At 46.0% G+C, this 108049-nt stretch overlaps 1 protein-coding gene across 1 annotated transcript; it reads left to right on the top strand.

Moving 5' to 3' along the window:
- The first annotated feature begins 47472 nt into the window (after positions 1 to 47472).
- DMTN (dematin actin binding protein) lies at positions 47473 to 107009 on the top strand. The gene is made up of 17 exons (XM_075346452.1): positions 47473 to 47776; positions 62935 to 62985; positions 74858 to 74916; positions 89467 to 89541; positions 89798 to 89953; positions 93842 to 93886; positions 95246 to 95357; positions 95441 to 95497; positions 95581 to 95721; positions 95803 to 95906; positions 95985 to 96090; positions 98694 to 98731; positions 98828 to 98876; positions 100787 to 100794; positions 100881 to 100946; positions 103215 to 103295; positions 105860 to 107009. The coding sequence occupies exons 3-17, from the start codon at positions 74899 to 74901 to the stop codon at positions 105971 to 105973; spliced, it is 1170 nt and encodes a 389-aa protein (XP_075202567.1). The 5' UTR covers positions 47473 to 47776; positions 62935 to 62985; positions 74858 to 74898; the 3' UTR covers positions 105974 to 107009.
- Positions 107010 to 108049: the final 1040 nt, after the last annotated feature.

Raw genomic sequence — 108049 nt, 5'->3', positions numbered from 1 at the left:
AGCCCCCGGGTCCGGAGACCCTCGAGCCACGTGTAATCACCACCCCCGGATCAGAGCGGTTCGGTCCGCTGCAGGGGCGGCATACACGCTCAGTTCGACTGAGCATGCATGAACTCTGAACAGGGAGAGGAATATATATGTCGTCAGGCACTTCTTCCAGGAGAACAAATGATCAGGCATATTAAAGTCGAAGAAGCCTGATTCCTTCATTCCTAAGAGCCCCCATACACATTCAAACATCCACCAAACCCATCGATATCACTGGATGCAACCGACAATCTAATGTGTATGGAGGTCCTCTACAAATGATTGCTGGAAGATGTAATAAATTGGCATGATAGTGAGGAAGCGCTTTAGTGTATGTTAGCGTTATAGCTGCAGACCTTACGGACAGCTACAGTTGAAACCAAAAGTTTCCATCTACTCTCAATAAAGACACATATGCAGGTTTTTCCCTCCGCTCTCTACACAGACACATCTGCAGGTTTTTCCCTCCTCTCTCTATAAAGACACATCTGCAGGTTTTTCTCACTATCTGGCATGAAATCAGAATAAACCTTTCCCGTTTTAGGTCAATTAGGAACCAAAATTATTTCTATTAGCCAAATGACAGAATAATGAGAGCGAGAATGTTTTAAGACATTTTTATTACTTTCTGCAAAGTTAAAGGTTTCCCTCCATTTCATCAGTATTTAGTACCATTGCCCTTACACTGTATGACTTGGGTGAAACATTTTGGATCTCCTTCCACAAGCTTCTCCCTATAGTTGGTGGAATTTGGGCCCATTTCTCCTGACAGAACTGGTGTAACAGCCATGTTTGTAGATCGTCTTGCTCGCACCGGCCTTTTCAGCTTTGCTCATACATTTTCAATAGGACTGAGATCAGGGCTTTGTGATGGCCACTCCAAAACATTGCCTTTCTTACCCTTAAGCCACTTTGTAACCGGTTTGGCAGTATGCTTCGGGTCATTGTCCGTTTGGAAGGAACATTTCTGCCCAAGCTTTAAGTTCCTGGCTGATGTCTTGAGATGTTGCTTCCGTATTGCCACATAATTTTGTTTCCTCATGATGCCATCTATTTTGTGAAGTGCACCAGTCCCTCCTGCAGCAAAACAACCCCCCAACATGATGCTGCCACCCTGTGTTTCACAATTGGCATGATGTTCTTAGGCTTCAAAGCTTCCTCCAAACGTAATGATGGTCATTGGGGCCGAACAGTTCAATTTTATTTTCGTCAGACCACAGGACGCCTCCAAAAATTAAGGTCGTTCTTCCTGTGTACATTTGTAAACATTAATCTGGCTTTTTTATGTTTCTTTTGGAGTAATGGCTTCTTCCTGGCACAGTGGCTTTTCAGCCCATGTTGATACAGTACTCATTTCACTGTGGATAATGACACATTCTTACCAGCTTCCGCCAGCATCTTCACAAGGTCTTTTGCTTTTGTTCTTGGGTTGATATGCACATGTCTAACCAAAGCATGTTCATCTTTGGTACACAGAACACGTCTCCTTCCTAAGTGATAGCTGGACATTCCCATCAAGTTAGTACAGATGAACTAGCCACCTTCAGGTATCTGGAAATTGCACCCAAGGATGAACCAGACTTGTGCAAGTCCACAATTCTCTTCCTGAGATCTTGGCTGATTTCTTTTGACTTTCCTCTGATTCTACACAAAGACGCAGTGTGTTTCAGGTGTGCATTAAAATGCATCCACAGGTGTGTCTCTAATTAACTCAGATGTTGCCAATAAACCTTTCAGAAGCTTCCAAAGACATGACATCATCATATGGGCGGTCCCATATTGTTTAAAGACATAGTACTCTTAGGCTGAGTGTCCACGGTAGAATGTACCTGCGGATTTTTCTGCATGAAAATCCGCGACTTTTGCGGCAAATCCGCACCCGCGGATTTGCCGCGGATTTACCGCGGATTTGCCGCGGATTTTGATGCGGATTTCTTTTTTTTTTTTTTCCCCATTCTATACCCAAAATCCGCACCAAAATCCGCAACAAATAATTGAGATGCTGCAGATTTTTCCGCGGCAAATCCGCAGCGGAAAAATCCGCAGCATGGACACAGCATTTCCAAAATGCCATTGAAATGGCTTGGAAGTGCCGCTGCTGCAGATTTTCGGGAAATCCGCGGTAAATCCGCGGCAAATCCGCGGCAAAATCCGCGGTAAATCTGCAGCGTGGGCACATAGCCTTAGTGTATGTAAACATTTGACTTTGCAGAAAGTAATAAAAATGCCTTAAACATTCTCTCTCTCATTATTCTGGCATTTGGCAAATATAAATAATTTTGGTTCCTAATTGGCTAAAAACAGGAAAGGTTTATTCTGATTTCATGTCAGATAGTGAGAAAAACCTGCAGATGTGTCTTTTTAGATAGTGGATGTAAACATCTGGTTTTAGCTGTATTTGACGTGTATGGGGCATTTTATTCTGAGATTTTGTATGATTTCTGAATGTGTCATACTTGTGAACTTAGCAGTCCCAGTCATTACCGAGTATCTAGAATGAGCTGGAGCACAAGTTTATTCTTCTTTGTCTTGTTCACTGGTCAGGAAAACAGCGGCTTCTTTGTACACAAAATAATGGCGTCTGTATGGTTTTCTAAGTAACATACAAATCCCCCATTATCCGCTCCGTTCACAGTACTCAGAGGGCTCAGTAGCACTTCATCAGTCCAAGAAAACATCATTTATCCAGGCATCGAAAAGAAATAGTGTTATTCCTCCTAATTCTAGCGTGTAAGTGGTGGATCCAAACTCTTATGTCCTCTGTGTCCCTGCTCGCTAGCCCGGATAATGGCATAAGATGGCATATTTCTGTTTGTAAAGTGGCTGCGCTTGACTAAACAGCCACCTGGCGTGCATATGCAGCACCCGAAATGGGCGATCAAAAAAAATCACACAAAAGGGAACAGAGTCACCCGCTGGCTTTTGTTTCTCCCCAACACCAAGAAAGTGCCAGAAGAGAGCAGGTCACATAATCAGAGGCTCTAGCTCAGAAACTACAGTATAAAGTGTCAATAGGGCTCTTACCATATAACGTACAATAGTGCCACCATACCTGCTAGGACAATAAGCGAAAGCTTTGGTCACATCTATGCATGGACCTCTGCTTAAGATTGCCGTATTCTCATTTTAAAGTAGAGCTATTGCTTGCCATAAATATGTTTCAGTTTATTTTTACCCCGATGTAAAGAGAACCTGAATTTCCCTGATTCGGTCGCTCTTTTCCGTTTTGAGCTGCGTCACTCCATTGTAAAGATATTAGCAATTATTTCTATGGATGGAGCACAGTATGTGAAATCTCTGCTTCTTGTGCAACTGGAGATTTCTTTAGCATCTCTTTTGGCGTTTTAACTTTTCCCGCGGAGATACTGGCAATCATAACTCAGCAGCTGATCAAGTCAGTCTCGACTTGGATGTCAACCGTCCAGAAATTACACAACAGTCTGTAAATATTGGTCACTTTTTTGCCCCGTACATAAAAAAAATGAAGGCGTCTGATATTTTTGATGCAGGAAAAACTTATACAGATTTTTTTGACTGTAATTATCATACACATATATTTTTTATGCTTTTTTTTATCACAAGGTGCAGAAAATTTCTGCACCAAAAACTCAGCATGCGCACATACCCTTAAGAACTGTCCAGTTGCACTACAAACAGAGATTTCACATGCTGCACTCCAAAAACAACAACTTTGAATATCTATGCAATGAAGTATAGCCATGCAAAATGGACAAGAGAGGCTTGTTTAGGGAACTTCAGATATTTTTTACAAGGTATTTCAAGAAATGTTTTGAGCAAGTAACAGATCCTCTTTAAAGGGAATCTGTCAGCAGGTTTTTGTGATGTGATCTGAAGACGGTAGGAGATAGACGCTGACACACAGAGTTCAACGATGTGTTATTTATTACCCGGTGTGGTGTTGTTTACTTACAATGAACATTTTATCACCGGGGATTAACATGGACTACCTAGTCGGACCAGAGGTCCCCTTTCTGATTAGCACCTCTCTGCCTATAGACGTTGTATGTAGAAAGCTTGGTGTGGGTGTGATTAGCTTTCTCAGCTCTGCTGCATTGCTAAATCTAAAAACTCTGACTGTGTCACCACTGCTGCATCCAGTTAACTAAGTGATACATCCTTGGATTCAGGGTCTATTTGCTTACATCATACATCAGATGAGGTAGCAAAAACCTACTGACAGATTCCCTTTAGGCCTCCTTCACACATCCGTGTCTCCGGTACGTGTGTCTGTTTTCACATGTATGTACACACGTAGACCCAAAAAAAATCAATGGGCTTGGTCACACATCCATATTTTTACACAGACCATGTATCTGTGTGGAGCACACGCGTGTCAGTGTGCTCCACACAGCGACATGTCCATTTTCTGCCGGCAATACGGGTGTCACACTGACCGCACACTGATGTGATCCATGTGACATGTACCGGAAAAACCACAGGTCACATAAAGATAAAGAATGTTTATACCTACCTGTCTCCGGCGCTGCTGTTGCTTCCGGGCCCGCTCATTATGCCTCATGAATAGTCACTGCACTCACCGCGGACCCGGAAGTAACAGCAGCGTCGGAGACAGGTAAGTATACAGCTCATGCTGTATGTATGCTATCCGGATGTCACACGGATAGTACAGGGACAGCACACAGATATGCACACACATACGCACCTTCACCACGGACCGTGAAAACGTTCGTATTAGTACAAACATGGAGAATCATGGTGCCAGATAATTTTTGTTGTGAAATCCGCTTACAGACCCCTATAAAGCATCACATTAAATCCTATGATCTGGAGTAAGCATAGCGTTGTGCCTATATATATATATATATATATATATACACACACCTATGAGTCCCGACATGTCTCCTCCTTGGCCTACACATCAATATTACTTCTGCCATATTGCTCCCAGGGGTCCTTGATGTCTATGAGCGCCCGGCTGTGTGATTTATGACTGCAATGTGCGAATAGGAACCTATGAAAATGAATTTGGCGGTCGGGGGGGTCATGTTTTTCATTTATCCCACACTCCGGCTTAATATGGATGATAGTGAATAATATATAGTGCTAAGATATTATTTATTTATCTGACACTTTAGCTTTTTATATCGGTTTCTTTATTTTTATATATGGGTCTGTGGCAAGTGGCGGCTGGTCATCGACCAACATGGCAGACCGTGCGTTCCCCATTGCCTACAGATATGTTCATGTTTCTCATGGTGTCAGTGATCACTGTGACAGCAGACAAGGTGAAACAATGGCTCTGCAGACAGATGTTCTCCTGCCTGCTGTCTGGGAGGAAGGGGTGGCGATGTGCTGCAGGCAGGGAGGGGCGGCTGCTCTGCAGGCAGGGAGGGGACCATCCGTCCTCCCCGGTGATGCTGAGGATTAACCGTTGCTATAGCTACAGGAGACAGGAACAGCAGATGATGCTGACACTGTCTGTACGGCCCGGGAACCCACGGTAACACAACGGTGGGAGGTGGCGGTGAGGGAGGGGGTGCGACAGGACCAGGAGGATAGAGGAGGGGGCATGGGGTAGTGCAATAGGAGTTTAGGGTGTGTAAAAGGGGCAATATGGGGGAGGAGGAGGACCTGTGACTGTGCATCTTGTGACTGCGTAACAGGGAGCTGGGCCTGGTCATTGTGTACGTATTTATAGGTACGTGCTGCTGGGGTGTGTACCTGTACATATATATGTGATATAGCCTGCTGCTGGGGTGTGTACCTGTACATATATATGTGGTATAGCCTGCTGCTGGGGTGTGTACCTGTACATATATATGTGGTATAGCCTGCTGCTGGGGTGTGTACCTGTACATATATATGTGATATAGCCTGCTGCTGGGGTGTGTACCTGTACATATATATGTGATATAGCCTGCTGCTGGGGTGTATACCTGTACATATATATGTGGTATAGCCTGCTGCTGGGGTGTGTACCTGTACATATATATGTGGTATAGCCTGCTGCTGGGGTGTGTACCTGTACATATATATGTGATATAGCCTGCTGCTGGGGTGTGTACCTGTACATATATATGTGATATAGCCTGCTGCTGGGGTGTATACCTGTACATATATATGTGGTATAGCCTGCTGCTGGGGTGTGTACCTGTACATATATATGTGGTATAGCCTGCTGCTGGGGTGTGTACCTGTACATATATATGTGGTATAACCTGCTGCTGGGGTGTGTACCTGTACATATATATGTGGTATAGCCTGCTGCTGGGGTGTGTACCTGTACATATATATGTGTGATATAACCGGCCGCTGGGGTGTGTACCTGTACATATATATGTGCTATAACCTGCTGCTGGGGTGTGTACCTGTACATATATATGTGATATTAGCTGCTCCTGAGGTGTGTACCTGTACATATATATATGTGATATAGTCTGCTGCTGGGGTGTGTACCTGTACATATATATGTGATATAGCCTGCTGCTGGGGTGTGTACCTGTACATATATATGTGTGATATAACCGGCCGCTGGGGTGTGTACCTGTACATATATATGTGATATAGTCTGCTGCTGGGGTGTGTACCTGTACATATATATGTGATATAGCCTGCTGCTGGGGTGTGTACCTGTACATATATATGTGATATAGCCTGCTGCTGGGGTGTGTACCTGTACATATATATGTGGTATAGCCTGCTGCTGGGGTGTGTACCTGTACATATATATATGTGATATAGTCTGCTGCTGGGGTGTGTACCTGTACATATATATGTGATATAGCCTGCTGCTGGGGTGTGTACCTGTACATATATATGTGGTATAGCCTGCTGCTGGGGTGTGTACCTGTACATATATATGTGTGATATAACCGGCCGCTGGGGTGTGTACCTGTACATATATATGTGGTATAACCTGCTGCTGGGGTGTGTACCTGTACATATATATGTGATATTAGCTGCTCCTGAGGTGTGTACCTGTACATATATATATGTGATATAGTCTGCTGCTGGGGTGTGTACCTGTACATATATATGTGATATAGCCTGCTGCTGGGGTGTGTACCTGTACATATATATGTGTGATATAACCGGCCGCTGGGGTGTGTACCTGTACATATATATGTGATATAGTCTGCTGCTGGGGTGTGTACCTGTACATATATATGTGATATAGCCTGCTGCTGGGGTGTGTACCTGTACATATATATGTGATATAGCCTGCTGCTGGGGTGTGTACCTGTACATATATATGTGGTATAGCCTGCTGCTGGGGTGTGTACCTGTACATATATATATGTGATATAGTCTGCTGCTGGGGTGTGTACCTGTACATATATATGTGATATAGCCTGCTGCTGGGGTGTGTACCTGTACATATATATGTGGTATAGCCTGCTGCTGGGGTGTGTACCTGTACATATATATGTGATATAGCCTGCTGCTGGGGTGTGTACTTGTACATATATATGTGATATAGCCTGCTGCTGGGGTGTGTACCTGTACATATATATGTGATATAGCCTGCTGCTGGGGTGTGTACCTGTACATATATATGTGGTATAACCTGCTGCTGGGGTGTGTACCTGTACATATATATGTGATATAGCCTGCTGCTGGGGTGTGTACCTGTACATATATATGTGGTATAGCCTGCTGCTGGGGTGTGTACCTGTACATATATATGTGATATAGTCTGCTGCTGGGGTGTGTACCTGTACATATATATGTGATATAGCCTGCTGCTGGGGTGTGTACTTGTACATATATATGTGGTATAACCTGCTGCTGGGGTGTGTACCTGTACATATATATGTGATATAGCCTGCTGCTGGGGTGTGTACCTGTACATATATATGTGGTATAGCCTGCTGCTGGGGTGTGTACCTGTACATATATATGTGGTATAGCCTGCTGCTGGGGTGTGTACCTGTACATATATATGTGATATAGCCTGCTGCTGGGGTGTGTACCTGTACATATATATGTGATATTAGCTGCTCCTGAGGTGTGTACCTGTACATGTATATGTGGTATAGCATGCTGCTGGGGTGTGTACCTGTACATATATATGTGGTATAGCCTGCTGCTGGGGTGTGTACCTGTACATATATATGTGGTATAGCATGCTGCTGGGGTGTGTACCTGTACATATATATGTGGTATAGCCTGCTCCTGGGGTGTGTACCTGTACATATATGTGTGATATAACCGGCCGCTGGGGTGTGTACCTGTACATATATGTGTGATATAACCGGCCGCTGGGGTGTGTACCTGTACATATATGTGTGATATAACCAGCCGCTGGGGTGTGTACTTGTACATATATATGTAGTATAGCCTGCTGCTGGGGTGTGTACCTGTACATATATGTGTGATATAACCAGCCGCTGGGGTGTGTACTTGTACATATATATGTAGTATAGCCTGCTGCTGGGGTGTGCACTTGTACATATATATGTGGTATAGCATGCTGCTGGGGTGTGTACCTGTACATATATATGTGGTATAGCCTGCTCCTGCTGTGTGTACCTGTACATATATATGTGGTATAGCCTGCTGCTGGGGTGTGTACCTGTACATATATATGTGGTATAGCCTGCTGCTGGGGTGTGTACCTGTACATATATATGTGGTATAGCCTGCTGCTGGGGTGTGTACCTGTACATATATATGTGGTATAGCCTGCTGCTGGGGTGTGTACCTGTACATATATATGTGGTATAGCCTGCTGCTGGGGTGTGTACCTGTACATATATATGTGGTATAGCCTGCTGCTGGGGTGTGTACCTGTACATATATATGTGGTATAGCCTGCTGCTGGGGTGTGTACCTGTACATATATATGTGGTATAGCCTGCTGCTGTGGTGTGTACCTGTACATATATATGTGGTATAGCCTGCTGCTGGGGTGTGTACCTGTACATATATATGTGGTATAGCCTGCTGCTGGGGTGTGCACTTGTACATATATATGTGGTATAGCCTGCTGCTGGGGTGTGTACCTGTACATATATATGTGGTATAGCCTATTGCTGGGGTGTGTACCTGTACATATATATGTGGTATAGCCTGCTGCTGTGGTGTGTACCTGTACATATATATGTGGTATAGCCTGCTGCTGGGGTGTGTACCTGTACATATATATGTGGTATAGCCTATTGCTGGGGTGTGTACCTGTACATATATATGTGGTATAGCCTGCTGCTGGGGTGTGTACCTGTACATATATATGTGGTATAGCCTGCTGCTGGGGTGTGTACCTGTACATATATATGTGGTATAGCCTGCTGCTGGGGTGTGCACTTGTACATATATATGTGGTATAGCCTGCTGCTGGGGTGTGTACCTGTACATATATATGTGGTATAGCCTATTGCTGGGGTGTGTACCTGTACATATATATGTGGTATAGCCTGCTGCTGTGGTGTGTACCTGTACATATATATGTGGTATAGCCTGCTGCTGGGGTGTGTACCTGTACATATATATGTGGTATAGCCTATTGCTGGGGTGTGTACCTGTACATATATATGTGATATAGCCTGCTGCTGGGGTGTGTACCTGTACATATATATGTGATATAGCCTGCTGCTGGGGTGTGTACCTGTACATATATATGTGGTATAGCCTGCTGCTGTGGTGTGTACCTGTACATATATATGTGGTATAGCCTGCTGCTGGGGTGTGTACCTGTACATATATATGTGGTATAGCCTGCTGCTGGGGTGTGTACCTGTACATATATATGTGGTATAGCCTGCTGCTGGGGTGTGTACCTGTACATATATATGTGGTATAGCCTATTGCTGGGGTGTGTACCTGTACATATATATGTGATATAGCCTGCTGCTGGGGTGTGTACCTGTACATATATATGTGGTATAGCCTGCTGCTGGGGTGTGTACCTGTACATATATATGTGGTATAGCCTGCTGCTGGGGTGTGTACCTGTACATATATATGTGGTATAGCCTGCTGCTGGGGTGTGTACCTGTACATATATATGTGGTATAGCCTGCTGCTGTGGTGTGTACCTGTACATATATATGTGGTATAGCCTGCTGCTGGGGTGTGTACCTAAACATATATATGTGGTATAGCCTGCTGCTGGGGTGTGTACCTGTACATATATATGTGGTATAGCCTGCTGCTGGGGTGTGTACCTGTACATATATATGTGGTATAGCCTGCTGCTGTGGTGTGTACCTGTACATATATATGTGATATAGCCTGCTGCTGGGGTGTGTACCTGTACATATATATGTGGTATAGCCTGCTGCTGGGGTGTGTACCTGTACATGTATATATATACAGTATGAATGTGGTATAAGCTGCTCCTGGCAGTGTCAGTGCCACATGGCAGTATTGCCGGTGCAGCATGCCTGTCAGTGCCGGGCACATGTGGATGACTATTCTCTTCCCTGTCACGCAGGGATTTGCAGTGTTTACAGCTGCTCGTGTGGCGGGCATTTGTCTCATGAGACAGATTAGTCAGGCAGCCATGCTGAGCAGAAATGTCTTCATGTGTCCTGTGTGCTGGGGACAAAAGGCAGAGGGTCCGCGAGGCATGGCACACGCATGCCGGAGCATGAAGGCCGCCATACAACATTTAGCATCTTAATGGGAAGCGAAAGGCGGATTGATGGCTATGAAAATATGAGGGGAAATGCAGGGGAGCGGGGTACGGTGGTCCTTGTATATGGGATACTACTGTTATTGGAATTATTGTATCCTATACAGTCAAGTGTATGTGAATTCTGTATATTGTAATACGTATATGTCATAACTATAGAAGTTGTATACAAGCTGAGACACTGTTTATATCAATTACATTATTTTTCCTGCACTGATCCTAGGTTACACCCTGTTTTATACTCCAGAGCAGCACTCATAATTCTCCTGGTGGAGTCACTGTGTACATACATTACATTACCGATCATGAGTTATAGCCTGTATTATACTTCAGAGCTGCACTCACTATTCTGCTGGTGGAGAATCTGTGCAGATACATTACATTACTTATCCAGTACTGATCCTGAGTTACATCCTGTGTTGTAGTCCAGAGCTGCACTCACTATTCTGCTGGTGGAGTTTCTATGCAGATACATTACATTACTTATCCAGTACTAATCCTGAGTTACATCCTGTGTTGTACTCCAGAGCTCCACTCACTATTCTGCTGGTAGAGTTTCTGTGTACATACATTACATTACTTACCCTGTACTGATCCTGAGTTACATTCTGTATTATACTCCAGAGCTTTATTCACTATTCTGCTGTTGAAGTCACTGTTACATATATCATATACTGTAGTGATCCCAAGTTACACGTCCTGTATTATACTCCAGAGCTGCACTTACTATTCTGGTGGTGCAGTCATTATGTACATACATTACATCATATGCTGTACTGATCCTAAGTTACATCCTGTACTATACCCCAGAGCAGCACTCACTATTCTGCTGGTGCAGTCACTGTGTACATACATTACATTACTTATCCTGTACTGATCCTGAGTTACATCCTGTATTATATTCCAGAGCTGCACTCACTATTCTGCTGGTGCAGTCACTGTGTACATACATTACATTACTTATCCTGTACTGATCCTGAGTTGCATCCTGTATTATACTCCAGAGCTGCACTCACTGTTCTGCTGGTGGAGTCACTGTGTCCACTATCCAGTAAAAAATGTCACATTTTAAGTTCTGTACAATCTTTGAGTCAATGAGAATTATTGGGAGATTTCAACTCTACATCATGCAGAATGGTGAATGCAGCTGGACTATTGTGCATGTTTTATAGCTGAAATCTCTGAACGGTCCTCGCTGACTCAGTTTGTATAGAACTTGAAATGTGTAATTTTCACATCAAGCACTGGATAGCGACGACAGCTTTTAACTGCACTATGGAAACTCGTATAAATTGTTAAAGATGCATAAAAAAACAGACAGCAGAATTGTGATTACAGCTCTGAAGTATAATACAGAATATTTTAGGACAGATATGAATTGGTTAAAGCAATAGGTGTACTACATACCTAAGATTACGCAATGCCTCATATTAATTATATTTATATTTCATCTATACAATTGTATTTAGGGAATTACATATATTGTATGATTTATTACCCTGATTTATTAACTAGTTCACCACTGATGTACCTTCCTTCCTCCCAACCACTTCCTGACATGTTCTCTATACTTACTGATTGGTTTGCTAGGAGATCCTATAAGCAACCATAAAGGTTGAAGGTTGAGTTAACTGTGAATCATTCAGTGAGCTTGCTATACCCATCTGTCAGTGTCATGATGTGACTGCAGGATAACAAGAGACAGGGGTCTCTTATGCTGTCCTTCACACTAGGGAAGCCTAGGCTATCCCTAACCTCAGGGTTACCCCTAATGGTGGAGATACTGTGCCTGGCTGTTCTCCTGACCAGGCCTAATCTTTTAGACCCCCCCCCCCCCCTTTCCAGGGAAGGAAGGGGCAGGAGTGTGATGGCAACACAGATTAAAGGCCCCGTCACACACAGAGATAAATCTTTGGCAGATCTGTGGTTGCAGTGAAGTCATGGACATATTGTTCCATTTGTACACAGCCACAAACCTGGCACTGATTGTCCACAATTTCACTGCAACCACAGATCTGCCGCAGATTTATCTGTGTGTGTGACAGGGCCTTAAGACAGACAGGGAAAAATCAAAACTCACATGCTGCAAACTGTCAGGAACAAACAGTAAAAAACTAAGGATAAAAGCAAGAGCAAGAAGGCAGCAACAAAAAGACAACAAGGGTTAACACCACAACTGCTCACAGCAATAATGCACAACACCTCACCAGTAAATCTGGATCACAACACCTCACCAGACCAGTATAGGTAAACTATTGCTGGCATTAAAGGAAGTGTCCAGCCATCATATACTGTATAGGAGGGGAGCAAATGTGTCTGGCATTCCCACAGCACGTGGTCAGAGGAGATAGCTCTTGCTAGCCTGCCTATGTCTGTGGGTTGACACCTAAGACTGCCTGTGCTGACCACAGACATCAGGCAGGCAGAGAGCTAGCATCTGAAGTTTCCACAGATCTTGACGCTGCCACGACAGTTGATGATGCCTGCAAAAAATTTCACCAATGGGGGAAAATCCACCAAACTTCATTTTTTAAATCTGACATGTGCCCCTTTATGTGATAACACTGTAAAGCTTCTACGTATCCCAGTGATTCTGAGAATTTTTTTTTGTGACACATTATACTTTATCTTAATGGGAAATTTAGGTCAATGTGTTTTTGTTTTTTTAACGAAAATATCTAAAATTCATCAAATATTCCAAAAAATGTGCAATCTTCAAACTTTGAAAGTTTTTAAACCTGAACCAGATGGTAATACCACACAAACTAGTTAATCAATAGCATTCCCATCAGTCTACTTTACAGCTGTATCCGTTTTTTATAATGTGTTAATTTTATTCTTGTTGTGAAGGGATAACATTTTGCATCAAATTTTCTTTTTTTTTTCAAGGAAATTTAAAGCAACACTCCATCTTTTTGTTTGTTTTCATCCCTGGAGTGGCGCTTTTAATCTAAGGTCCCTGCCCTCAGTAATACACTCACCCTCTGGCGTTTTCACGCTTTGGCCTAAGCCACATGGCATGAAAATCTGTGCGAGTGGAGTGCGATAAAAAAAAAATCGCATTCCACTCGGACCAATATTAGCCTATGTGCTAGCACCCATGAGCGATTATTATGCACTCGCGGTACACCGGTGTACTGCGAGTGCAGGGCGAGAATGGAAATAGCCGGGTACGGAGGAGAGAGGGAGGAAAATCCCTCCCTCCCCTCCTCAGTGCCGGCCGGCCCCCCTCACGGTCGAACCTCAGTCACAGGGACACTCGCATGACACTCGGCTCTGCTGTGCTGCCAGCGTGAGCTGAGTGTCATGTGAGGGGATCTCAGTAATCCCCGTGTGGCCCCAGCCTTTATCGGCGCCTCTTTGGTCTCGCGGTGCCATCTTGTGGCCGGAAGTCAGAAGTTACGTTACAGGTTTCCAATATAAGTCTATGAGAGCCAGAATGAGACTCTCATAGACTTGTATTGAAAAGTGACCTCTGGCTCTATGAAACATCAACTCACACCTGTTAACTAGTTTGATTATGCTATGCTGTCAAATGCTAATAGCGCAATGTAACACGTGCCGGTGGGGACAGCGCCATTCCCCTCCCCCAACGGTGGGACATAGATTGCTATGACAGCCAGGGGCCAGATGACCCCTGTTGTCATGTTGTAGTTCCTGTGAACGCCGACTGAGCGCCATCATTCACAGGAGATCAGCATTTCTGCTGTACAAAGCTGGGCTGATGCTGATGCTGACGCTGAACAGCAGAAGCGATCGGACATTCTGAGCTTCAAGTCCCCTAAGGAGACTCGTAAAAATGAGAAAAAGTAAAATAAAAGTTTTTAAATTATGTAAAATATAAAAAAAACCCATAAAACTTCAAATCACCCCCTTTTTTCCCGTTATAAAAACCCCCCACAAACACATATTTGGTATCGCCATTCAGAAATGCCCGATCTGTCAAAATAGAAAATATATTAATCTGATCAGTAAATTGCATAATGGAATAACAATCAAAACGCCACAATTTTGTTTTTTGGTCGCCACAACATTGCAATAAAATGCCATAACAGACGATCAAAGCATCACATCTATCCAAAAATTGTATCATTAAAAACGTCAGCTCAAGACGCAGAAAATAAGCCGCAACTGAGCCCCAGATCCCAAAAAATAAGAACGCTACAGGGCTCTGAAAATGGTGACAAAAGCGCAATTCTTTTTTTATTTTACAAATTTCTGAATTTTTTTTTTTTACCACCTAAATAATAAAAAAATAACTATACATGTTTGGTATCTACGAACTCGTACCGACCCGAAGAATCACAATGCCAGGTCAGTTTTACCATATAGCGAACATGGTAAATAAAAAAATCCCCCCCAAAAATTGTGAAATTGTACTTTTTTTTTGCAATGTCACCACACTTGGAACTTTTTTTCCTATTTTCCCGTACGCTATATGGTAAAATGAATGATGTCAATCAAAAGTACAACTCGTCCTGCAAAAAAAAAGAAGCCCTCATATGACTATATTGATGGAAAAACGAAAATGCTACTCCTTGAGGGAAAAACGTAAAAATCGCCTGGGGTTGAAGGGGTTAAATAAAAAAAAAACACAACAAAAAAAATGCTTGAGTGGTACTTTAAAAAAATTCATCCTTTGCGAAAATATTATTAAGTTTATAAATTTTCATGGATCCATTACCGTCTACAGAGCTGTTCACGAATCAAAATTGGACATTGACGCCTATGGGCCCACGAAAAAATCAGCACAGAGTGGCCGTCGGGGCTGCTTCTTACTGCGGTCTGGTGTCTTGTTCTGTTTTTTTTTTTAATGGATAGGAGAAGCTCGTAAATTTAGTTTTCGCCCATGAGAAAATGGATGAAAACCAGATCTAATGCACTTACAGTGCGTTTATTTCTCGGATGGAAAGAAATGAATGAAGGAAAGAGACCTGAGCCACCGAAAAGCTCTGACTAGTTTCAGACCCACCAACACAACAAAATGTACTGAAAATACATAGATAATTCACACAAAAAATGTTTATTAAGTATTAAAATGTATTTAAAATATACAGAATAGAATGTTAAACCAGAGAGAGTATACAGATGAAAAAATCCCCTGGGTAAATCCCATAAAAAATAGTTATATATTATACTAGCTGTTCTACCCGGCTTCGCCCGGGTTAATAACTGTTGTTAACAATATAGAATGTAAGAACATTCCCGGGATAGAATGTATAAATAGAATGTATTAACGCCCGGGATAGTAACTGTCTCTCTGTTTCTCTCCCATTCTCTGTCTGTTTCCCCCTCTGTATATATCTCTCTGTCTTTTTCTCTATCTGTTTGTCTGTCTGTCTCTTTCCCTGTCTGTCTCTGACTATCTCTGTCTCTTTCTCCGTATGTCTCAATCTCTTTCCCTGTCTGTCTATATATCTCTTTTCCTGTATGTCTATCTATCTCAGTCACTTTTCCTGTCTATCTCTTTCCCTCTCTTTCCCTGTCTGTCTCTTTCCCTCTCTTTCCCTGTCTGTCTCTTTCCCTCTTTCTCTCTGTCTCTTTCCCTGTGTCTGTCTCTTTGTCTGTCTCTTTACCTGTCTTTGTCTGTCTCTTACCCTGTCTGTCTCTTTCCCTTTCTTTCCCTGTCTGTTTCCCTGTGTCTGTCTCTGTCTCTTTTTCTGTGTCTGTCTCTTTCCCTGTCAGTCTGTCTCTTTGTCTGTGTCTGTCTCTTTGTGTCTGTATCTTACCCTGTCTATGTCTGTTTCTTTCCCTGTCTGTGTCTGTCTCTTTCCCTGGCTGCATTGTGACATACCAACATTCCATATAAGGGTGTGGCTGCGCATTCTTCTGAAGTTCTGGCTGCACTGTGGCTCCCAGCTCCATTCGCTTTAATGGAGGCAGGTTTTTTGGCGAATAACTGTAAAGCGCGGGTTAAAATTTTCCCTCAAAACATAGCCTATGACGCTCTAGGGGTCCAGACGTGTGAGTGTGCAAAATTTTGTGGCTGTAGCTGCGACGGTGCAGATGCCAATCCCGGACATCCACACACACACATTCAGCTTTGTATATTAGATAATTGCCACAAGAACTGGCAATACAAATAAATATTGCAATGTATGCTAAAATCTCAGATGAACTGAATGGAGTAGTCAATATAGTTGTACAAATGAATAGGAAATATGTAGGTGCAGTGTATATTGTATGTTTACCTACAACTACATTAAATTACAAAATTGACATAACTAAGTATGACTATAAAGTGCAAAGTGCAAATATTGGTATAATACCTATATATAAATAATTAAGGTAATAGAAAAATATATTAAATTCAATAAATCAATAAAGAGTACACTGATATTACCTAGGCATATATATCAACATACGTCATAATAGTCCTCCAAACAGAAAGAGATACAAAATAGAGATGAGATATAAGTAGCTCTTAATCAATTGACACAATGGTACATACCAGGGAGCCCAGGGATGCTCCCAACGTGCGTTTCGCCATCTTTCTCAAGGCTTAGCTCACACGACAGTATATGAAATGGTCAGTTTCATCCAGAAAACTCATCCGGCTTTATTCTCACTTGTCATCTGGGTGCAATATGTTTTTTAGGGGTTTGTTTTACAGCAGCAGATATTAATAATTTACAGTTTCCTATGTTAAGGCACACCAATCACCAGAATTTTCTTATATAACCTAAAGCCAGTGCCATACTGGCACTATCAGGCTGATTCTATACATACCTGTAATGGTCAGCTCGGATGTATAAGTCTTGAAATCCAAGAAAGTAAAGTTTATAAATTTTAGCTGCTTGTTGAGTGACAGCAGCTGAGGAGCAGATAATATCTGGGGAGTATTCATACTTATCCTCTCCCCCTGATAGAATTAGCATAAGCATGATACAATCGACCTAACAGGACCTGTGGTGAGGTCATACCCATGTGACCAGAAGGGGAGCGGCCTCAAAACTCAACTAATACAACAGAGCAACATTTTTCTGTTGGCTGGGGCCCCGCCCCTTCTGGTCACATGGGTATGACCTCAGCACAGGTCCTGCTAGGTCGATTGTATAATACTTATGCTAATACTTATGCTAGTGTGACGCCCTGGACTAGCCAGGTAGTCACAAACACAACATCACACACACCCCCTCCCCTGGATAGTCTACATCAGTCAAACAAAATCCTTGTTGCCTCCTCCAGGGTCTGATGTCCACACCCGGTGGGGCGGAGCCTGGCGGTTGGCCCCACCCACCTAGGAGTTCACAGGCCTGGAGGCGGGAAAAAGCAGTAGATTGAGTTTGGAGTTGGAAGTGAGAGGAGAGAAACTGCTAGTGTCTGGGTCGGAGCCCAGGCGCTGTCAGCAAGGTCGGCAGACGGTGGTGGCCATCTGCAGGAGGTGGTGCAAGTCAGCGGAACCGTAGGACCGGGGACGGGCGGTGGCCCGCCAGTATCGAGCCGGGGAGCAGATCTGTACCAAGCACAAAGGCAGGGCCATCAGACCCCGACCAGGCTAGGAGCCGCCGACAACGGTCAAATCTGAGAGTGACCGGAACCCCAGGGGTTCCCTAACACCCAAGACCCGACAGAAGGCAACCGTCCACACAGTGAGGATAAAAAGCCACCGCCATAGGCTAGAGATCCAAGGGCCAGCGCCTGCGGGCAAAACGGGTTCCTTCGGTACATACACGCCGGGGAGCGGACTACCGTTGGGAAACCATCGGAGTCAATACATTCTACAAAGGTGCAGGGAAAGACAGCCACCATCAACCTGTCCGGGGAGAGCAAAAACACTGCAGCCGGCTGCGGGACCCGTCCATCCAGCCGTTTGGTTTACCAGAGACTCTGTGAATCTGTGCCTGAGTGAGTACAACAGTGCCATCCGGCACCGCGCCACGCTACCTCCGCAACCCTGCACTCCAGCTACCCTGCCTCCCCGTATCACAATCGGGCCCCGGGATCACCAACCCCTACCTACGGAGGGGGAACCAACATCCTAGCTGCTCCCTGCCATCGCTCCCAGGATCCCCATCACCAGCAACGGTGGTGCCCATTATCACCATGACCTGTGGGTGGCGTCACAAACTATCTCCCCAAACAAACCACCACCTTTTCACTCATGGGCGAGGAGCGCTGCTTGAGTCCCCGGGTCCGGCCCACCGCTCGAGCCACCGAGCAGCAGCCCCGGACCAAAGCGTAGCGAGCGCGGCCCCTCCGCCCGTGACACTAGTTTTAACAGGGGGAGGAGATAACTATGAATACCCCCCCAGATATTATCTAATCCTCAGCTGCTGTCACTCAAGAAGCTGCTGATTTTATAAACTTTACTTTCTTGTATTTAAAAACCTAAACATCCGAGCTGACCACTACAGGTATGTATAGACTCAGCCTGATAGTGCCAGTATAGCACTGGCTTTAGGTTATATAGGAAAATCCTGGTGATTGGTTTCTTTTAAGGAATTGTAATGTATCTGTAAAAAAAACTGATGCTAAATTGTGGCTCTGAATAGCATTTTTTTTCTGGTATCCAGTGAGTCTCATCCGATTTTTGGAGGAGACTAGGGCATGCTGCGATTTCTTTCATACGCAGATTCGATCCGTGAAAAAAATTGCTCATCTGCACTGCCCCATTGAATAACATTGGATCGTGTGCAGCCCATTTTTTAAGAACAGAACTGGGACCCAAAATACTGCCGTGTCCTAAAACAGTAAATACTAAACAGGGAGGAGGGGGATGCAGCTGCAGCTTCTCACTCAGTGCAGTGGCTCATTTACACAACCGTATTTTCGTTCCCAGTGCACATGGCAAACACTGGGACCACTGTTTTTTCATAGGGCAGTATAGTCTAGCATTTTTTCACATGGACCGAATCTGCGGGTGAAAAATAAATTGCAGCATTCACGACTTTCTTTAGTAAATCGGGTGACACTCACACAGTGCACAGTAGGGGGGCCAAACAAATCAGATGTCATACATATAGCATCTGTATATTCCGGATATATTACAATTCTGTCACATAGGATACTGTAAATGGTCTTGTACATTATTAATAGCTGCTGTAAAGAAAATTGTACATAGATGACAAGGGGGAAAAATCATCCGCCGATGACGATGATTTTTCCTACACTTAGGTCACATTCACACCTCCGTATGAAACGTCCAAGTTCTGTCTGCTTTTTTTCTCATATAAGAGTAGCCACTGGAAAATTAGTTATATATATCAATTTCAATCAGCAATGTTTCAAGACAGCATATCACTACTGCAAAAAATAATCATAAAATTTAACTTTTACTTCAATCGCTAAAAAATGTGGTCAGAATCACAATTACAAGACAAACAACAACCAACATGAATTAAAATAAATTTGGCCCTTCCTATAGTGGCCCAAATAACACCATAAGTAAAAATTGGATTTATCTCACCAACTTATTCTCTTCAATGAAGTTTATAGGGTCCATTCATTAGCAGAACCCCAAAACAAAAGGTCTGAAGTATCTCCCGACGCGTTTCAATCAACTCTTCAGGGGAGTATTAGAATGCCTCTTAGGTCCCATAAAGACATGGACCTTGCATTCATATAATATGCATCTATCATATCCTGATAGGGCGAGAAGCACAGGCGTCCGTACCATGTGCATGCTTGTAGAGGTGACAGGCCCTCTATAATTAGTACCTGTGTTGGAATCACCGCAATTCTATTTGAACAGAGTTATAAGATGCATATTATATGAATGCAAGGTCCATGTCTTTATGGGACCTAAGAGGCATTCTAATACTCCCCTGAAGAGTTGATTGAAACGCGTCGGGAGATACTTCAGACCTTTTGTTTTGGGGTTCTGCTAATGAATGGACCCTATAAACTTCATTGAAGAGAATAAGTTGGTGAGATAAATCCAATTTTTACTTGCGGTGTTATTTGGGCCACTATAGGAAGGGCCAAATTTATTTTAATTCATGTTGGTTGTTGTTTGTCTTGTAATTGTGATTCTGACCACATTTTTAGCGATTGAAGTAAAAGTTACATTTTATGATTATTTTTTGCAGTAGTGATATGCTGTCTTGAAACATTGCTGATTGAAATTGCTTTTTTTCTCAGACAACACACTGAGCCACTGAGCCACTGAGCCATTCACACATCGGCTTTATAAACGGGTCCATGTCTCCCGGAGACTCCAAGCAGAGCCTATTCTCATCCGTTTTGGAGATCCAACTCAGCCATTAAATGGGTAGTCCAGCGTAAACTGGAGAAACATATAGGTGGGATGATTTAGGAAAGCCTGGACTCGCAGGGGGATGGACCCCAATGGCCCTTGAGGTCCCTTCCAACTCTACCATTCTATGATTCTGTGATTCTACTTTTACATTGATGGCCCATCCTTAGGATAGGTCATACAGTACAGACCAAAGGTTTGGACACACCTTCTCATTCAAAAAGTTTTCTTTATTTTCAGGACTCAGACAATTGTAGATTCACATTGAAGGCATGAAAACTATGAATTAACACATGTGGAATGAAATACTTAGCAAAAAAGTGTGAAACAACTGAAAATATGTCTTATATTCTAGGTTCTTCAAAGTAGCCACCTTTTGCTTTGATTACTGCTTTGCACACTCTGCATTTTCTTGATGAGCTTTAAGAGGTAGTCACCAGAAATGATCTTCCAACAGTCTTGAAGGAGTTCCCAGAGATGCTTAGCACTTGTTGGCCCTTTTACCTTCACTCTGCGGTCCAGCTCACCCCCAAACCATCTTGATTGGGTTCAGGTCTGGTGACTGTGGAGGCCAGGTCATCTGGCGTAGCACCCCATCACTCTCTCCTTCTCAGTCAAATAGCCCTTACACAGCCTGGAGTTGTGTATGGGGTCATTGTCCTGTTGAAAAATAAATGATGGTCCAACTAAATGCAAACCGGATGGAATAGCACGCCGCTGCAAGATGCTGTGGTAGGCATGCTGGTTCAGTATGCCTTCAATTTTGACTAAATCCCCAACAGTGTCACCAGAAAAGCACACCCACACCATCACACCTCCTCCTCCATGCTTTACGGTGGGAACCAGGCATGTAGAGTCCATCCATTCACCTTTTCTGCGTTGCACAAAGACACGGTGGTTGAATCCAAAGATCTCAAATTTGGACTCATCAGACCAAAGCACAGATTTCCACTGGTCTAATATCCATTCCTTGTGTTCTTTTGCTTGTTATGTTGTTACTGTCCTTAGCAGTGGTTTCCTAGCAGCTATTTTACCATGAAGGCCTGCTGCACAGTCTCCTCTTAACAGTTGTTCTAGAAATGTGTCTGCTGATAGAACTCTGTGTGGCATTGACCTGGTCTCTAATCTGAGCTGCTGTTAATCTGTGATTTTTGAGGCTGGTGACACGGATAAACTTATCCTCCGCAGCAGAGGTGACTCTTTGTCTTCCTTTCCTGGGGCGGTCCTCATGTGAGCCAGTTTCTTTGTAGCGTTTGATGGTTTTTGCCACTGCACTTGGGGACACTTTCAAAGTTTTCTCAATTTTTTCGGACTGACTGACCTTCATTTCTTAAAGTAATGATGGCCACTCGTTTTTCTTTACTTAGCTGCTTTTTTCTTGCCATAATACAAATTCTAACAGTCTATTCAGTAGGAATATCAGCTGTGTATCCACCAGACTTCTGCAGAATACAACTGATGGTCCCAACTCCATTTATAAGGCAAGAAATCCCACTTATTAAACCTGACAGGGCACACCTGTGAAGTGAGAACCATTTCCGGTGACTACCTCTTGAAGCTCATCAAGAGAATGCCAAGAGTGTGCAAAGCAGTAATCAAAGCAAAAGGTGGCTACTTTGAAGAACCTAGAATATAAGACATATTTTCAGTTGTTTCACAATTTTTTGTTAAGTATTTCAATCCACATGTGTTAATTCATAGTTTTGATGCCTTCAATGTGAGTCTACAATTTTCAGAGTCATGAAAATTAAGAAAACTCTTTGAATGAGAAGGTGTGTCCAAACTTTTGGTCGGTACTGTATGTTTGACCGGCCGGGGTCCGACACCCAAAACCCCTGCATGTCGTGTTTTATTTTTTTCCCGTATGAACAACAATCCACATTTATTCTTGAACAAACAAATCAAGATTTATTCTGGAACATCAACATAAGTCTCCAAACCCTGTGTGTAAGTGTGTCTGTCTGTGTCTGTATTTCTATCCACACCACACTGCACTTACATACCAGCCTGACTCCTCTTCAGCATTAGACTCCTGCAATTAAGAGACCTTTGGTCACATGACGTGATGTCACAATGGTCATTAACGTGAACCTGTCAGGTCACTTATGCACCCAGAACCACGAGCAGTTCTAGTTGCATATTGCTAATCCCTGCCTAACTGTCCTGGTATAGACTAGCGTAGATAAAGAGATCTATATAAAAAGAATTTCTAAAGATCCTTTATGATATACTAATGAGGTCAGGGACTAGTCGCAAGGTCATTATTTCCCTTGGCTAGTAGTCTTTATCATGTAAGTGTGGCACCCCTGGGGCTTCAGTTGCCATAGGGTACTGCATCTCTTTTAAGATGTAGTATTCATTCTGGGTAAGAGGAGGTTAATCGCTGGTGTTTGGTTCACTTACAGAAAATCCAGTCAGTGAGTCAGCCAGTTACACAACTCAGATAACCAGGCTGGGAAATTCCCGGTTACCAGGGCAACAACCACTATGAGTCATCAAGAGGGTGGGGGATGGCTGGAGAAGTTGGTAGACACAAACAGTTTCAGTTCAGAATAGTCTGAGACTTTGAACAACACGGTCACTAGAAGGAGTGCTTCAGAGCTCTTCTAGGTGCAACCGACCAGACTGGAGGAGGACGAGAGGCAAGTGGTGGAGATAGTGAGACAGAGGAGATACCAAATATATATATATATATATATATATATATATATATATATTTTTTTTTTTTAACTGTTTTAGTTTCAATGGGGCAAATGGAGGTGATTTTAACTATTAGGGTTTTTTTATTTTTAAAAACTTATTTTTTATGTATTTTACTGGTCCCCCTAGGGGAATTTATGGATCCACTGTCTGATCGCTTGTGCATTTCTGCTGATCAGAGCTGCACAGCTCTAATCAGCAAAAATGCACTGTTCCTTTAAGAGCCGCCGATCTGTTGGGAAATTGCAATCTCCGCCATAGTCATTAAAATATGACAGCGCGATCAAAGTGGCAAGCAGGCGTGGGTGGATCGTGGATGCACCCGCACCTCTTAGCCCCACATGTCTGCTGATCAAATCAGCAGACATGCGTGGGGATCACTGCTGGCTCACCGCAGCAGCCGGCGTTGATTACTGCGACACAACCGATGATGTACATCATCAGTTGTGAAGGGGCTAGGAGAAAGGGGGTCCTATGAAATTGTCCAGTTTGTTCTCTCTTCTCCCTAATGCCAGTCCTGCATACCAGACGGTCTCCTGTTCAGTTCGTTTAGACTCCTACAATTAAGAGACATTTGGTGACATGACTGTGAAGTCATCAAAGGTCCTTAAACAATCTTAACCTCGGAATACAAATATACAAATATTTGGGTCTTTTAGAGAGTGGGGCCCTGAGATATTGCATGCGCAGTTTTACTCTCCCTAAGGCCGACCCTGACGGTAACTAGGGCTTATTTTTGGAGTATTTCAAAATTCCTGTAAAATCATGCTAAAGCTTTTTTTTGAGGTAGGTTTTAATTTTGGGAAAACACAGCAGTAAAGAGAGTGGCAATCACATTTCAAGAGATTATTGGAAACTTATTCAGTTGAAGGCATCATACCACTGACGCGTTTCGGCCCACTCTTAGCCTTTTTTATTTTCATGTAAGCCGAAACGTATCACATATATGATTCCTTCTATTGAATACATTTTATATAATCTCTTGAAACGTGAGTGCCGGTCTCTTTATTGTTTGTTTCGAAGTGGGCGCAATCTCTGGATGTGAGCAGCACACAACATCCGAGTAGCCAACCGGATTTTTCTTGAACCATGATACTCCAGATAGGTCATAACTTATTTTCACTGGGCAACGCTAAAGGGTACTTTACACGCTGCGATATCGGTACCGATATCACTAGCGAGTGTACTTGCCCCCGTCGGTTGTGGGTCACGGGCAATTCGCTGTCCGTGGCGCACAACATCGCTAACACCCGTCACACTACTTACCTTCCCTGCGACGTCGCTCTGGCCGGCGAACCACCTCCTTTTTCTAAGGGGGCAGTTCATGCGGCGTCACAGCGACGTCACACGGCAGCCAGCCAATAGCAGAGGAGGGGCGGAGATGAGTGGCCGGAACATGGCGCCCACCTCCTTCCTTCCTCATTGCCGGTGGACGCAGGTAAGGAGATGTTCGTCGTTCCTGCGGTGTCACACATAGCGATGTGTGCTGCCGCAGGACCGAAGAACAACATCATACCTGCAGCAGCAACGATATTTGGGAAAGGAGCGACGTGTCAACGAGCAACGATTTTTCACATTTTTGCGCTCGTTGATCATCGCTCCTTGGTGTCACACGCTGCGATGTTGCTAACGACGCCGGATGTGCGTCACTAACGTCATGACCCCAATGATATATCGTTAGCGATGTCGCAGCGTGTAAAGCACCCTTTAGTATCTAATGATGTCAGTGTTGGGAATGCCCGGTAACATGGATGTACGTAGTGGTGGCAAAACTTCAAGGTTGTATGGTTCAGCATGAACCCTATACATGCCGTATATACAGCTTCTGGCGGGGGCCATGATGAGGATATTTAACACCTATTCACGTAGCACAGTCTCAGCAGCATGGAAGGTCCTGACCCACTGAGCTGACTCTTCGTATCCTGGGTAGGGCAGGAGGTTCCTCGCCCTTTGCTGGAATTCACTGCTCATCATTCCAGACTGTGCTGAATAAGACACGAGAAAAACATCCAATAACTGAGCTGCCAAAAGTGCGGTAAGACCCGGGCGACACTGCTAATGATTTCCTACGGTGTCACATTGCACATTTTCCATGACTGCGGCAGTCGCACATTTCCAAATACCGTATGTTCGATTTTTTTTTTGTCATTGATCACAAGTCGTAGGCGACTCCCCTACCATCGATTTCAATGCAAGTCACATGCAGGATTTGGCCATATTTTTTTACTGCAAAATAAGCTCTAAAATTGTCGCATTACCAGTCACAAACATGATTTTCATCATGTGACTTTTCTGACAATGGCTGTCATACACCACATCCCAAGCCTAAGGGGTACTTTCCACGTTGCGACATCGCTACTGCGATATCGTCTGGGTCAAATCGAAAATGACACACATCCGGCGCCGGTAACGACGTCGCAACGTGTAAAGCCTAGATGCGCCGATAAACGATCGCAAAAGCGTCGTAAATCGGTGATCTGTGTAGCGTCGGAAATTTTCATAATGTCGCACCAATAGGAGATACGATGTTGTTCCTCGTTCCTGCGGCAGCACACATCGCTGTGTATGATGCCGCAGGGGCGAGGAACATCTCCTTACCTGCCTCCACCGGCAATGCGGAAGGAAGGAGGTGGGCGGGATGTTTACGTCCCGCTTATCTCCGCCCCTCCGCTTCTATTGGCCGCCTGCCGTGTGATATCGCTGTGACGCCGCACGACTCTCCCCCTTAGGAAGGAGGCGGGTCGCCGGCCAGAGTGACGTCGCAGGGCAGGTAAGTGCATGTGAAGGTGCCATAGCGATAATGTTCGCTACAGCAGCTATCACAAGATATTGCATGTGCGACAGGGCGGGTACTATCGCGCTCGGCATTGTTAGCATCAGCTAGCGATGTCGCAGCGTGCAAAGTACCCCTAAAACTTGGAGGGCACAACCACCTTTACATATTGACATGTCTTTAAGACGAGAGCATCGGTGGAGAAAGGAGGGAGCGACTGGGCCCCCAACAATCTTTTCCAGCAGTGATGGGGGTGCAGACCACATTGCCCAGAGATGTGGACATCGGTGACTTTAGTGAAGATTAAGGGCCATTTACACGCTGCAACATCGCTAACGATATATCGTCGGGGTCACGGTGTTTGTGACCCACATCCAGCGTCGTTAGTGACATCGCAGCATGTAACACTTATGAGCAACCTTAAACGATCGCAAAAGAGGCAAAAATCGTTCGTCTGTGAGAGGTCGTTCATTTACCATAAATCGTTGTATGGGCAGTAGTGAGGTTGTTTCTCGTTCCTGTGGCCGCACACATCGCTATGTGTGACACCGCAGGAACGAGGAACAACCTCGTACCTGCGGCCGCCCGCAATGAGGAAGGAAGGAGGTGGGCGGGATGTTCGTCCCGCTCATCTCCGCCCCTCCGCTTCTATTGGACGGCTGCCGTGTGACGTCGCTGTGACACCGCTGGAACCGCCCCCTTAGAAAGGAGGCGGATCGCCGGCCAGAGCGACGTCGCAGGGAAGGTAAGTCCATGGGACGGGTGTAAGCGATGTGCGCCACGGGCAGCGATTTGCCCGTGACCCACAACCGACAGGGGCGGGTACGCTCGCTAGTGTACCGCCCCGTTACCTCGGCTGCAGCTGCCGAGACGCTCGGATCCGTGCTCGTGGTGGCTCGAGCATCTCCCGGACCCGGGGGTCAAGTCGCTCTGCAAGGGGGGTTGGCGCTACATGCGGGGGATGTGGGTATTTGGTTTTGGAATGATAGTTCGTGACGCCACCCACGGGTTGTGGTGATTGTAGACACCACCGCTGTTGTGAAGGTATGGGGGCTCCCGGGAGCGGTGTAATGGCGCAGCTAGGTGTTGACCCCTCCGTGGGTAGGGGGTGTTGATCCCGGGGCCCGGTTGGCGAGGACCAGGGTGCAGGGTGAAGTGTTGTGGTGCGGTGCGGTGCCTGATGGCACTGGTGTACTCACTCTGACACAAGACATTGGAGTCTCTGGTAAACCAAACGGAGCGATGAACGGGGCCCGCAGCCGGCTGCAGCTTCTCCCAGAATAGGTAGGTGGTTTCCGCCTTTCTCCTGGACCTCTGTGTGTAAATGTTTGACTCCTATGCCTAGACACCAGTAGTCCGCTCCCCAACTTGTATATGCCGTAGGAGCCCGTTTGCCTGCAGACGCTGGCCCTTTGGGTCTCTATGCCTTGGCGGTGGCTTTTCTCTGTATGGTTGGGCTGTTGTCTTCTAACGGGGCTTGTGTGGGATAGGTCCTTAAGTCCAGTCCACAATCAGTTGATTCGACTCGGCCCTGTCGGTTCAGGGCTTTGTACTGGGTCTGAGTACCCTGCCTGGTGCTCCGGTATCCAGTTGGCTCCCCGGTTCGGTTCTGGCGGGCCACTACCCTGTCCCAGTTTCTTATGGTTCCACCGGTCGTCTTCCCGGTCTCCTGCAGGCGGCCACCACCGTCTGCCTCCTTGCCAATGGTGATTGGGCTCCGACCCAGCCACCTGGTAGTCCCTTGGCAGGCCTGGACACAGGACTGCCCGTGAACTTGACTGCTCTACACTTGCACTTGAACTAGACTCTACTAGACTGTCTGTTTTCCCGCCTCCAGGCCTGTGAACTCCTCGGTGGGCAGAGCCAACCGCCTGGCTCCGCACCCCTGGTGTGGACATCCAACCTGGAGGGTGGTGACAAGGTTTTTAGTTTGACTGATGTCACCTAACCGGGAGGGGGTGTGGTTTTGTGTGTGACTACCTGGGACGACCCGACTAGTCCGGGGCGTCACACAAGCACTACCATACTCAGGTGCTCGGTACTTGTAACTAGTGATAAGCTGGCACTACCGTGCTTGGTACTCGTAACTAGTGATGAGCGGGCACTACCATGCTCGGGTGTTCGGTACTCGTAACTAGTGATGAGTGGGCACTACCATGCTCAGATGCTCGGTATTCATAACTAGTGATGAGCAGGCACTACCATGCTCGGGTGCTCAGTACTCGTAACTAGTGATGAGTGGGCACTACTATGCTCGGGTGCTCGGTATTCGTAACTAGTGATGAGCAGGCACTACCATGCTCAAGTGTTTGGTACTCGTAACTAGTGATGAGCGGGCACTACCATGCTAAGATGCTCGGTATTCGTAACTAGTGATGAGCGGACACTACCATGCTCAGGTGCTCGGTATTCTTAACTAGTGATGAGCGGGCACTACCATGCTCGGGTACTCAGTACTCGTAACTAGTGATGAGCGGGCACTACCATGCTCGGGTGCTCGGTATTCGTAACTAGTGATGAGCGGGCACTACCATGCTCATGTGCTTGGTACTCGTAACTAGTGATGAGCGGGCACTACCATGCTCATGTGCTTGGTACTCGTAACTAGTGATGAGCGGGCACTACCATGCTCAGGTGCTCGGTATTCTTAACTAGTGATGAGCGGGCACTACCATGCTCGGGTGCTCAGTACTCGTAACTAGTGATGAGCGGGCACTACCATGCTCGGGTGCTCGGTATTCATAACTAGTGATGAGCGGGCACTACCATGCTCAGGTGCTCGGTATTCGTAACTAGTGATGAGCGGGCACTACCATGCTCAGGTGCTCAGTACTCGTAACTAGTGATGAGCGGGCACTACCATGCTCGGGTGCTTGGTATTCGTAACTAGTGATGAGCGGGCACTACCATGCTCGGGTGCTCGGTATTCGTAACTAGTGATGAGCGGGCACTACCATGCTCATGTGCTTGGTACTCGTAACTAGTGATGAGCGGGCACTACCATGCTCAGGTGCTCGGTATTCTTAACTAGTGATGAGCGGGCACTACCATGCTCGGGTGCTCAGTACTCGTAACTAGTGATGAGCGGGCACTACCATGCTCGGGTGCTCGGTATTCGTAACTAGTGATGAGCGGGCACTACCATGCTCGGGTGCTCGGTATTCGTAACTAGTGATGAGCGGGCACTACCATGCTCATGTGCTTGGTACTCGTAACTAGTGATGAGCGGGCACTACCATGCTCAGAAGCTCAGTACTCGTAACTAGTGATGAGCCATGTAATATGTATCTACAATTCTACACCCATACTGGGATAAGTTCCACACTGAAACTACAATGCTTTGTGAAAGTATTCAACACTCCCCCTTGGCATTTTTCATGTTTGCTACCTCACAACCTGGAATGTAACAGTTTTTTTGAGGGTCTGTATCAATTCATATAGAGAACATGTCTACAACTGTGAACATCTGGTTTTCTTTTTAGTGTGAAGCAAACAACAATAGGACAAAATAATTGAAAATGTCAGTGTTCACAACTATTCCCTAACCGAAAGTCAGTACTTTGTAGAGACTCCTTTTGCAACAATTACAGCTGGAAGTCACTTTAGATAAGTCTCCATGCGCTTTCCACATCTAACCACTGGGATTTTTGCCCATTCCTCAAGGTATAACTGCTCCAGCTTCTTCAAGTTAGATAGTTTCCTCTGGTGAACAGCGATCTTTCATTCTGACCACAGATTCTCAGTTGGAGTGGATACGGAGGATGACGCCATTCTTCGACCTTTACCTAATTATTATTCTTACATATGTTCAACCAAAAGTAGCACCCAAATGGAGAATATTGAAGAGATCTTGAAGAGCATCCCACTAATGCAACTAACTGCCCAGGAAAGGGATATGCTAGCGAGACCCACCACCTTGGAAGAAATAGAGGACATGCTTTGGGGGGTCTAGAGTGAAAAGGCTCCGGGATGAGCTGGACTACCAGGTGAATTCTTCAAAATGTATAGTGATATATTACTCCCCAAATTGTTAAATGTTTTTGAAGAGTCTGTTTGAATTGGCTCAATGAAAAAGGCCAAGATAAATTCTGTTATTAAAACTAGAGAAGGACCCATGTAAACCGGATGCTTGTACACCAATATATCTTCTCCCAACTGACATTAAATTATTGGTGAAGGTCTTAGCTAACAGATTGTCAAAAGTAACTACCAAGGTTATTCTTGGTGACCAAACGGGCTTCATGCCAAATGAGTCCACCTCAGTTAAATTAAGACGCTTCCATATGGCATTATATTTCACCTGAGAAAGTACTGGGACCCGGTCGGTTCTTTCCTTAGAAGATTTTGACATTGGTCAATGGTATTTCTTATGGGTAGTCCTGAGAGCTATGGATTTGGTGACAAAGTCATTTCTTATATAAAGTTGTACTGTATATGTCCCCTAGGGAGAGACTCAGGGTAAATGGTTGGGTGTCAGAGGCATTTGAGCTCGGAAGGGGAACAAGTGTGGTGGGGTCTGGTGCAAAATTTAGACCTGCCTGCCCCCGTCTTCTCCGCACGTTGGTCAGATGTATCGGCCCCTGGAGTTTCTAAATCCTATAAAGCCTTATGAATTCCCCCCTCCACCTTCATTATGTAGTAATTAGAGTTGAGCGGATATGTTATAATCCGGGTCCGGCGGATCCGGATCGGGTTGCCGCAGAAGTCCGGATCCGATCCGGAATCCGCGTCCATGTAAATCAATGGGGGAGCCGGATCCGGGACGAGAGAGAGATAGAGAGAGAGAGGGAGAGAGGGAGCGAGAGACAGAGAGAGAAAAAAAAATGGATCCGGATCGTGCACCCCGAATCTCGGGTACTGGTAGGACTCGGATTGGGCTCTCAAACCGTGCGGATCCGGATTTTGCCGATCCGGGTCCGCTCAACACTAGTAGTAATGTCTCCCATCCTGGTATATATTACTCCTCATCCTGGTATACATGTCCCCATCCTGGTATACTTGGTATATATGGTCCTTATCCAGGTACATATGATCCACATCCTGGTATATATGTCCTCATCCTGGTATATAAGTCCCCCATCCTTTTATATATATATATATATATATATATATGTCCTCATCCTGGGACCATTCTAATATATATCGTCCCCATCCTGGTATATATGGTCCCCATCCTGGTATACATGGTCTCCATCCTGGTATATATGTCCTCATCCTGGTATATAAGTCCCCCATCCTGATATATATGTCCTCATCCTGGGACCATTCTAATATATATGGTCCCCATCCTGCTATATATGGTCTCCATCCTGGTATACATGGTTCCCATCCTGGTATACATAGTATATATGGTTCTCCTCCTGATATATATGGCCCCAACCTGGTATCCATGGTCCCCATCCTGGTATAAATGGTCCTCCTGATATGCAAGTTTCCCATCCTAGTATTTATGTCCCCATTCTGTCTCTAACGCACAATTAAAAACAAATAAACAAAATAAAACATTCTACTCACTTTTCCTCCGCTCCCACGTCTCCCAGTGTCCTCAGTAGCCAGTGTGCAATGGCTGGCAGCTGACATCGGAGTGCACGTCATGGCGCATGATGTCACTGTCATGCGCCATCCCCAGTCACGGTATGGACATCACCTGCAAGCCACTGTTTGGCCTGCAGCTTGTATTGCAGTGCAGGGACCCAGCGGGTCTCTGTGCCGCAAGGTATTTCAGCTGGCTGTGCTGCCTCAGACACACATCCAGCTGATGCAGACGATGGGGTCGGCCTCTACGACCGTGATACTTACGCCCCTGCCTCTATGGCATAATTATAACATACCAGAGATAAATAAACTAGAAGGCTTTGGTAAATGGGAAGATGATATTTTCTTAATCTCACAACTCCTAAAAGATGGGACATTCAAAAGCTTTGAACAATTAAAAGCAGATTTTAGCCTACAGCATACGGTGTTTTTCCAATACAGTAGAACCTTGGATTACGAGCATAATTGGTTCCGGGAGTGAGCTCTTAAACCAAGTTACTCTTATATCAAACCGAATTTTCCCATAGGAAATAATTGAAACGCAGACAATTCGTTCCACAACCCAAAAATATTTACTGTATTTATACAAACATATTACAGTAATACAAACTAATGTACCGCATTCATATATAATTATTACAGTACACTAATACAAAATTCTGCACAGTACAGTATACAATATGTAAAACAAATAAAAACGGCACATTAGATGACAATAGTATTGTTGGTGTGCGGGAGATACAAAACAAGCAATGTGCTGTACTGGATAGCCGAAAGAAAGTACAATATTATATCCACAAATGCAAATTGATAGACACGCTATATAGTATATACTGTACTGTGCAATGGTATACAGTATACAGTACATATGTACAGAACGTTACCTCCAGAGCGGGTCAGAGCGCGGTGAAAGGACAGAACCGGACGTGTGCACGGGGAGTATTTGCTCTTATTGCAAAGCATTGCTCTTAAACCAAGTTACACAGTCTTCAAAAACTTTGCTTGTCTTGCAAAACGCTCTCAAACCAAGTTACTCTTAATCCAAGGTTCCACTGTATTTGCAAGAGAAGTGGACAAGATGGTGCACACCTGACGCATATGATGTGAGAATATCTAAACATTGTGAACTATAGGAACGAGGTGGTTGTCCGGATAGCATCATCGTTCATGTTGTACAGAACTCACAATCTAATATGTGCTGCAAAGTGGAATAAAATGTTTTGTTTTATTTTTATTTTTTTATTATTATTATTATTATTATTATTATTTTGCCTCTCTGTTGCAGAGATTTTAGCAATCAAAGTATTTGTAGCATAAACAGTTATTTTATTTAAGTGTACATTACCAGAGACATTTTACCGGGGGCATATACTTCTTCTTTCTAACACTATAGTGTCACTGAGTGAGCATCTCACCGTACTAGTCCTGATTCACTACCATACAGTGCCTGTCACGAGTGTATCCTCGGCCTGATGTGATCTCGGGGGGAGATCTGGGATCAGAAGTTCACAGCACATTGTGGATCGCAGATCCACTTTAGTGCCCACTCATCACTTCCCCTGAGTTGGAGCGTATTTAATTGCATCCGGCACTGAAGGGGTTAAGGTGCATTTCTATCCTGCAGTGATGTAACAGGTAGCTGTAATCTCAGCTGCAACCGTTCCCTTCGGCTATAAATATCCACTCCTCACTCCACCCTATGCTGGCTATAGCTCATTCCTATGCTGACCATGCATAGCTGTGGTGTCATTACTATTGCAGCTGCAAAGCTTTCTACGGAATAATCCAAGCAGTGCCTTTTGGTTGTGTCTCTCTCCACTCGTTTTTGTTTACCTTCCCTGTGTTGTTTTATTGTAGTGGTGAGACAAGCGTATTGCTGGCCTTCATTAGTCAGGGTGAGTTCAGAGCCAGCGACGGCCTAGGCACGTGATGTCGCACAGTGGAAGGACCCATCTATGGTCTTTATAGAGTGTAGGGTTCAGTCTCTCCCTAGCGCCAGGGCCCACCGTTGTATCGTTTCCTTGGGAACTAACGCCCTTGGGACTAGTCCCTGGCCTCATTAGCATAAGATAAAAGGTCTTTAGAAATACTTTTCTAAAGATCTCTTTATCAATACTACTAGATACAGGGACGGTTAGGCAGGGAATAGCAATATGTACGCAGAACTGCTCGTGGTTCTGGGTGTATATTGCACATGACAGGTTCCCTTTAATGAGCTTTGTTGTAGCAAAACGCACCAGGTTTATTTCAAGGCACGCACCACTTCATAAATTTAGCACAGTTTGGATTGATTGAGATTCAGAAAATATCATTTCTACCACAAATATGGAGACCACTGCCCCTTTAAAGTTACCGTCCCAGCTTTTTCTCATTTTGCCGAGTGCGGAGTAAACAATGACTTTTTTGGGCAGTTTTGATGCACATGTCGCGGGCGGGGAGGAGGGTGTCAGCACACTACGCTCACCCCCTTCTGCTCGGGTCCGGCAGCCGCTGCTCAGTGGTGGCTCGAGCTGTAGGCCGGATCCCGGGGATTCTTGAGCGGCACTCCTCGCCCGTGAGTGAAAGGGGTTGGTTGGGTGTGGGGATTGTTTATTGTCCGTGACGCCACCCACGGTTGTGGTGATTGCACCACCGCTGCTCTGGATGGGGATCCCGGGGATGGTGATGCGGAGCAGCCAGGTGTTGTGTTGCCCCTCCGTGGGTAGGGGTTGGTGATCCCGGGGCCCGGTGATGGCTTGGGGGGTGCAGGGCCTGGTGGGCGCAGGGACGCGGGGGCAGCGCTGTGCCTTGCGGCACTGTGGTACTCACTCAGCCTGAGACGTTGACACAGTTTTTACGGTAAACCAAACGGCTGGTAAGACGGTCCCACGGACGGCTGCACTTCCTCTCCCAGTAGGTGACGGTGATGTCCCTCTTCCTAGCACCTTTGTGTACTTGTTGGTTGCGATGGGTCCCCACCGGTAACCCGCTCCCCGGCTTCAAGCTGGACCGGAGGAGCTCTACTCTTTGCCCGCAGGCGCTGGCCCTGAGAAACTGGTGCCTTGGCGGTGGCGGTGTCTCTCCTACACTGGCTGGGCTGTTGCCTTCAATCGGGACTTGGTTGTTGGGGGATCTACGTCCCCTTCACTGACGGATTTGGCAAATTCTGGCAACTCCAAGCCTTGCCGGGGTCCGAGAGGCCCCTGCCCTGGTGCTGACTGTCCTTCGGAACACTGCTCCAGACCGCCGGGCACACAGCCTCCGGGGTCCTTCCAGGAACTTCCAAACGGTCCCCCTCCAGACAGTCACCGCCGTTGCTGACCTTGCTGACCTGTCCTGCACACAGCTGGACTACTTCAGGCTTCTGCACACTCTTTCTGTTCTGTCACCACTCTTGCTTTCCTCCTTTACCACTTTTCTTCCTTCACTTTCACTTCCTTAACTCATCTTAGCTGTTTACTCAAGCTTTCCCTGAGCTCTAACTGCCTGGTTTCTCCCGCCTCCAGAGCTGTGAACTCCTCGGTGGGCGGAGCCAACCGCCTGGCCCACCCCCTGGTGTGAATCATCAGCCTCTGGAGGAAGGCAACAAGGGTTTTTGGTTAGCTTTGGTGTTCCTAACTGGGATGTAGGGTGTGGTGGTGTGTGACCTGTGTCCCCTGGCTTGCCCAGGGCGTCACATTCCCCCTTAGCAAAATGCAGACCGTCCGCGGGCTGCCGTCCAACACCGGTTTTATTTTTCTGCAAAAGATAACATGGTAACGGTAACATATATACATTTTTAATAACTCTTCCCATAACGGGAGGCACATTTACTTTAACGTTGCATAACGGTTTACGGTTACGGTTTCCGCTCTCTCCCACTCAAGCAACCTGGCCCTGATGCTGCCCCTAAAGCCCAGGCAGCACCCCTTGACCCACAGCCCAGCACACGGTACCCGAGCGGGATCTGTCCTTCCCTCCAGAGGGTAGCCACCGGTTCCTTTGGTGGCTGGGCCCCAGCCTGCTCTGCTAAGGGCCCTCCCTCCAACTTGCCTCTCCGGAGGCGGCATTGCGGAAAACGGTAACGGTAAACAACATATTTACAAGCCACTTAACGTTTGTGGGTGCCCTGCAAGTTCACGGGCTTGCCCATGGATAGTTCCCATGCAAAACTTTTAACGGTCCCCACGGGGACAACGGTGTCGGCTCCAGCCGGTTCAATCACAAAGCAAATCAGGTTAAACTTCGGTAATCATTTTCATCATTCTTTCAACTTTTCAACAACAAACAAAGTGGTGGTCCCAACGGGGACTGGACAACGGTGCTCCGCTGCCCTACTCCAGGCCTTCAGCTTCATCCGAGGGAGGGGGTGCCGAGCTCACTCTGCTCTCCTGGCTGCCCCGTAGTTTCACATCCAGGGCAAACCACCCCCTCTCTCCGCAGTGTCGGGTGTACCGCACAAGGTCTCCCGGCATTAGGTTGCGGCCAGGATGCTCCTCGGGCAGGTGGGTATTCACATCCCGCCGGGCTACAAACACCTCGGCCTCCAGGCCCGGTTCGTAGATGAACCCGTAGCCCCGGCGGACATCAAACCGCCTCACCTGCCCCTCGTACAACGGACCCCGGACATGGAACGTGGCCTGGCGGAGATTTTCTTTTTCTCGGATAGCTCGGGCCACCAGCTCGGCCTTCTTCCGCTCCCTCTCGGCGATCTCCAGGCCCAGCGGTATCGGCTCCCTATCCCAATATGGCGCTGCTGCCAGCGCCGGCGCACGGGTCGGGCCCCGCCGGACATCCTGGACGTTGCCCACTGTCAGGAATCTGGGCGGCACGTCCCGCGGTGTCTTGGCCTTGGGCGCTGCTTTGCAACAACAACCCGGCGCTACCTCAGCCGAGGTGTGGGGGATGGGCATAGGGGCTTTCCGCTGCTGGGCCTTCGGCTCGGAGCGGGTCATCGGCTCCGGCTCGGGGGATTTTTCAGGGGATGCCTCCGGTTCAACTTTCGGGATCTTCCACGGTAACACCTCCGGTGTACTGCGGGCTCCGGCTACAGGTTGACCCGCCTGGGCGGGGACGCTGGGTACTGCTACCGGTTGCGGTGGTAGCAGGCCTAGTGGCGGGGTCACGGCCTCCGGGACGGGTGGCGAGGGAGGCAACGGGGGGAAAGGGCTTGGACCGGGCCCCACAGCCGCGATGACCGGCCCTTCAAGGGCATCGGGACGTGGGTCACTCACCCTCCCTTTCTCCGCCTCCTCCTCGCGTCTCCGCACGGTGGCTACAACGTCCGCCATGTCGGTCTCCCACTCCTCCATGAGGAGCTGCATCCTGACCTGCAGCCTTTGGTAGAGCTGCGCGGTTCGGATTTCCACCCACGCCGCGGTTCCAGGCGCGGGGGCTACGGTGTCGCGGGACGGCATCCACATGATGGCTTCTTTTTCCAGGAACGGTATGTCTGCAGAGTCCTGGCGTCCCTGCTTTTATAGCTGCAGCTACATGCGTCCAGCCGCCATCGCGTCCCCCTTAGCTCTTTCCGGCCCCTCCTTTCTCGGGGCGGGGTTTTGGCCTTCGCGCCTCTACTACTCGAGAAGACGCTCGAGCGGGAACTTTTCGCGACAAAGATGGCGGCTTCTGAAATTTTCTTGCCGGATACCTCCGGCGGTAACAAGGCGCACCTCTACCAGACGGCAGAGCGGTAAGATCCTGTTCGTGACGCCAAGTTGTCGCGGGCGGGGAGGAGGGTGTCAGCACACTACGCTCACCCCCTTCTGCTCGGGTCCGGCGGCCGCTGCTCAGTGGTGGCTCGAGCTGTAGGCCGGATCCCGGGGGTTCTCGAGCGGCACTCCTCGCCCGTGAGTGAAAGGGGTTGGTTGGGTGTGGGGATTGTTTATTGTCCGTGACGCCACCCACGGTTGTGGTGATTGCACCACCGCTGCTCTGGATGGGGATCCCGGGGATGGTGATGCGGAGCAGCCAGGTGTTGTGTTGCCCCTCCGTGGGTAGGGGTTGGTGATCCCGGGGCCCGGTGATGGCTTGGGGGGTGCAGGGCCTGGTGGGCGCAGGGACGCGGGGGCAGCGCTGTGCCTTGCGGCACTGTGGTACTCACTCAGCCTGGGACGTTGACACAGTTTTTACGGTAAACCAAACGGCTGGTAAGACAGTCCCACGGACGGCTGCACTTGCTCTCCCAGTAGGTGACGGTGATGTCCCTCTTCCTAGCACCTTTGTGTACTTGTTGGTTGCGATGGGTCCCCACCGGTAACCCGCTCCCCGGCTTCAAGCTGGACCGGAGGAGCTCTACTCTTTGCCCGCAGGCGCTGGCCCTGAGAAACTGGTGCCTTGGCGGTGGCGGTGTCTCTCCTACACTGGATGGGCTGTTGCCTTCAATCGGGACTTGGTTGTTGGGGGATCTACATCCCCTTCACTGACGGATTTGGCAAATTCTGGCAACTCCAAGCCTTGCCGGGGTCCGAGAGGCCCCTTCCCTGGTGCTGACTGTCCTTCGGAACACTGCTCCAGACCGCCGGGCACACAGCCTCCGGGGTCCTTCCAGGAACTTCCAAACGGTCCCCCTCCAGACAGTCACCGCCATTGCTGACCTTGCTGACCTGTCCTGCACACAGCTGGACTACTTCAGGCTTCTGCACACTCTTTCTGTTCTGTCACCACTCTTGCTTTCCTCCTTTACCACTTTTCTTCCTTCACTTTCACTTCCTTAACTCATCTTAGCTGTTTACTCAAGCTCTCCCTGAGCTCTAACTGCCTGGTTTCTCCCGCCTCCAGAGCTGTGAACTCCTCGGTGGGCGGAGCCAACCGCCTGGCCCACCCCCTGGTGTGAATCATCAGCCTCTGGAGGAAGGCAACAAGGGTTTTTGATTAGCTTTGGTGTTCCTAACTGGGATGTAGGGTGTGGTGGTGTGATGACCTGTGTCCCCTGGCTTGCCCAGGGCGACACACACACATTGATTTACTGTATGTGATTTACTCTGACCACAATATCGCTAAACTCATCTGCACGGGACGTCAGCGCTAAAATTGGCAAGATGGTGAAAGCTGGACACTTACTTTAAATTTTACTTCACTTTTCCCCTAAAAATCATTGATGATGTAAATATAGAAAATTTAAGAACCATTTTAAAGAAAACTTGCATTATACACTCCTTGTGGATACTGAGAAGCCGCCTAATATTGGCTTGGTGGTAGTTTAGGGAGTCAAAATGACGTAACAGATTCCTTTTTATACCATTAGGCTGGAGTCACACTTGCGAGTGACTCAACGAGTCTCGCATCACCTGGTATGGCCACACACTTCCCTGACAGGAGCGGGTTAGCTGCATGTATTTCTATGCAGCTGAGACGCTTCTTCCCGGAGAGTGTGCAGAAGTGTCGGGGTGATGCGAGACTCGTCGCAAGTGTGACTCCGGCCTTCTATCATGTAAGCTCATGTTTAAAAGAAAAGAGAGTGATATTAACATAGTAACTTGGAAAAAAAACTTTTTAAAAAAAGTTTAATTCAGGACTTTAATTGATGACCTATGCCTTAAGGGATTCCAGCTATTTGTAGATTGAAGCCTCAGTCACTCCAGCTCTATCTGTGCCGCTCCCGTGTCAGCAGCCGGGCTGCTCGGATCTGGATCCACGGTGGGTCGAGGGGTGTCCGGATCCAGGGGTCGTGCGGCCACTCAAATGAAGGGGGTTATGTACAGGGGATTGTGTTAGAGTTCGTGACGCCATCCATGGTATGTGGTAATTTGGAGAGTACCACCGCTGCAGTTGGGTGTACCCAGGGGTGATGGAATGGGGCAGCCAGGTGTTAGAATATTCCACGGGTAGGGGAATTGCCCTGGGACTCGGTGATGGTGTTCGAGGAGTGCTATGGGGAGTGAAGGGGGTCACTTTCGTACTCACTCAGTTCATTAAGCTGACACTAACAACTGGATAAACCAAAGTTCTGGATACCGCTGCCGCTGAAGGGAGCTAGTTCGGGTCATGTCCCCAATGGTGTTGCCTGGTGATCCGTGACCTGCCTCCTGGCACTAAGTTTACTTCTCTGTTGGTCCCGGTAGTAGGGAACTTGCCGAGTCCCGCTCCCCACTATGGCTAACTGTGGGAGCTTGCTCTCAGGGTTCATGCTTGGGATTTCCTGGACCATTTTAGTGGAAAGTCCTATCCCCCTCGTTGCGCTAGTACCCCGATTTTGGAGCGGGTGGAGAGCGGATCTTGAAGGCTCCGTTGTCGTCGGGTAAATTGTCAGGTTGCCTGAAGCTACTCCCTGACCTAGGGTCCACGTACCCCGTCATGCCCTGGTCCCAGCCCGGTGATGGTGCAAGGCCGCCGGCTGTCCTCCTCAACAGTTCAGTGCCCCTTACCACGATCCCCTGCGACCGGGGATCCAGCTCCTCTAGGCCCAGACCACTGTCTGCCACCTAGACAGTTCCTAGGAGCACTGCTCCTGACCTCCTCTTTCCTTCACTTCCAACCCATTTCTCTCTACTTCGGACACTGCTGACCTCCCCTAACCAACCCCCCAAGTGGGCAACCCTATTCCATTCAGGCCGTCCACTGGTGTGTCTTGTGCAGAGTCTACCTAGGATTTCATTGGCTGATCTAGGCAACACCATGTAGTTGGGGACCCATATCCAAGAAGGAGGTGGATATTGCACGGGAGGGCAGATTGTGCAATACCCTGTGACGACCTGATAGTCCAGGGGCGTCACATATCTCCTCCAGCTTGATTGACAGCTCCTTTGCCTGAAGTCACACAGCATTGAGTCTATCAGTCAGGCCAGCAGGAGGCGGCGCTGCAAGGGGAATACAGCTGGAGTGACGGAGGCTTCATACCTGGGGGAGCTCTTCTACCTCATTTGCATATATATTCAAACACTGATTTCTCAGTATTGGAGCAATGGACTGGTCAGGTAGAGTTATTGCTGGACTTCTCTATGAAAGAGCTACATTCACATATAAATTGTGTGTGTGTGGGGGGGGGGTGAAATCCGGTTGACAGATTCCCTTTAAGACAGGTTGCCGATATGTTAGTGATCGGTGGGGTTCTCAATCCTGGCAGGTCACTGAAAAGATCTCAGCACCGTACATGTGTAATGGTCCTGAATGGTACTGATGTTCTTACCCTTCACCTATATTTCAGAGAGCTTGTAGTACCATTTATGGCCACTACACAGTGAATGGTGCTGTGTGGCTTCTGATGCACCTCTGATGGTGGGGATACCAGGACTGAATCCTCATGATCGGTCTGGTCACCAATGGAAGTGGCCAGGAAAGTGGCTTAAATTGGCATTAAGACTGGTAAAACTTAAAGAAAAATAATTGCATTGTCGTCAGCGATGGAACTAAAATGTTGCACAGGAAATCCGTTTTGTATAAAGGGATGTGCTCTAAAAGGTGGTCTTCTAGAGAGGTTTCACAGAATATTATACAGCTTATCTTATTTTTATATTCCTCATATTATTGGAAAACCCCTTGAAGCTTCTTCAGTTATCTGATTAATGAACACAGCAGCCATCCTCCCCCGCCCAGACCCATTTATTTCTCTTCTTTCCATTAGACGAGCACTCAGTCGTCCTCAAATCCCCATAGTATGACATCCTAAAGCACATTTTTATTAGTGTGGAGATAGACAGGAAGGAGACTTGGTGTGATGGTCTGGTATAAAACATTACTGGCCACAATATGACTTATGCCGGCCTTCCCTCTATATCAGTCAGGAAAGCGTTTTTCCTTATTATTGGATATTGGTTTATCTGAGAATTGATTGCCAGGTTCGCCTCACACAATGTTACATGGACATTATTCTCTAATATCGACTTTAATAATAAAGATAATCTGGGCATAGTGGTACAGAATTAATAATGTGTTCCCTATGTTATAAGTTCCCATGCAACAGGCTCATCACCAATATTTGTGTTAGGAAGAGACCTGTCAATTAAGCTGAGCTGGGCAGGAAGCAGCTGATAGGAAGCCGCCCTCTTGACTTTTCTCCCGGTTGCCCGCCCATTTCTAAACTATATGGAGTATCAGTGCCAATGCAGTGACCCAGGTTGCTCTGTCCACGGCACTCTCTATTGGTTGGGTCCCCGAGTGTTTGGGGCCCGACTGACCCTTTTTGGGGTTACAGTCTCCTTCTATGTACGACGGGCAGTGCGGACCCTGTGGGGAGGTAAGTTTCCGAACCCCGATCCTAGTTTACTGCTGATAGCTCCCCGGATTGTTTGGTTCAGTGAAGTCCATGAAGGTGTCCTCACCGTGCAGGTGATTATCAAGCCCTGTAAAACTGGCGTCTTATCTAGGGCCCTGTGCCCCGTGCATGCTCCGATCCCAGCGGTATCTGTCCGTACCTGCCCCGGCGACCTCTCTCCCGTACCCCAGGGTCCCTTGTTGCACAGACCCCGCTCAGGCACGTCCGCACACCTCGCTGTGTGCCACCAACTCTCTGTCTCTGTGTGCCTGTATCCCCTCCCACCAGGCTCGCTAAACCCGGGACTCGTTACTTTCCATGGCGACCATCCCCTTTCATGGTTAACCCTCTATGCCCAGTGTGGAGTGGAGAACTAGGATTTTTGGTTATACTTTGGTGGTATCGGCACTGGTACTCTAGGTCCCAGGGGGTAGGTCCTGCATCCCAAAGAGAATGCAGTTCCTTGTAGAGCCCTGAGTGGCTCAGGGGCGCTACAACTCATATCACAGCTAGTCAGACATCTCATCTTTATGGCGGCCACTGAAAGATTGTGCCCACTCAAACAGGAGAGGCAATCTGCCCTGGCTTAAAGAGGGAAGTTGCTATTTTGGCATGTGAGCAAGAGTCAGCTTAGTACTATGGTAAGACATTTCCTTTTCTACTCTTTAGACCAGGGTTCCCCAACTCCAGTCCTCAAGGCCCACCAACAGTGCATGTTTTCAGGATTTCCTTAGCATTGCACTGCTGTTGGAACCAGCACCTGGGCAGGTAATTACATTAACACCTGTGCAATACTAAGGAAATCCCAAAAACCTGCACTGTTGGTGGGCCTTGAGGACTGGAGTTGGGGACCTCTGCTTTAGACCACCTGTTACTTTGGAAACCTTCTTGAAGTTACAGGGGACAATTTTGCAACTGTTATAACAGGAAGTGCAGCCATATTGGTCGTCACCTTTAAATTATCTTCTCAGAAACTCAAGGTAATTTCACACTTGTGAAGGAAGGGGGCGCAGGGGCTGCTCGGGTGCTGTACTCCTTCACCAAGGAGACTCTGTGCGGATGTGACTTTGGGAGGGGTGCATGACACTTACTGGTTTCTTCAGGTCTTCAGGCCGGTATCAGTCACCCAGAGTTCGCTTAGCCAAACAGAATCGTTTTATTCTTCAGACTGTTATGACAGACACATCATTCCTTTCCTTCCTTCCTCTCAGTGTGGGGTACTGTTCCTCGACCTGTCCCCCGCTATCTTAGATCTCATCCTAAAACTCCTTGGGGTCTGTGTCTCCATTCCCCCTATCTCCGTTCACCTTTGTCCGATTCTTGTCTCCGACAGCTCTCTAGCCAGATGACTCTCTAAGGCCCATTTCACACATCAGTTTTTTGCCGTCTGTCACAATTCGTTGGCTCGACGGATTCGTCGCAGATTGTGGACAACCTGATGCGACGGATCCGATTAGCTGGGGGCTGATAATAAATTGAAGCATGCTCAGTTTAAAAAAAGGAATCCGTCACCGGATTCCATCATTTGACAGATTACGACGGATCCTGCGCCCATAGGCTTCCATTCTACCAAACGACGGACGGCGATGGATCCGTTGCTGTCAGTTTTTTCGACGTAGACAAAAAAACGTTACTGTGGCCGTTGTCTCTGTCTGCGGGGAAAACTATTTTCGACGGATCAAACTTGAGGCCATCCGTCGCAATCCGTCGCTAATACAAGTCTATGGGGAAAAAAAACGGATCCAGCAGCATCAGTCGCCGACTCCGTTTTTTTTCAAAATTCGATGGATTGTGACTGATGGCAAAAAACTGATGTATGAAAGGGGCCTAAACCGTCAGAGTGAGCGGTAGGCTCCGGACCTCTCCAGGTTCCCTGACTGGCCCAGGCACCAAGACCACGTCTTCTAACACTTTAACCCTACTCTATACTGGTCCCCTCTCAAGCCTTTCCTCCAGTCCTCTTTCCAGCCACCTGCCATCTGCGCAGCCACCCTACTACACCTGTGGCTCTGTAAAGCGCCCCAATCACAGATACCATCATTTTTTACAGCAAGAAAAGTACTACACCCAATGCTTTTTCCCCCAGCAAAATGACAGCCCTCTCGATGGAACAGATTTAAACAGAATCCACTGCACAAATGTGAACACAGCCTAAGGCTAGGTTCGCACACTGCGTCTTTTTGACGCTGCGTTTTTGTGCGGTTTTGGCTGCTAAAAACGGTCAAAAACGCACCTGCGTCGAAAAAACGCGTAAAAAAACGCATGCGTTTTTGGCTGTGTTTTGCTGCGTTTTTGATCTCTGCGTTTTGCTGCGTTTTTCCAATGCATTGCATGAGGGGAAAACGCAGAAAAACGCAGGAAAGAATTGACATGTCCATTTTTTTTTTCAAGCTCAAAAACGCAGCTTAAAAAAACAGTTGTGTGCGGACAGCAAAATTGAAAACTCATAGACTTTGCTGGGGAACCAAAGTCATGCAGTTTTGAGGCCAAAAACGCACCCGAAAAACGCACAAAAACGCCGCGAAAAACGCACTGTGCGCACATAGCCTAAAGAGGTTGACCCACCCCTTTCAGGAGACATAGGCAGCCTGACCACCACAAATCCCAAGAATAAGGCTCTGGAGTCTTCCATTTAAAAGGAGCGATGACTGCGCATGCGCACAGCCTCATACAAAAGTCAGCCAATTGTATATCTTGAAGCCATTTGCCTTAAGAATAGTCTCCACTGCAAAGTAAAGAGAAATGCCAATATTTGTGTAAATAATAATGCTAATAGACTACCAAGCGAGTGGCGAAAGCTAAGGGAAGCGAACCCCTGCGTCTAGGGAAGGGGAGATGGTGACCCTTGACCAAATCTACTGCTGTTCCCTGGGGTTCCTCAGCACTCTAGATAGGTTCCCCACCTATGTGCCGATCCGGACACCTGACTCTGGGTATCCCCAGTGCTGGGCCCTAAATAGGGAACGGGTGGGATGAGCTCTTCATCAATCCCACTAAAGGCTAAAGGAAGACACAAGGAGGACACACAGGGGGAAAGAGCATGAACTACTTATCTACAGATGACTCAAGCATCGGTTCAGCAAAGCTTCATCAACAATACTACAGATGAATACAAGCCACTTGCTTACTAACAAGGCTAGAATGAACTGAATATTATCACCAGCACCAGTCCAAGGAAGATGGGAGTATTTAAGCAACAAGAGAATACTGATGATCAGCAGATGGATGGAAGGAGAGCTCCTGCTGGGTCCTAAAGGGGGAGAGATGAATGCAGCAGGAAAGCTACCTATACCAATAAATACTGACAGCAGGAACAATAGAAAGTCAGGGAGCATTTTGTGCAGCCAAACGCTGTGACCTTCTATAGCCAGAAACCACCTGACTGTCTGTCACTCATGACACACCCATAACACATCCCCTCTGTTATCTCAAACTTCCTAATAGGAAATATTAATATGGATTTTATAAAGTGAACAGTCCCTTTAAAATGAACTTTTTAGTGGTATTAATTAACATTGCATAGAACTGTTAATGATGTAATACATAGCACATGTATAACAATGCTTAGACTAATTGGGCATATACTTACTGAGGTGAGATAAAACATTAACTAGAAAGCAGTATGTCATTGCCTTGCTCACTAATTTTAATCCTCCTTCCCCTTCCCAATCTTTAGATTTCAGTAGACAGCTGTAATCTGATACCTCAGTGATCTGGCAGTCCGACTGGTTTTGATTAAAATTAGAAATGAGCAAACCTGAAAAGTTAGGTTCGGTGTTCTGTTATGATTCAGGAACCGAGGAGGATCAAAAAATGCAGAATCCCAAAAAGGTAACAGAGTGGCTGGACCTTAACGGATGGCAGACCTAATCCTGACACACAACTAACAGTAGCCGTGGTGTGCCTACGATGACCTGGACGCCTCGACAAAGCCGGAGAACTAAATAATCTCATAGATAGAAATATAAGAAAGCTAATCTGCCTCAGAGCAATCCCCAAAGATAGATAGATAGTCCCCCACATGTAAAGGCTACAGTGATATAGAAAAATACAATACAAAGCCAGGAAAGATAGATTCAGCAAAGGTGAGACCCAAACTATCTTTATAGGAAAGGATAGGAAAGAGCAACTGTCTGCAGCCGTAAAAGGCCTAATATATACCAGCACTACTGATATGGAAAAATCCTGAGGTCACACAACCTTTCCCCAACTGTATCAGCACTCTGATGTTACTGGGATCCAAAAACACTAATACAGATGAGGGACTGAATTAATACCAAGCATGACAAACACAAACCTTGCATAATCATGGAGCTAAGTATACAGACACTCCCAGCAGGGAATGATCCCATTCCACCACGAACTCCACACAGACAAAATAGGAATCATGAATTAGCAGAAAAAGCAACAAGAAAGTGGAAAACAAACAGCAGAGGTACAAAGACCACTTATCTGAGAGGAGTTCTGGTAGTGAGCAGAGCTGGTTACAGAATGTCCTTAACACACAGGAGACATTGACCACCGGCAAGTAACAAGAGAAAGCTACTAAGTTAAATAGCCCAATCTGACCCTGATTGCCAGTCCTCTGCAGGTGTGTCACATTCATTCCACACATCAACTGCAGCACCAGCACTGACCACAAGAGGGAGCCCCAAACTGGAAAACGTATTCACAACAGTGCTCATACCAAACACGGAGTTTACTAAAATATCAGTGTTCAGGTGCTTTACGTATGCTGACCATTGAAAGCGAGCATCGCTGTGCTGAGTTACGGTCAGTGCTTGGCCCTGTGCGACTGCTTGCAGTGCACTGGGGGTAACAACAGTGTGATCGGATGTGGTGCGCACCAAACAAAAAAAAATGGAAAAAGCTTGCCCACCCTTTCCCGGAAGTGATGTGCTTATGGCTGTCTGTTTGAGAATTTTGGGTCTTCGCCCACAATCAGTGACTTTTATTGGGGTTGAGGTTAAGTCCAATCCCAAACTGAACTTTATCTAAAGTTCGCAGAACTTACCGACCTGAACTTCTACAGGTCCATTCATCTCTAATCAAGATGAATTTTAGCCATTTTTCAGGGTCATTGAGGAATTCAGGAGGCAGGGGGTGAGGTGAGGCAGAAAAAGTGGCTCATAAGTGGAGAAAAAATGCCAACACATTTTTGCATAAGATATGTTTCTTATGGTGCCTTGTACTTTTGACTGGTTTAAACAACAGTGACCTTTTTAGGGGGAAATCTTCCCAACTATGCAATAATAATCGCTCTTTATGAGCCACAATTATATTTTATTTTACATCCTTTGTAGTATAAAGATAAGAAATCCTTTGGCCATTGTAATATCAGTGTGTGCTCCCCCCGGGGGACGCAGCATGGCCCATTAGTACATAGCTCTTTCATCATTGAAGGTTGTTCCTCTGCCTTTCTCCACTCCTCCCTCCTGTTATCTCGCCTTTCTCCATCTAATTCTCTCCGCTGACCTCTGCTGCTTCCTCTCTCTCTCTTCCTTTCTCACACATCTGTTGCACTTTCTTCCACGCCATCTCCAGGAAATTTCCGAAGCCTTGCCATCCTTTCCCATTGACCTCAAGAGACACCTCATGTTCCGTGTGAATCCCCTCCCTGGACAGGACAGTTCTTTTTTTTTTTTTTTAGCAGAATGTTCACAGCTTCTGAGTACAGGGAGGGGCAGTGAGAGAGACTGCCTGGATATCTGCAAACACAGACCAGACCGTACAAAGAGACTGCACCTGCAAGAGACATCCAACCACTTGACTAAGGTGCACAATGCTTGGGACTATGGGCTGGGTTACAAGGACAGGAACCCCAAAGGAGAAGTAACAGGACTGTTGGTGGGAGGGTGCCTATACGTATACAGAGGTGAGAAGGGTGGGTGGGATTGCTGAAGACTGCACCTGCAAGAGACATCCAACCACTTGACTAGGGTGCACAATGCTTGGGAGATGGGGTGGGTTACATGGACAGGAACCCCAAAGGAGCAATAACAGGACTGTCGGTGGGAGGATGCCTATACTTATACAGGGGTGAGAAGGGTGGGTGGGATTGCTGAAGACTGCACCTGTAAGAGACATCCAACTGCTTGACTAGGGTGCACAATGCTTGGGAGGATGGGGTGGGTTACATGGACAGGAACCCCAAATGAGCAGTAACAGGACTGTTGGTGGGAGGGTGCCTATACTTATACCGGGGCGTGCAGGCTTGGAGGGATTACTGGAATAGGATGATATCATGGTAGATCATTGAGACCGCAACTATTAATAAAGGATGACTAGAAATTATATTGACAATATAACATTAATGCAGATTAATACTAATATACTAATGCATATATAGTTTTATATATATATATATATATATATATATATATATAATTTTTTAATTTATCCTTTTAAAGCATTTTTTGGAGAACAAATATATTTGCGCAAAATGATATTTGATCCCAGAGCCGTCTCGTATAAGTGTGTCCAGGGGTTTGTCAATCTGACATTGTAGAGTGGAGCAGATATATTGACGACTTGCCCATTGCCAGCAATGAGAAATCTATTTTTATGCCTTTTAGTCCTTTTTTCCACTGTCTGTAATTTTTTTATTATAAAAATAAAAACAAAACCCGAAACATAGCAATAATAAAAGAGACATGAGAAAAATATCAATATAATGAGAACTGGTTCACATATTATTGCTATACATACAACCCTCAACCCAAATATATACAGAATCTTAACTAATTTCCCATTAACCTTTATACTGATGGATAGAAATAGTGACCCTATTCCATATGGGTTGTTCATTGCTGGATTCTTGCATATATTATTAACTCCTCAACTACCATAGAGGTTGTGACATTGGAAGGCAGGGTTCATAGCAAATGATATGTATGTTAAAATGTGTGCGGAACCCATGGAACATGGAATTAACCTGTTATGATCACTTTTTGGTTGTTTTTTTTTTTGCACAATATCTATGTTTTTACAAGTTCCTGTTTGTCGTAGTTAATATATATTATATTTTTTTACGTATTTGTCATCTAAGGATTCCACAGATGGGCTGAGATGATAGTTTTACAGGACATGTGACCTGCTGGGTGGGGCGCCCCGTGGCGTGCATAGATAAGGGGCAGCAATGTGTTATGACCACGTGTAACCCATCAGTGTGCGTGTACACATGCTCCCTGCATTTACTGTAACCCTCTGCTGGGAAACCTCTATATACACACGTATATATACAGTGACTTGCAAAAGTATTCATACCCCTTGACATTTTCCACATTTTTTCCACGTTACACCCACAAACTTAAATGTATTTTATTGAGATTCTATGTAATACCAACACTAAGTAGCAAGTAATTGTGAAGGAAATGATATATAGTTTCTCATTATTTTAAAAATATAAATTATGTTCATTTGTATTCAACCCTCTTTAGTCTGTTACCCCTAATAAAAACTCTGCGTGACCCATTGCCTCCAGAAGTTCCCCAAAAATGAAAAAAATTTTTCTTCTACAGTATAGGTTGATATTTTTATATTTTCATAGATTGGACTTTTTTGTATGTAGCAACACCAAATATGTTTGTTTTGTTTTTTTCTTCAGATTTTTAATTATATTATTTTATCAGTATATTTATTATTTTTTTTATTATGTATATTATTAAATTGGTAACAGGGAGTGAGTCTAAACTTTTTTTTTTTTTATCATTATTATTTAGTTTCTTTAGGAACTAATTGGACATGATTTCCCGCTCGATCTAGCAATAGAGGGGAATCCTGACAGTATGTGTACTAGGATTTACATACCGAGGGACCCTAACTCCCAGATAAACCACTTTAAAGGGAAGGTGTCGCGTTTTTTATTTTTGTATTAATAATAGTGATTATGAAATCAAGTATTTTCAATACAAAATTAAACTCACTGTTTATGTAGTTTTGATTTAATTCTAGATTTACTGAAGCACTGGGGGCTGCCATCTTGAATTTGCTTTGTGTAACGACAGTTACTCACCTCCTTTATGGCAGCCCTCTGTCAATTCACTCTGATAGTTACGCTGAGATGCTATATTTAATAATTTAATACAGGAGAGCTCCCTGCTGTGACCTGGATGCGCCCCCTCGGCTGTCCAGATCACAGCAGAGGGAGGAGATCGGTACCATCTTTGTGCAGCTCTTCCCCCTGTCACCCGTTCAGCCTGTGTAAGTTCCGCTGCCCCTACCCCCGCCGCCCCTGCTACTGTCTATAATTACACCCCCCTGCATGGTCGCTGCTACTACCGTCTTCAATGACACCCCCGCTCTCCCCCCGCGCCGCCGCTGCTATTGTCTCCAATGATATCCACCCGCGCCGCCACTATCCTCCCCCCTCTACCACACCCTCTCCTTGCCGCTGCGGGCGTGCATGCAGATCATTGCATGAGTGCGGGCATGCATGCATGCAGAACCTTGCGTGTGGGCGTGCGTGCATGCAGAGCATTGCGGGTGGGTGGGAGTCTGTGCGTGTGGCAGAGCATTCCAGGCGGGCGTGCGTCTGGCAGAGCATTGTGAATCTGCATGTGGCAGAGCATTGTGTGAGTGGAGCAGAGCATTGCAGGCGTGCGTGTGGCAAAGGATTGCGGGTGTACGTGTGGCAGAGCATTGTGTGTGTGGGGCAGAGCATTGTGGGCGAGCATGTGGCAGAGCATTGTCTGCATGTTTGTGGCACAGCATTGCGTGTGGGCATAGGGTATAGAATTGCAGGCGTGCATGTGGTAGAACATTGTGTGCATGTATGTGGCAGAGCATTGTGTGCACGCGTGGGGAAGAGCATTGCGGGCGTGCATGTGGCAGAGCATTGTGTGCATGTATGTGGCAGAGCATTGCGTTCAGGCGTCGGGCAGAGCATTGCGGGCGTGTATGTGGCAGAGCATTGTGTGCATGTATGTGGCAGAGCATTGTGTGCAGGTGTGGGGCAGAGCATTGCGGGCATGCATGTGGCAGAGCATTGTGTGCATGTATGTGGCAGAAAATTGCGTGCGGGCATGCGTGCATGCAAAGTATTGCGGGCGTCTGTACGTGCGTGTGGCAGAGCATTGCAGGCGTGAGTGTGGGAGAGCATTGTGTGTGTGCGTGTGGCAGAGCATTGCGGGCGTGCATGTGGCAGAACATTGCGGGTGGGCGTGCATGCGGCAGAGCATTGCTGTACCGGGCCGTGCAGAATGCTATATGGGGAGCACTATGCGGCGGTCCTTGATGACACTTTAAACATTTGTGGTCACCAACAAAATGGCTCTGCACTGTGATCCTAAACTTCATCTTCCCTTATCCTTTAGGAAAACCCAGGTTGGAAGGGGGAGCTGTGACATCACACACAGGAGATCAGATTCCACACACTTTTACTGCAGCTGTGATGTGAGCTAGTTCTACAGTAACTCTGAAGTAGGATTTCAGCAGCTGCTCCCCCTAGTATTTAAGAGTGGAAAATATCAAACTTTTTTTTTTTTTATATTTTGCTCAATTAAAAACAAATAATAATATTTAAACAAAACATTACTACTTTATATTTTTTCAGTTATTGAATTTTTTTTTTTTACGACACCTTCCCTTGAAGATTCTGTGCCACATTGAGTATTTGGCTTGCAGGAATCTCTGCATCTCTTGGCAGGAAAAACGTTGATCTTTTTTTCCCGCTTTTATTGTGATTTTTTTCATGCATTCTGGGGTTGAAAAATGTTGCAAAAATGCTGAAAAGGTTTGCCTCTCAGCATTTTTGCAGCATTTTTCCACCCCAGAATGCATGAAAAACGCAACAAAAATACCCCCAAAACTCAACATTTTTCCTTCATTTCTGCACCAAATCTGCAAAGAAAAAAGCAACGTGTCCATCAAGATTCACATTGACTTTGCAGACATAAGGATTTGCATGCAGTTTTGGGACAAAATCGCACTAAAAATGCATCAAAAAAGTGATAAAAATGCATCAAAAAAGTGATAAAAATGCACTGTGTGCACAGGGCCTTAGTCCCCCAGTGTTGCCAATGCAGGGAATTTGAACACTTTCTTCTGGAATCCCCCACCGATTACTGCTGATGTTTTTTTAATTACTGCTGATGATTGGTTAGATTACTTCTGATGATTGGTTAATTACTGCTGATGATTGGTTAATTACTGCTGATGATTGGTTAATTACTGCTGATGATTGGTTAATTACTGCTGATGTTTGGTTAGATTACTTCTGATTGGTTAATTACTGCTGATGATTGGTTAATTACTGCTGATGATTGGTTAGATTACTTCTGATTGGTTAGATTACTTCTGATGATTAGTTAATTACTGCTGATGATTGGTTAGATTACAGCTAATGATTGGTTAATTACTTCTGATGATTGGTTAATTACTGCACATTATTGGTTAGATTACTGCTGCTGATTGGTTAATTACTGCTGATGATTGGTTGGTTACTTCTGATGATTGGTTAGATTACTTCTGATTGGTTAATTACTGCTGATGATTGGTTAATTTCTGCTGATGATTGGTTAGGTTACTTCTGATGATTGGTTAATTACTGCTAATGATTGGTTAGATTACTGCTAATGATTGGTTAGATTACTGCTGATGATTGGTTAGATTACTGCTGATGATTGGTTAGATTACGTCTGATTGGTTAGATTGCTGCTGATGATTAGTTAATTACTGCTGATGATTGGTAAGATTACAGCTGATGATTGGTTAATTACTGCTAATGATTGATTAGATTACTGCTGATGATTGGTTAGATCACTGCTGATGATTGGTTAGATTACTTCTGATGATTGGTTAATTACTGCTGATGATTGGTTAGATTACTGCTGATGATTGGTTAATTACTGCTGATGATTGGTTAATTACTGCTGATGATTGGTTAGATTACTTCTGATTAGTTAATTACTGCTGATGATTGGTTAATTACTGCTGATGATTGGTTAGATTACTTCTGATTGTTAGATTACTGCTGATGATTAGTTAATTACTGCTGATGATTGGTTAGATTACAGCTAATGATTGGTTAATTACTTCTGATGATTGGTTAATTACTGCACATGATTGGTTAGATTACTGCTAATGATTGGTTAGATTACTTCTGATGATTGCTTAGATTACTGCTGCTGATTGGTTAATTACTGCTGATGATTGGTTGGTTACTTCTGATGATTGGTTAGATTACTTCTGATTGGTTAATTACTGCTGATGATTGGTTAATTTCTGCTGATGATTGGTTAGGTTACTTCTGATGATTGGTTAATTACTGCTAATGATTGGTTAGATTACTGCTAATGATTGGTTAGATTACTGCTGATGATTGGTTAGATTACTGCTGATGATTGGTTAGATTACGTCGGATTGGTTAGATTACTGCTGATGATTAGTTAATTACTGCTGATGATTGGTTAGATTACAGCTGATGATTGGTTAACTACTGCTAATGATTGGTTAGATTACTGCTGATGATTGGTTAGATCACTGCTGATGATTGGTTGATTACTGCTGATGATTGGTTGATTACTGCGGATGATTGGTTAGATTACTGCTGATGATTGGTTATCTTATCATCAACTTTTTTTTATTTTTTTTCTCTCCAAAGCTCACAACCCCATTACATTGCTTTTCATAAGCAAATGTATTTAGAATCTGGATATTTCTGACATGTAACGTGATTGTCATGTCCTTTGCCGTATAGAACTAATGTTATACATGAAGTGTGCAGAAAAAAACACACCAAACATATAAACGTAAATAATAGAAGCAATGCAGCTCCATTTCCCATGGTTTGGTCCGTGGTCACTCGCCACGTGTCACTTCTTCACTATTTACTTTTCACGTTTCCCCCCATTTACACTGATATCTTCTCATTGTCCCATACAGTGTGAGAGGAAGTGCAGAGCGTCCTGTATGGTCTGTGCTGTGGAAAGGGAAATGACTGTATGGGAGAGGGAAGGGGAGAGAGCCCAGCAGTCGGAAAAAGAACAAGAGGTCAGACAGCAGCACAGGTGGCGTTCTCACTTTCCCTATGTAACCTGTCATTCTCTCCACTCTCGCTGACAACATGGAGGGCGCATTCACACCGGACAGATTCGCAATGTTGTGCATTTTGCTGCAGAAATGGTGTAAATTTAAAATAAGATTAAATATTAGAAAAAAGTTGAATAAAATTAAATAAAAAAAAAAATAAAATTAAATATTTAAAAAAAAATAAAATAAAATAAAAAAAAAATAAATTACATTAAAAAAAGTAAAAACATCAGTAGAAAAAAGTAAAGTAAAATAAAATATTAAATTAGATAAAAAAAGAAATAAAATTAAATAGTAAATAAAAAAATAATAAAATTAAATAAATTAAATAAAAAAAAAATTAAAAATCAATACAGTACAATTAAATGAAAAAAAAAGGAAAAACATCACATTTCTTTCTCCTTTTAGTAGGCTATATATATACATATTGTGACGTTGCACCTTGCAACATAGGGGGTTACTCGCTCAGCATGAGGGCTTCAGGTAGACATAGGAGGCACAGTTTCTTAAGATCACAGCCTGCTTTATTCCACTTCATAAAGCACCGCGCTGGTACGGACATCACATGGCATGTACAGGCAGGAAAACAGGTACATTCCCAAACCTCAGCCCTTCAGGTTATGTTCAGTCCACAAGTCGCTGCAGAGCCTTCTCAGATGCTGTTTCCTTACCTCCACCCATCAATACACCCAGCTACTTCCTCCAGCACAGGAACTTCAGTGCAGGGCCATGAGTGTGTCCAGAGGACTGACTTTCATTCCTGGGACCACACCCCGAGGTGGAGATATGGTGAACAGCCGTCCCACCTATCTCATTAGCTGTCCACAACAGAGCCGGCCCAGGTAACACACCTTAACCCTCTCAGCATAGTACCAGTGATTATATCACATATCCTCCCCCTCTGCCCAAAGCCGGAGGGTTTTGGCACCTTGACATAGCGGACAAGAGCACCCGCTCCGTCCGCCCCGGACTACAGCCATTGACGCACCGTCCGTCACAGTCACCGGACCCTCCCCAGCGAACTCTCTCATACGCCCCCTGGTCAGTCCCAGCTCTCCAAGGCTGCCACCCACGGTCAGTGTAGGAGAGAGTCTCTCTCCCAGTCGATACTACCGTTCTGTCTAACCCTGAGCTATCCCGACCACTAGAGGGGTCACTATCGAGGGGCCTCAGCGGTGAACTGCCAGAAGAGGCGCCATATCCAGGCCCTCCGCAGGGTCTGTGTATAAATCTATCGTGGGCTCTTCTACCCGGGCATCGTCGTCTGTTTCTCGGATTGTGCACTCTCTTGTCAACGACATTGGCTAACGACCCATCGCTACTTTCATTCAGTCCTTTGGATTGTGTCTCACAGGACTGAGACCGTTCAGAGTCTGTGCTATAGCCCGATGAATACCTGGGTCCTCTATGACCCTGGCTCCTTTTACCATTGGACTTGCTTTTGCCCTCTGAAGCAACACGTTCATCGAGCGGGCCACCTTTCTCTTCGGGACCATAGCCCCTATATGGTCGCCAAACTACACCAACTTGGCGAAGTTGGTTTGCAACCTTCCGTCTTTCTCGATTCAATTGTTTTAACTCTTCCAGGTATCCCAAACGGTATTCTAGGAGGGCTCGTATATCTTCAACACACCCAGTTGTGCCCACAATGGCACATGGAACCATACCGACTTCACAGGGCCTCCTGGCTTCGTTATGAATATCAATTCTTAATGTCGTCACCCCGGTCTTATCAACCATCTCCTGCATGGCTCTTCCATGTCGTCCAATAAGTTTCAAGACCATCTCTCTGGGCACTTGCATGATCTCTTCCACAAACTCCAACAACCGTCGAGCTGTCTTCACCGCTTCTGCAGTTGTCCCATAGATACCAAATGTTCCACTGTCTTTATCTAAATGCACAGCTGTGACACCTGGAACCTTCCTGGCTTGCTTAATATTATTTCTTAGTGCTCTCAATGCCAGTCCAATTAATGCTTTCTTCACAACCACCACTTCTTGAAAGCCTGCGGTCAGCTGCGCCAAGCGTCTGGTGTCTTCATCCTTCTTTGCAGTGATGAGCCACTTCGTACGAAGACACCGTAGGTGCATGTCACTCAGGATTGCCACTCGCTTCTTTGTGGCATCACTGAAAGAGCACACCACCAACTGATTAGTCTCTGCGGCAAAGTACACTTTACAGGCCCCTACTGCCTTCTGGAATCTCTCATGCACCTTCTCACTGGCACAGGCTTCTCTTAAGTCTTCCGGCACGTCTATCTGGTACTTGAAGACTGGTCTGCTTCCTTCAGTGTCAAGGACACCAGACTGTTTCTCAGGTCTCTTGCCTTCCTCCATATTCTCCACCAAAGGCTTCACCTGTTGAGTTACACACTCCTCGGGTTCCGCCCCGGCCTCAGAGCCTTCGGGTTTCAGGCTCTTAGCTGAGCCAATCTTCTTGTCTGCGATCTTGGTCTTACCCACTGAGTCAGTCAGGCTCTCAGCTTCTGATGAGACCTCACGTCCAGACTTCACCTCTTCCTCAGAGGCTCTTTCCGCTTTTACAGCACCTGCTGTGTCTTGGGACTTCACTGCATTCCCTCCAACTTCCACTTGGGTCTCTGCAGTGTCACCCTCTGCCTTCTCTTGGGAGTTTACAGCATCGCCTTCTACCAGGGTGTTACGCCCTTCAGCACGGCACTCTGTTCTTCTTAGAACCTTGGCCCCATTTTCAACATTCATCACTTCACCACTGGGTAGCTTACCGGTCTGCTCACCATGACCTTTGGGGATTTGTACTCCACCAACACTGCCCTGGATTCCTTCTCCTATATTATTCTGTAGGATGTCATCTCGTACAGCGCTATCATCCAACAGACCTCCAGCTTCATGCATGGAAATTATAGGAGACACCGCCATTACTTCTTTGGTCGGTTCCTTCCCTGCAATTTCACCCTGCTGATTTTTGTCGTGACAATGTGTCAGTTCAGTCTTTGATTCCTCTTTCTTCTGTAGGATATCACTGTCTGACTCTACCGTAGCAGTTGCTACTGGCAACGTGTTTTCATTTCCCAGGTATTTCACTTTCTCGGCACCCTCAGGCGACATACACTGTGCCACCTCTCGGCGCTTATTACGTCTTCGGCGTCGGGAGGAAGTTTTCCCCTTCTCACACTTCTGTACCTCACTGTACTTGCTTGTCACCTTTCTGGAGTCAGTGTCTTTACTGGAGTCATCGTCACTCCCCCTGGTGTCCTGGACTAACACGTCCCCACTTAACCAGATGTCGGCCCCCTTTTCTGGAGCTACTATAACTGTAGTGGTCACACTGTCACTTCCTTTTGGAGACGTCATGGTCACCCCTAACTCTTGACAGTCCTTATGTGGAGGTACCATCTCCTCATAGCACCCCAATATCCCACAGGGAATCTGTATAACCTCATACGGCAAAGAGGCTTTCTTAGGCGAGGGCCGACTCATTCCTGTGCAATCGGTCCCGGCCTCTGTCTTCCATAAATCCTGAAAGAGCTCAAAGTCCCGTCCTATGATAACTGGATATAACAGATCTGGCGCTACACCCACATCAGGGCGTCCCAAACGTTTGGCCGTTTGAATCATCACCCTGGCCAGAGGATATACTTTAGTGGTCCCATGCACACAACTTCCTTCTATCGTCCTACCCACCATCACATGGAGATCAGACATGGGTCTAACTAAGGTCAACCGGCTCCCCGGGTCTAACAGACCAGACACACGTAGCCCATTCAAGTCCACGGAGCACTTCTGTGGCCTCATACTGGATGGATAGCCTATACCGCAGGTAGGACATATGTAAGGCGAACCCCATTGCCCCTTGCTATAGTCTACCTGTTTGGCTTGTAAATGCTCCACCCCCTTCTGGGTCACCATCGCTTTCTGAGGCTCCGCCCCCTGTTGGGTAACTACCCCGTTCCGGGACTCCGCCCCCTTTTGGGCAACCACCCCTTTTTGGGACTCCGCCCCCTTTTGGGCAACCACCCCTTTTTGGGACTCCGCCCCCTTTTGGGCAACCACCTCGTTCTGGGACTCCGCCCCCTTTTGGGCAACCACCCCTTTTTGGGACTCCGCCCCCTTTTGGGCAACCACCCCTTTTTGGGACTCCGCCCCCTTTTGGGCAACCACCCCTTTTTGGGACTCCGCCCCCTTTTGGGGTTTCCATGCAACGTCCTTAGCCCCCAGTTCACACCGTTCGCCCTTATCTCCCTGGGCAGCCAGTGTCCATACCGGCCCCCGAAGGGAACGCTCAAACTGGTCCATGGCTGCCACATCGCTGCACACTGACAGCTCCTGCTGTCCCTGCACCAGGAACTGGTACAGCTCCTCCACAACGTCTGCAGGGACCATTCCCTCTTTTTGGCTTTTAGCCCCCACTGCTGTCACTGGACCTCCAGGCACATGCTGTTGGTGCTGCTGGCTCTGCAGCAGCTGGTTCAGGAGCTCCTCCATGCTGCAACGAAAAGAGGAACAGGAGGGGCGCTCCAATGGGTAATACCCGGTGGTCAAAGACAGGGGGGGGGGTTAGAGAACCACTAACCTTTCCGGGTTGTACCGCCCGTACAACCAGGATCTCCAGCCTGTGGTGTATCACTGCTCACCAAGCAGGGCCGTGCAATTCCGGCTGGCCTGGAACCTCCAGTCGCTGGACTCTCGCCACTGCAGCACGGGTCCCCAACGACCTGCTGATTCACCACCAGGTGCTTGAGAGCGCTGTCCCTGTTCGTGGACCCGCCGATCCACCGCAAACCGCTTCAAAAAATTTTCGTGGACCCGCCGATCCACCGCAAGCAGTCCGTATCCACAGGAATATGTTCTAGGCCGTTGCCCCTAGCAACCAGGCTGCGTTGCCCCTAGCAACCAGACCGCATGCCCGCATTCTCCACCATATGTGACGTTGCACCTTGCAACATAGGGGGTTACTCGCTCAGCATGAGGGCTTCAGGTAGACATAGGAGGCACAGTTTCTTAAGATCACAGCCTGCTTTATTCCACTTCATAAAGCACCGCGCTGGTACGGACATCACATGGCATGTACAGGCAGGAAAACAGGTACATTCCCAAACCTCAGCCCTTCAGGTTATGTTCAGTCCACAAGTCGCTGCAGAGCCTTCTCAGATGCTGTTTCCTTACCTCCACCCATCAATACACCCAGCTACTTCCTCCAGCACAGGAACTTCAGTGCAGGGCCATGAGTGTGTCCAGAGGACTGACTTTCATTCCTGGGACCACACCCCGAGGTGGAGATATGGTGAACAGCCGTCCCACCTATCTCATTAGCTGTCCACAACAGAGCCGGCCCAGGTAACACACCTTAACCCTCTCAGCATAGTACCAGTGATTATATCACAATATATATATATATATATATATATATATATATATATATATATATATGTATATATATATATATATATAATTAGCGAGGTGCCGTGTAGGATTAATAATGGCCTGTTCACATGGGCTGATAAAGGGCAGTTAAAAGGGTATTCCCATCTCCAAGTATAGTGCTCCTGATATAGCCATGTCTCTTACCTCATGTGCAGGGCATTACAGCTTAGCTATCCATGGTTACAACCACTTTCAACTAACTGTTTCTATATGCGTGTCTGTAACCAAGGATACCTAAGTTGCAATGCCCTGCACATGAGGTAACATAGCTTATCAGTAGAACTATACTACATTTCTAATTGGAGGTATTTGCTAATATTCTTATTATTACACCTACTACATATTGAGATAGGATCTTTGAGATGGGAATAAACCTTTAACCTTTATTAAGCAAAAAAAAAGTTGCATGTTCCAATAAAAAGTCACACGCATCTCTCACATTTGCAGACACATTTCTGGTGTGCAAAAAGATATCTCCAAGGTCGGACTGGAGTATATTGGCATAAAACTTTTGTGACTTTTTTTTTAAATAAAATCACAATTGTTGAATCAGCCAATGCTGGTAATGGCAAACATAAAAGAAAAACCCACAGGTTAACATGTAAAAAATACATAATGTAACTGTGCCACCATCGCACTTCTATAGTTGGTGTTTGTTTCACAAGTCAGATCCAAACCAGTAATGTGAAGACAGTAATACAGTACTTGCCGCTCCATTTGGAGTGACAAGTATTATTGTTTTAAAAAAAATAAAAAAAACACTTAAAAAGAAAGAAAATAAAAGATGAAAAATACCAAAAAATAGACAAAAACACATGCAAAAGCAATAATAAATCGGGTCACTGGAAGTACTAAAAAATAATCCAATATACTGGGATCTTAAGAGAACCTGTCACCTTGAAAATAATGCCCTACGTAGTGAGTCCAGTGGGCAGTCCTACGTAGTGAGTCCAGTGGGCAGTCCTACCTAGTGAGTCCACTGGGCAGTCCTATGTAGTGAGTCCAGTGGGCGGTCCTACATAGTGAGTCCAGTGGGAGTTCCTACATAGTGAGTCCAGTTGGCGGTCCTACGTAGTGAGTCCAGTCGAAGTTCCTACGTAGTGAGTCCATTTGGCAGTCCTATGTAGTGAGTCCAGTTGGCGGTCCTACGTAGTGAGTCCAGTGGGAGTTCCTCCATAGTGAGTCCAGTTGGCGGTCCTATGTAGTGAGTCCAGTCGGAGTTCCTACGTAGTGAGTCCAGTTGGCAGTCCTAAATAGTGAGTCCAGTGGGCAGTCTTACATAGTGAGTCCAGTGGGCGGTCCTACGTAGTGAGTCCAGTGGGCGGTCCTATGTAGTGAGTCCAGTGGGCAGTCCTCTGTAGTGAGTCCAGTTGGCAGTCCTATGTAGTGAGTCCAGCGGGCAGTCCTATGTAGTGAGTCCAGTGGGCAGTCCTACGTAGTGAGTCCAGTGGGCAGTCCTACGTAGTGAGTCCAGTGGGAAGTCCTACGTAGTGAGTCCAGTGGGCAGTCCTAAATAGTGAGTCCAGTTGGCGGCCATACATAGTGAGTCCAGTGGGAATTCCTACATAGTGAGTCCAGTGGGCAGTCCTACGTAGTGAGTCCAGTGGGCAGTCCTACGTAGTGAGTCCAGTGAGCGGTCCTAAATAGTGAGTCCAGTGGGCAGTCCTACGTAGTGAGTCCAGTTGGCGGTCCTACGTAGTGAGTCCAGTGGGAATTCCTACATAGTGAGTCCAGTGGGCAGTCCTATGTAGTGAGTCCAGTGGGCAGTCCTATGTGGTGAGTCCAGTGGGCGGTCCTATGTAGTGAGTCCAGTTGGCAGTCCTACATAGTGAGTCCAGTGGGAATTCCTACATAGTGAGTCCAGTGGGCGGTCCTATGTAGTGAGTCCAGTGGGCAGTCCTATGTAGTGAGTCCAGTGGGCAGTCCTACGTAGTGAGTCCAGTGGGCGGTCCTATGTAGTGAGTCCAGTGGGCGGTCCTACATAGTGAGTCCAGTGGACAGTCCTACGTAGTGAGTCCAGTGGGCGGTCCTACATAGTGAGTCCAGTCGGCAGTCCTACGTAGTGAGTCCAGTTGGCGGTCCTACATAGTGAGTCCAGTGGGAATTCCTACGTAGTGAGTGCAGTGGGCGGTCCTACGTAGTGAGTCCAGTGGGCGGTCCTACATAGTGAGTCCAGTGGAAATTCCTACGTAGTGAGTGCAGTGGGCGGTCCTATTTAGTGAGTCTAGCGTGTGATCCTACGGAGTGAATCCAGTGTGTGGTCCTACGTAGTGAGTCCAGTGGGCGGTGCTATGTAGTGAATGTCAGCCTTCCCTGTATGAGTGCATGTTAATCACTGCGGTGATATAGACACTACCATACGGTGCTCTGCATCAGGCTGCGTTACTGATTATTCTCTCCTAAAAGTAATGATATTATAGGGGGAAAGCATCGTAATACAGCATCCAAAGGAGCATGGCACCAGCCATGGAATTTATATAAACTAGGCTTAGGCTGAGTTCCCACGTAGGTGTTATTTCTCGGTCTAGTATCATCTAATTGCTGCTGTGACTGCCTTGATGTGTTTTTCTACATCACTTATGGGTGTCAGAGTGAAGGAATATGAAAACTCACACTCATCTTGTCCACGAAAATGGAAAAAAAAAAAATAGCGCCTCCTTGTGTATTATCACAGACACAATTCAGACTCAAGGAGTATGAAATTTATGGCTCACCGGGTTCAGTTGCTAAGATTGCAACACCAGTAGATCAGCTGATGGATATCGTTGTGATACCTACTGCCCAATCCCAAGCTCCAAATTCCCAACACCAAGTGTAGAAAATGATAGAAACGGTTGTTGGACACTTTACAAATGCTGTGGTCAGTGGGTCCTGAGTGGCTTAAAAATCACAGCTCGTCTTGTGACTAACACAATGACTATATTGAGCAATACGTTTCGACCTCAGTCTTGCTTCATCAAAGGCTTCATGAAAAAAACACTACTGAACAGATCATGAAATACCTTTCCTTTACATGGAAATGATTAACATCATGAGATTATATCATAAAATCTACCTTCTCAACACAGTAACATTATAAAAGCATTCAGTAGACTAGATGGCAAAACTCCTGGTGCTGGAGACACGCGTGGGTCACTGACTTGTCAAAATATTGATTTTTTTTTTACCAGATGGACCTTTAGTTTATCTGAAAAATCATTCCTATACACTACGACAATGACATATATTGGTCAGATTGCTGTCTGTGTGTGGACTCATCTGCACACAGACCAAACATTTTTTAAACCTAGCCATATAGTAGATCATCGGTGAAGTCTATAGGTACCACAATATGGCTATATACAGTACCAAGATTTATGTACGATAATACGAGCACATCTAATGGTGACCCAAATAGTCCAATTATCATGTATTTGCAGATATCGCTCTAATTTAAGTCAGATTTTTATGTTACCCTTTTTCTACTTTTGTTAAAACCTGTTTTTCTTTCCTGTGATCAGAGCCAAAGTCGGACTTAGGAGGACACGTGATGCAGAGCGACACACTATCTGGTAAGGACTAAGTATTAAACTCATATTTTGGTCAATATTTAGCATTTTTAAGCGAAATCCGATCATATGTAGAGAAAAAGAAAGTTGATAAGATATGCATCTCCTTCATGTTTTGGATTCGTTCCTGGTCTTGGTTGTCTGATCACAAAATCACAGAATTGCTTCAAAATAGATGGCGGTGTAGACACAACATGTGTGTGATGCCAGTCCAAACAGGGTGTCAGGTTGGATAGTTGGAGACCAACCAAATAAAACAGATCAGGTATCAGACTGCTGGAAGTGTTCCACAATGACGTTACATTCCTGTCCCGTGTATGCTTCGCTTCCTTCCCCTCGAGCCTCTGCCCACTGTTGTGCTCCACGTCAGGTTGTGCAAGTTGCTCGATGACGTCATCTCCCTAGGCCTTTTTAAGAACAACTGTTTCATAGGATTAAGGCTAAGTTCACACACTGCGTTTTTTTGACGCTGCGTTTTTGTGCGTTTTTGGCCGCTAAAAACGCACAAAAACGCACCCGCGTCGAAAAAACGCGTAAAAAACGCATGCGTTTTTACTGCGATTTGGTGCGTTTTTGGCTGCGTTTTGCTGCATTTTTGATCTCTGCGTTTTGCTGCGTTTTTCCAATGCATTGCATGGGGGGAAAACGCAGAAAAACGCAGGAAAGAATTGACATGTCCATTTTTTTTTTCAAGCTCAAAAACACAGCTTAAAAAAAAAGTTGTGTGCGGACAGCAAAAATGAAAACTCATAGACTTTGCTGGGGAAGCAAAGTCATGCAGTTTTGAGGCCAAAAACGCACCCGAAAAACGTGCAAAAACGCCGCGAATAACGCACTGTGCGCACATAGCCTAAGACACCATAGTCCTCTTTTTGAAATGGTTGATCCCCTGTGCTTTTAGTGTTCTTATCCTGTAAGATCTCTGACTTGCTTCACACCTCCAGCCTTGCCGACTCCTTGCCGACTCCTTGCCCACTGCTATCTCTTGAATTATTCTCCAGCTACAATAACTCATAGACTTTATTGAAATTTGTTCATGCCATTCACTCAGCCGTGTTATTCATCTGTCATCTTGTGGTCTGCAGTGTGCCAAGTTCTCGCTTACCACGTGTCTTCCTTCCTAAACGTATCTCTCCTCTAACATCTTCTCAGCTGGTTTATCACCAAATCATCTCAGGGGAAGGGAGATAAGAGTGTCGTAAACTGCTGTCTTCTTCTTGCCTGCTCCCCATGACTAATAGGTCTCTCCCTATGTCTGTGTATAGAGAGAGACCTTTGGGTCTGAGTATAGAGTCAGTCCTTGGGAGTAGGTCATGGAGAAACCGCCTAGGACCTGACTCTGACAAGCGAGCTGAGAAGCATAGTCCCTGGCCGGCTTTACAAAGTATGTTGACTTTGGAGGAGCCTAGCGTTTCAGGGTAAAATGTACAAGACTACAAAAACACAGCCAGTACTGATTCATGCTGCCGATAGTTCCCCACAAACTGTTTAAAATGATGAGGATGGGCCCACACCACCAGCTTGACATGATGAGGATCTGTCCACACCACCAGAATGAAATGAAGAAAGGTACAAACACTAGTTTGAAATGATGAGGATGGGCCCACACCACCAGCCTGAAATGATGATTATAGGCCCACACCACCAGCCTGAAATGATGATTATGGGCCCACACCACCAGCCTGAAATGATGAGGATGGGCCCACACCACCAGCCTGAAATGATGAGGATGGGCCCACACCACCAGCTTGAAATGATGATTATAGGCCCACACCACCAGCCTGAAATGATGAGGATGGGCCCACACCACTTGCTTGAAATGATGATTATGGGCCCACACCACCAGCCTGAAATGATGAGGATGGGCCCACACCACTTGCTTGAAATGATGATTATAGGCCCACACCACCAGCCTGAAATGATGATTATGGGCCCACACCACCAGACTGAAATGATGAGGATGGGTCCACACCACCAGCTTGAAATGATGATTATGGGCCCACACTGCCAGCTTGAAAGTATGATTATGGGCCCACACCACCAGCTTGAAATGATAAGGATGGGCCCACACCAAAACTTGATATGCTGAGGATGGGTCTACCCCACCAACAAAAATGATGGGGATGCAGTCTGAATTAATGAGGATGGCTTAAACTACCAGTCTGAAATTATAGGTATAGGTCCACACTATCATAAAAGATAAGGATGGGTTCTGTAGCACCAGCTTAAACTTATAAGGATGGATCAAACCACCAATTTGAAATGATAGTGATGGGAGATGGTTCCATACCACTGTTAGTGACTGAGTACTGCAGGATTTATTGAAAACCTTTTATCTTACTCTCTAAAACGTAACATTTATTATTATATTCATATTAAAATACTATAACAATTACTAAATAATTGGAAGAATTTCCAGATATATCAAAGGGGACATCAAAGTCGTGATTAGTGATAGTTAAGTGAAGTCCTAATATAGGTCAGTGGGCAGAGGGTGTACACCACCTGTTGTATTTAGTTAGGTATATAGTTATGATGAACTAAGGGGATCTAAATATTCCCTGATGTTACCCCTACCTTGCAACGGAGGTCAAAAACACCTTGATTTTTTGGGTGCCCCCCGTTCCTCGGCGGCTATCCCTAAATGCCCCTGTCACTATAGAGATTATCTTATCCCACCACCAGATAAAATGTGCTGGAGTGCAGATTCAGTCATATGTCATAGTCAATACAAAGGGTTAAGTCCAAATTTCATGTATATACTTGAATTTTCAGTTCTCAGTCTATAGATTAATCAATATGGCTATACTGCTGAGAACATACATGAGTTAATAGATCTAATCAGAATGATGGACCTGTGGTCCCAATACTTATCCTGCCAGGACTAGCTTGATCCCAGCTTAATCCCAACGCGTTTCCCCCCAACGTCTTGGGGTTCATCAGGGGATATCGGTATAACAATTTATTTCTAGTTAATTTGGGCCATCAGTCTATAATGAAAAGGGGATAAACATTCCTTAATTTCATATATGACATTTTAATCAACATATGACCCATATTGAATTGCACATACCTCCTCATCACATCAATCCATGTATTAGGAGTTCTGTGTAGTCCTCATGTGGTTCAGTTAAAGTTCTGTTGGAGTTCAGTAACCCCCCATATGATGTTCTATATCAATAGTCTAGGAGCTCCCAGCAACAATACTCTGGAAGATTCTGTGGCTAGTGAGTGCCTGCAGTGGCAGCGTTTCACTGCTGCATCAGATCCATATGTCTGGTGCGCGTGCTAAATAGATGTATATAAAGGGTACTGGTTCCCTCCCCCCAACACACAGGCACAGTCCGCCCATTCCGTTTTTCAAAATTCCCGCCTATGGGCGGTAACCGTGTCACAGCTAGTTATCTCTATCAGACGCTGCGCTGCGTTCCATGCCTCGTTTTCACATATAACTTCAGCACTGAATCCATTGTCAGTGGCTGGTTCTCCGGCTAAAAAACGCCCCCCTGATTGTTCATTGGGCGGCCAGACCATGTGGTCCTCAGCGACCCACGTGGGACGCATCTTGATTCCGCCTCCTCCCTCATTATATCGAGTGCAGCAAGGAAAGGCTGCATTTCCTGTAAAATACTTCGTTCCGCCCGCCCAAAAGGGTGCGCTCACATTACGGACGGCGGAAATGCCAGGTGCTGCAGAGAGACTGACACCATAGAAAGCATTGTTGCGTTCTATCTGATACCATAGTTAATTCTGAGATACACTGAGGACTATATAGGGATTCCTCAGTCGAACGGTTTTGATGTTATTTATAATGATTCAATTAGTAGCAAAAAAATCTACTATTAAATAGGGGTTTGGGGTAATTTTTTGCAACTTATGTACCAATACTATAATAAAAGAGCAATACACTTCATCCTTAAAATAATATTTATATATAGGGCTTTTAGATGGGGAGGGGGGGGGGGGGAGAATTTTTGCAACTTATGTACCAATACTATAATAAAATTGGCAACACACTTCATCCTTTAAATATATTTATGTGTAGGGAAAAGGATGAAGTGTGTTGCCAATTTTATTATAGTATTGGTACATAAGTTGCAAAAATCCCCCCCCCCTCCCCATCTAAATTCCCTATATATAAATATTATTTTAAGGATGAAGTGTATTGCTCTTTTATTATAGTATTGGTACATAAGTTGCAAAAAATTACCCCAAACCCCTATTTAATAGTAGATTTTTTTGCTACTAATTGAATCATTATAAATAACATCAAAACCGTTCGACTGAGGAATCCCTATATAGTCCTCAGTGTATCTCAGAATTAACTATGGTATCAGATAGAACGCAACAATGCTTTCTATGGTGTCAGTCTCTCTGCAGCACCTGGCATTTCCGCCGTCCGTAATGTGAGCGCACCCTTTTGGGCGGGCGGAACGAAGTATTTTACAGGAAATGCAGCCTTTCCTTGCTGCACTCGATATAATGAGGGAGGAGGCGGAATCAAGATGCGTCCCACGTGGGTCGCTGAGGACCACATGGTCTGGCCGCCCAATGAACAATCAGGGGGGCGTTTTTTAGCCGGAGAACCAGCCACTGACAATGGATTCAGTGCTGAAGTTATATGTGAAAACGAGGCATGGAACGCAGCGCAGCGTCTGATAGAGATAACTAGCTGTGACACGGTTACCGCCCATAGGCGGGAATTTTGAAAAACGGAATGGGCGGACTGTGCCTGTGTGTTGGGGGGAGGGAACCAGTACCCTTTATATACATCTATTTAGCACGCGCACCAGACATATGGATCTGATGCAGCAGTGAAACGCTGCCACTGCAGGCACTCACTAGCCACAGAATCTTCCAGAGTATTGTTGCTGGGAGCTCCTAGACTATTGATATAGAACATCATATGGGGGGTTACTGAACTCCAACAGAACTTTAACTGAACCACATGAGGACTACACAGAACTCCTAATACATGGATTGATGTGATGAGGAGGTATGTGCAATTCAATATGGGTCATATGTTGATTAAAATGTCATATATGAAATTAAGGAATGTTTATCCCCTTTTCATTATAGACTGATGGCCCAAATTAACTAGAAATAAATTGTTATACCGATATCCCCTGATGAACCCCAAGACGTTGGGGGGAAACGCGTTGGGATTAAGCTGGGATCAAGCTAGTCCTGGCAGGATAAGTATTGGGACCACAGGTCCATCATTCTGATTAGATCTATTAACTCATGTATGTTCTCAGCAGTATAGCCATATTGATTAATCTATAGACTGAGAACTGAAAATTCAAGTATATACATGAAATTTGGACTTAACCCTTTGTATTGACTATGACATATGACTGAATCTGCACTCCAGCACATTTTATCTGGTGGTGGGATAAGATAATCTCTATAGTGACAGGGGCATTTAGGGATAGCCGCCGAGGAACGGGGGGCACCCAAAAAATCAAGGTGTTTTTGACCTCCGTTGCAAGGTAGGGGTAACATCAGGGAATATTTAGATCCCCTTAGTTCATCATAACTATATACCTAACTAAATACAACAGGTGGTGTACACCCTCTGCCCACTGACCTATATTAGGACTTCACTTAACTATCACTAATCACGACTTTGATGTCCCCTTTGATATATCTGGAAATTCTTCCAATTATTTAGTAATTGTTATAGTATTTTAATATGAATATAATAATAAATGTTACGTTTTAGAGAGTAAGATAAAAGGTTTTCAAGTGATCCTCTAATTTAATAATTGAAATTGGTTTATGATAATATGGCTGGCTTCCTATCGGGGCCATTAAATACGAATAGGTGGCTTAGTGATGCTGAGGAGGTATTTTCAGATAAAGCCCTAGAAATTACAACTACTGGCAAACCAAATCTTAAATCAGTATTTTCGGAACTACAATTGGCCTACATTAATAACACAAAATCTTGGTGGGAGGTCCAGTCACTGGAGCATTATATCAAACACAATATTGTGCCCAGGGGCCTCAGGGTTAATATTATACCAGCTGAAAGAACCAGAACACCACAACTCATTAAGAGGTGGGAAGAAGAATCATTGGCCTCATCTCTGAGATTTATGAACATACTGTTGGAGGAGGAGAGGTGTACATTGGAAATAACTCAGAAGAATTTACACACAATAAGAGAAGAGGCCCTAAAATTTAAAGGGGACCCTGAGTTCCAGACAAAAGAACTGACATTACAGGCCACCATAGACAAATACCAGCAGAATATAAAAAACCGCAAACACAAGCGGTTCATTAGAGACCTCGAGGATTTCAAACACAAGCGAGCTTTTAATTGTCAGGAAGGGACAGGGGATATATCATCTTCTGACATCTCTGACACGGAAAACAGACCAAGGGATCCTAGACCAAGGGTGAATAAAAACAGGGGGGAAAGACAGAGAGGGGGAAGAAGACGATGGGAACAAATGGGAAACAGGGACCATCAGGGACCCCCAGACTATCAGACTGCGGGAGGATCAGGTCAATCATCGGTACCTTTACCCTCTTATGGACCCTCCTCCTATACCCCCTCCTCTCAACCCCAAGCACCAGCACCGTCCTCTTTTTTAGGGATACGAGACCCTTATACATTCAGGGAAAGATACCCCAGAAATGTGAGGAAATGGTAAAAATATCTGCAAAGGAGGGACATCAGATTTATAACTTGTCCACATACAGGCTATCAAAAACTGAGGAAATGGTACTTAATAGAGGCCTATCCTTTGTACCTACCACGCATTTTGATTCTTTCACCTGGATTAAGGACATTGAACTCTTTCTAAGAAAACTCAGATGGAGGAGGTTTTTTAGAATGAATGATTTGGCTGAATGCCGTAAGTTAGGTATCCCTCTTGAATCCTTGGAGGACGTCAGGCTTTTAGCGGGCCTGTCGGAAGGTGATAATAACTCAATTGGTGTAGGTCCATTCACTGATTTAAAATTAAAAAGCAAAAAGATGCCACCTGTTACGGACTGTAACAGTCTAGATATTTTTTCAAAACTAGTGGCAGATGAGATTAGGAACATTAAACCAAAAATGTATAACTGTGAACCCAACCTGACACCCTGTGAGAGGGAAGCCCTCTCTAACCTGGAAAAAAATCAACTGATAACTATAAAGCCCTCAGATAAAGGGGGCAACGTTATAATTATGGATACACCAGATTATGTGAAAATGTGTACCAGAATATTATCTGATAGAAACACCTATGCTGTCCTCACCTCGGACCCCACTAGGGAATTCATGTTAGAACTTGATAGCATGACACTAAAGGCCTTGGATAAATCCCTGATCTCTAGGGATGAATACAACTTTCTTAACAATCGATTCCCAACTATAGCTACATTCTATTCTACCCCTAAGGTCCATAAAGGTCTTCACCCACTTAAAGGACGACCAATTGTTTCGGGTATAGATGCACTGGGACAGAACCCAGGCATATATCTTGATAAAATACTTCGCCCCTTTGTCACAACGCAACCGTCCTACATTAGAGATACCACAGATTTACTGTGTAAACTGGATGGAATACAACTGGATGCCAATACCATTCTGGCATCCATTGATGTGGAGCAGTTGTATAGCTGCATTCCACATGACAGGGGGCTAGAGGCGGTACAATTCTATCTGGATGCAAGAGGGAATCAATTTAGGGAACACAACATGTTTGTGATCCAACTCCTCACATTTGTACTTACCCGAAACTATTTTTTATTTAACAACCGATTCTACCACCAGCTCAGGGGCACCGCGATGGGGAGCCCCTGTGCCCCCATCTATGCCAACATGTTCCTGGGCTGGTGGGAGGATAGGGTGGTCTTTGGGGACGGGGATGTCATATGGGGACCCCAGATTACATTCTGGGGTCGTTACATTGATGACATCCTCGTCCTCTGGACGGGGGATGCAAGAACTTTTCAGGAGTTTGTTGCTAAACTTAACATCAATCAGCTAGGCCTAAGATTCACATATGAGATAGGAGGGGACAGTTTGACCTTTCTGGATACAAAAATTTACAAATATGAAGATGGCACTTTGGGCACGAGTGTGTACCGCAAACCAACAGCTACTAATAGCCTCTTAAGGTGGGAGAGTCATCACCCCTTACCGTTACTTAAGGGAATACCAAAGGGGCAGTTCCTTCGTGTCAGAAGGAACTGTTCATCCCTTAGTGAGTTTAATAAACAAGCACAGCAACTGGGCGACCGGTTTTTAGCAAGAGGCTATCCTTCCCATGTCATTAAAACAGCCTTTAGGTCGGCACGAGACACCAACAGGAGAGATCTATTGACCCCACGTGTGAAACCAGCGGTTGAATCGATCACAAGACTCATTGGACCATATGACGACCAGAATCATAAAGTCATCAGTATTCTGAGACGTCACTGGGGTATATTACAGGCAGACCCTGATCTTAAGGATTTCATCACCCCTCACCCAAGTGTCACCTATAGAAGGGGGAGAACCATTAAAGATATGGTGGTCCATAGTCATGTTGAGCAAAAAAGAGGGGAAGGAACTTGGCTTGATCGTAGACCGATTGGTACTTTTAGATGTGGTTCATGCAGCTATTGCCCATACATTGACCAGACAAAAACTTTTGTTAATCTGACTACAGGCAGAAGATTTTATATCAACAGTTTTGCAAATTGTCGGACAGAGGGAGTTGTCTATAGATGTACATGCTCGTGTCCACTGAGCTATATTGGCAAGACTAAACGCCAGCTTCGTATACGTATAGGAGAACACCTGGGGGACATAATACACAGGCGAGATACACCTATTGCCAGGCATGTGACACAATGCCACCAGGGAAACCCGAAATCCATTCAATTCCAGGTTATTGAGGTCATTTCGAAATCTCCAAGGAAGGGCAATTGGGACAAGAGAATCTTGCAGCGGGAGGCGAAATGGACCTATCTACTTGATACAATTAATCCGAGAGGTCTGAATGAAGTTCTCAGTTTTGCCAGTTTTATCTAACAAGGGTTTCCTTTCCACCTTAGTCATTTCTACATTAGAAAAAACCCCGATATATTGGATTATAGACTAATTAATTCCAGTAAAAGACACCTGGGAGAAGGGTGTAAATTCATCTTGGATTTGAGAGAAAAAATGAAAATAACATATTGAATTGCACTCCCCTCATCTTCCATATAGGAGTTTTATACTGTATAAGGACTGTATATATTCAGTATGTATAACCTTCTAACTGTATATGTGTGGTTAATTACTAAAAAATAAAAAAACATACAAACCCCCCCCCCCATCTAATTTCCCTACACATAAATATATTTAAAGGATGAAGTGTGTTGCCAATTTTATTATAGTATTGGTACATAAGTTGCAAAAATTCCCCCCCCCCTCCCCATCTAAATTCCCTATATATAAATATTATTTTAAGGATGAAGTGTATTGCTCTTTTATTATAGTATTGGTACATAAGTTGCAAAAAATTACCCCAAACCCCTATTTAATAGTAGATTTTTTTGCTACTAATTGAATCATTATAAATAACATCAAAACCGTTCGACTGAGGAATCCCTATATAGTCCTCAGTGTATCTCAGAATTAACTATGGTATCAGATAGAACGCAACAATGCTTTCTATGGTGTCAGTCTCTCTGCAGCACCTGGCATTTCCGCCGTCCGTAATGTGAGCGCACCCTTTTGGGCGGGCGGAACGAGGTATTTTACAGGAAATGCAGCCTTTCCTTGCTGCACTCGATATAATGAGGGAGGAGGCGGAATCAAGATGCGTCCCACGTGGGTCGCTGAGGACCACATGGTCTGGCCGCCCAATGAACAATCAGGGGGGCGTTTTTTAGCCGGAGAACCAGCCACTGACAATGGATTCAGTGCTGAAGTTATATGTGAAAACGAGGCATGGAACGCAGCGCAGCGTCTGATAGAGATAACTAGCTGTGACACGGTTACCGCCCATAGGCGGGAATTTTGAAAAACGGAATGGGCGGACTGTGCCTGTGTGTTGGGGGGAGGGAACCAGTACCCTTTATATACATCTATTTAGCACGCGCACCAGACATATGGATCTGATGCAGCAGTGAAACGCTGCCACTGCAGGCACTCACTAGCCACAGAATCTTCCAGAGTATTGTTGCTGGGAGCTCCTAGACTATTGATATAGAACATCATATGGGGGGTTACTGAACTCCAACAGAACTTTAACTGAACCACATGAGGACTACACAGAACTCCTAATACATGGATTGATGTGATGAGGAGGTATGTGCAATTCAATATGGGTCATATGTTGATTAAAATGTCATATATGAAATTAAGGAATGTTTATCCCCTTTTCATTATAGACTGATGGCCCAAATTAACTAGAAATAAATTGTTATACCGATATCCCCTGATGAACCCCAAGACGTTGGGGGGAAACGCGTTGGGATTAAGCTGGGATCAAGCTAGTCCTGGCAGGATAAGTATTGGGACCACAGGTCCATCATTCTGATTAGATCTATTAACTCATGTATGTTCTCAGCAGTATAGCCATATTGATTAATCTATAGACTGAGAACTGAAAATTCAAGTATATACATGAAATTTGGACTTAACCCTTTGTATTGACTATGACATATGACTGAATCTGCACTCCAGCACATTTTATCTGGTGGTGGGATAAGATAATCTCTATAGTGACAGGGGCATTTAGGGATAGCCGCCGAGGAACGGGGGGCACCCAAAAAATCAAGGTGTTTTTGACCTCCGTTGCAAGGTAGGGGTAACATCAGGGAATATTTAGATCCCCTTAGTTCATCATAACTATATACCTAACTAAATACAACAGGTGGTGTACACCCTCTGCCCACTGACCTATATTAGGACTTCACTTAACTATCACTAATCACGACTTTGATGTCCCCTTTGATATATCTGGAAATTCTTCCAATTATTTAGTAATTGTTATAGTATTTTAATATGAATATAATAATAAATGTTACGTTTTAGAGAGTAAGATAAAAGGTTTTCAAGTGATCCTCTAATTTAATAATTGAAATTGGTTTATACTGCAGGATTTACTCAGCTACCATAATTTCATGGGAGTGGTAAATACCTTACCACCCTTCGTATTTCATGGCAAGTATGGTGGCTCAGTGGTTAGCACTGCAGACTTGCAGCGCTGGGGTCCTGGGTTCAAATCCAACCAATAACACCTTCTGCAAGGAGTTTGTATGTTCTTCCCGGATTCTCTGGTTTCCTCCCTCACAAAAGATGAAAGGGAATTTAGATTGTGAGCCCCAATGGGGACAGTGATGATGATGTCTGTAGAATATGATGGCGGCAGATAAGTAAGCAAAATAATAATGCCAGTAATGTTGAATAAGGCTGATTCCTCAGGTGGAGCCATCAGTACAATAACCCAAACTATTAGGAAATGGTTATTGCAGTCTCAACATTCAGGGAGATGACAGAGTTATGAAATAGCAATGATCATGGCATCAGAGGTGGTGTGGCACTCTACTGGTGGGCTTACTACTGGGTATAGATCCTTCTATGAAAGGTGGGGTCTACCACAATTTGTAACGCCCTTGTTAAATGTGACCCAATTCCTGCCAGTCAATCCCGAAGATCATTAGTCCAGAAATCATTGTTCTAATAACCAAGGATTAATGTAGATTATCACTTTTAAATCCAGAGTAACCTCCGAATAATTACTCACGCAATGCTGATACCCTGTGCTGTACCAAATAATCTGCCCCAGCACCCAGTGACGAGATCGGAGGAATTGGACAAAATCATGTGTGTATATACTGTATATACCGCGTACACAAGGAGCAAAGCTTGTGAATGAATTCTGTTCTCTTTCACCTCTAGATCTCCGGTATATACACAGAACACTGAAACTCAACAGCTGAATGGAAAAGTTTCATAAGGTAATATCCATGAGGACGTCTACGTGTCCGTACACTACTGACATGGCAGGACGGACGTAATGACACCATTTATTTTACAATGTAATATATTGAAAAAACTGGAAAACTTCCAAGTGGGGTAAATTGGGGAAAAAAAAATTACATTCTCCTAAATTTTTGGGGTTTTCATTTTTACAGAATTTGTTGTGCAGTAATAATGACCTGGTGACGTGATGAGGGCAGCTATGGAGTTACCAAACTTGTAAAGTTTTCTTTATATTTTAATGTTTTATAAAATTCAGAACTTTAAAGCTTTTTTGTTTCTGTTGGTGAAGCTGTGCCAGGACATGTGCAGTGTGTTTGCATGGCTAGGTGTAGTTTTTATAGGTGCAATTTTGGGGTACATACGTTTGGATTAGCGATGGGCGAGCGTGCTCACCACTGCTCGTTACTCGATTGAACATTGGTATTTTTGGTCTCAACTCGAATACCGGGTATAATGGAAGTCAATGGGAAACTGGAGCATTTTCAGACTCTGATGCTCAAGTCTTGATCGCGCATCACTAGCTTTGATCTCTTTTTATTCCATTTTTTGCGTAATGTAAGATGACTCAAAAATGCAAATTCAGGTGATTTATTTTTTTATCCTTTACTTACTTTAGTCCTCCTGGGGGATTTTGTACTATATACTGCAATGCTTTACTATTTCAGTATATCCTTGGCTCCAACCTTTTTTACCTTGAGAGCCATATTGTACTCTGTGAGATGGGCATGAGCCACATCCGGCGCCCCTCACACCCAGTAATGACCCCAGATTTCCTTACTACCGTTATAAGAGTTGATGGCACCCCGACCTCTTGTGCTGCTCTTCCTTATAAGCAGTGTACATCCATGTGTTCCCACAGTCCCCCCTTTTGGTACTCTTGAGCACTCCCACCGCACTACCGCAACCAGCTTCGAGTACCCCCCTAATTGGCACTATCTGTCCCCAGCTTATTATATATAAATAAATATATATATATATATATATATAGTGTTGGGGGCAAATTGACAGCTGGACAGATGTGAACTAGGGGGACTTAAAGAATGAGAGCGATGGCGCCAAAGAGTATATATTGTACAGTTGCTAAGGTGGGGCCCCGACATGGGATACTCACCACACTCGGGTATATGAATACACACACAAAATGCGCCACACACTACCACGTACTTGAACACATATACCACCCTCAGCACACATCTCACCACACATACACCAACCTCGCCACATAATCGCCCTAAACACACACAAGTCTGGGATTATCCTTCAAAAATAAAAATCTGATTAATAAGCAGCCAAACTACAAGAACAACAAATGTACCACATAGGAAATACGGTGGCTGTCAGTCTGGGGAGGGCTTTCTGTTGCCTGGAGATTTATCAGGCTGCCAATAGCAACCAATCACAGCTTAGCTTCTATTTTGCTACAGTTAATTAATCTGAGCTCTGATTGGTTAATATAGGCAACAATTTAATAATTACATTTCTATCTATTTGTTTTGTGGTTTTTGTGTGCAGAATACATTTTTGTTAATACATTCTATTTTGTTAACAGCAGTTATTAACCCGGGCGAAGCTGTACTAGCTGTACTACCCGGCTTCGCTCGGGTTAATAACTGCTGTGAACAAAATAGAATGTATTAACAAAAATGTATTCTGCACACAAAAACCACAAAACAAATAGATAGAAATGTAATTATTAAATTGTTGCCTATATTAACCAATCAGAGCTCAGATTAATTAACTGTAGCAAAATAGAAGCTAAGCTGTGATTAGTTGCTATTGGCAGCCTGATAAATCTCCAGGCAACAGAAAGCCCTCCCCCTGACAGTATATATTAGCTCACACATACAGATATAGACAGGTCATGTGACTGACAGCTGCCGTATTTCCTATGTGGTACATTTGTTGTTCTTGTAGTTTGGCTGCTTATTAATCAGATTTTTATTTTTGAAGGATAATCCCAGACTTGTGTGTGTTTAGGGCGATTATGTGGCGAGGTTGGTGTGTAACGGGGTGCCAGGGGCGCCTCTGGGCTTGTAGTCGTGGCCCCTTCTGTCAGGCTTACCCCTGGCTCCGCCGTCACTATCGGGACGGGAGATGTCTTGGTGGGGCAGAGTGTGGTGGTGCAGATGTCGTCCGACGTATAAACACTCTCCAGGCATGGTTCGATGCAAATAAAAGACATTCTTTATTTCACAACTCTTTCCAAAAACCGGCAGTTACAGATGACTTCACGTTCTTTTCTTAGCTGGGGAAAGCCTGCCCTGACGTCTCCTCCAGTGGGGATGTGCCCGGCTACTCTACTTCACCTGGCTCCCACTTATGGCTACCCACAGCCCGGACCCACACCGGGACTGCTTCGCACTATGAGGTTCCGCCCGCTCCTTTTCTCTCCGGCTTCCCTGTTCTTCCAGCTCCCTTCTTTCTTTCTTTCTGCCCACTCAGCTCCACACTCTGCCCCTGGCTGTTTCTTCTCTCCAGTCCCGGACACAACTGCCTTCAGCACACACTTCCTTTCCCCCTAAGCTGCCGGCTCCTCCTCCCTCCTGTACAGTTTCTATGGGGACAGCATTAACCACTTCAGAGAAAACCTGTGCTTCCTTGTAAGGGGTCTGCCCACCCCTTACATACCTCCCCTCTTTAAGCCTAAGCCTCCCGGCAAGGCACAAATCTAAACTCACATTTTAAAACTAAACAAAGTCATTTTAATGAAACTGCGAACATGTTCACCTGAGGGCACCCGCAAGGGCACACCAGTCCAGCGCCCGGAGTTCCTCCTGGAAGCTCCCGGTCTTAGTCGTGCCCGGAGGCCGTCGGCAGGCACTCCCGGTCTTAGTGGAGTTTCTGCCCAGAGGCTTTTGCAGCACTCCCGGTCTTAGACGTTAGCTGGCAGGAACACAACTCGGCAAAAATCTTCTTAACGACGCGGAGGGAGCCCCTGGCTCAGTCCAGCATCAGGCTCTCTTCCGGGCTCAGCAACTTGAACGGTTACAAACAACACACCTTCTTCCGGCTCAAAACAACGCCGGTGTTGAACAAAAACAGGCCCGCCATCTTCCGGTCTTGAAAAGTCACTCCGGATGATATGCACGTTGCCATTCGGCTCGTTGGGCCTGCACGTACTCCGACAGGGACTGTCCGGGCAACCGGCGCAGCCTCCGGAAGGGCTTGTAGTTGGCGGGTTGCTCCAACGTCTCGGGTGGGAGAGTTCAGCTAGCACCGGTCTTTGCTGCGACCGCCGCCGGTATTGGCATTCCTCCCACTCGATTTCCTGTTGCCACTGTCTGGCCTCTTGTGTAGTGGGCCGCTCCGGTCCTCCTGGCACAGCCGGTAGGTTAAGGGTGGGTCCTTCCGCAGCCGCAGTCTGCTTCGGGCGTCCTCTGCCCAGGCTAGTCGCTACTAGTGCGGCTACCGCAGCTTGCTGTCTTCCTGGAGTCTCCATCTTGCTCGGAGTCAGCGTTTCTGGTAATGGCGTCAGGGTCAGTGGAGATGCTGGAGGAAGTGGAGGCGGGCTTACTTTTCCCGCTCTTGGGTATACTCCACCCCCAGTCTCACACATCAGGTCGACCCCTACGCGGCGGTTCTTCTTTTTCTCTGGAATACCGCCCACTTCACATATCTTCCTTCGTGCCCTGGGACCGGCACCTCCCCTCTTTGGGCGGAGTACTCCGAACTTCTTTTTCGGCACCGGCCAGCCCCAGGCTCTTCTTTTGGCGCCAATTCTGCGCGCGCTTTCTGAGTCTTCACAGACAATGGCCATCTTGCCACCATCTTGTGCCCGGTCCAACGCCTTAGGCACTTCTTCCTCTTCCCACCATGGGATCGGGACTCTTTTCCAATAATCTGGATCCAGTGTCCTCGGCATCACTTGATCTCCTTCTTCTTGGAGCGGGACCCCTTGCATATGATCCGGATTCTGCCGACTACGCCACATGTAACGGGGTGCCAGGGGCGCCTCTGGGCTTGTAGTCGTGGCCCCTTCTGTCAGACTTACCCCTGGCTCCGCCGTCACTATCGGGACGGGAGATGTCTTGGTGGGGCAGAGTGTGGTGGTGCAGATGTCGTCCGACGTATAAACACTCTCCAGGCATGGTTCGATGCAAATAAAAGACATTCTTTATTTCACAACTCTTTCCAAAAACCGGCAGTTACAGATGACTTCACGTTCTTTTCTTAGCTGGGGAAAGCCTGCCCTGACGTCTACTCCAGTGGGGATGTGCCCGGCTACTCTACTTCACCTGGCTCCCACTTATGGCTACCCACAGCCCGGACCCACACCGGGACTGCTTCGCACTATGAGGTTCCGCCCGCTCCTTTTCTCTCCGGCTTCCCTGTTCTTCCAGCTCCCTTCTTTCTTTCTTTCTTTCTGCCCACTCAGCTCCACACTCTGCCCCTGGCTGTTTCTTCTCTCCCGTCTGGGACACAACTGCCTTCAGCACACACTTCCTTTCCCCCTAAGCTGCCGGCTCCTCCTCCCTCCTGTACAGTTTCTATGGGGACAGCATTAACCACTTCAGAGAAAACCTGTGCTTCCTTGTAAGGGGTCTGCCCACCCCTTACAGGTGTATGTGTGGTGAGATGTGTGCTGAGGGTGGTATATGTGTTCAAGTACGTGGTAGTGTGTGGCGCATTTTGTGTGTGTGTTCATATCCCCGAGTGTGGTGAGTATCCCATGTCGGGGCCCCACCTTAGCAACTGTACGGTATATACTCTTTGGCGCCATCACTCTCATTCTTTAAGTGCCCCTTGTTCACATCTGGCAGCTGTCAATTTGCCCCCAACACTTTTCGTTTCACTTTTTCCCCATTATGTAGATAGGGGCAAAATTGATTGGTAAATTGGAACGCGCGGGGTTAACATTTCGTCTCACAACATAGCACCCGGCGCTGCCCGGGATAGTAACTGTCTCTCTGTTTCTCTCCCATTCTCTGTCTGTCTCCCCCTCTGTATATATCTCTCTGTCTCTATCTCTTTGTCTGTCTGTCTCTTTCCCTGTCTGTCTCTTTCTCCATCTGTCTCAATCTCTTTCCCTGTCTATCTATCTCTTTCCCTGTCTATCTATCTCTGTCACTTTCCCTGTCTGTCACTTTCCCTGTCTGTCTCTTTCCCTGTTTGTCTCTTTCCCTGTCTGTCTCTTTCCCTCTCTTTCCCTGTCAGTCTCTTTCCCTGTCAGTCTGTATCTTTGTCTGTGTCTATCTCTTTGTGTCTGTCTCTTACCTTGTCTATGTCTGTTTCTTACCCTGTCTGTGTCTGTCTCTTTCCCTGGCTGCATTGTGACATGCCAACATTCCATATAAGGGCGTGGCTGCGCATTCTTCTGAAGTTTTGGCTGCACTGTGGCTCCGAGCTCCATTCGCTTTAATGGAGGCAGGTTTTTTGGCGAATAACTGTAAAGAGCGGGGTTAAAATTTCCCCTCGAAACATAGCCTATGACGCTCTCGGGGTCCAGAAGTGTGAGTGTGCAAAATTTTGTGGCTGTAGCTGCGACGGTGCCAATCCCGAACATACACACAAACATTCAGCTTTATATATTATATATATATATATATATATATATATATATATATGTGAGAGAGAGAGAGAGATATCTTCGCTGCACGGCCATTATATGCACATCCAGATCTGCTCCGCTGTGTGGGGCTACTCACAAAAGTCACATCTGGAGACTTGGTGCTCTTTTGCTCTTAATAAATTTCTGCTTGACCTCATGCTAATGCCCCAAACTGGCTGACAGTCACGAGCCAAGTGTGGCTCCTGAGTCTCATACCCGTGAGCCACATGTGACCCCTGAGTCTCAGCCCCGCAAGCCACATGTGGCTCCTGAGTCTTAGCCCCGCAAGCCACATGTGGCTCCTGAGTCTCAGCCCCGCAAGCCACATGTGGCTCCTGAGTCTCAGCCCCGCAAGCCACATGTGGCTCCTGAGTCTCAGCCCCGCAAGCCACATGTGGCTCCTGAGTCTCAGCCCCGCAAGCCACATGTGACCCCTGAGTCTCAGCCCCGCAAGCCACATGTGGCTCCTGAGTCTCACCCCCGCAAGCCACATGTGGCTCCTGAGTCTCAGCCCCGCAAGCCACATGTGACCCCTGAGTCTCAGCCCCGCAAGCCACATGTGGCTCCTGAGTCTCAGGCCCGCGAACCACATGTGGCTCCCCAGCCTCAGCTGGCGGATCCCAGCAGTGTATCGTAAAAAAATCAAAAACTTCCGATAAAGTCCACCCTTATACAGAGCAATGATTCGGATGACCACTACGCTATATCACAACCATACATAGGAGCGCTCACTCTGTCCAGGGCTCCTGTGTTCTCTTTGAAAGAGCCACTGTCACACATCTCTGGCAGCAGCTCATCTCATAGAAAATAACAGGATCAACAGTCCGACATCAGACATGCTGGACCCTTATATAGACCAACATCATTCCTGTGGAGGAAGATTGAGATGCATCCAAACACATTAGATTATCAGCTAAATCTGTCAATATTAGCAGATTCAGCCTACAGAAGTCTCATGGTTATGAAGACCTAAGTGAAGCTAAACATACACTGTGTGCAGAATTATTAGGCAAGTTGTATTTTAGAGGATTTTTTTATTATTGATCAACAACTATGTTCTCAATTAACCCAAAAGACTCATAAATATCAAAGCTTAATATTTTTGGAAGTTGGAGGGTTTATTTTTTAGATTTGGCTATCTTAGGAGGATATCTGTTTTTGCAGATAACTATTACTGTGCAGAATTATTAGGCAACTTAATAAAAACCAAATATATTCCCATCTCACTTGTTTATTTTCACCAGGTAAACCAATATAACTGTACAAAATTTAGAAATAAACATTTCTGACATGCAAAAACAAAACCCAAAAAAATTAGTGACCAATATAGCCACCTTTCTTTATGATGACACTCAACAGCCGACCATCCATAGATTCTGTCATTGCTTGATCTGTTTACAATCAACATTGCGTGCAGCAGCCACCACAGCCTCCAGACACTGTTCCGAGAGGTGTACTGTTTTCCTTCCCTGTAGATCTCACATTTTACGAGGGACCACAGGTTCTCTATGGGGTTCAGATCAGGTGAACAAGGGGGTCATGTCATTATTTTTTCATCTTTTAGCCCTTTACTGGCCAGCCACGCGGTGGAGTAGTTAGATGCATGTGATGGAGCATTGTCCTGCATGAAAATCATGTTTTTCTTGAACGATACCGACTTCTTCCTGTACCACTGCTTGAAGAAGTTGTCTTCCAGAAACTGGCCGTAGGTCTAGGAGTTGAGCTTCACTCCATCCTCAACCCGAAAAGGTCCCACAAGTTCATCTTTGATGATACCAGCCCATACCAGTACCCCACCTCCACCTTGCTGGTGTCTGAGTCGGAGTGGAGCTCTCTGCCCTTTACTGATCCAGCCTCTGGCCCATCCATCTGGCCCATCAAGAGTCGCTCTCATTTCATCAGTCCATAAAACCTTTGAAAAATCATTCTTAAGATATTTCTTGGCCCAGTCTTGACGTTTTATCTTAAGTTTCTTGTTTAAAGGTGGTTGTTTTTCAGCCTTCCTTACCTTGGCCATGCCCCTGAGTATGGCACACCTTGTGCTTTTTGATTCTCCAGTAACGTTGCAGCTCTGAAATATGGCCAAACTGGTGGCAAATAGCATCTTGGCAGATTCACGCTTGATTTTCCTTAATTCATAGGCAGTTATTTTGCGCCTTTTTTGCCCGACAAGCTTCTTGCAACCCTGTTGGCTATTTGCCATGAAACGCTTGATTGTTCGGTGATCACGCTTCAAAAGTTTGGCAATTTCAAGACTGCTGCATCCCTCTGCAAGACATCTCACAATTTTGGACTTTTCAGAGCCCGTCAAATCTCTCTTCTGACCCATTTTGCCAAAGGAAAGGAAGTTGTCTAATAAGTATGCACCCCTTATATAGGGTGTTGATGTCATTACACCGCACCCCTCCTCATTACAGAGATGCACATCACCTGATTTACTTAATTGGTAGTTGGCTCTCAGCCTATGCAGCTTGAAGTAGGACAACATGTATAAAAAGTATCATGTGATCAAAATACTCATTTGCCTAATAATTCTGCACACAGTGTATATCTGTCCTAAGATAAAAAAAAAAAAAAGAATCATATAGAAGCACCCTTTTTATTTTCTGCAATCAATCTATGATGTTTTCAAATGATAGTTTGTTGTGAAGCTATTCTTGTATTGTCCCTGGTGGTCTAGAGTTGTAAAAGTATCAATAACAAACTTTATTTGTGGTTTAGAGTGGTTATATCTATGGTAGACTATGGTAGTAATGGTACACAACTATTGTTCTACTGTGATTACAGGTCAACATGTACATCCCCAATACTCTAGAGCAGTACCAGGATTCTGGTGATCTAATGTTGGTACAGGTCAACATGTATGTAGCGCCCCACAGGGTAGGTGCATTTAACCTTCTCGTCGCTGGGCCGTTGACTGTCGTTGTCACAGGTGGCCTAGCTCGGCTCCGTTGCCCCGAGACGTACAGAAGATGTCAGGGGAGATATGATGGGGGTAGTAGTGAGGTGTTTGTCGTGACGCCACCTGTAGTACGTGGCCAGGGAATGAGCCGCCGCTGCTGTCGCTGCCCTCCGGGGCAGATGGTAGTAGCAGTTATGGTTGGTATCGCTCCCCACAGGTGGAGAGGACCCTGGGGAGGATGATGAGGGGAGTAGTAATGGCGGCTCGGAGCGGCAGTACCGGTAATAAAGAGTCAGAGTCTATGGCTGCGGTTCGAGGTTGTTTACTCACTTTTGTACGATGCCGCTCACCCAGGTAATGCCGGTCACTTGCTATGATGGGCTCCGCCAAACCCAAATCCCTTTAGAGATCAGTCCGGTTTGGTGTTTGGTGGGTTCCCTCCTTTGTAAAGTCTGTCTGTGGATCCCCTGGCTTGAAGCCATGAGGGGACTCTGGGTTTCACGAGATGTACACTTGTCCCTATATGCAGGTGCCGCGGTTCCGATGTGGGTTCCGGCTTGAAGCGAGGCCCCGGATCCTATATGGCACTGTGCTGTCGGACGCTGTATGGTCAGGGAAGCTTGAAACTTTCCCCATCCAGGCAGAATCTAGAAAACCAACATGAAGTATGATCTTCCCCACGGTCCTGCCGCCCTGTGTGGCATCGGTTCCGAGGGGAGCAGGTTCACTCTCCCCACGGCAACCATTGTGAACTTCTCCTCCTTCCCACCGGACCACCTGTGAGGCACATCTGCTCTGCTGCTCTCCTGCTGGAGAACTCTCTAGACTGAATCCGGAGTGTGGCTAGCTCACTAGTTTTGTTAGCTGTTGTGTGACTCCAAACTCTCCCTGCTGGCTGCACCTCCCTCCTCCCAGGTCCTAAGCTAGTGGGACTAGGGCCCCTATTTGAGGGCATCCTGTAAATGACACTCTGTCGGCGACCCCTTTATTACCCGACCCTAGCCCAGTCCCAAGTGGGAACAGGGCAACCTGCTGTGTATTTGAGTGTGTAATGTGGTGTAACCGGGACTGACCTCCTCAGGAACCGGGTTTAGCATTATACCCAAGTTTGAGTGCAATACTCTGTGGCGACTGAAGCCTCAGAGGCGCCACATGTACATCCCCAAAATTCTAGAGCATCACCGGTAATTCTGGGTACATAATTAGTTAGTGGTCTACATGAACACACCCAATACTATAAAGCATTATTGGAATGTCCTGGTAGATCCATGGTCTAGTGTGGTTATGGATCCACACGTACCTCCTGAAAACTCTAGAGCATTACTAAGATTTCTAGGTACAGCCTCGGTGATCTAGCATGGTTATGGGTCAACATATACATTCTCTAATACTCCAGAGCATTACCGAGATTTCTGACTTAATCCCTGGTGGCCTAGCATATTGAAAGAATTACAAAAACTCTCCAGAAATAGCAGGTGAAGTATAATTATGACATCTCAGCCCACACGCCAGGAATATAGCAATGTAACAAGGATATTGAAGCTCTGAGGTAGTCAATAGGCTTAGCGGTCACACATCCCTGGTGGTCCCGGGTGAATGGGTTATCTTGGGCTGTGGACAAACCACCCTTGAGTACTGCATTGTGCACAGTTTTCAGAAGAACCCTCAGTACAGGGCAGATTGTGGGGAGTTTTGGATACAAGAAGCCCCTCTAATGTAACCCTAGATATGTTCACCAGTCAGCACTAGACTCACTGGGGCTATATAAATAGTCTTTATTGATGGATGCAGGGGGCACAGTGCACATCCCGCTCCTCACATGTTCCATAGAATATTACAGGAAATAACCCGGCCGTAGCCTCACAGGCAGCAGGTTATAGTGCCGGATAATCACATTAGGGATGTACATAGCTCAAATGTTGATTGTGTGTGGACTGTAATGGTTTACTCAGAAACAAAGCTCCATTTTTTTTTAGTTACTTTAACCCAAAATTTAGACAGAAAGGGCATTTTTATATTCCAAAAATACATTTACTTATTGATGTCAACACTTTATATGTGTAATCAGAAAACACATTAAATAAAGCACTAGTATGAGAGAATCGGAGCACAGCAGAGGACACTCGGCTCACGCTCGCAGCAGATGACACTCGGCTCACGCTCGCAGCAGAGGACACTCGGCTCATGCTCGCAGCAGATGACACTGGGCTCATGCTCGTGGCAGAGGACACTCAGCTCACGCTCGCGGCAGAGGACACAGCTCACGCTTGCGGCAGATGACACTCGGCTCACGCTCGCGGCAGAGGACACTTGGCTCACGCTCACAGCAGAGGACACGGCTCACGCTCGCGGCGGTTGATACTCGGCTCACGCTCGTGGTAGATGAGACTCGGCTCACGGTTGCAGCAGATGACACTGGGCTCACGTTCGCGGCAGATGACACTCAGTTCACCCTCATGGCAGATGACGTTCAGTTCATGCTCTCGGCAGATGACACTGGGCTCACGCTCACCGCAGATGACACTCGGCTCACGCTCATGGCGGATGACACTCGGCCAACGCTCGCGGCAGATGGCACTCGGCTCGCGCTCGCGGCAGATGACACTGGGCTCACACTCGCGGCATATGACACTGGACTCACACTCGCGGCAGATGACACTCGTTTCACGCTCTTGGCAGATGACACTCAGCTTACGCTTGCGGCAGATGACACTCGGTTCATGCTCATGGCAGATGACACTGGGCTCACTCTCGCGGCAGATGACACTCGACTAACGCTTGCGGCAGATGACACAGGGCTCATGCTCGAGGCAGATGACACTGGGTTAACGCTCATGGCAGATGCCTCTGGACTCACGTTTGTGGCAGATGACACAGGGCTCATGCTCGAGGCAGATGACATTGGGTTAACGCTCATGGCAGATGCCTCTGGACTCACGTTTGTGGCAGATGAGACTCGACTCATGCTCGCGGCAGATGACACTCGGCTCACCCTCACAGCAGATGACACTCGGCTCACGCTCAAAGCAGATGATGGTTGGCTCATGGTCGTGGCAGATGACACTAGGCTCACGCTCACGGCAGATGACACTGGGCTTACGTTCGCAGCAGATGACACACGGCTCACGGCTAAGGCAGATGACACTGGGCTCACACTCGCGGCAGATGACACTGGGCTCACGCTCGTGGCAGATGACACTGGGCTCACGCTCGCAGCAGATGACACTAGGCTCACGCTCGTGGCAGATGACACTGGGCTCACGCTCCTGGCAGATGACACTGGGCTCACGCTCGCGGCAGATGACACTCGGCTCACCCTCGCGGCAGATGGCACTCGGCTCATACTCCCAGCAAATGACACGGCTCACGCTCGTGGCGGATGACACTCGCCAATGCTCAGGGCAGATAACACTCTGCTCACGCTTGTGGCAGATGACACCCGGCTGACGCTCACAGCAGATGACAGATAAAAATGGGCTCACGCTCGCGGCAGATGACATTGGGCTCACGGTCGCGGCAGATGACACTCGGCTCACGGTTGCGGCAGTTGAGACTCGGGTCACAGTCGCGGCACATGAGACCTGGCTCACAGTCGCAGCAGATGACACTCGGCTCACGCTCATGGCATATGACACTCGGCTCACGCTTGCAGCAGAGTTTGAGACGAGTGTCATTAACATATTGATTTGTATGCTATTCACTTGTGTGACCCTGATCTAACTTGTATAATATTCATTGAACTCTCAGGTGTTTGTATGTATGAGTCCAGTGGGCGGTCCTACTAGTGATTGACAGCTATCTCTGCATACACAGTCATACAGGGAAGACTGTCAATTGCTCAATAGAACCACCCACTGGACGCATACATACAAACATCAGGGATATCAATGACTAAAATGCAAGTTTTACTGAAAATGTACATCAATCTGATCAGCTCCTCCTGCTCTGTTACTTTCGGTCTGAAGATCAGATTCCATGTTCAACAAGACAGGTTCTCTTTAAGCACCTCTCCAGTGTTTTGGGTTTATTTTCATCACTGGAGTGGTTATTTTAATCTAAGGTCCATGTCCCCGATCTTATACTCAACCTCCCGCGTTTTCATCCTTTTTCGGTGTCACTCCACTCCCCTGGCGCCATCTTGTGACCACAACTTCTGACTGACCGGAAATCATAAGCTACATCACAAGCTCTCAATGCAAGTCTATGTGAGCCAGAATGGGGCTCTTATAGACTTGTAGTGAAGAGTCACCTCCAGCACGCTTCATGAAACACTGGAGAAGCTGGCATGTCACAAAGCGCAAAGACCGACTACAGTGACAGTGATAGAAGGTGAAGATTCAGGAGGGTAAGTATATGTACAGTACAGACCAAACGTTTGGACACACCTTCTCATTCAAAGAGTTTTCTTTATTTTCAGGACTCTGAAAATTGTAGATTCACATTGAAGGCATCAAAACTATGCATTAACACATGTGGGATGAAATACTTAACAAAAAAGTGTGAAACAACTGAAAATATGTCTTATATTCTAGGTTCTTCAAAGTAGCCACCTTTTGCTTTGATTACTGCTTTGCACACTCTTGGCATTCTCTTGATGAGCTTCAAGAGGTAGTCACCGGAAATGGTTTTCCAACAGTCTTGAAGGAGTTCCCAGAGATGCTTAGCACTTGTTGGCCCTTTTGCCTTCACGCTGCGGTCCAGCTCACCCCAAACCATCTCGATTGGGTTCAGGTCTGGTGACTGTGATGGCCAGGTCATCTGGCGTAGCACCCCATCACTCTCCTTCTTAGTCAAATAGCCCTTACACAGCCTGGAGGTGTGTTTGGGGTCATTGTCCTGTTGAAAAATAAATGATGGTCCAACTAAACGCAAACCGGATGGAATAGCATGCCGCTGCAAGATGCTGTGGTAGCCATGCTGGTTCTGTATGCCTTCAATTTTGAATAAATCCCCAACAGTGTCACCAGCAAAGCACCCCCGCACCGTCACACCTCCTCCTCCATGCTTCACGGTGGGAACCAGCCATGTAGAGTCCATCCGTTCACCTTTTCTACAAAGACATGGTGGTTGGATCCAAAGATCTCAAATTTAGACTCATCAGACCAAAGCACAGATTTCCACTGGTCTAATGTCCATTCCTTGTGTTCTTTAGCCCAAACAAGTCTCTTCTGCTTGTTGCCTGCCCTTAGCAGGGGTTTCCTAGCAGCTATTTTACCATGAAGGCTGCTGCACAAAGGCTCCTCTTAACAGTTGTTCTAGAGATGAGAAGGTGTGTCCACATTTTGGTCTCTACTGTATATGAGTTGGGTGAGGGAACTTAGATTTAAAGCTCTACTCCAGAGGTACTTTGAAGAGACTAGGAAAAAATGTGATTGCATTAAGTACAGAGCAGGCTAGGCTAAATACACACTTGCCAACTTTATCAGGTTGGCAGCCATTAGTTTTGCCAAAATTTTAGGCCACAGTCGTATCCTTTTAATAGGCAACACCCTCTCAAAGACTTTCTTCCACCCCCTTCATTCTTTGGCCCCTGCCTTACATAGAAACCAAGACGCAAGCAATTACCAAATCTCGTGAGATTTACCGACCCTTCTAGGAGTCTTGCAGGTCTTCACTTTTTTCGGTGAACGTCCTGGAACAATTGGCAAATTTTGGTAAATCTTTGAAAGGTAGAGTTTCCATCTCTGAGAGACTGAAGGTGACCTGATCCCTTTCTCCATTATGGGAGTTATATATCTTGGCCCTTTCAATGTTTAACCCCTTATGGCCTGTGTGTCTTTATCACTGGTGGACAAAGACTGAAGAGGGCCCTGTGCAAGAACAGTATGTGGGCCCTTTGAAGCCCAAGAGCGCCTGATAATGCAGAATTCCCCATGTTGTGGAGGTGAAAATGGGCCGCAATACCACTTTGGCCCACGTGCACCTGTGATATGTTCGTCCCTGGTCTTTATACCCCTTTAATTAATGTGGCCCTTGAGATTGGGTCAATCTAACAATGTGGCCCTTGGACCCTGGTGGTCATAGGAGCCTAATATTGGGAATTCGGTCCATGTTTGAAACTTGTTCTGTTTACAGATCCCTCTTACAACTCCTGGAAGTGTCACCTCGTCTCGAGGGTCCAGTGTACCAGGCTCCCCCTCCGCTATCACTGTGAGTAATACCCCAAGCACTCCCCCTATGTTATATACTGCATTTGTAAAGGTTACTTTATTTTATTTCTTAATGGGGTTTAGACATAAAGGTAAATGGGTCAAATGGTGAAAGGTTTGTTTTCACAGAAAGCTCAGGCCTAATGCAAAAATAACATTAATGACATTGGATGAGATCATATTTATTGATTATATGCCACGTTTATGGCTTCTTTGTCTTTCAGTGTTATTCTCGTATTTATGTAATCTCTTTTCAGGCTCGGATGGACAGTCGCGTCCTGGGTTACAAGGACCTCGCTGCTCTCCCACGTGATAAAGCTATACTGGATATAGAGCGTCCAGATCTAATGATTTATGAGCCACATTTCACATACACCCTTCTGGAGAATACAGAGACTCTTCGGAGCCGAGAGGTAATAAACTTAAAATATATATACGGTAGATATCTAGACAATATAAACCAATAAAAAAAAATACAATACAACATAAAACCAATATAAAAATTGCACAAACACACACACACACACACACACACACAATCCCTCTCCTTATAGTAAATCTAATGTCTATAGAACTAAATTCCGAAATATTGTACCTTCAATTAGCTAATGCCACTTATTTTGTTTGGGGAAATTACCTGAACGGCTGCTGCGACCAGATGATTGCTTGACAGTATGTGAGATAGATTATATCCCTGCAACAGCAGTCGCTCAGAATTCATATAGATAGGGTGGACAGCAGTGTGAGCAGCCTCTTCTTACCTCAGCACCATGGTATCTCTAGTATTGACAGAGTGGATAGCGGTATGAGCAGCCTCTTCTAACATCAGCACCCTGGTATCTCCAGTATGGACAGCAGTGTGAGCAGCCTCTTCTTACATCAGCACCATGGTCTCTGCAGTATTAGATCAGAAAGAAATAGTGGACAGAAGTATGATCAGCCTCTTCTTACCTCAGAACCCCTGATATTTCCAGTATTAGATCAGATAGACAGTGTTGACAGCAGTGAGAGCAGCCTCTTCTTATCTTAGCACCCCTGGTAGCTCCAGTATTAGATCAGACAGACCTGGTTGGGGGACAGCACAGTGAACAGCCTCTTCTTACCTCAGTACTCCTAGCATTTCCAGCATTATATCAGATAGACATGTTGGCCAGCAGTGTGAGCAGCCTCTTCTTACCTCAGCACCCTTGGTATCTCCAGTATGGACAGGGTGGACAGCGGTATGAATAGATTCTTCTTACCTCAGCACCCTGATATCTCCAGTATGGACAGGGTGGAGAGCAGTATGACTAGCCTCTTCTTACCTCAGCACCCTGGTATCTCCAGTATGGACAGGGCGGATAGCAGTGTGAGCAGCCTCTTCTTAGATCAGCACCATGGTCTCTCCAGTTTTATATCAGACAGACATGGTGGACAGCACAGTGTGCAGCGTCTTCTTACCTCAGTACTCCTACCATCTCCATCATTAGATCAGAAAGTCATGTTGGTCAGCAATGTGAGCAGCCTTTTTTTTACCTCAGAATCCCTAGTAGCTCCAGTATTAGATTAAACACACATGGTGGATAGCAATGTAAGCAGCCTTTTTTACCCCAGCACCCCTGGTAGCTCCAGTATTTGATAATGCATGGTGGAAAGCAGAGTAAGCAGCATCTTCTTACCTAAGTATTCCTAACATCTGCAGTATTAGATCAGATAAACAGGGTGGACAGCAGTGTGAGCAGTCTCTTCTTACCCCAGAATCCCTGATATTTCCAGTATTAGATCAGGTAGACATGATGGCCAGCACGGTGAGCAGCCTCTTCTTACCTCAGCACCCCTGGAAGATCCAGTATTTGATCATGTATGATGAACAGCAGAGTGAGCAGCCTTTTCTTACCTCAGTTTTCCTAGCAGTATTAGATCAAACACATATTAGATTAGTAGATAGAAGAATATATGCAAAACTAACAGAATTCCAAAGAAGAGATATGCATATTAATGTTAAACTATAAATTTTATTAAGTATAATAAAAAAAACAGTAAAAAATGCAAACATTTGAGTGCCTGACTAAAGGGCCACAACACAGGGTAAAAGTATAAGTTATATTATGCAGAAAATATTGTGATAATGGATCAAAAAAAGTGTAAGCAGAAAAAGGTCATTGACATACATATGCATAGCAGCTAGGGACATCTAGTGGTTTGTTTTCCAAGTTAAACATTCAGGGTCCAATATTTGGGTGCGCAGTGCTCAATAACTACACAATGCTATATAAGGTTCTTTGTAGAGACCCAAGATATAAAAGTACAAAATAGAAAACCTTACCCCAAATCAATAAAGTGCTTTTGTGCTGCAGCCTCCTGCCAGACACGTGTTTCGCAATATAGCTTCTTCCTGGGGTCTCTACAAAGAACCTTATATAGCATTGTTAAGGTTTTGAGCATTGAGCACCCAAATATTGGTCCTTGACTGTAACTTGGCAAACAAACCACTAGATGTCCCTCCCTGCTATAGTTATATACAATGTGCAATACAGGGTAATATTGTGGTACCGTGTTAGCCAGAAAAATCAATTGAAATACTATGTCCCAAGAATGACAAAAGTATTTTAGGAGTGAGATACCTTTATAGGCTAACCAGAAAAATTGCTTGCTAATATGATTTTTCTGGTTAGCCTCTAAAGGTATCACTCCTAAAATACTTTTGTCATTCTTGGGACATAGTTTTTTAATAGATATTAGAGTCAATGAACTTTTTCTGCTTACACTTTTTTTGATCCATTATCACAATATTTTCTGCATAATATATGTTATAATTTTGCTTTGTGTCATGGCCCTTTAGTGAGGCACTCAAATTTTGGTATTTTTTATACTGTTTTAATTATTATATTTAATAGAATTTATATTTTAACGTTATTATACATATCTCTTCTTTGGAATTTTTTTAGTTTTGTGGCGTACCAAGGACACTTTAATGACATATTATAGATAGCAGTGTGAACAGCCTTTTCTTACCACAGCACCCTGGTAGCTCCAGTATTAGATCTGACAGACACAATGGACAGCAGTGTGAACAGCCTCTGCTAATCTCTGTACCTCTGGTATCTCTACTATTAGACCAGATAGACAGGGTGGACAGCAGTGTGAGCAGCCTTTTTTTACCTCAATACTCCTAGTATCTTCAGTATTACAGCTGATAGGCTAGGTGAACATCAGTGTGAACAGCCTCTTCTAACTCAGCACCCTGATAGCTCCAGTAGTAGATCAGACAAACATAATGGATGGCAGTGTGAGCAGCCTCTGTTAACCTCAGTACCTCTGATATCTCTAGTATTAGACCAGATGGGCATGGTGGACAGCAGTGTGAACAGCCTCTTCTTACCTTAGTACTCCTAGCATCTTCAGTGTTAGATCAGACAGAAATGATAGACAGCAGAATAAGTAGCCTCGTCTTACCTCAGTACTCCTAGCATCTCCAGTATTAGATCAAACAGTAATGGTAGACAGCAGTGTGACTATCCTCTCCTTACCTCAGCATCCTGGTATCTTCAGTATTAGATCAGGCAGACATAGTACACAGCAGTGTGAGCAGCCTCTTCTTACCTCAGCATCCTGGTATCTTCAGTTTTAGATCAGGCAGACATAGTACACAGCAGTGTGAGCAGCCTCTTCTTACTTCAGCACTCCTAGTATCTACAGTAATAGATCAGAAAGACAGAGTGGACAGCAGTGTGAGCAGCCTCTTCTTAACTCAGCACCCTGGTATCTACAGTCTTAGATCAGATAGACATGATGGGCAGCAGTGTGAGCAGCCTCTTCTTTCTTCATAATATACAATGGGAGCACACCTTGATACACATGAAGGGAAGGGATGGATCTTCCTTCTGCACATACTTACAGGCATGGGTCCTATTAGCACAGACTTCTGCCAGTGTAACAAGACTGTGGCCATTTTAAGATAAACAACTGTGATTTGCTAATTAAAGGTATTTTGAAAACTATTTTTATATATATATATATATATATATTTTTTTTTTTTACTACTGCTGGAGAACACCTTTAATAACCTCTTTACCATTGATCCTATTTTGGCTCATATGTCAGTTAAAACTGAGGAGCACATACAAGGCTATATATTGTGCACATCCACAGTAGCTACACACAGCTGATCAGTGGTGGTGTTGGGTGCCGGACCCCCACCGATCTAATATTGATGACCTATATACCATATAATAGGACAATTACGTATAACATCCTGAAGTTCATGGTCAAAAAAATGTTCAATGATGTAAAAAGATTCATGATGTACTCTTGTTTCGCAGCGATCGCTGTCACCCAAGTCAATCTCTCCACCTCCATCACCCGAGGTAAACCGCTAAACATTTTAAGGGGTTATGGTAGGGGGTGTAAGCAAGTGGGGGGGGGGGGGGGGGTTAACCCCTTTAACAGGAGTTTTGGTCCCAAAATACCAGACACGTTTTTCTGATTTTGAATCCTTAGTGATTTCATGGTTCTTTTTTTTATTTATTCATCATCCAACAAAATATTTTCTTTTTGATTAGGAGTAGTGCGTACAAAAATTAGTTTTTTTAAATTTTTTTTTAGAATTAACAAATTTAATGTAAAATAGCATTAGACTGGGCTCCCTTCTTTGTTTTGGTCATTTTGATATATGAGATCAATAGTCTCAGAATAACAGGAGACTATGGAAACAGTTGGGCTGCGTTCACACATTGCGCTACCGCCTACCTGCATCGAGTGAATGAAACGCCCAAGTGTGGAGGTGGCACCTCAGTGTTACCCAAACTTATTGGTGGATACAGGTGGGCACAGTGGAATGCCAGTTGTTTTGATCAAGTGGGTGGTGTAGTTTTGGAGGGGGGGGGGGGTTACATTTTAGTTTTTTTGCATTTTATATTACATTTTTGTCTATTTATTTAACATTTTTTTCTAACGAATTCTGTGTTCTCTCCAGGGTCCCTGGCTGTCTGACAGAATTTGGGACCTATTCCCTTATGTCATATACTTACAATGCTGTGGGATTAAAACCAATACACATAGCGGAGTTTGGAGTATAGGTCCTCCTCACACTTTAAAGTAAAATTTGGCGACCGCGCTGATTTTGGTGTGTGAGCGAAATACACTCCTTTTATGCCTCTTGAACTCCAAATTAATAAGATTTGTTTTACAAGCGCCCAGGAAATCATTGCAGCACACACATGCTTTCTAGTATACTGAAAGTTTCTGCTTTATTACATCATGTGACCAGTTTATATAGTACCTCAAACAAAGAAATAACTCCTCCGAACTATGCACTAATAAGAATAATAGGGGCGTGAACAGAAATGTAAAATTTCTCCGCCCATCAGTGTTAGCAGAACCCTATGACATCATTAGCTATAGGTCAAGATGGACATTATAGGAACAAAATGAATTTTGTTCTCTCACAGGTGGGACTGACGATCCACTATCTTGCATATATACCCCAACAATTGAGGTCAGAAGATAGAAGGATTGGGCATGATGAATCTGAATGCCCATCCTTTTTGATCCCAGGGAACATAATATAGACAGAGGTATTTGGTAATAGATTACTCCCCACTCTTCAATAAAAACCTCTGCACGCTCAGCCAAGTTGAATGTGTATGGGGGGAAATGAGACGTCGGCCAAAGAAGCATTTCTGGGCATTTTATAGTGGTCTGACCAAAGGTTTCTTACTACACAGGTCACTGCACTCTGGGCAGACAACAAGTCTGTAGTAAGTAGCTCAACTCCACCCGGCACCCGTGGGGGAACCAATTCTCCTAGAGGAGGACTACAGCATTTCCACTGCCCAGGTAACATTGAGTTTTTGTGATACCATGGACTTCACCTATCCCGTAGTCTCATATGCCGCTCACACTCTGCTCTGTTTCTCCAGAGATTTCTCAGGCTGAGCCAAATCTCTACAAGAAGCCACCAATCTACAGGCAAAGAGGTGAGAAGACCCTGCTGACAATACAAGTCCTGTCTCGCACGTACCACCAAATCTCAACCTTGTTTTTAATACTTTTCTTTTAGAATCGGCGCTTTCCCACAGACAGTCCGATGACCCCATAGTAGAATCCTCTAAATTCCCAGCTGCAAAACCTCCAGACCCAAACCAGCCAGCAAAGATCGAAACCGATTACTGGCCATGTCCCCCATCCTTGGCCGTTGTAGGTGAGTGAGATCAGCCGTTCTGCATGAGCTACAGGCCCAAGACCAGGACATGCCGTCTAATGTCTCTTATTCTTTCCATAGAGTCAGAGAGACGATACCGCAAGGAATCCAAAGGAGATGAGGAGGGTGAGGAAAGTGAGGATATCAGAGAACTGAAAGAGCGACACGTAGTGGAACTGACCAAGGTAAAGGCCAGGATTTTCTAAAAACTAATCTATAAACCAGAAAGAACCGATTATCACCATTTACATTTCACTGTATAGATCCAGTCTAATCTAGGAAAACTCATCTTAAAAGAAGAAATGCAAAAGGGAGGGACCCCGAGAAGGAAAACTCGCTCTCTACCAGACCGGACCCCAATCTACACACGTAAGTATTAGGCTCAGTTCACATTCTTATTAATTATTATAGTGCCATTCATTCCATGGCGCTTTACATGTGGAAAGGAGGGGGGGCATACATAGACAAGTACAATAATCATGAACAATACAAGTCACAGACTGGTACAGGAGGAGGGAAGACCCTGCCTGCGAGGTCTCACAGTCTACAGGGGATGGGTGAGGATACAGTAGGTGAGGGTAGACATGGTTGTGCAGCGGTACAGTGGAACGAGGGTTACTGCAGGTTGTAGGCTTGTCAGGAGAGGTGAGTCTTCAGGTTCCTGTTGAAGCTTTCCACGGTAGGCAAGAGTCTGATGCGTTGAGGTAGAGAGTTCCAGAGTATGGGGGAGGCACGAGAGAAATCTTATATGCGATTATGGGAAGAGGAGATAAGAGGGGAGGAGAGAAGGAGATCTTGTGAGGATCTGAGGTTGTGTACAGGTAAGTGCCAGGAGACTAGGTCACAGATGTATGGAGGAGACAGGTTGTGGATGGCTTTGCATGTCATGGTTAGTGTTTTGAAACTCTTTGCGCAATGGGAAGCCAGTGAAGAGATTGGCAGAGAGGAGAGACGAGAGAATAGAGGAGGGAGAGATGGATTAATCAGGCTGCGCAGTTTAGGATAGATTGTAGAGGTGCAAGTGTCGCGGGCGGAGGAGGGGACGCCGCACTCTCCCACTGCTCGGGTCCGGCCGCTGCTGCTGCGGCTGCCGCTGCTCGGTGGTGGCTCGAGCGGTGTGCCGGATCCCGGGGACTCGAGCGGCGCTCCTCGCCCGTGAGTGAAAGGGGGTGGATTGGTGGTGGGGATTTGGTTATTGTCCGTGACGCCACCCACGGTTGTGGTGATTTTTGGTAACACCACCGCTGCTCTGTATGGGGATCCCGGGAGCGGTGACAGGGAGCAGCTGAGTTGTTAGTTCTCCCCTCCGTGGGTAGGGGTTGGTTGTCCCGGGGCCCAGTGATGGGGTAGAGGATGGGTGATGGCAGGCCGGTTGCGGGGCCTGGTGAGGTGCAGGGTCGCGGGGGCAGCACTGTGCCGCACGGCACGGTGGTACTCACTCAGCCTGAGACGATGACACAGTTCTCGGTAAAACACACGGCTGGAAAGACGGTTCCCACGGACGGCTGCTGTTGCTTTTCCCCGGTAGTTAACGGTGACTGTCTCTTTCCCTGCACCTAGTACTTCTGTTGGTTCCAATGGGTTCCCACCGGTAACCCGCTCCCCGGCTTGGATATGGGCCGGAGGAGCCCCTCTTTGCCCGCAGGCGCTGGCCCTGAGAAACTGATGCCTTGGCGGTGGCGGTGTCTCTCTCATACGGTTGGACTGTTGCCTTCAATCGGGACTTAGTTGTTTGGAAACCCGGAGGTCCCCTTCACTGACGGATTTGGCAAATTCACGGCGACTCCAAGCCTTGCCGGGGTCCGAAAGGCCCCTGCCAATGGTGCTGGCTTCTCCTTGTGTACCGGTCCGGTACCGCCGGGCCACCGCCCGTGCACGGTCCTTACGGCAACTCCGATAGACCACTCCTGCAGACGGTCACCGCCGTCTGCTAACCTTGCTGTCACTGTCCGGGGCACACACCCGGACGCTCTCAGTCGGTTGCTCTACTCCACTTCACTTTTACTCCTTCCACTTTCACTTCCCTAGCTTAACTCTACTCTTTTCCCGCCTCCAGGACTGTGAACTCCTCGGTGGGCGGGACCAACCGCCTGGCCCACCCCCTGGTGTGAACACCAGCCCCTGGAGGAAGGCAACAAGGATTTTTGGGTCTAGCTTGATGTGCCTAACTGGGGTGTAGGGTGTGGTGGTGTCATTACCTGTGACCCCTGGCTTGTCCAGGGCGTCACACAAGACTGTTAGAAGAGAGGCCAGAGAGCAAAAGGTTGCAGTATTCAAGCCGGGAGATAATAAGGGCATGCACTAGTGTTTTTGCAGATTCTTGGTCAAGGAGTGTACAAATCTGGAAAATATTTCTGAGTTGGAGGTGGCAGGAGGTGAAGAGGGCTTGGATGTATGGCTTGAAGGAGAGAGCAGAGTCTAGAGTTACCCCCAGGCAGCAAGCACACATGAATGGGGTGAGTAAGCAGCCATTGACTTTCATTGATAGGTCAGGAGAGAGTGGTAGAGTGAGGTGGGGGAAAGATGAAGAATTCGGTTTTGTCATGTTCAGTTTTAGAAATCGAGCAGAAAAGAAGGATGAAATAGCAGACAGACATTGTGGGATTTTGGTTAGTAAGGAGGTGATGTCAGGTCCAGAAAGGTAGATCTGTGTATCATCAGCATAAAGATGGTACTGGAAGCCGTAGGACTCTATGAGCTGTCCCAGGCCGAAGGTGTAGATGGAGAACAGTAGTGGTCCAAGAACGGAACCTTGGGGGACACCGACAGATAGGGGGCGAGATGAGGAGGTGGTGTGAGAATGGGAAATGCTGAAAGTCCGGTCCATCCCCAGTAATCATACATTAGAAGTGATCCTGCAGAGATCCGGAGGCAAAATGATTTCTGCTGGATCCGTTTTTTTAACATTGGGGTCTATGAAGAATGGATCTGTTATACCATGTCTAACATGTCAGTGGTCTGTCTCTCCACAGCCATTCATTCTGGATATGGAAGAAGCAGCTTATCGAGGGTATGTGTTAATTGTACCATTTTCTCCATATGCCCCCATACTGATTGCTTCCACTAGCCCCGGCGCAGTGTAATAACCATAATTCTCTGATTTTAGCTGCAGTCGGCAGAGTTTCATCACCCTGACCGGCAAAGGGAGAGCACAGGTGAGAAGGAAATGCTTTACAATCTGTATGAGATCTGTGTGTGTCTAAATCTACAGAGGCCTCAATAAATAGGACATCATTCACGAGCTTGTGCCTTACCAGAAAAGGGCTGCCAATGAAACAAAGGATAACCTATCCACAGGCCTTCAGGGAATTTTTTTTTCTGATAGGGAATTTCTATCACCATTACAACATGGAGTAACAGGTCACATGCCCCACCACTGCTCCATTCATTGTCTATGCGGCTGGCGGAAAAAAAAAATAAGTGCAGCCCTTGGCAGACACATGGGAACTGAATGGATCTGTAGTCGAGCGTAAGTACTGCTGCTCCATTCTAGAGGGGATAAATGTGCCCCATTCTGCAGATCGGTGAGGGTCCCAGTGGTTGGATTGCACTGATCAACCAGGTATCAATAAATCTGTGGATAAGTGATCACTAGAGATGGGCAAAACCTGTAGATGTTCAGGTTCGGCGGGACTTAAAAAAAAAGTCCGCCTTGGGAATGGACTTCATCCCGAATCTCATATAAGTCTATGGGGTCCCATACCTGTGTGCTGTAAAATGGTGCTATTAAGGGCTTGCAGGCTATAAAGCAGGAGAATTATACTTACCGAGTTTTCACACGGCTATCACACTACTTCCGGGTCCACTCATTAGTTCACATGCATATTCACTGCTTATCCTGCCCACCCTCTGTGACAGCATCTGTGTTTGGTTGCAGTCAGACTACCGGCATATGTGATTGGTTGTGGAATGTAAAAATAAATAAAATAATTGGAAAAAATGGCGTAGGGTCTCCCATATATTGATACCCAGCGCAGATAAAGCAGACAGCTACAGGCTGCAGCCCCCACTTGTGTGTGTTGTCTTGGCTGTGTATCAAAATAACAGGAACCACATGCGGCTTTCTCATTATTTAAATAACTAATTTAAAAAAATGGCGTGCAGTCCCTTTAATTTTGATACCCAGCCAAGAAAAGGCAGATAGCTGGGAGCTGTTATTCTCAGGCTGGGGATGCCCATAGGTATAGTTCTCCCCTAAAAATAACAGCACGCAGCCACCCCAAAATTGTCGCATCCATTAGATGCACCAATTCTGGGTCTTTACCCAGCTCATCCCAGTTGCCCTGGTACAGTGACAATCGGGGTAATATAAGGGGTTAATGACAGCTATGATTTGTCAAAAAAATCACCGCTCCATCAAGCCCAAGGTTAGTAACCCCCCTATTACTAACCATGTAAATAAAAAGAAATAAACACAAGAAAAATCATTTATTTAAAAAAAAGAAAAAGCCAAACACCCTCTTTCTCCAATTAATTAACCCACAAAACACCCCTGCAGGTCCGACGTAATCGACATGAGGTCCTACGACGATCCTGGCTGTAGTACATCCTGAAGTTACAATGCACAGTCTCATTAGAAAACGTGACCACTCACTGTAGTGTCAAGGACACACTAATGGAGCTGCAGCTATGAGTGGTGACGTCACTGAGTTCACCTGAGGTTACAGCTGGAGGATCCCACAGTGCCCCAGCTGTAACCTCAGGTCAACTGACCTGAGGAGAACTCAGTGACCTCACTTTAAGTGAAGTAATTGAACTCAATTCCAGATTACTGGATTAGGCAATGTGTGCACATTGAGTATTTGGTTGCAGACATATATCCACCAAACATGCATCTCCTGGCAAAATAACGCACCAAAACCACATCAAAACATGTATGGTTTTTGGTAGAAAATGCAGATTACTGAACAGCAACACGGACTTCCCTGAGAAGTACATGTTCGGGGTCCGTGCACAGATTCTAGGTGTGTGTGAGATGAGCGTTTTATATTTGCACCCTGTATTATTAGTAATAATATTGTTAATAATAATAATAATAATTAATCATTACTTTTCTGTTTTTTAGGGTTTCAGGTAAGAATTCATAGGGAAGGAATGGGGAAGAAGGATTCACATCGTCAAGGCCAAGTACAACAAGAAATGTCTTCTGTGTCCCACAGAACGGTGATGGGCAGAGGACCAGGATGGATCGGGGGAACTCTCTCCCCAGTATGCTGGAGCAGAAGGTACGTAAGACTAGTAAGAATGCACTCACAGAGTTTTTGACATGTATTTTGAAACAGATCCACTTAAAAAATCCACATCTAAAGGCCACTTTACACAGAGAGATAAATCTCCGGCAGATCTGTGGTTGCAGTGAAATTGTGGACAATCAGTGCCAGGTTTGTGGCTGTGTACAAATGGAACACTATGTCCATGATTTCACTGCAACCACAGATCTGCCAAAGATTTATTTCTGCGTATAAAGTGGCCTTAAGACTATTCAAAGAGTATATGAAGTCGTTTTCAATGTGGATTTTCAAGCAGATCCACATCAAAATCCACATAAAAAAACTTCCATGTGAAAATCCTCTAAGGTTGTTTTCCCTTTCAATTGACCGGGAAATTTGTTGCACATGGATATGAAAGACGTTTGATATTGATTTTGGCACAGAATCCACACCGAAATTTAAAATCCACACCACACTGATATTACCGCCATATGATGACCGTATAGTGGTAGATAGAATTTTTGCAGAAAATGTAAGAGATCACAGTACAGTTATAGATAGTGACTTACAGCTGACGTTATTTCTGGTGAATTTGTTAAATTTTCTCGCCTTTTCCATCTGGCCCAGACCGACATGACAACGTCTTCCAGCCGTGACTCATTTACAGATTACAACAAAGACACATTTGACTTCTCACATTTCTAGCTCCGTCCCCATCTATTCCCAATTTACTAAAACTCCTCATCCTGCTGATACCCCAATAGTGAGCCAGTGCTGATGTATGTGTCCGTGTTACCGCACGTGCTGGTGGTACAATAACAGTGCTCCTCTTACCGCCCCACATAATAATGCCACCGCTGTGGTCCTTAAATAGTAGTAGTGCCCTCTAGATGGTAAAACAGACCTCTAGGATATATAAGTGCCGTAGAAAAGTGCCCACATTTTGCCCCCTAGAAAATAAGAATGCCCCCCGAGTGCCCCTTTGACAGTCAGAATACTCTGAGTGTCCCTATAACAATACGTTCCGCTGTACAGTACAGCTCTCTACACAGTATGATGCCCCCACAGCTCCCTTATACACGGCATGATACTTCCATAGCCCCTATATAGAGTATAATGTCCCCACAGCTCCTACAGAGTGTGGGCTACTAATGGAGTCAACCTTCAGAGGGAGAGCTATTAAGGGGGCCATCTTACAGGGTGGTGGCAACTAAAGGGGCCAAGATAGTGTGTGGACTAATGTGGAGGCTATCATACAGTTTGGGAACTACTATAAGGGCCGTCACACAGTGATGGCCCCACATTAGCACCCACACTATATGATGGCCCCCTCCGCATACAGTGTGGGGCCTACAATAGGGGCCATCAGACAATGTGGGGGCTACATTGGTGCCATTGTACATTGTAGGAGCCATCAAACAGTATTGGGGCAACTAAGGTGTTATTATACATTGTAAGGGCTACTAAGGAGCCATTATACTTGGTGAAGGCTACTAATAGGCTGGTATACTGTGTAGACTACTGTGGTTATAATACAGTTTGGGGACTACTGTAAGGACCGTCATACAGTGAAAGGGGGTCGTCATGTAATGTGGGGTCATCACACTATGTGGAGACTACTGTGGGGGCATCATAGGGCCATCTTAGCAACTCCCAAACTGTAGGAGGGCCCTTTTTAGTAGCCCACACTCTGTAGGAGGGCCCACTTAGTAGTCCCAACACTGTATTATGGGCTCTTTAATAGCCTCATGCTGTATGATGTTCCCCCCTTCGTAGCCCGCATGCTGTATCATGGCCCCTTTTAATAGCCCCCACTCTGTTTGAGGGCCCCCTTAGTAGTCCCCACTCTGTATGAGGGTCCCCTTTGCAGCCCCCATACATAATCACAGCACAGCCCTGTGCATGGCTCGGTGACGTCATCCTGTTGCTCCACCATGGACCCGTCGACCTGTAGGCCACAGGCCTAATAAGACTTGCGGGCAACAAGATAGAGAGCAGCAGGGCAGGGAGATCATATCTGTCTATCTGCTGTGCCGCAGTTTAACTGCATCGACGTGCTTTGCAAGTTATGGGTAGCAGTAGCTACGAATGGACCCTTCCAGGTCAGGGGATTGGGGCGCCTGTCCCCTCGGCCTCCCCAGTAGATACTGATTGTACTGACTATTGCTGCTGATTGACTGTTCAGAATCTGTACCAAAAATCCACGTCAAATCCGTGGCGTGTGACCTTGACCTAAGATAAATGTATTTCTACGTAAGATTTTATTTTTTCAATTTTTTTCAGATATTTCCTTATGAAATGTTAATAGTGACAAATAGGGGGCGCCAGAAACTACCCCTCGGCGTAGATAAGACTCAACTAGAGGTAAGGAGAAAACGACTATATACAACACACTGATCAGCCATAACAAAAAAAATTGTGATTAATGGCACCGGTCATCAGGAGTGGGATAAATTAGGTGGCCAGTGACCAGTCAGCTCTTGAAGTTGATATTTTGGAAGCAAGTAAAATGGGCAAGCACAAGTTTGAGAGACTGCAACAAGGGCCACATTGTAATATCTTGATGACTGGGTCAGAACATCTCAAAAACAGTGTCTTGTGAGGTATTAATGTATGTAGGTGCTAATAATAATTAAAGTGGTCCAAGAAAGGACAACTGATGAACCATTGACAAACTAATGGGTACCCAAGGCTCATTGATGAGTATAGGGCACATCTGGTCCAATCCCGCAGATTATCTACTGTAGTACAAATTGCTGATAAAGTTACGATGGCAGAAAGCTGCAGCTGGCTTGTGTAGTCACAGACCTGTCAGAGGGTCTATATTGAGCACTACCACTGAAAGCCTCTACAATGTGCACATGAGTATCAGAAATGGACCATGGAGGAATAGAAGGCAACTGCTCTAATGGACGGCCAGGTGGGTGTGGTCACTTACCAGGGGAAGAGATGACACCAGGTCGCAATTGTAAGAAAAGTCGTCAGAGATAGCGTGATGAGGCAGTGATCTCCTGAGAACCTTAGATTCTGGCATCATGTGGATGTGACATGTACAACCTATAGTACCTAACACTGTACAGAACTAGTACCCACTGCATAGCAGTCGTATTACTTACTCGTAGTTCCCTCTTCCATGGCAGTTGTCGCCGGCGGAGGAGGGGACGCTGCGCTCTCCCACTGCTCGGGTCCGGCCGCTGCTGCTGCTCAGTGGTGGCTCGAGCGGTGGGCCGGATCCCGGGGACTCGAGCGTCGTTCCTTGCCCGTGAGTGAAAAGGGGATTTGATTGTGGGGATTTGGTTATTGTCCGTGACGCCACCCACGGTTGTGGTGATATTGGTGACACCACCACTGCTCTAGACGGGGATCCCGGGAGCGGTGACAAGGAGCAGCTTTGTTGTTAGTTCTCCCCTCCGTGGGTAGGGGGTTGGTTGTCCTGGGGCCCGGTGATGGGGTAGGGATGGATGACAGGACGGTTACAGGGCCTGGTGAGGTGCAGGGTCGCGGGGGCAGCGCTGTGCCGCACGGCACGGTGGTACTCACTCAGCCAATGATGAGGACACAGTTCTCGGTAAAACACACGGCTGGATGGACGGGTCCCACAGACGGCTGCGGTGTTATTTCTCCCGGCAGGTTGATGGTGACTGCCTTTCCCTGCACCTGTGTACTGTAAACGGTTCCAATGGGTTCCCACCGGTAACCCGCTCCCCAGCTTGGATATGGGCTGGAGGAGCCCCTTTTGCCTGCAGGCTCTGGCCCTGGGAACTTTAGCCTTGGCGGTGACTGTGTTTCCCTCTCTCGGTTGGACGGTTGCCTTCTGTCGGGACTTGGCTGCTGGGAAACCCAGGAGGTTCCCTTCGCTAACGAATTTGGCAAATTCACGGCGACTCCTAGCCTTGCCGGGATCCGTAAGCCCCTGCCAGATGGTGCTGGCTTCTCTTTGCGTACCGGTCCGGTACTGCCGGTCCACCGCCCGTCCACGGTCCTTACGGTAAACTCCGATAGGCCACTCCTGCAGACTGTCACCACCGTCTGCCAACCTTGCTGATCCGTCCGGGCCACACACCCGGACCAACTTCAGTCTGCTCAACTGCCACTTTCCTTCCTCTCACTTTCACTTCCCTCACTGAACTGTAAACTGTCTGCTTTTCCCGCCTCCAGGACTGTGTACTCCTCGGTGGGCGGGACCAACCGCCTGGCCCACCCCCTGGTGTGGACATCAGCCTCTGAAGGGAGGCAACAAGGGTTTTCGTCTGACTTTGGTGTGCCTGACCGGGAGTGTGGGGTGTGTAGGTGTTGTTCTCTGTGGCCCCTGGCTTGTCCAAGGCGCCACACAGTCATATTACTTACTGGTAGTGTCCTCTTCCATGGCAGTCGTATTCCTTACTGGTAGTTCCCTCTTCCATGGCAGTCGTATTCTTTACTGGTAGTTCCCTCTTCCATGGCAGTCGTGTTCCTTACTGGTAGTTCCCTCTTCCATGGCAGTCGTGTTCCTTACTGGTAGTTCCCTCTTCCATGGCAGTCGTATTCTTTACTGGTAGTTCCCTCTTCCATGGCAGTCGTATTCTTTACTGGTAGTTCCCTCTTCCATGGCAGTCGTATTCTTTACTGGTAGTTCCCTCTTCCATGGCAGTCGTGTTCCTTACTGGTAGTTCCCTCTTCCATGGCAGTTGTATTCTTTACTGGTAGTTCCCTCTTCCATGGCAGTCGTATTCCTTACTGGTAGTTCCCTCTTCCATGGCAGTCATATTTCTTACTTGTATAAGAAAACAAGTCCAATTCATGGAGGCTGCACCGAGCAATGTATAGGACTTATAGGGTCTGCTAAAGTCTTGTGCCGGATACCACAGTGTTTCTTTTGTTATGGCTGATTGGATTGGAAATACTATAATGTGATCTTTTACAATTGTTGTTCTTGTTCTTCTCTACAGAGGTATCTCTCTCCCGAGGACTTTCAGCGAGTCTTCTCCATGACATTGGATGAGTTTGTAAAGATGCCGTTGTGGAGAAGAAATGAGCTCAAGCGAAAACTCCTCCTGTTCTAGGGTCACAAGTGCTCCGTCACCACTAGGGAAGAAGCAGGATAAATGGGGTGACCCGAGGAGATGGACTCTACCGAGCGTGACCAGCATGTCTGATATGACTGACCTCATGGGGTCAAAGAATCCATCTAAACATGTCAATCATCCCATGTAAACCGGAGACCCCCCTCACCCATTACTTAGGCCACCTCAGACTCCTATAGGACCAAAATTAATATATACAATAGATTATCCTTAATTAATGCCAATATATTCCTCATACCGTACACTATTCTGTATGAAGGATCACAAGTACAATTGTCTCCAACAGATCACCTATACACAAAAGTAGCCAAGTTCTTACACACCGGATACCAAAACCTATACCATGAACCCCCCCCGTATGTTATTAGGCAACATTCACACTTATTTATCAACATATCAGATTGCACATAGCTTCTAGGGTCTTTTTTGCACAGCATTCACCCCACAGTAACCCCCCCAAACCTGAACGTACCTATAATTACAATTCAATTAGTAAGTAGGTGACGGAGGTGCTACTACCCCGTTATTATATGCTGCCAGCGCTGTGTGTGTGTAATATGGGTGAGTGCTTTCAGTTTACCGCATCCAAGTCTTCAGAACAACCTGACACTTATCCCCCCCTCCAAAAAAAAAATGGCAGATTCTGACCCCTCTCTTCTGCTGTGTGTGGTTTGTGATATGCTGAATTTTTGGTACACGCTCTTTCCCAGTCATCTGTGAGTCCTACATCTGTGTGTCATATCATTCACCTCCTTGTTCCATCTCACATCCACTAGCGTCACACGTAGTCTCATCCCCGTAATCCCTATACTTCTCTACTTGTCCTCATGGCTATTAGCTTTTTCACTACTCTTTTGTGACACCCCACCCATTTCTTTCACCCACGTCTACAACCTTTTACATTTGTGTTCCGTGTCCACCTTTGGTGTTAAAGCTTTTTCTTTTCATTATTTTTGGCTTCTGATGTATAATTATTAATATTATTATTATAATTATTAAAGGTTACTGAATATTCTGGCTCGGGTATAATTTCACAAGTCCTAGGTAATGTAATAGGAATTCAAAGCTCCATGTGTAGCGCCCCTGAGAACCTCAGGGCACTACAGGGAACTGCATCCTCTTGGGGATGCAGGACCTTCCCCCTGGGACCTGGAGTACCAATGTCGATTCCACCAACACACATCTAAAATCCTAGTTCTCCTCTCCACACTGGGCATAGAGGGTTAACCATGTAAGGGGATGGTCGCCATGAGAACGGGTCCCTGGGTATAGCCAGCCTAGTGGGAGGGGTCAGTCAGTGGTAGTCAGAGGAGAGTGCAGCACACAGGAGAGGTGTGCGGACATGCCTGAGCTGGGTCCGTGTAACGGTGACCCCGGGGGCACAGAAGAGAGGTCGCCAGGACGGGTACCGAGATACCGCTGGGACCGGAGCACGCACGGAGCACAGAGCCCTAGGTCAAGCGCAAGTTTTAGACTGTTTGGCAAATACCTGCACGGTGAGGATACCTTTACGGACTTCATCGAACCAAATAATCCGGGGGCATCAGCAGTAAACTAGAATCGGAGTTCGGACACTTACCTCCCCGCAAGGTCCGCACTGCCCGCCGTACGGAGAAGAAGACTGTACCCCAAAAGGGATAGTCGGGGTTAACAAATGTTCCACGCTATGGGGACTTAATCTACAGAAAGTGCCGGGGACAGAGCAACCTGGGTCACTACATTGGCACTGGTCCTCCTGAGACCTGAACCAGCAACCCTTGGGTCCACAGTGAGTAGAGACTGTTAAAGACAACCAGGTGTGGTTTCCATTATTGCCCCATTACATCTCCCAGGCACGGCCCTACCTTTCTGGAGGGCCTACCATCACAGCTGCCACTACCACCATCCCTGGGAGTACCCACATTGAGCAGCGGTGGTTCTACATCCTTAACCGCAACCCACAGGTGGCGTCACATGACAAAAACTCTTATCTACCCTGTAAATGCACCCCATTAACAAAATGGTCCCAGAGCACGGGACCAGGCAACGGCCACCAGAGTGACATCCCCGTCTGTT

This window comes from Anomaloglossus baeobatrachus, chromosome 4, assembly GCF_048569485.1.
Source record: "Anomaloglossus baeobatrachus isolate aAnoBae1 chromosome 4, aAnoBae1.hap1, whole genome shotgun sequence".
Taxonomy (NCBI): domain Eukaryota; kingdom Metazoa; phylum Chordata; class Amphibia; order Anura; family Aromobatidae; genus Anomaloglossus; species Anomaloglossus baeobatrachus.
Note: the sequence above shows the minus strand (reverse complement) of the source record. Positions and strands in the feature narration are given on the sequence as shown.

Coding starts and splice junctions, on each gene's coding strand:
- DMTN (XM_075346452.1), top strand. Junction 89,542..89,797: donor GCTCCCCCTCCGCTATCACT/GTGAGTAATACC, acceptor ATCTCTTTTCAG/GCTCGGATGGACAGTCGCGT. Junction 96,091..98,693: donor CCGGACCCCAATCTACACAC/GTAAGTATTAGG, acceptor GTCTCTCCACAG/CCATTCATTCTGGATATGGA.